Source organism: Oxyura jamaicensis, chromosome 5 (genome assembly GCF_011077185.1).
Source record: "Oxyura jamaicensis isolate SHBP4307 breed ruddy duck chromosome 5, BPBGC_Ojam_1.0, whole genome shotgun sequence".
Classification (NCBI taxonomy): domain Eukaryota; kingdom Metazoa; phylum Chordata; class Aves; order Anseriformes; family Anatidae; genus Oxyura; species Oxyura jamaicensis.
In genome coordinates this window covers 9,748,596-9,849,701 of record NC_048897.1, presented here as the reverse complement: position 1 = coordinate 9,849,701, position 101,106 = coordinate 9,748,596, and the positions used below count along the sequence as shown (strand labels likewise).

General features: G+C 44.9%; 2 protein-coding genes across 10 annotated transcripts in view; one reads left to right on the top strand and one right to left on the bottom strand.

Moving 5' to 3' along the window:
- HRAS (HRas proto-oncogene, GTPase) overlaps positions 1-349 on the bottom strand; it is a 37,195-nt gene extending 36,846 nt beyond the window's left edge. The window contains exon 1 of the mRNA XM_035328037.1: positions 1-349. The gene's annotated coding sequence lies outside the window, so the exon portion shown is untranslated.
- Positions 350-19,270: 18,921 nt separating this feature from the next.
- On the top strand, positions 19,271-78,523 carry LRRC56 (leucine rich repeat containing 56). 9 transcript variants are annotated; one of them, XM_035328723.1, is made up of 14 exons: positions 19,271-19,412; positions 22,198-22,347; positions 32,975-33,139; positions 42,473-42,560; positions 49,048-49,108; positions 65,162-65,258; positions 65,639-65,836; positions 67,940-68,117; positions 69,901-70,101; positions 71,127-71,191; positions 72,479-72,609; positions 73,394-73,572; positions 76,060-76,441; positions 77,214-78,523. In XM_035328723.1, the coding sequence occupies exons 2-14, from the start codon at positions 22,303-22,305 to the stop codon at positions 77,398-77,400; spliced, it is 1,977 nt and encodes a 658-aa protein (XP_035184614.1). In that variant the 5' UTR covers positions 19,271-19,412; positions 22,198-22,302; the 3' UTR covers positions 77,401-78,523. The 9 variants fall into 9 exon arrangements, with proteins under 9 accessions (XP_035184614.1, XP_035184615.1, XP_035184613.1 ...); XM_035328724.1 differs by lacking the exon at positions 19,271-19,412 and adding an exon at positions 20,380-20,486; XM_035328722.1 differs by lacking the exon at positions 19,271-19,412 and adding an exon at positions 20,828-20,964.
- The last annotated feature ends 22,583 nt before the right edge of the window (positions 78,524-101,106 follow it).

Below are 101,106 nucleotides of genomic sequence, written 5' to 3'. Positions count from 1 at the left end.
CCCCCCCCTCCCCCGCGCCACGGAGGGATGCGCGGAGCGGAAGTTTGCGGCGGAATAACGACGTTTTTCTTCGCAAAACGCCCCAAAAGCCGAGCAGCCGTGGCGGGGGGGGGCCCTCAGCCGTGCGTCGGGCCGGCGGCGAGGTGAAGTTTCCACCGCGGTGGTGGAGGCGCCCCCGGTGCGCAGCGCCCCCCCCGCATTGGCACCGGGCGCCGGGGCGCTCCGCCGCCGCCGCCCGGACAATGTGCGGCCGGGCGGGGGGAGCCGAGCCCCGCCGAACCCAGCCGAGCGAAGCCGAGCACGGCCGAACCCTTCCGAACCCAGCCGAAGCGCGCCCCGGCACACGCCCAGCTGCCCCCCCTCCCTCCCAACGCACACACGAGTCCCGCCCAGCTGTCACTCACCGCCGACCGACGCTTCTGATAGGCTATCCCCGCCGCCACCGCCCTCCCCGTGGGCTGCGCCACCTGTCAATCACGCCCCACCGGCCCACCCCCCCCCGCCGAGGACTGGGAGCGGGGCGGTGGCGCTGTGAGGCCGCCCTGAGGCGCGGCTCCGGGGCGGCGGGGGGGTCACACGCACACGACGCCCGCTGGCCTTCCTCAGGGCCCGCCATCGCTCGGGGAAGGCTGAGGGTGCCCCCCCGGCGCCCAGCGAAGGCCCCGGTGAGGGGCGAGCGCCTCACAGCCGTCGTTGCCCTTCTCTCGGCCTCGCCGCCTGCCGTCGGGTTTCCCCCGCAGGGCTTGGCCCCGGCGGCGGTGGCGCTGGGGGAGATGGGGCTCGGTCACGGGCAGCCGCCCTGCGGCCTGCCGGCACCCGCTGTGCTCGGGCAGCCCGCCAGGTGAGGGCTGGGAGAGCCACCGGGCTGTTACCGGCCCCTCGCTAAAGGCTAAACCCGTCTCAGAAGACACTGAAATCGCTAGGAACGTGCTAGGACGTGGCTAGGAAACACAGAATTCCAAAATTGTCCAGGAGCCATACAGGCAGGTCATAAAAGCAAAGGTAGACGAGTTGGCTCAGTATAGAGACAGCTGAGGTACACGCTAGGCAAACAAAATACTCAGATTTAATGTCTGCGTGTGGTGATCGGCTCTGTCCGACCCTATTTGGGTCCCACAGGCAGCGCAGTTAAATCTGAGCTTGTAAACCCGATGGACACGGGCTTCCTTCTGTGCCTCCAGCTATGCCAACACAGCCCTTCTGTCCCGTCCCAGCACACCTGTACTACCCAACGTCTTGTGCCAGACGCTGCGATTCTCCTGCTGCTTTGGAAAGAGAGCAGGGGATCGTAACACCTTTCAACCCGGGAGCATGCAGAAGGGATCGAGCTTTGAGGCAGGACAGTGGGATATGCCTGAATAAAGCATGTGCTCCTAGTGCTGGAAAAACACCGCTCGCTCTGATGTAATTTTCAACCGCATCAACACAATTTATTGTTTCCATTAGAAAGATACCTAGTAATCTGAAAATTGATCTAGAAACCATTGTTCTAGATACTACAGTTGACACACAATAAAAAGAAAGCTCATGCCCTGCAGAGCTCATAGCTGGAATAGATTAAGCAAGTTCTAAGGATACCCGTTGAGAAGTCGTGCAGGTTTTTTCAGGTCTCGTAGCCATGTGTTGCACCAGCACAAGCAAACCTGCCAGAGCACTTTCTAAAAGCCAGAACGCAAACAGACAGGTCCAAGCAAACAGGACGAAGCTTTGACTTACTTTGAGACTTGTTTGCTTGCTCCTAACAAGCCCTCCCGGTTCTGAACAACCTCTCGCTTCTCCACAAAAGCAAGGACCGCAGCTCGCAGGAACATGGCATCTCTCCCGAGCAAGCCAACGGCAGGAGCAGCAGCGAACACAAAGGTGATGGGTTTCTCCACAGGCAGACACACGTACGCACAGCGCACCGCCTCTCTGCCCTACCTGTCTCGTCTTGTCTTACCCATTTCTGGTGAGCAGGCAGGGTACTGGAGCGTGCAGAAATCTTGCTTTTTGAAGCACCCTCAAAGCAGGGATGTATTTTTCAGTATCTAGGTGGCCCAGAAGAACTGATCGGGGAGCAAAAACCAAATAGGTAGTGTGTCTACAGCTATGGGTGAACCTCAGTTTCACGCTTCTTGGGCTTCTCAGTGACCAACAAGAACCAAGAAACACCAGGAGACAGGAGTGAAACTGCCTCTTGCTCATTCCTCAATGCCAGATCACATCAGGATGTAAGCTACCTGAGGACTATTTTTTGTTGGCGGACTGCTGGAAGACAGAAGCATAATCATCCATCGGTGAGTCATAACCACACAATCACATAGGGATGATGACATATACTTGTGAAGACACAGAGCGTGATACAGCTTAAATATGTCTCCCTGCCCCCCATTCTGTTGTTATTCTTGTTGGTTTTGATAAAAAGGCAAAATACCGGGATAAGACCCTGAGTTGCTGCAAACCAGTGCAGCTTTTGGCAAAGCAGACAGATTTACACTTGGCTCAGGGTATAGCCTGATCTATAGACAGAACCCTCTTTTTTCCTTTGTGGCAAACTTCAAGGAAGGCAAAGAGAAATATGCACCTCTCTAGAAATCCTGCTGAGGTACAAACCACTGCAAGCCTTGCTTGACAGGAAAGGAAGGCTAGTCTAATACCAGGACTACTGACACACAGTGCAATAAAAAGGAGATGGGGAGAATCTCACAGGAGCCTTACTGCCACAGAAATACTGTCAAAACAGATTCTGCAGTGGGGTTGAAAAGCTACTCTGTCATTCTGATGCCTTCAGTTTTTCCTGATCATCTTCACCAAACTGTATATAGCATGCAAGCAGGAGGCCTTATCTCATGGGCTTGCTTCTCCCATCAATATTAGCATGACTTGTTAAAACAGCAATCTAAATTCAGTCCTGGAAAGACACATCACTGATTTTTGTAAGTGGTATGGCCCCCAAAATAATCGTCATTCCCTCTGTAACCTCTGCAAGAAGGGACTTAGTGTGACATGCAAACATACAAACACAACTTTGTGACAGACAAACTTAGGCCACAAGCTTTGTGAACAACTGAGCTTGCGCATCAGCTATAGGTCAAGGCTATCTCCAAAAGTTTTGAGATGTTAATCTGTTTTACGTTTGTTTGTTTGTTTTTCTAGTAGAAACAGGTAATCACCAAGTTGAACTAACCTCTCTTTTGCCCTTAAAAAAAATAATAATAACCATGAAAACTTCTTGTAATCATCAATATCACCAGCAAGGTAAATAACAGTATTTTTTTTAGCTTCACAAGGATATTTGTTTAAATATATCCAGATTTTGCTCTCAGCTCTGCCATTTTTCACCAAGAAAAACTGAAGGGTATATCAATTCTCAGCAGGCACAGAGGGTAGATGAGTGGTGTCAAGTTGCTTTTGTTGTTCTCCTGTGTCTTCTGTCACTTTGCCATATCCACATTTTCACCTAGCTTTGTTCTAATTATGCAGACTACTTCCTGGTTCTTTCTGTGGCTTTTGAGCTCTTGCCACATTCAGCTAGTCTATTTTCCTGGATGCATATTTTCTTCTCTGTAATTGAAACTTTCTTGAAGTGTTTGCAAGGCAGACTGTAGCATTTTGCTACCCTTATTGTTGTCTGAGAGCGTACTGAGAAAAACAGAATCTGGTGAACTCTGCCTTCCCACAGCACCATACTCTTCATGATTTTTTAATTTATTCCTTCTGCAGATACACCAGACTCAATAAACCTGCAAGTACTTTTCCTGTACTAGGATGTTTTCCTTGCTCGTCTCTCCCTGAGCATAGAGGATGAGTGATGTCATGGCAGAAAGCAAACTGATACATGAGAGAGTTTTAAAACTTTAAGTTTTCCAGAGAATGCAAATTGTTTCCTTTTCGTATCTGACAATGCAACACAAGTAACTTGTCATGGCAACCCATTTATGAAACAGAAAAAATGATCGTTACAAGGTGGTTTGTTGCTATAGCAAGGGAAGAAGCTGAGACCTTATCCTTTTTGTTCACTGGTGAGCTGCACATCATCTAGGTAACAGAACTTGTCAGTAGAAGTTTATACTGTAAACTTATTTATATAACCTTATGTTATATGTGGCAGCACCCCATATAGCAGCCTCTCTTGATACTTGGACCAAAACTGAAGTGCAGTCAGAAGGAAAGAAGGAAGTGTTCAAAAGAATTGAAACAAAGCTGGATTCTCAGAAATACAAGGCCTAATCCATTTCCGCAGCAAGCTGATGCAACTCTGCAGATGCCAGTAAGGGATGAACCTATTTCTACTGAAATTAATTTGGCTTCCATTCTTAGGCAGTCTCCATTCTTTTCCTGATGGCTTTTAAGGGGAAAATTCTCCGCTGCAGATCCAGGAGATCTTTTCCCGATTGTTTTTAGAGGGAAAACTCTCCTCTGCAGATCTGGGAGGGTTGTGGAGTTACCTGGGACAGAGGATGGAATAGGCTTGCAGAATCCATATTCAAACCCATTCTTTTTACAGGGATGCTTCAGGGAAGGGCAGACCTCTCTGTACGTGCAAGTGTTCATAGAAGCCAGTGAAGCTATCCTGCACTTAAGTTAGGTTCGTTTGTAAACCTTCGGTAGGTCTGGAACACACACAAAAAGTTTGCTTTATGCCTGAGCTGGAAAGGATGCCTTCTGGGGGATAGCCTTGAAAAATGAAAGAAAACCTGAAAGTTTCTTAATCCCTAGACTACTGATACAAGCTACAAGCAACACAGCTCCAACCGAGTGATAGAATAAAGCATATGCTCTCCCTTTCTATTTTAAAAACACTCTCTCGCAGTTAAAGTTTAGCCTGTTGATGTAGTAGTAAAGTGGTCCAGCATGAGAAACGGCAGCCAGCCTTCTGAGCTGTCTGGGGACTTAAAGATAAAACTGTTGTAACTCCTGGACAATCCTTGTCTAACTTTCTGATGAGGTTGTAGAGAAAATACTGCTGGATCACAAGCCCCAACGATAGCACGACTTGGAAAGCAGCCTTTGAGAGAAGTGCTTAATGTATCGGATAAATCTATATGGGGATGCAAGGCTATAGCTTACTCCTGAAAATGAATTGTTGTGCTGTGAATGACTGGCTATAAAAACACTGTGGGGAGAATCTGAGTCTTCTGCAGCACAAAGAAACCAGGAGGTAAATGAAAGTCATTAATAAAAAAAAAAAAAAAAAAAAAAAAGCATGCTAAAACTATTCAATGCTATAATTTAACACAGTGTTCTAGAGAGTGGAAGAAGTCTGTCATCTAATCCTTACTGCAGATTGCACCAAAAGATATCACAAGTGAGAACTTCTGCCATCATCCCAAGGGGCTGGGACGCACAGAGACACCTGAAACTTGGAAGCAGAAGTCCAGCTGAGATACCAGACAGGAAGAAAGAAGACCAGTGAGTCCTGGTTTCTTTCTTTTTTCTTTTTTTTTTTTAGACAAACAGACACTGAGCAGAACTAGACAGATTTCCTGCAGTAATTAATTAACAAAACCAAACTCTGAATTAATTAATCAACCCAAATCAATTAGCAAAACCTTCTTTTCATACCGTCTCCCAAACTACTGCATTGCTTCAAATGACCCAGCCAGTGACTGGGCCCACTTTGTTTTTAATCCTAAAAATAGCAGCATTAAGTTTGGATTAAATTCTACTAAATAAAACACTCAAACTTCTTTTAACCAAACCATTTGAAACATTGCAGAAGATTCTGGGTGGACAGAGCAAAATCATTGGTCTCAGAGAGTAATCTAATCCACGTCACAAACTTTCTCATCATGGATTTCCCTTTTGAAATAAACAAAGAATTCAGGCAGCACCTTGCCAGGTACTCCCAAGGACCCAAGCTCCCCCAGAGAAAGGTTCCTATTGACTAAATGGATTTTGCTATCAGTCGGATTTGATCAATTATAAACTGCAAATAGAAACTCACGGACATGAGATGCTCTAGAATCACAGAAGGGAATGGCTTTGTAATCAGAGCTTGGACGTGGAACGTGTGTTCCACAGCTTAAGAATACAAACAACTGCTGATTCCTTTTTTCTATTTAAAACAAATAAACAAACAAACAAAAATACACAAAAATTGACAAAATTCAAAGACTGGTCACTTTTAATGGACCAGTCTCCTTGTAGAGAAACTGTAGGAATGAACAATTCTATCTCCCAACGCATGACAGGTAGTCGTTACCTGGGAGGACGGTGGTGTGTTTGGACTTCAAATTGTGCTGGTGATGGGGAGAGATGAGTTGTTAGTCAGATCTGTATAGGTCAGAGGCTGTATTTAGAAGTAGTGGTGCTCTCTATCAGTTGCAGCCTGATGCGAAACACACTGCCCTCTACAGAAAGCATCCCATTTGTTCCTATGGGTGCTTAAGTCCCGAGCAAATGTTGACTTTTTGACTTGTTATGCTTTTCTGCCTGGGTTATAGCTGATCATACAATGAGTCCAGAGCCTGAGTTACTTAGAAATGAAACAGATTCCTCTGTGAGATGTCCCCACCTGACCAAGAGGGACCAGGGCTTATAAGTGTCCTGTGTCCACTTCCATGCAACCCCAGGCCTCTCTGCCAAGACTGCCAGGGTAGATCAGCAAAGGTCAAATAGGGTACGAGGTCTGCTAATGGAGAAATCTGCAAGTTAGAAGCCATGCTGACTTTCCTGGCAGCGGTTTGCTGGCACGTGTGCAAAAGCTTTTGTTAGCTGTCAGCATGAGTTGAACGTCAATCATTCTCTTGGAGCCTGATCCTCAGATCACTGTACTCTGAAGGAGGTTTTTGCCCTCATCTTCACACAGCAGCAGCTCAGGTCTCTGGAAGCAGACAACCCTACTTTTTTTTTTTACTTTATTTTTATTTATTTCTTTTCCTAACAATATTTCCTTGCAATATTTAGGCCCCTTGTGATTTTCATTTTCAGACCCTATGGAGAAGTTTGAATGCTGGCACACCAGCAGTTTCTTTATGGGACAGTTCAGATCACTTCCCATGCTCTGGGTCATCTATGTCACTTCTGCTGGCAGGAGCCAGATTTCCAGGCGTGGAAAGCAGATGAGTTGCTAAGGGATGTCTTTCTCTCTCTGACATTTCTGTATTCACTGATGTGCAACACATTTATCTTTGTGTAGTTCATCTGCTTCTCTGAAGTGGATGACTTTGTGCTTAAGTCTGAGACCATCCCACATGCACTCCTGGACAAGACATTCTAATTCTTTTTGAAAAAAATCTTCTTACTCCTTTGTCAACTAATGCTGATTTCCTTTCAGTGTTGGGGAACATTGTTAACTACAACTGTTTCTTGCAGAAATTTCAAAGCAATGTTGCGCAGCATGATTCTAGTATGCACACATGGTAAAACTAGATAGAATTGAAGACATTTGTGTTTATCCAGTTAAACTACTGGTTTCTTTTCCTTTGATCGCTTTTTAATGTGCTGGCTGCACATTGTCTCTATCCCTGCCACGCATCCCTCCTTCACATCATGAGAGTCAAGCTGCTGACCCTTTTCTGTCACATCTTTCATTAAAGTATGTTTTTCCTTTCATAAGGGTCCCTGAACCTCTGTTCCCACTTTTGTGAGCGAGTAAAGCTGATACAAAGCAGTACTCACATAAAATGTAGCCACCCTAAAGCCTGGACAGGAGGATGGAGTCTGGCCTTTCCACCATCTCTGCTTTTTGGTGCTCTCGAACCTCCATGCTGGACGCTCTTACTATACTCAACTTTTGTAAAAGCTGGCATTGCTCATCTGATCCTTTTCCATTGCAAAAAGCTGTTTGCCTTTCTGAGGCTCTTGTGGGACATTTCCATCTGCTCCTTCATCCTCTTCAGTGATTACCTAAAATCTGCGCTGGCCTCAGCCTGCACCTTACTTATAGCAAAGGTAGACTCCTGCAGTGCAGCCACTTGCCATCACAGCTAGAGAACCCGGGTTATACTGCTCCTTTTGAGCTAAACGTTTTTCAAGTCAGACCTTCTGTAAGATTCCTAAGTCAAGATGTCCTAATCAACGTGTAGCACATTTCTTCTTTGGCCTCAGACTCTTGGCATTGCCTTTCCTACTTCCAGTCAATGTCCTTAAGTTGGGAAAATAGTGAGACTGATGTACTGTAACACCAATTAGAAATGTGTGAATCCAAGTGATTGAATTTTAGCCATTGACTATGAAAACATGAGTAAGCTAACATTAATCTACAGATGTTGTATTAACACTGAGGGATTTCCCAGCCCTCATTAGCAATACACTTTGATAAGGGTAGAAAGTGTTAGCTATATTTTCCTTTCAGTAAGCTGTTTAATCATCAGAGCTTACTGGCATTGGGATTTGGGAGACTTACACGATCACAAAGTGAATTAAGAGTAATACAATACTCTCTCTCTAGCTTCCCTGTGATATCGCACAGAGGAAGCAATGGATTCAGGTCTGCTCTGTTCCCAAATTTAACGGCACTGGTACATTTCAGGCACCACGTGGGGGGTGAGAACTAAGCAGGAAGGTGCTGCCTCCTTAGTCAAGACCTTCCTCATTTCTAGGAGCATTCTTGTAACAGCTCTCCTGCAGTGATCAGCACGTGCCGGTGAACTTGTTATAGCATGCTGGGCAGCACATTCTTGTTGATCACTGAAGTCTGATCCAAAGCTTACTGCATGCTATGGGGAAGATTCTTTAGCGGCCTTTGGACTACTCTGTGGACACAACAACACAACAACTGGTAGGTGCATGGGGGAGAGGACCCTGTATTACCACCACATTTCACCCAGAAGAGATGGCAAAAGAGATTCTACATCCCAAACCTGTATGTCCCAGGACAGTAAAATCAACATAAATCCTACCTAATAAGTAATTCAAAAGCCCTTTCTCCCCTTGTTTCTGAATCATCTGCATCCTAGCCTTTTTGAGGATGTGGGGTAATGAGACAAGAACAGCGCTCTTTCTGTGGTCATCACATGCTCACGGGGCTGCCAGCCTGCCCTAGCCCTGTTTTCCAGTTGCTCTTTTAAAGTACTCTCTATCACTGAGCAGCTCTCATTTAAAGTTCTCAGACATAAAGTAATCCTTCTAGCATTTCTGCAGAAAAGCTGACAACCATTAACCTGTTTTACAGGTGGGTAGGCTGAGCTCCAGTCCGCCGGAGATCACAAAACGTATTTAGGGCCAAACTGCCCGGGCTGACACATTCCCCCTGCAGTGGTGACCACCTAGGAGGAATATTAACCCGCTGAGTTAGAGGAGACGAGTGCCCAGGCATAGGGGAGGGCTGGCCACACAGCCTGCTGTGACTCTGTTTATATACATACCTATACACATGACTACAGAGTAAATAAACCTAGCTGGCCTTGTGGCTTCCATCCAGGAGTCCCTCGAATGAAGACTCAGTGTACAGTAAACCAAAACACAGCGCTCTGCCCTTTATGCTGAGCCATCAGGCAGGTGGAAATGGAAAGCTGTGCCCGGCTGCTTATTCCCCAGTCACCTTCTTCAGCATTTGTTATTGCCCAGTGTGTTAGCATGCTGCTCGCTGGAAAATAAATGACTTAATTCACTGCAGCACTATTAAAAATTAACCCTGGCAAATGGTCCTGCATATTTTTCAGGCAGAGCCAGACAAGGGGGAAGAGGAGAGGAGTGCTGTTGAAATCTGATTTGCAGAAAAGGCAAGTGTTGAGTTTTTATTAATATGGATAGTTCAGGCTTCACTTTAATAAGTGCAGTTGTTGGCAACTGATGATCAAAATTCAGGGAGTTTAAGGCACTTTGTAAAGTTAAAAGCAGTCCAAACAGAGAAGACCCAACAGGCATATTGCAGGGAAGGTCAAAGAATGGGTGGGATAAACGTGGATTACTTTTTTGATATGTAATATATTACCTGTTTACAGAAATAAATGAATTTATCACACAGATGTTATCACCACCTATAAGAAATGTGGTCCATAAATGAAAACTCTTCAGTTTTGGTTCACGTATGGCACCTTTTTCTCACGGCATCACACCAATAATCATATCCTATCTACAGCAGCATGCAGAGTATATTTACAGAAATGAAGGGTTTGCATTAAAAATCTGAGGGAACAGATCAGCTGACAGACAGATCCCTCATTTTCTTGGCTTTGCCTGCCCCCAGCACCCACACAGTATCCATCAAATTGTCTCAAGACAAACCCTTACAGACTGCACTTTAAGCAAACGTAGGGTTTGGGCAGGGTGCCAGGCTTGGAGAGCAGAGAGCTTTCTGTCCATGCGCTGACAGTGTGTGCCTTCCCACTCCCCGCCGTCTGCATGCTGCAACCCAGCGCAGGGGAGCTCAGCTTCAGGCTCAGCAAAAAATCACTTGGTGCTCCTTACTCCCTTTGCGTCAGTCAAAGAAAGGGATTTGGTCTGCAGCCTGCTGCTGTTAGTGATCCAGCTGATGACACAGAAATAGCACCTTGTTCTGAGAGCAGGAAAACAAACTCCAGCCGAGTCAGTAAACCTCATTCATCTGGCTTTGGTGTAGCAGCGATCAACGTGCTCCATCCCGAGCCTATTGCTCCTTGGGGCCGTCCCAGACCCTTGAACAGCTCCATCCGTAGGTGGGGTGATATCTGTAGAGAGTCTGGAGGGTAACATAAGCTGCTGTGCCAGGTGCAGTGACTGTGCAAGCAGATCTGCCCGCTGGCTGGCACGCTTCTCCCAGAAGCATCTCATAGCTGTTGATTTCACACGCCGTTCTGCGATCTAAGGGCCAAGCTGAGGTCTGCGTATTTCTACCAAGTCACTCGCCTGTGTCCATGTGGCAGAAATATTTCAAAATGTCAGGCTTAAGCAGATAATGCGTTCCAGCAGGGAAGATGATATAAAGCTCCTACATAAACAATGTTAAGAGTTTCCTGGTTGAAAGGTACTCAGCTATTGCTATGCCCAAGTTGGAGACTTTTCCTACTCCAAGATCTTTCTTTATCTGTGGCATTTCAATGGCCATGGTTGCAATATTCTTCAGATTAATTCCTGCTTTTTACTTATTCTCTCTTCTTTATCTCTCAGACAGAGCTTTTTCATTAGCCCTAGTTCCTGTCTATCTTACTCAGTCATCTGAGCCCCCAGGCACCAAATCCCTTCGGCTCCCTTGTCCAGCTCTAGGGAGGGGCCATTTCACCCATGGGGAGTGTGGTGGAATAAGCAGCCCTGGTCCTGTCCGGGCCAGGACCTGGCCATGCCCCATGCCACACAGCAGGAAGGCTTCCGGCCTTATCAGCAGGGTAGGGTGGTCACAGGGACCTCTGTTTCTAAGCAGCAAAGATGTTTGCCTAACACAAAAAAACGGCATATCAGAAGGTCGTGCTTGCAAGTCCTAGGATACTCCCTGAATGTATTTCCTAGATAGCTGCTGTATAAATGATGAGGAAGTGATTCAAGCATACGATCGCAAGCAAGAAGGCGTGTTGTGTGATACAAGATTCCTGCCCTTGCTGGGAAGGTGACTGTGTGACAAACAGGATTTTTCACTGTATGCTTTATGATCCTTTTCTCATTGTGCACAGTCAACAATCAATTTCACTGAACTCTTGATGCAGCCAAGCATGCTGCTGTAACAAGACACAATAGTTGTCTGGGAATGCAACACTCTATAAATATGTTCTTTGTGGAGGTGGGAGTTTTGGAAAGTCCAACAGCTTAAAGTTAGTTTGGCATCTCTTTTTAGGCTAGGCAGTGGGTGTGATTTGAAACTTCCCTTGATTTCTATAGGTTTTGAACCACACCCATTCTTTGAGTATTTGTATGTTTGTTTACCTATTTATTTGTTTCACCCATCTTTATGTTTCACTCTCTGGGTTGTTAAGGGCTGGATGTATTGTGAGGCAGATATCTCAAAGGAGAAAAAGATGTCACATGCCAAACAGCTCCCGGTGTACTCCTAGCTGTTCGATTCTCTGGAAAAGAAACCTGTGAACTGCACCTTCAGAATCTGCCTTCCAAAAACTAGGAGCTAGCTGGTAAGCACTGAGCACAGCTGACTGCTGCCCACCTGTGTTTCCACTAACTTTGGAGGAAATGTATTCTTAACACCAGTTGAACTGGTACCCTGACCTGCTGCTGTAGGGAGGAATCAACTGATAACTTCAAAATCAGCCAGCTGCCACTCTTTGGTACACAAGATTACTGTGAATGGTCTGTTAATGAATGTCTCAGTGATATCACATCCACCACATGGCATAGGGAGTGACTGTATAGGTTTGTGTGTGCTCAGAGGACAGGTTTGGGCAGTGGTGACATGTTAAGAGTTGTCAGAGGGGTGAACACATTTCAGCAGCCTGCTCGGTAGTATTTTAGATGTGTCTGTCTACAGTAGCCTGCACTACAAAATGGCAAGAGCCAAACACTGTATGCAGATTAGTTGCTGCCAGAGAGGAACTGAATTCCAGTTACATGTTAAACTCTTGTCTTGGTATAATGCAACTGAAAGGCATGAATTTCAGCTCATCTCAGAATACAGCAGAAAGTTGAAATGAGTCAAGTCTCAGCATATTAGAAGGGGTCAGGTACAAATACAGCACTGTTTTGCCCCCTTTAAGCTTTCCAGAATTTCAGATCCAAATCAGAATGGAGGTTGTCAAAGGTCCATCTCCACTGCTAAAAGTGTTGAGCAAGTCTGCAAATGCAAGGTCTTTGCTTGGACCGCAGGAAGTGAGTAGAGATGAGACACGATATTGCAGGAGGGTCATGACCCCTACAGATAACAGTAGTTTGCAGTCATGAGCTGCTTCCCATTCTGTATTTCTGTCTTCTGCTGAAGGGATTTGTGCAGCCACATACACAGCACTCAGCCCAGGCACTAAACCACACTGCAAGGGTTTACCTGAGGGTCTCTTCTTTGGTGTTTCAAGAAAAGAAGATGCTGGGATGCGGTGTTTAGCCAGAAGAGTAATCACATAGTGATAAATTGCAGGGTTCACAGGTAGAGAGCTGCCCTGTAAGTAGGGCTGGAGACTCCCATAGCAGGCAACATGCCATGTCCAGTGGGGCCAGTGGGGCTGCTGACATATCCAGCCTTGAAAACAGACTGTCAGGTGAAGAGTTTGAGGTAGATGTGAGATTTGCACGGACTGAGACGTGTTTTAGGGTTTTCAGTCCTCTGAAATACCACCCAAGCAACTGTCTTGGTCTCACCCAGTGTGCTGAGTTACTTAACAGAAATACATTTTACTGACAGCACATCAAAAGTACAGGAGCACACCAATAGTCCATCTTCTCTCATCACTAATCCAACCTGGCTGCCGAAATAGCAACATACATAGTCCTTTTACTAAGCATGCATTATGCAAAATCTGAGTGAGGGCTATAAGGAGGATATTTGGAATTCAGGCTTCTCCTGCAATTTTTACATCGAGGAAACATCCTTCCCTATTTATGAGGATAGGATTATCCTAGCATTGACAAGGCAGTTACACAAGGCAGTGACCCAAACACAGATGAATCCCAAGGCTTTCCAAAAAGACTTTCCATGAGAGAGGGAACCTCAGCCTCTTAAATTCTAGGGGAAAATCCCAGCGTGAGATGGCGATGGGTTGCATCACTTCATTCCTGTGAAACTTCTGCTGGACTCACATCGAGGCTCTATGCTACAGAATAAAAAGCAGAAGCAGTTATGTAGGGTCAAGGGTTCCTTTGACATAGAAGATAAGAAGCCCAGCCATTTTTGGCTTTGTTCAACTCATTCACTGATGCTGAGCCAGAAGCAAGCAAAAATCGTCTAGTAGACCATGGAGCTGAAACACTCCAGGGAGCACTGGGAACAGGCAAGGCACTTAAGACAAAAGAAGTACTTTGGCTCTTTGTTAGGACAGAGAGCCGTGTCCTCTCAGATATTGGCGCTGGGCCTAGGATTACATAGGTAGATACAGGTTGTTCCAGCCCAAACAGCAGGAGTGTCTGACCCCTCATCTACCTGCTGACTTCCTCCCTACATCACTGCAGACTGTGTCCCCGACACCTGACTTCCTTCCCTGTAGGACAGGGATTTGTGAAGGACTTTTGTCAGAGCTCTTGTCTTAGTGTGGCTTGCTGCGGTGCTTTTGGAGTGATGGCTGAAAGCCTTGGTGTACATGAGTTGCATGCAGAGTAAGCACTGAACTGTACAAACTGCATGCAAACTAGTGGTGTAATTGCATGCAAACTGGTGCTTTGCACTGATTAATTTTTTAAAAAGGCCCAATTTCTCCACTGCTTCACACCATATGTTGTCACTTACACTGATGGGAAGTGAATATAAATTGACACCTTTCTGATTTGGTAGCATTTTGTGGTGGCTTTGCATTGGCACAAAAGCAAGTACATGCTGCAAAACTGCTGGTTCCCCTGCCTGAAGACAGCTAGATGAATTTCACAGCTAATGCCTGCATGGAAAAACAGAACTATAAACGCAGTGAAGTCACAAGTTTTCTTTGCACTGCAGAGAACAAGTGATGCTCCTGAAAAACTATGGCAAAACAGTCCTTGACCTTAACTCCTTTCCAACATAAATTCATTTTTCTCCTAGTTTAATGTTGAAAACTAAGTTGTAACTCAATCATTGGCCGTGGAATTCATCCCAGAAGAAATGCAAGGACCACCAACAATGTGGACCAGGTGTGAATTATAAATAGCATCATCAAGAGGCCTTCTGTGTCCAGGGGCATTAATCCCACAGCCAGCCTATTCCTTTTATATTTTTCTTTTAAGCCTGCCATTTTTAAAGCCCTCTTAGCAAGACCATCTCCTGCTCAAGATTTGTTCAGCACCAAACACGGTGAAAACCCTAAACTAAATGAAACCCCTATGGTAGTACTATAGTTGTAACAATACTGGGTTTTGTAACTACCAATTCTTAGGTAAAAATGATTGTTTGACAGCTGCAGGGCAGCTTTAGACTTGTCCTGTGCAATGGTACAGGATGCCACATAGCCTGGAAGAGAAGATGTGTGCCATCAGCATCCTTGGGCTTCCCAAACACAGGAAGAGGTTTGACACAAATTAAACTAAGAAAGGTGGATGGCCTTGAAGAGAGACACAAAGCAATAACCTTGATTTTATACACAGACATTTCGAGTTACCATTGATTCATCTTCAGTCAAGAATGATAAATACCAAGGGAGTGCAAGCATGCTTTTCTGGCTCGCAGTATTTTTTCAGATTAAGAAAGTTTTTGTTTCTTTTTTTTTCCATGAAAGTATGAAGGGAGAGAAATCTTACCTCTATTCATTTATTTATTTATTATTTACAACTCTTAGTTTAAATTAGGCAGAATTAGGTGATAAACCCGTCTGGAATTAGGAAATTCTGACTTGGTGGTTGGTTCAAGTGTTAATACAGTATCCTATCTCACCTTTGCTACCTCATGTCTCTCATCCCGATCAGTCACCTCAACCACACATTAATGCTGCCACTTCTGGGCAGAGTCACTTTGTCGTGAGCCAAAATCTCTTTCTAAAACAATAATGCAAAGGAAGGAAAGCACCCTCTGGTATGGCATTTGCACTGGATATTGCTTGCAAGTAAGTAGAATTCCACTGCATTTTTTCCCTCCCAACATAACTGAATCTGCCTAGGGCTTAAGCTAACGGGATACCCCTACAAAACAAGCTGGTGGCACCACATTTGAAGCCTGTCATAAGCTTACCTTTTCCCTAAGAAACTCTTCTCCATACGAAGGTCCTACTTGCTATTTTTATTGCCTTCTAGTACCCAGAAGACACATCCAGAAGCTCTACCAAGCCAAGGAGGGGGCTTATTTTCTTTAGGGGACATGCAGCAGTGGGAGGAGGTGGGCTCTGTCACTCAAGACCTAGCTAAGGCCCTGGAGTGCTTAGACAGCTTCAGAGTCCTCATGGTGCTTCTGAGTTACCTCCATAAAGTCAGTTGGTTTACTTCTTTGCAGTAGCAGAGACAAAGAAATTATGATTGCCAGTGTTTCATTGTGAGATAAATACTCAAAAAGAATTTAGTTAAAATTTGTTTAGGTCTAGTTCAGCTTGAAAAGATACAGCTTTGTACAAAATGCCATATGTTGCCTGACGAAGCTTTCCTTTCAGATTGCACTTTATGAATTCACATAAGCCTGTGAAAAGAAGCAAAAACAAATGCCTGCATTCGGTGAGTCAGAGAAAATGTTTTTTAACTGGATCTTCTCATTGCCCTTTCTTTTCATGCCAGATGTAGTTACAGCAAAATAAATTCAATTCACAGGCTTCTATCTTCCTCTGGATCTTTGGATCAGTTCTTAGTCCCACCAAGGCTCATTCATTACTTCTGATGATGACGTCCTGAACACCTGCTGGGGTCAAAACTGTTCTTACATCATCTTCTGAACACAGTGACTTCAAGCACATGAAATCATGAGGTTAATGCCATAGTTGAGGTTTCAAACAAAGCTCTTTCTGGGGATCTGAGCTGAGTTTTTTCAAAAGGCCATGGTAACGGCAAGTTCTTAATCAATACAAGAATTGCCAAAGGTAGTAAATGTTCTGCCATACAGCAACGTGGGGGAATGGTCCAGCAGAATGGTCATCCAGTCTGGATGAGGGAGTCACAACCACAGTTTAAATTTCTCTCAGATCAGTTCTGATTTTTGCCTTGTATAAAATGGTGGTGAATGTATTTGTCCTGTGTTATCTACTTGGAATAAAAAGCTTTTTGAGGAACATCTTTTACGATACATGCTGTATTTTACCTGGTAGTGTTTGCTGTATTGACACTTTATTTTGTGTAGAGATTAAGTACGAAAAGTTGGAAATCAAATCAGAATGGAGAAAGCCTGAAGATAATCTAAGTGCAGACTAACAACTAAATTTCTGTTCCTCTGCTTTCAATACAGTATAGCACTGTGGCAGGGGTAGGATGGCTAATGAAAACTGAACACACAGAAATGGAAGTTATCCAGGGAGAATGCAAAATTTCAGGAGTTTAAAACACTTTACCTGGCAAATGAGTAATTTCTGCCTTGCTGTACTGAAAGAGCACCTTAAACAAAAATGGTATGATACTACAGAGACTGAGGACTGCAAATGCAGTGCTGAAGATGCTGAGAGGCAAAGGAGAAGTGGTCTAGGCTAACACATACCCATCAGTCTGAACCCTAACAGTACATAAAATTTTAAAACAAATCATAATTGAAAACATAAGTATCAAAGGAAGATTACAGCTACCCTTTGTAAGAGGACTGATCTTCTAAATGAAGAGACTACTACAGATCTAGGTAGTTTGGGACTTCAGATTAGCCTTCAGTACTGTGCCCCAAAGGAAATGGGTTGTTTGCTAGAGCACAATGAATTCTCACAAGACAAAAAGGTGTTTACAGAGCTGACTAATAGGGAGAAAAGATTGTGCTGAAATGGGGAGTATCAGGTGGAAAGTTTGTAGTGGGTGTTCTTATGGACAATACTCATCTTAATTTCAGTTACGGCTCTTTCGGAAAAATAAATAGAAGCATGCTAATGACATTTGATAATGATTAAACAGCATGATCAGAGGAAGACTGGAAAAGGGGATGGGGTAATAAGAATAGAATAAAATGTAGTGATACAAAGTACAGAGTCAGGTACTTACAAAACCTTTTGTTGTAGTGGGGATTTCCGCTCCCCTTGTCTTTGCAGATAGGGAAGACAAAGACAGAGAGGAACCTCATCTTAGTAGTCAATGATTATGAGCAACCAATTCGATGTGATCTCAATAACCTGTTTGCAGGATATACCAGACATGGTATTTCCAGTACGGAAATGAGACTATTTATTCCACTGCATAAGACCTGGAGTAAATTATACTGTTCTGATCACCCATCTTCAAGAAAGAAAAGCTAGAAAAGAAAAACACAGACGATAAGAATTGTGAGCTTGCCTTTTATGATGGGAGATTTTGAGCTTGGCTTGTATGACTTAGCAAAATAAATGTCAAGATGAGATGAGAGTGGGCCCTATCAATATATCAGAAAAGCAAACATCAGAGAGGAGGAGTTATTTTTAGCTGAAAAATATTTTGGCAAAAGAACAAATAGGTGTAAACTGGCAGTAAATAATTTTAGCCTATAAATCAGGAGGTCTGCAATCCTCAGAGAGACACTTTGGACCCATCTTTCAAAAGAACAGTCTGACAGGTAGAAGATACTGACAGGTATCTAAATGACTCTCATGCAGTTACTTGAAATAGCAGGAAACTGGTTCCCCTAACCAGAAAACCCCTTCATGGTTCTGTGTTTCTAAATATAATACAATGGAATTCCTAAATGTTAATAATAAAACTATCAAGTGCAATTAGCGATTAATCAGTAATATTTATGAGGGAGTGGTTTGAAGGTCCCTTCCATTCCCTAACACCCTGTGATTCTGTGACTGGCTGTTTGGATACACTGGATAAAACCACAAGGACAGTTGTATCTCCTTTTCAAGAGACCCCAGAAGAAAAGCATGTCTGTCTAGGCTTGGTTTTCAGAGAAAGTTTCACCTGATTCCATTCATTTGGGTAGCACCAATATAATTAATCCAGTCTAACCTGTTTTAGCTTGTGGATTCTCACCTGTAATGGCGAGATCAAAATCAGGTCCAAGGGCTCTGAATGGGTCCAGGGTATGCTAATTGTTAATACTAAAAATTAACATTTTCCACATTTCATGGCAAAACTGAAGTATAACTCCTATAAAGCTTCATGTATGTACAACATGATTCCTGGATAGAGATCACATCAGTTCCACAGTTATTAATTTACAGGTTTCTCACTGACCTTAGCTCAGCTCTGGGAATGGTGCCAGAACAATTACAGTAACTCTGAACAGTGCAGGCATAAAGCTCCTGTATTTACTCTGAAATTGAGCCAGATTTTCTCTTGCTCAGCGATGGAAAGATGCATTTCTCCTTTGAATGGTTTCAAATAGTTCAGGCTGTGTTGGCTATAACACGAACATTTCAGCAAAGAAGCAGAAGAATAAACTACTATGCAGAGGTGTGCATACACTATATACTTACTCCACAGATAACCTCTAGGAAATGTAAACCAAGAATAGATGTGGGGGGAAACTAAGTCAAGGTGACTTATGCTTGTTACCAGAAGATAAGTGAAAGAATTGGGAATAAAATTCAAGGGGCAGATGCTTCATTTGGTGTTGTTTTCACTGAATCACGCTACCTTCCTGGAACACGTCAAGAAGGCCCCTTGCCTTCCTTCCTGTGAAGGTGGGCAGCTGGACTGCAACGACAGCAGGTGGAGCTGAGTGTGCTCATCACCTCGGAAAAACAGGCCCCTGGTGATCTTTTCTGACGTTAGTCAACTGTCAGGCCCTGCAAGAGGGGAGGCAACACATTTCCTGATCTGTGGTCTAAGATAGTGTTTTCCAAAGCCTAGAGTGGATTTCATGTTGTTGCAAAGGAAATGATGATGCAATCCTCCAGCAGCTGCTGTGCTCCAATATACTTGCAAAGGTACAGTATGTATTGACTGTGTGGGTATTGATGTGTGCGTGCAAGCACTGTGTTCAAAATCCCAGCCTCTTGTTAATGGCGGGCAGGCCACGGTGTCTCCTGCCCAGGAGTTTATTACCTATCTTCCTACCCCCAAGAGGAATGGTGGTAAGGGTTGTTCCCAGGAAAACAAGGAAAATCGGGGATGTAAACCCTGAAAATTCACGCTTTTCACGTGGGACTGCTGAGGGCGTGATCTCCTTTTCCTAGATTCCTGATTTAGGAATGCTATATCCAAAGTGTGGAAATGTTGATTCTTTCTAACTGCAAGTGAAAATGATAAGAGCAATGTTCTGAATAAATATATTGTGATGAGTTGGAAAGATCAGGTAATGTGTGTCTTTGAACAGGCAAATTTAATTTATGGACAGATGAGTCTGGATGATTGAATTAACCCGGTTTAATGAATTACTCCTCAGTGGAGCTGTGAAAACTGTCTGTATTGTGCTTTAGTCCCTCGCTTTTTCAAATAAATCATATTAAGGCAAAGTAAACAAGTTTGGTTCAGAGAGTGGAAGGGCTATTAGTATGGTCCGTTAAGATGGCTCTGCAGATGCCTGGTATATTGTTGGATCGCAGGAAGTTAATCCCATACACTAGCCTGTCTGTGCCCTGGGTGTGTACTTAACACTAATGGCTCTGTGTCTTCATTCCCAAGCTCTTACTTCAGCAGAAACATGCCATCATGCCTAACATATGTGCTATGAAGATTTGCTTTGGAAAGTCTGTGAAACATTCCGATGGTATACTTAGGAATGTCCCAGAAAATCCCCCCCCCCCCCCTAATCGCCCTCGGTAAGTATTCTGTATTCATACCAGGGGCTGAATAGTGAAAAAGCAATAGGCTGATGTGCTAGCACTCTCCAACCCGGAGATGGTGAATGGGGTAAGAACAGTGCATTGTTGCTCACTCACTGAGCGTTGCACCAACAGAGCATCAAAGCTGTAACTCGTCTGCTGGATCCGCATTATGACAAACCACACGTCTAGGTTTTTTGGCTGCTCTGCTGTGGAAACTTAGGATTTGTTTCATCTGTTTCTTTCTTGGGTTTATTTATTAATTTTTTTTGTTGGTGGTGTTTTTTTTTTTGTTTTAGCACTGAGAGCTGGAGGGGTAACCAGCCCTAGGAAAGCCGTTAGCGGCGCATAGGGTAGTCAGCGGGGTGTCAGAACCCTTTTTTACAGGACTTCCAGTTATGTGCCAGTCTGCAAAGATGCTTTCAGATCCCAAACGGGACAGCCATGCCCCAACGAACACCTAATTTTTCCGTAATGCCTGCAACGGGCCCCCTGCCAGCCGTGCCCGGGGCCTACGCGGCGGCGGAGGCCGGGGCCTGGTGGCGGGCGGTTGCCGGGTGACGGCCGGCCCCGGGCCGCAGGTAGGGGCCGGCCCCGCCGCGGGGCCGGGCGAGGCGGCTCCCAGGGAAGGCTCCGGGGCCCTTCCCTTCACGGCTCAGCCCGGTTTCGGCAGCTCCTGGCCCCGGGCGGGGCAACCCCGGCTCCTTGTGCCTCGGTCGGTCGCGGGGGTGGCAGCCCGGAGCAGTCGGGCAGCGGCGCAGGGCGGGGTTTGTGTTTTATTATTAAATACTTTGTTGTAACTAGCGACAGAAGACGGTGAGGGGTAGGGCTTAACCTGCTGAACGCCTGCTTGCTGTTACAGACCTTCAAAATGGCTTTTGTAGCGGTTAATTTGTTCGTCCGGTCTGCATCTGGCACGCTCCGAGGCTTGCGCTGCTGTAGCAAAACGCGAGCAGCGGTGGAGAATGAGGCTGGATGGGGGCTGGTGGCGAGCCGGGCGCGTTTAGCCGCGCCTGTGCATTTTACGCTTTGGTAAAAAAGGGATTTTGGTGAATAAACAGCCCAGGTCACTTCCAAATTGTGGAAGCATCCCTGAGTTGTTTTTTTTATGTTGAGCTTTTCCATAATTTTCAGCTTCTTTTGAAGGAAACAACTTGCAAGTGATGGCTGAGTAGACATCGTTTATAAAAATGCAGCATCTTCTTACGGGTTTTAAGCTTAGTTCAGTTTCTTGCAGAAAGGGTTCCTTGTATCACAGGTACGTTCCCTACCTTAGGATCCATATGTGATGCAGAGAGTGGTTTGGGGGGAACCCACTAAAAGGAAGAGGCTCATGATGCAGGTGTTGCCCGTAGTTTTTAACAGACAGTAAATATACTGAATTGAATATCGCAAGCCCTCCCATCAGCCTGTCTGTAAAGCCTGTCTTGGCTCTGCACCTAACCTATACTATTGGCTTGGAAAAATCATCATTTTGTGATATGTATGTTTCTCTTCACCTGTTCGTTTTCCGTTCCAACAGCTTTTGCAAGGCACAATTTTCAGGTGTGTGATACAGTGAAAATATATTGAGTGTTGTCTTTAACCTTTTGGCTATTACAGCCTGTTGCCAAGGCTTTCTGTAACAGATTCTGCTTATCCTTACAGCCTAGGAAATGACTGTTTTTTGAGTAAATAATTGTTCAGCAAATAAGTTCTTTTTGTACATGTGTAGATTCTTCTGTACTAAATCCTTCATGTTCTCATGTTTTCCTTGGGAAACTTTTCAGTTACACTTTCATTAAACTCTTTTAGGCTGTACAGCTTAACGTCCTGTTACACTTTTTAGACCTATTGAGCATGATCTTCTCTTTTAGCTGGTGAAGAAGTGCTCTGTATTATTAACTGTAGAACGCTCAGTCTGTGGCATGTTTTTTTTAAGATCATGTTCTTACTGTTGTTTAAGCAGGATATGGAGCAATGAAACAAGAAATTGCACTATAAGCAAACGCGTCATTGAAGATAAATGGAGATGAATGACTGACTACTCAATGAAAGCCTCTATACCAGTGGGATGGAAAGCAAAAGAGAAAGAACAGCAGTGCCATTGAAGGAAAAGGTAAAATAATTGAAAATGTACAAAGGACTGGAAATGCTTCAGTACTTAAAAAAATTGGCTCCCATTTATTTTATTTCTCCATTTTATGTGTTTTGTCTGACATGAATAATTTGCACAAGACAACTTGCATTAAAAATGAAATGTTCAGATATGTCAGAGCTCAGGATTGCTGTCATTAACAGATTTTTTTATTACGTTTTTCTGGTCTATGTGTTCTCTCATGGCTTTAATACTGAGAACATGGGTAGGGAGATGAAGCTTCAGACAGCATGTGCCATTTACAGTGAGAAGCAATGTAAGAACAGTCAGTGCCCTGCGCTCCTCTGCTGGCTGTGCAGTGAAGAGTAGGGACTGCATGCCTGCACGTTCCTGTAGGTCTTACCTCAAGAGATTGATAAGTGGATACATGCACCTCTGCCAGTTTGTTAATTCATTCATACGCTGCTGTCAGTGGAAGAGAGAACATAAGACTCCATCCTCGGCCTTTGAAATCATCAGCCTGTTTTTCCTCAACTCCAGGGACCTGATTCCATCTGAAAGCAGGATTCAGATTCAATACAAGACCAAATGCGAGTTTAGCATGAGAGCAGGGTGATTAATTGTTATTATTATTACTATTAGTGTGTGTGCACTTATTTAACTGAAGCTTCTTAAGGGCATGGTTAAAGAAACACACTTAATTTCCAAGTTTGAAGTAGTATAAAATTTAATTCTGCAAAATAGTATCATTATGTGATAGACCATAAACTTGGGATTGCCAGATTTGTTACTAATGTGAATGGTTTAATATTTGTTCAGGAGGAATGATGAATAAGTTATTTTTAAGTAAGAAAATTCATGAGCTTCTCAGAGAAAGGAATGTGTAAATTTAATTTGCTAGTAAAATGGTTAGTGTCTTTATACTTTCAGTAGATTCTTAAATTGGCTTAAAAAACACTTGGGAGGGAAACCCATTTTATATCAGTAGGACTGCAAGTCCTTGCTACAATATAAATCGTAAGTCCAGATTTGCTGTGACAGATGTAATAAAAGCCAATTTATCTGTATTAAAAGGAAAAGATTGTAGACTCTGGCCAGTTCAAAGAAACATCTGATTATTTTTTTTAAGGAAAAAAAAAGAAGAAATTCAGAAAACACTTCTTTCTTTTATTGTAGTATCTCACATCATGAAGGATTTGAAGTATAACAGAACTCTGTTTATCCTGCAGTTTTTGCACTTTGAGTTTTACTTTTTCAGCACTGTGTTCTAACACTACTTTGGTTTCTCTTTCTAAACGTTACTAGTATAAGTAATGCTTGGGTATGTTTTTGTTTTATTTTAATAGAGAATCCATCCAGGTTCAAAGCAATGAACGTGGGGAGGAAAGGTATATAGAATGAAGGGCTCGAAATAAATTACTGCTTCTTGGGAAAGAGCATTCAGCTACTGTGGTAGTTCTCTGAAAATATCATCTTGCAGCTGGTCAAAAAGAAACAGTGTTAAAACTTCTAAGAAAAGGAATTGAAAAGAGTATAAATTCATGTTCTGTCTCTGTGCCTGTATCTTGAATCTTATGTGCAGTTCTGACCTTGGAAAGTAAATGGCAGAACTGAAATTGTTTCCATGAAATAGAAGAAAGATGAAAAATGGAAAAGAGACAAAATAAAATAAGACTCTTCAGCTAGAAAAGGATGAAAAAGAAATGATGCAAAAGAAAGGTATAAACTAAGGAATGGTGTGGATAGATGGATAGATTGTCTATAATTGTGTCTAGCCATTTGTGATTTCATTTATAATTTTAGTCTTCACAACAACCTAGGACAGTAACTTCTATAATCTAAACAAATGTGATGCAAAAATATCCTTTTTCCTTTTTAAAAACTGCTTTTTGTTAATCCTTAGTTGTTGGATGACTACTTGTCGTAAGACGTGACAAATAACTGCTTCCCTAATTATTTTCCCTGGCTGTCAAACACAATACACCTTTTGGCTCGGGATGTTACTAACTAGCTGATTGCCAGAAACGAAGACAATATGTCAGAGAAGGATTGCTTGGGACTACTTCTGTTTCTGATAGTATTTTTTTAAGCATCTGTTTCTGTCTACAGTAGCTATCTGGCCCTCTGCCTCGACCCAGCATGACAGTTATAACACAATCTAATTAGTAGCCTAAATTGATTTTATAAAGTTCTTTGCACTGTAAGTTGTCCGCTCTTGCTAAAATTTTGGGGCTGGGTGTTACTTAATAAGCTCCTGCACCGTCCTGCACTGCTCGGTGTTTTCCTATGAGTTAAATTAGAATTGGTTTCCCTTTATTCAGTATATCCCATGTGAGCAACACATAGAAATCGGAAACATCCCAGCATTGAAAACGACTCTTCAAATGGCTTCGCATGCCATGGAATCTCTTGCTTCAATCAGCTTAATTGCCTAATAAAACAGGCTGAAAATTGTTGAGGGGCAGCAGAGCACTTTAAAACTCAGAAATGCTATATCTGATGCGTTTTCATCCTGCATAGAAGTTTGGATTTCAGAGGGCTCATAAAGGCAGTGCAATAATAGCTGGGAAAAAAAAGTATGTTTTTATTGTCCATTTCTGAGATGGAATCTGGGAACGCTTCTAAATGGCGGATAATAAAAATGCTTTGAAGACCAAGAACAGTTTTTCTTGGCACCTTTAGATTGTCACCATAGTCCTGGGTCCAGGGGTCAGACTAGCCTGAGAACAAGCAACAGTGTTGTAAGCTTGATCTGATGTTTTGCTCCTCTCTGGTACTTCATTCACCTGTGCAGAGAGACAGTAGCGGATGCATCTCTTTACTTTGTATCTCAGAAAACAGAGCAGCACTGTGACAGTTTTATTCTAATGAATGGAGAGAGCCTACAAGAGCTTTGGTCATGAAGGGGAAAATGGGGGATGCATTGGAGAGACACCAGTATACAGGTCACTCAGCTTCTTCAGGTGAGAGAGGATCAACTGATGTTAAAGTCTCTTGCCTTAAGCCCCAAAGACATCAGGACTAGGTTAAAAGCAACGTTTATGCACGGTGAGAAGGTTTTTTGTGTAACAGGACAAGATAATGAGGGCAACAATAAATCAAGAAGTAAGTTTGCAATGCGAGGGAACACTTTCTTTCTTGATATTGTCCTGTCTTAGCAACACTGACATTGCCTTGTACATAATATTTTTCAGTGAAATTTTAATTCTCTGTGGGACATAAAAACTTGCACTTTAATCCTCTGCAACTGATGAGAGTCGCTTTCAAACTACTTGCGCAGCATGGCTACCAGCAGAATATGGTAGGATCAAGACAAACCAGTGGGCAAATGTGTTTAATCATTGACAAAAGCTTTATTTATTAAATAGCTAACTGTGTGCTAACAGAAGATGTGCAAAGACCTCACCCACTGGCACTAATTCAATGAGATGGTTGCTTGAGTGATGAATTAGCTGTAATCCATACATTCAGATCTTGATTATTTTTTATTCTCCCTTAAAATATGTTTTCGTCACGCTGCTTCTTATTTTTTAAATATCTATTGCAGCCTATGTGCTTAGACGGTATTGTTTATTTTTCCAGATGTTAAACATCTGAAGTGGAGAGCTCCCTGAAGGTAATTTTTCTTTTAATGTACTCAGACTGGAATACAGACTGTTTGAAGGATGTGCAGTGCTGATCTTGGGCGCTGAGGGTTGTCTGGCTGCCTTTCTCCTTCTCCAGCCCAGCTCAAAAGCAGTAGGCTGGGATTCTTATTTTTAAGTCTTCTCAGTCAAATCAGAAACTAAACAAGAAACAGCTTGGGCAACTTTTGCCTTTACCTGTGGGACTTTTTGTTAACCAAACTACCTCAGCATGCCATGGCTGATTAATTAGAACAGGGACCTTCAGCCTGCTTGTAGACTACATCTCGTGGAGGTGTTGTAAAGAAGGAATACCTATTTTGGGGGCCTTGTGGGAAAGCCTTTGTTAATACCTTAAATGATACCAGCAAATACTTTTATCTTGGGTGAGGCAGCTGGTGAACTTTTTTACTTGGGTACCCCCTTCACTAGGCATAAAGTTATTCGTGTAAGTCTTCAGGATTAGGGGCTTAAAAGAATGGTGCTGAGTTAGCTTTTCCTTTTGGAGCTCGGAGAGCATGTAGCACACGGATAATTGCCTGACACATCAAGATGACCCCGTGTACCCCAAAACTGGTCGTGATTTCTTAACTGTATTGCTCTTAATAAAGATACTCTCTCTACAAAACCTTGCTTTGTTATGTCCTCAGAGCATCACGGCTACAGTAACATACCTAGTATCTGCAATTTAAGTAATTATTGAATATTTGCTTGTAATATGAGAATACTGGTCCTTTTGAATGCTAGGAAGGTAAATGATGTGGCTGACATTTTAGAGAAAATAATTGCTTGGGTTATTGTCCTTTGAAGGTTACAGAATATCGGATAGATATTAGGATAACCAATGGAGTGTTAAACCTGAGATCAAATCTTAATTCATTCTGAGAGGATGCACGTATCTGTGCATTCTGTCTTCTGAAATAAGAATAGGATATTGGAAATAAGGTCCAAAGAGAAGAATATTAAGCATTTTCTTACAGAAGTCTTCATTTAGGCAGGTACTATGGTTCAAATTAATATCTGTACCTTGGGAATAATTGAAAAGAATAACTTACTTTAACAAAGTTGAAACTGTAATGTTAAGGATTGCTTAAAAATAAATATTTTCCCCAATTTTTGTCTCCAATGACATCTGTTGCATTTAAGGTGCTGATGAAAGGTAAAAGGGTGACGGGTTCCTCTTGTCTCCTCCACTGCCACAATCATAGGAGACCTCCTGGCAGCACCTCGGGGTGTGCTGTTTTTCCACAACCTCCGTTTTTAACCTACTACTGCCACATCCTACCCCTTGCTTTTCTCCTCTTATGCTGATTGTGGAGCGGGGTGAGGATAGAAAGCAGAAGAGCCTCTTGAGATGTTTTCTTGCAAAAGAAAATGTAAGAAAAAATGTATCCAGGGCATCTTGCAATTTCAGCCAAGGATTTAGGTAATCCATGCTCATTCAGAGTTCGTAGCCATGTTCATTCAAAGTGCATAGCCACTTGCACTACAGCAGGTATCATTGAATGTTTGTAGCCACTTAGATGTCGCCACCAATCCCTTCCTACCACAATGCTCTAAAAATAAAAACAACTGAATGGACTTTGGTAGTGTCTTTGACACATAACAGCACATATAATAAAGAGCAATGTGCTTTTTATCCTGCCATCACAACATTTGACAAGCTGGTTCCAGAGTGATTTCATTTAGAGGCATTTCCAGCACACATGATAAAAATTTCTCATCACCTTACAACCTCCTTGGCAGGATGTGGGGAAGTATTACCTGTCTAGTTTTTTTAATACATGCAATCTGTAGACATATAAAAGAAAAACTGGTGGCATTTAAATGCATTGCCTTTTTATTTATTACTGCTCTGTTTTGGAAGAATATGAAACACCTTTTACCTCAAGAGTGTCGTCTCAAACCCAGTCTGGGTTTGTAGTGTGGGCTTTCCTCTCTAGGGCCACTGCTTCTCTGGATGACAGCACAGTTTGAGCTCGGCTTTGTGCATGGAATAGTGCAAAGACCAGGAAGCTCCAGAGACCTTTCCCTGAGGACTGAGTGGGTCACAGATCCTGAGGCTTACCCACCATGGTCATGGCAGCTCTGGAGCAGGATTTACATGTAACACCAAGGGACCACCGGGTGCTCGTACAGTTTGTAACAGCATAAATAAGGAAGGTCAATATGTTTGCTTCATGTGCAGGTTTGGTTGCTTGAACCAAGGCCTCAAACTGGCTGCAAGGTTAAATAAAGCCACCGTTTTAAGCGTCTGAGTCATTCAGTGTCACTGAAGTCAGTGAATTTTGAAAGATGTTAAATGGGAGGGGAATTGTACTTGATATTTCAGCATTCTCATAAAAATATTTCTTAAAAGGGCCATATAAGTGGAATGTTTATGAACACTTTATAGTGTTTATGTGATCACTTGATATTACAGCAGCATTGCTGAAGTAGGCATTACCTCCTTCTGTTTAACAACATCAGATGATTAAAACGATATCATTCTCCCATATTTGGAAAAAAAAAAAAAAAAAAGAGAGAGAGAGAGAGATTCCCATTAATACCAGGTCAGATGTTTTATTTTCCAGCTTTTTAAAGTTGCACCTGCTAAAGCAGAGAGCTGTGTTGCAGGATGCTTTATATCGCATAAACGGAGCAGGAACTGTTTTTGCCATTAGGGGTGGATTATTGTAACAGTAGTTTCCTGATGACATCATAGCGAATTCCAGCTGCCCAAACAGTTATTTTCCAGAAGAGGTTATCTGTAGTGCACTTGCACAAAATTACACTTAAAAGGACACTCACAGTTCCCTTAGGACTTATAAGCCAGACCTTTGTCAAATCCTTAGTGAACACCAAATCCTTTGTGGTAAGTGTGGCCCCTGCTGTAACTTGTGGTTCTGGATTAAACAAAAACGGCATAATGCGGGGCAGCAGAAATCAAAGCCCACAGTGTGAGTTTCCTGTCCTGAAGGGGAGGTAAAATGGCTCTGAAATGTTTTTCCTTCTGGAGAATTTTTCAGCTGGCGACATAAAGATGAGGGCATACAGCTTGTGGTGCCCTACCTGAAATGACACGCTCCTCCCTGTAGAGAGGAGCTTTAGGAAGCCATGGGTAGCCAAAGAGCAGAAGAGGATGGTGGTTTAGAAACTGGCTTAAGGGAGCAGAGGTTCATTTTTATGTGGGATGTTATCCTCCTTTGTTTGGGGCTAGGCAGAAGAAACAAAATCGATAGAAGGAGTTTGCTAGGAGCTGGGAAAGAGGATCTGTGAAAGCCCAGGAAAGTGTTTCATCTCCACCACAGCAGAAAAAAAAAAAGAGAGGTAGAAACCCACTCTCCTGGGCTTCTGTTCTCCAGCCTAAAATCATACGGCTATGAGATAATCTTGGTGTCTCTGAAGGCTAGCCGAAGATTGATGTGTTTTCCATTTCCAGATGACTCAGTATTCCAAAAGGGCTGGGTGGCTCGCATGATGGTACCAATGCAATGCCTGTAGAGGTGCTAGAGGCAGCAGAAACACTGATGTTGGGGGCTTTCAGATGGCAAACTGAGTATGCTGAATATTCCCTCGACCTTGGGGACTTTGCATTTTATTTTATTTCCCAGAATGTCTTTAATGCACAGATTTATACATCTTTCCTAGGGAAAATCTTGGTTGATTACTGTTGTTTGTTTTTAAACAACAGTACCCTAATTGTTTAGACAAGCTCTCTAGGTAATATCCTGAAGGCTGCATTAGAAATTACAATGCCTAGTCACATCATTCACGGGGTATTTCCCAGACTTTAAGGAAGACTTCGTTAATATGGAGTCAGACATTTCTGGCAATTGCTGTATTTGAAACACATGTTAATACACATTTAATGAAGAATTCACAATTCTATCATTGACTCTCAGATAAATGTTGTAGGAAGACAATTAAGTCTTGGAGATTTACCAGTTTGTTAGATCCTAAGAACGTCAAATAACTCTTCTCTGCCAAATTTTTCTAGCAAATTACAGTATTCTGCAGGGATTTCTAATAACATGTTGTTCCAAGGCTCATTTAATTTTAATAATAATTTCTCTTAGCTGGGCTAATCTATGTATGTTGAAAGTGTCACACAGTTTTCAGTGGAGCTTCACAACGCACCCGTAAATGGAACAGCTTAGCATTACTGTGCTCACCGCGGGAGGGAGAGCGGCAGCAGTGGAGGAAGCTGGCAGATAAGCTGCTTGTTGGATCCGGGGTCTTCCAGCTCGCTGGTCATTCATTTCTCCTGCACTCATTGATTATCTGCTCCTAGGTATCTATGCATAAGAGCCTGCTAAATTGAGACTCCTGATGCAAATCTCGCAAACACTAATTCACCGAGTTCTTTCATTGTTTTATTCTCAATGTTCATATACAGGGCAGGCCTCCCACCCCCCCCTCTTTTTTCCCAACAAATTTCTGCTTTTACACAAGTCTCCCAACTACTCATTGGTATCGCTTTGCTTTCCGGTTTATTTCCTTGAAGGTTTGTGTTAGGTTCTGTTAGCTTTCATCCTTCTTGGTCTCCCAGAGTCTTGCAGGAATGTTCTGTGTTATCATTCAGATATATTCCAAGTATATCCAACGCAGCCATCTTCTCTGTGGAGCACATCATCAGGTTCGTGACTTCTCAGACCTCTTTAATGACAACACAGGCCCTTGTGAGCTGTCCCCCTGAGGCTAACCATGAGGTACCAATCTGAACTTTTCTCTGTCCCTCGTTTTGAGGATGTTTTGAAGTGATGGAAGCACGCTCAAAAGATTAGCTTTGTCTGCTGACAGTACCTCAATTTCATCCCAGACAATCTGCGATGAAAATACTTTTCTCCTTTCTAATCCATTGTTACAATAATTACAAGCAGCGGATCGATAGCAGGAAGTATAGAATTGGAAGTGTTACTTCAGGTCTTAGGCCACAAATTGATCTGCTTGTCAACGCGTAAGTAAGTGCTGTATCAACACATATTTCAAAGATTGGAGGGCATGCTGAAGTGTAATAGCGATGGGCTGAAGGAAGGAGAAAAATAATTTGTTTTATGCAAGTTTATTAACTCTTCACAGCCCTAACTTACACAATCATGCTGTTCTCACCTATGTTTTGCGCTCATGTTGCATCAGTAATTTCTGACTATTGATCCATTTGGCTTCAGTAACATACAGGATTATCTGGATAATAATGACATCTGCTTGAATTAGGAGGAAAATAAAGACAACACCAGAAGATCTTCATATCCCATAAGTTTTTTGAATCTCCTTGGACAACTGATGACTGTTACAACTCAGTGTAGTGACTAAACCATAACGATGTACTCTGAAGAATGGAGAGGAGAGAAACCCAGAAATTATGGAATTCTTTGGAGAAAGAAACATGTTAGAAATTCATTTTTTTCCCCAGAAAGTATGAAACATGAGAGATCACTTTTTCCTCTTAATGGAAAGAAGTGTGGGAGTTGTACTCCTATGGGCACGCTGAGGTTTTAGGAGCTGCATCACTGCTCAGCTCGTTTTGTGGTATTTATTTTATAAGCCATTAGAAAGATTGAAAAAAGTTGTCCATCTCTGAAGAATGTGTCCTTTTATATCTTCTTCAAGAAACGAACTTTGTGGTGGCTCAGAAGTAGCACATTTAAGAGGCCGGTTTCATCTCTGGGAATGCTTATCAGGTACATGCAGTGACCCCTGAGGAAGAATATTTTGGTTCCTCTCTTCCTAACGCTAGGAGATCCTGCAGGGAGAGGTTTGGGGGATTGTTATCTGTTCTTTTTCTTCTTCAGATAAGGGCTGCTACTTTTTTCTGACTGTACTGAGTCTTTTGGATTTCTCTGGGGTGGAGATGAAGGCTTTTGACTGGATGTGAGTAGTGAGAGAAGTCGTCAGAGAATCACAGGGTGGTTTGGGTTGGAAGGGACCTTGAGGACCATCTAATTCCACCAGCCCGAGTTGCCCAAAGCTCCATCCAGCCTGGCCTTGAATGCTTCCATAGACAGGGCATCCACAGCTTCCCCAGGGAACCTGTGCCAGTGCCTCACCACCCCCTGAGTAAAGAAGGTGGTAATTCTCAGCTCTCGGCCACCAGTGAAACCTTATCAGCCAGTTATAATTAGCTTGATTATTTAATTACTTTTCCAGCACTAAGAATGGCCTCGCAGTGGAGAACAGGAGGGGGAAACTGCAGGTGTCTCTTAGCCGAGTGAGGAGGCTTTTTGTAGTCTAGGCTGTTGTTGATACAGCAGCGTTTCCAGCTGTGATGCTTCCTTGCTGCCAAGTCCTAGTAAATAGCTGTATAAATCATAGCAATGCTTGCACCGTTTGGGTACAGCTGATTGCTTTTTGACTTGAACTGGTATACATATGCTTAGCCTCATAGTTCAAAGTTAATCGTTACTATTTCTGTAAAAGGAATAGATTCAGAAAACGAAGAATAAACATTTCTGAAGTGTTTCGTCTTCAAACCCTGGATTTCATTCCTCGCTTAAAGCATACACAGCTCTGTTTAAATAGCACTTTATTTTTTCCAAGCCATGGCCTGAGCGACCCGGGGGCAGTCAGTATCAGCGCATGTATGTTTAACTTGGGCAAGGAAACGTATACTGCTGCTATACGTGCTGCCCACAGGCAAAGCGCAAAGGGCTGGAGAGAAGTAATGATGTCTCCTAGTGCTGACATTTGCAGCCTGAAGCCCAGCAGAGTTTTGCTGTGTGCTGTTGGCATTTCTAAGAAGAGGGGATGGGTATAGGAAGCTGTAGGTATGCCATTGGCTTTTTGTACAGCTGCAAAAGATAGTTTTCTGTAAAAGCTTACAGTGTAGGCTGGATGGGGCAGGGCTACGATAGCTCATGAGGATGAAGAAAAAGAAGAATAGATCTGCTGTGGTGCATTGCATTGAGTTGTTTCTGATTAGAGAAACCTTTGTCTCTGTAGGCACTAACTTGCGACAAGAATCAAAATAGAGTTTACTAAAAATAAATATTTTTGCTAATAAATATAGACAAAAATCAGCCTGTTTGTTATCCTTTTATTCAAAGCATATGAAGATGGAACTGAAGAGGAATCCTGGCAGAGCTTCTCGTCCGGCTTCAGCTGCAATCCGGGTGACTGAGTGGAGTTGGCGAGGTAACCTAAATCCCCGTCCGCTGATTAAGGATGGTGGAGAGCTACTTATGGATGAATACCTTTCCCCCAGGAAACTGGTGAGTATACATCCAACGTTTTGCAGAGGAAAAGGAAACTGGCATATAAAGAGCTATATTAACATAACCTTCCAGCAGCTCTTGTGATGATTGCAGATTGTTGCATATTTGACAGACTTCTGCATAAAGTAGGTTCTGTCTTATGGAAATTTATCAAATGTTTGTCCTCCTTTCTCCTTGTTTCATATAAAAATATGCCCAGCATGAATGCTACTGTCTTTATTGCCAGTTTTCTTGAAGCAGCATGAAGAAAAGCATCAGTAGTACAATTATAATTTAAAACAGATCTTGTTAATGCTGTCTGAAGTACCTTGAATGTTAGCATTAGAAAAAGCCTCTTACAGGAACCTTGTTCTACAGATTGAAAATGTAACTTTAAAAGGACAACTTTTTTCTGAATTAGTGAAATCCTCTGTCCTGCTAAGAAGCCAATTAAAATATTCTGCAAGTGTTGTAAATATTTTCTATATTTATCAAAGTGTGAGGTTTCAAAGTGCATTTGAAAGCTGTGTTCCTTTTTGACAAGAGACAAATTATTTTGGCATGCAGCTTGTTGAACGAGAGTAATGTGTGGAAATGTCTGGTAAAGGAAGATCTTGTATGTTGTGCTGTATTTGCTCAGGACTAATTAAGGGTGGAATCCTTTGGATGCTAAAAACTGAGATGTAACCGTGCTTGTTTCTGCAGGAGGGAGGGAGAGCTAGGAGCAGAAGTTAAAAGGGAGAAGCTGCAGCTTTCTGTGCTGCAGAACTGTGTAGAAATTTGTGAAACATGGATGGGGTCAAGGCTGCATTTCAGATGCTCCCAGAGACTGAGGTGGTGTTCACTGCATCCATAACCCACTGTGCATTCACGTTCTGCAGGGCCGTGTTCCAGCTGACGTCTCAAACAGCAGGTTTATATGCCTGCTTAGACATATACCAATCGCAATTTTGACTCAGCACTGGAGCTTAGGAGGTTGTTCTCAGAATCTCTCTTCTCTTGGTACCTAACTCTTTTCATAAGAAAATCACTTTCTGCAGAGTATATATTTTAAACTCTCTGGAAATAAAATACAGCATATGACCTTACGATCTATCCTATTCACTTTCCTTTGGCCAATGTCAACCGCTGACAACTTCTTGGTCTTTTTTTAAAACTTGGCATGGAGTTTGACCAGTGTAATATGTTTGTGGCCTACAATACCCTGTATAAATCCAATAGGAAGTTCTCAGATTAGTCTGTTTTCTTAGGGCACGAACCAAAGCCCATTAGAGTAACCAAAACAGCTGTCCTTTGACTTCCATAAACTCTGAATTAAACCCTTAGAAATTTCTTTTGTTGGTAGGGGTTTTTTGTTTCTTTCTTTCTTTCTTTTTCTGGAGCTGTGCCGCTTTTAGTTCATGGTAAATTGTAGGCAGAAAAGCATGTTAAGTCAGTGTTACCCAGTTCGTTATTTTGTCATATTTCGTTTTTTATACAGATCAGAAGCTAAATTCCCCTCCAATTCTAGACTTTTTCTTAGTAAATGAAAACAAACCTTTATGATTCATGTAATAAATTACCCCTTGAACTTAATCGGGTCTTGCCACTTTAAGATTGTGCGCATTAACATTTGTAAGGAATTCACTTACAAAGACTTCTAAATGGATGCATACTGTCCTACTAATTTTTCTGGACACAGTTATCTCCTGGCCCTGGAACCTGACATTTGTGTTGGCATAGCTGGGATACTTCCTGTTGAGAGAAGAAATATGACATTGTCAAGGAAACATTAACAATGTTTATAGCTTGTTTTAATAACATTTCCAATTTATCTATTCTTTGACCTTTATGTTGATCAAATTGAAACTGCTGCTTCCATAAATTTACTTCCTCTGCACTTTCAAATGTAAAAATAGAGATACTTTTCAAACACTTCAATCTGGAAAAAAAAAATCACGTGCGTAATTTTAAAGGAACCACATGCCATTGATAAGCAAATGGTTTGAAAGGACGCTCTGCTTGAATCAACACACTTTTACAATATCTTCTTGGTTGTCTTTTAGTTGTGAATATTTTAAAGTTATTGATTGTTTTCACTGAAGTGCTCTAAGAAGGAGCTAATAGATTTTTAAAATACATGCTCATTAAAGTTAAATTATTTCACATTCAGATAAGGACATAGGCCCTGTCTGTACCTGCATATTTTACTCATTTTGTCCTTTTTCCAGAGGGACAGCAGTAGCAGTCTCCATTTACTAAAGGAATTATTATTCTCCACTAGCAGTCTCCATTACTAAGGACTTTCAAAAAGGTGTGTGTGTGTATTTCTTCACTTTTTTTTCCAGTCGTCAGAGGAGAGCTTGGCCTAAAATAATTCTTTTTTTTTAAATGCTTTTTCCTTTCTTTTTTTTGCTGCGTTGAACGTCAAAGCACATGAGACAGACCACTACTCCAAAGCTGTAGGTCCCTTGCCCATTTTGCTCTTCTCCACAGCAGACAGTCACCGTGCTTAAATCTTATGCTTGTTCACAAGTTCTGTGTGATTCCATATTCTAGTCAGGTTAATAACATCTTCTGTAGTTTTTTGCTTGCTAGTACCTCTCCTGCTGTCATGTCACACTGTGGCCTTTTGTGTCTGAATACTCTTCATCCAAGCTACAGGTTATTTGATGCAAGGGTTGGTATCATTAGCTGTTCTTTTTTATGCTTTCTGCTGGTATCAATACCAATTTTCTGTTGTGCTGTTTAATCTTCATCTATATCAGTAGTTTCTCTTGCTTTCCCATTTGTACATGTGCTATTAATATTTCCAGCTCCCTTCTTTACCTCTGCTTTGTGTTGTGCTTGTGTTATTCTCATATGGTACAGAACACTGTGATTCTCTCTCATAATATAGGGTGAGCAAACTCTTCCCCATTTTCCCTTCGTTCTGAAAACTGGTTATTAATGGAGAATATACTGCAATTAGTTTTCAATTTTATTGAGGTTGTGGCATAGATTTCTCATTAAGTATGGAGGAACTGAAATTAAGAGTTCCACCTGTCTTGACTCAGATTTTTAACTATTAACCCTCATCTCTGTTCCCTGTGTTGTGCAAAGGAAGGCTCTTTTCCTGACTTCTGCAAGAAGTATTCAGCTTCTCAGATTAAACTCGTCCTACAGGGTAAAATCATCTTCCAGATACTGTCACGTTATCAAAAGTAATTGCTTCCATTCTTGAACTTGTCTTATCATCATGGTTTGTATGTGATCTTCAGAGAACAAAGGAAACATTCTTCTTATTTCACTATTTATTGATCCTGCTCCAATTAATCATGCTTTTTAAACTTAGGAACACGTGTTCGGAAGTGCTGTTTAGTTTTGTTGCTCAGGAGGTTTGGGTGTATTTCATATGGTATGCACTCATCCTCATGGGGAGAAGAAAATCCTGGAGGGTCCTGGAACAACAGATTGGATTCTTACCGAAATTACTCAATCACTTCCTTTTTTTCCTTGGCAGAAAGTTTTCCTCGCAGTTGTAAGCTAAGCGAGTTTGAGAAGAAACTGGAATCAAGGGAGCAAGTGCAAAATTTTGCTAACTTTTCATACATGGAGTCAACAAGATGGACGTAACTGATTTAATTTGGATCTTCTGACTCCTTCATTAGAATTGGGTAATCATTCAAAGCTAACATTTAAAAAAAAGAAAAAAGAAAAAAGAAAAAAAAAAAGCTTCAAAGGGACCTCTGGAGGTCTTCTACTTCAACCTACTACAAACACAGCTAGTTTCAAAATTAGATCAGATTGCTCAAGGTAGTATTAAACATAATATTGTGAATAGGAAAGAAGCTACAAAGCCTCATTTAGTTTCAGAGCTTTCCTTTGGAATGTTCTTCCTACCTTCACTACAGTGAAGGCTTGTATATGAGAGTGCTCATCCTGCTACTTAAATTCCCATGTTTTATGTCCAAATTACCACACCAGCAGTCTTTATGTACACATATGTTGTAACAAACAGATTTTCGTTTGCATATAGTAACAGCTGCTCAGCTAACAAAATCACGGAACGGAGCCTTGACTGCTGAGTGGTGACACTACATTGAAATAATGGTTGCAGCCACTTGCTATGCACCTAATTGCTAGATAGGAATAAGAATTAGTATTAGCGTATGGTGTATCTGTGTGAGGGAAAGTAAATCCTTGAACAAATTTGAAGCAAAAATTGATGTTAGGAGTATCTCTCCTCTTAAATTGTGATAGTTAGAGAGAGATTGCTTAGCAGCCTGTAGCATCGGACCCTTAATAGTGTTTTGTTTTGTTTTGTTTTTAAATTAAAAGGTGTCAGTACTGTGAATCCCCAGCATGGGTCAGGAGCTGGACTGACTGGCAGGACAAGGCAGGTATCTTGTCCCTTGAGCACACAGAACCATTTCCATGACTTGAGGGCTGCAGTATGGGAGAAAAGACATCTTTACTGATCCATCCATCAACAATTAAACTTCACAATTATTATCCTCACCTACCCTTTTTGTACTAGCCAAGGAGATCCCTGTTCATCACAGACTGCATGCCTGGCTAATCTCTTCATCTGAGCCGGGAGAAGTGTGTCTTTGTACGTATATCCAAAAAGCAGTGAAATAAACCTAAATATTGTAATTACAGCCATCTGCAGCATGTAACCATTTTTAAAGGAAGATTATATGTAGGACCACAGAGAAGTTCTGTTCCCTTTCATTGAAAATCTCTTGACTTAGAAATACTTAAAACCTCACTAATGGCCTAGCAATTTTCTTCTCAGAAGAAATATGTTGTTGTACTTGTAGCAACATTTATTTATTTTATTTTTTGTGCAGGAAGAGATTATACTTGGATTGGGAATTAGAAATTAAATCCCTGTAAAAGCAGTGAACGCATGAATCGACATGAATCTAGTATTTGCATACAGGTGTAGTACTAAAAGAAAATAAGCTCACCACTCAGGAATTCCTGCGCTAGCCAAATTAACCAAGATCAGCAAAATAAACGCACAGCTGGAAATGCTTCTCTGACAGCTGCACGCAACATGCTCTTCAGCAACATATCTACTTTTCTTAGAGTATGTGAAAAATCTGGGGAAGAGCGAAGAAATCAGCTGTATACACCAGCTTTAATTGAACAGATATTATTTGCCAATTAAGGAATTTACAGAGAGGTGCAAGTGGGACTTGAACCAGATTTCCCTGCATCCCCAGGTGCCTGTTCTGCCAGTTGGGAAGCTCTGCAAACACAGAAACATTTTTCACTTACAGTTTTTCACAGAATACTTACGTCTTTTCTTGTCAGTCAGAAGAAGAGCTTTCCAAACATGCTCTCCAGTTAGATATTGGCCAGACATTTTGCACAATGAGAGAGGTTTGTGAGCAGTGAAGGAGTTGCTTCATAAAATACTGGCAAAATTATTTACCAATAGCTTTCACATGATCTCATGCAAAAGAGTTTTCCTCTTATTTTGAATGAGGTACAGAAATGTAAAGTGAACTTTGTCCATCTTTGTTTCACTTCTCATTTAGTCTTTGAAGAATTGTGCATTGCTTTTCCGTGGAAATTCATCCTTTCAAATAAGAAGATTTAGGGTGGAGTAGAACACTCGCGGCACAGAATCAAGGTGTCAGGCCACCTTTGGGAACATCAGGTGCAAGAAAGATTTCGGTATTTGATTCTTCAGAAAACATCTGCCTTCTCTGTCTAACCAATACTCACCTTAGTAGGCAGGTGGCAGGCAGAACTCTCTCTGGACTCTAGCAATCAACCTGAATTTTTTTTTTTTTTTCCAGACATTTTTCTGCTGTAAAATAACTCTGAGTATATCCAGCTCTCTGCCTTGAGTAGATCCTCAGTCCCTTGCTGCAGCTGTAAACAACACAAGAAATCCCTAGATGGCACAGCGCCTTCATGTCTGTAAGCATTCCTGCAGCACAAGCAGGGAAACCTTCTGTTGCTGGCTGTCAAAGCAGCCTTTGGAGCTTTGGGCAGGCGGTCAGGGCTTGAAGCCACAGTGGGACACTTCTGAATTAGGGCAGGAGCTTGTCCTAGACCTGGCACGGCCCTAGGAGTGAAGAGCTGCTCAGTGCCTTAGCAGCACCTTTACTCACGTGGTGCCAGACGTCTCTGTCCAAGCAGCTCATCCTTGTCAGTGTGTTTGGCTGTGATTTTTTTACAACCTAATAGCAGTAAAATTCCTCCCAAATATCCTTCCTTTTAGATTTTGCTGCAGATCCCTGTGCTTGACGGTAAACAGCAGTATAAAAGGGAGATGCTTATTATCTTTGTATTTTAAATGTTTCCATGTCCTTGCCTTAATCTCCTCCGTTCCCGGTGCCAGACTTTTAGCTGTGACATCCGAGACCTGTCCAGCTGCACCAGTATGCCAAGAAAGGGGTCTGGGGAGTAGGAATGCCCTAACTGCCCACCCCAGGAGCTGCTCACCATGCAGCCTTCTCTTCAACTGCTGCCCTGACCTTCTGCTTGCTAAGCAGCTTGCAGTCACACCTGGGGTTCTTGTGCTTCTAGTGCCTTGAAGGGAGCTCATATCCTCAACCTGAGAGCTTTTTGTCTTTCCTTCACGTGCTGTGATAGCTTTTGCATCCCACAGCCTGGCAAATCCAAGCTCTTCGAGAATCTCCTCAGCATCAGTGGGCAGAAGGACAATGTTTTTCATGGAGGTGGTTGGAAAAGCAGACCGGGGAAGTGGAGGCTGTGAACACGTGGAGCCTGTTGCATCTGCTTAACGCATGCTTCAAGCAGCTATCAATAGTTCAAAGGGCTGCTGATGGCAGCTAATAACCTTTTACAGCGTTGGAGCAGTAGCTCTGCCTGTTGCAGCACTAAATATTGATGCACTAAGGGACTCCTCTCTCAGCCAGGGGGGAAAGTACAAATAAATGGTGGATATGGAAGAGGAAAAGGAGAAAAAAGACCTCTTTCTATGCTGTCTTTTAGGAAAGTAGGTATTAAGGCTATTTTGATGGGGATGGGGGAGGTGTTTTTTCAGGAGTTGCTTTTAATGACAATAAGTTTGCATCTAAGTTCAGCAATTCAAGTGCATGGTTGTGTGCCAGGATGTCAGCTAGCTCTCATTTCTCACGAGCTCTCATGCTAAATGACAAACTGTCATCTGCTGAAAAGGATTGCTGCAAAATATGGCTTGCAGTGAAGGACCTTGTGTTTACTTGGGGGAGAAAACTGTCTGTAGCTGGTAAGCTTGCCTTCTCTGCAGGAGAAAAACAGTTCTTCTGGGGGCTGCGCCTGGGGATAGAAAGTAAATTTCGGGATGCTGCTGAGCTCTGTCAAGTTTTCGCCTCCGACCTTTGTTTCTTATGCTCTGGTGTGGTGGCAAGAAAGTCCAGAAACTTTCTTAGGCTCAGCCTGCTTAAAATCACAGTGTAAAAAATCATATTAAAAATATTTTTAAACACAATGTTTTAAAGGTGATTCAGGAGCAGATGAAGATTTTGGATAATTCTGTTTCTCCGGAGTCCAACTCAAGGCCTCACAGAGGGAGCCAGGTTTTCAAGGAGGGATGCTCAGCTGTTTCAGGAAACCATGCCCTTCTAAACTGTCATCTCAGCTCCACTCAGACTGTGTTTTGGTCCTTTGTTTGTTAGGGGATGTGGAGCCATTTGAGTGAATGAAATTGCAGTCACTTGTGAGCAATACAGATTTTACTTGATGAGCGGGAATGTTGCAACTGCCCTTTCTCCCTACAAAAATGAACTGGATGTTCTTGTGGTTATTTTTTCCTCCCAAAACTCATAAACAGAGGTGGTCCTACACACATTCTCTTCTAATGAATCATTTCCCCCTTATTAGTGTTGGTCTCCAGATGAAAACAAGCTAAAGTATGTTGTAACTTCCTAATAGTAAGAAAATTTATCTCCCATAGGTAGAGATTATTTAATGTGAAGGAACAAAGTCATTCAACAGAGTGGCAAAAGGCAGGTGGCAATACGCCTTGCCTCCTGTGTTCTTGATTGCAATACTGAGGAGAAACTGATACCAAAATCAGCCATTTCTTTGAAGCAGACTTTTTTAGCTCTAAGTCCTAACTCTTCTGGCACAGAAGGTGAAAATCTAGCAGCTGTTTCACTATCTATAGCCTCAGCTCTTTCAGGCAGTTACGGTGACCTAAAGCCTTGTTCTCATCTCTCTGGAGTATTTCAGACCCTTCCATGAACCACTAACCCATCAGGAAAAAGGGGCAGAGTTCCCTCCTGGCCTATTTAATTAAATTGGTTCAAGGATTCACTGAGCACCCGAAGCTGATGCAAATGAAGCGGTGGGATACGTAGTGGGGAAGAAAAGAGGGAATGGGATGAGAGCAACCCGCTGGCAGTGGTAACACGAGATGGTTTCAACTGCTTGTGGAATTGCAGCCTGGGACCGTAGGACTTCACTGCAGTTTTCGTTGGCTGCCCTAGAGCTTCCCTCTCTCCTCTGTGAATTATTCCTGCTTGTTTCTGTCCTCATGCTTACCTTTGCCAAGTAGCTCACGTTACGGAGTGAGCTCTCTCAGGCTTTTCCTTTGGAAAGTGGCACGCCAGGATTTTGGTTCAAGGCTCTCTTTATCATTTGTTGTGATTAAGCTAGAGAACAGGTAGTCTCAACTGACCCTATATCAAATACAGAGCAAAATCTGAATGTATGTGTCAATGCCAGCTTCGGGATATTTAAGGAAACAACCTGTGATGGTGAGTTGCATTCACACACACCCTTGGTTACTGCAGTGGTTGACCATATCACAAAGGTTTTGCAAAAACAAAAGATTATGGAGGCTTCCACTGACATTGCCTAACTCTCTTTAAAGAAAATTGTAATTCTTGTAATTACTGTTGTGTTCTATCAGAAAAGTAAGCCTTTTAAGACCATCTTGAGCTAAAATTGTGTTTTCTTATGATAGTTTCTGATCAAAACACGTTGCTTAGCCTTTTACTGAGTTTTACTATCTAGCACCTTCTTGATTAGAGAAGACACTATGATCACATTCCTTATCTGCTGAAGATTAGTACAAGATTTGCAAGTTTTTACAAGATTTACGCAAGTTTTAAGCTATGGTCATGTAGTTCAAATGAATTTAATTGGCATGTAGGTCTTTTTTGTTTTGCAGCTTGAATATAATGCTCAGCCTTGATTCTGTGAGCAATGCAGAATTTACATGATACTGGAATAATTCAGAGCTACTAGAAAGAAACATCTTTTAATGATAAATTTATTTTAATGTGATCACACATCTAGCCATTTTGACCTGGAGCACATGCTGACGCAGCACTACTTGAAAGCCTTTGTACACCTTTTTGCTCCTGTATCTGTTTTTCTTTCATGAGAATACACAGAAATCTCTGCTTATCTTTACAGAAAGCTTTGACGGGGGTAGATGATCTGCAGCAAGTGAAGGCCCTAGAGATACGAGTAGATACAAGAGAGAACAGCTTGGGGAACTTTGGTAAGAAAACAATTTATCCTCTGCTTACTTTCTCAAATTTTCCTTTATTGTATCTTAGCAGGACTGGGGACTTAGAAATCAACAGCCAGTGTAAAGTACTGTCCTGCTAGAGAGTTCTTGAAACGCAATCACCCCTGTATCGCTCACTTCTTGATCACTGTTTTCTTCTGTGAGGCACTGCATAGGACTGAACACTACAGCAATGGGATGAGTGACACCACTTCTGTCTAACACCAATTAATTTGAACAAAGTCCTCACCAATGACATGCCTCTAAGCCTTAAATGAGCATTTACTGATTACCTTGCCCTCTAGAGTACTTGATGCTACTCAAGCAAGACAGAATAGCCAAAGTTCAGATTGTCTCCACTGGAAGATTCATTCCCCTGCCGCTAGTAGTATCAGGCTGCTAATATTTGCAGCAGCCTATGTTTGCTTCCTGCACTGCCTCATCAAGCTGTGCTGGCGATTGTGCCTGAGGAAGCTCCTCTAGACACATCATTTGATGAGCCCCAGGAGGCCCTAATGCCTGTGATTTGTCTCTGTGTCATCATCTCTGCACTGGAGAAGTAAGGAAGTACTGAAGGAATTCCTGCTATAGCAGAGTTAACACTTAGTATATGAAAGATTTATTTCTTCCAGTACTGGCAGTCATTTCTGTCAGCAACGTGTAGGCTCTCATCACAGCCAAGTCCATCTTCAGCTACATCGAAGCTGAGTAACTACTGCAGGGTAATATTTTATGTGCCAAAGGGAGTCACACCCCCAAAAGTGGGTGCTGGTATTTTCAGACAAGCAGTTCATTTTCCCATGCAGACCACCAAGGTATGCAAGTGACTATAACGTAACAGCCAAACAGCTTTTGTGGGCCTTTTGATGACCATTTATGAAGAACGGGGAAAGCAAGTGCAATGGGGGGGGAGGGGGGAGGAGAGGGTATGTCTTGCATTGTACATGCCACTTTATATTGGTTATTCAGTTTATTTTGTAAATAGGTCTCTTTATGATAAGCAGTTGGTAATTTAAGGTAAATTACATCTGTTTCTTTCAGAGTTCATGATCAGTTGAGTCATGTTTCCTCCAGTTGATAAGAAAATCTTATTAGGCTCTTTCTACTAATGCTCCAAAGTGGTGCTCCCATTCCTATGTCATTTTACATCAGATGTTACAAGCTAGCAAAATGTCTTACCTTATCTGTGACTTCTGTGTTGTGTGATTATCTTAAATAGGTAGTCCTCTCCATTTCTTCTTTTGAACTTTTGCCTTACTGCCTCTTATTCGTTATGTGCTCATACAAACATACTGCACTCAATCTTGTAGACTTTCTGAAGTATTACTATAGTAGAAGAACAAACAAAAAAAAAAGATTTACATGTTTCTGATCTCTATTTTTCATGTGTCCTCCATACTTCCCTTTCCTTTCCATTACTGGAATTATTCCCTTTCTGCTCCTTTGGATAGGTTTTTACAACTTTTACAAAAGAAGTAAAAAAATAAAAAATAAATAAAAAAGTGTCCCTCCGTGTCCCTTCACCACACCACACAGCTTGGTGTCATCAGCAGACTTGCTGAGGCTGCACTCCATCCCACTGTCCATGTCACCAGCAAAGATGTTAAACAGTGCTGGTCCCAGTATTGACCCGTGAGGAACACCACTCGTCACTGATCTCCACCGGGACACTGAACCAGTTACTAGAATGCACGTAACTCCCTGGAACCTCGTAGCTCTCGAATCCCAAATTTGGATAGAAATTTTCACTCGAGAAATGTTTTAAACTTCTTGGCGATGCACAGATTGTATCACAAGCACCGAAGGCCTGCATCTCCTTAGCAAAATTTCCAACGTGATTTAAAACTTGTTGTTTTTCTTATAAGTATTCCACTAATGAGATGTGATGAGCTTTAAAGTGTAATCCTGTCAACCTTTCCCAGTTTGCCAGGACAGCCTTTCCCCGACGGCATGACGTAGCAGGAAGGAACGGTTATATTTCTTAGGGACGGGGTGTGGGCTGAAACACTGAAAGACTGATGTGAAAATGTTCTCATGTGATCAGTATTAGAATAACGAAAGGCTTCGTGCCAGAACTTGAAATTGAGTCTTAGTGGGGTTGGGGGCAATTGCTGAAATCTCTAGCTATTTGTTTTCAGTGCACCTTGCTGAGTGACAGGCACAACATTGAACCTCCCTGGCAAGTCATATATCCAGCTCTGTGGAATTTGGATTTACTTCTGTGTTCTCGAACTGCATGTAGGCTTCAGCTTATACTCAAACAGATGGGCTGTTTCCTTTTTATTAGCTTATCCCTTCAGTTCTGATTGCTGACAGATCTGGGACCGTTTTCATGACCAGCTCATAGAAATCCCTGTTGAAAGTAATGGTGGGATATAGTCATTTAAGACACTACATAGTTCTCTTATTTCTAAGTGATTTTAATAGGTACAAATCAAGTTACCCACAATGCTGTTCCCTGGTACTTATTCAATTGTTGCCTTCTGGCAGCCAGTCTAAGTTGATTATGTGTCTGGAGACCGCTGCTTCCCTTTGGTGAGGCAGCTGGTTTCTGCTGCGAGGGGACTGCAGAAGACTCTCTTGCTGCTCGGCAGAAAGCATTTTATCAAGGAAAAGCTCTGCTAAAGGTTCGGAAATAGGCATATGTTACTTTTCATTCAGGGTTGCCTTATCTGTTTCCGTCTGTTCTATTTGTCAGTGTTTCTCTGCAAGAGGCAAAGGCAGAAGATGTCCATCGGCAGGCGTTGGCAGCACCTGGGGCAGGCCAGCACCGAGGCTGCAGGCACGGCTCCAGCATGTGTTCCTGCCCAAGCTGCCTTTAATTGAGCTGGTATTAACAAGCTTCACTGAGGAGATGCAACAGCACAGGGCTTAGACAACCTCTCCAGGAATCAGAAATACACCCAGCAGTGAATTCATGTTAAACCCTATGCTGATGCCTTGTTTTGTGAGGTTGTAATCTCAGGTAGCTAGACTGCAGCTAGCTTGGGTTTGTCTGCAGCTGCTGCAGTCTTATCTCCAGCGATATTGTCCGTTTCCCGCCAGAAACATGCAAAAAGGCACGCTTAGAAGTACATGGGAGTAACATCAAGGTGATGTAACTTGATCAAACACAACTGAAGTGAATTAAATAGCCTGCTTAATTTACATATCAGGTTGCTGTTGCTGGAAAAGTGCAGCCCGAGTTCACATGCTTGTTCTGTACTGTAACATCAACAAAACACCCAGGTTCCCTGATGCCAAAGCCAGCATTTGCCAGTCATTTCTTTTGCATATATTTTGCAGTAGGTCATACTCCAGGAGGCTTAGCAAGTCACGCCAGGATGAGTTTTTGCTAATAGAAAAACAATATACATGGTGTTGCCTGAAGAATAAATTGCAATATAAACAACGAGTGTAATTATTATAGGTATTGTAGCTTCTAGAGCGTAATTAAACCAGCGTCTTGCCTGCTTTCTTGTTACTCCTAATTAGTTATATAAATGTCACCTGCTATACTAAGGCAGCTCAGAAGGATATCTTCATTACTACTCTGCTTGTGAAGTGTATCACTTAAGGCAATGCTTTTGAGTGTGCATGTATCACTTTTATTCAGCAGTGTAGTTAGTAATCTGAGAATTGCCGTCTCTGGACCTAAATATAGCAGCTCTGAGGTAGGTGTTCGCAGGAGAAGATTCGTCTTAGAGAGTAATTAGGCTTTACCTCAGGAATGCACATTGTGTTGATGAACCAAACTAATTTTCGTGAAAACATTCTGGGTACTACTTCAATTTTAGTGCTGTTTTTTGTTGGTTTGCTTGCTTTTGTTGTTGGCTGGTTGGTTTTTTAGTAGGTGTGGTTTTGTTTTCTTTTGTTTCAAAGAAAACGGTGTCAAGCACCTACCTTACACTTTGATTTCTTTTGACTCCTCATTTTCTTTTTTGCTCCTCTGGGATAGTACGGTTGCATAGTTTAATACTTGTGCATTGTTGCTGGTTACTAATGCCAAAGCCACATAGCAAAAGGCTAGTGAAAGGGAATTGAAAACAGAAGAGAGAGCATTGCTAGCCATTCTGTATTCTCAGATATTCACACCAGTACTGTGGTCACCAGCATTTTTGTGGGTGAGTCTATTGTTTAGAATTTAAATTACATAGTAGGAACACAGCTCAGAATGAGGAATATGTTGTTCATACATTAATTGTCAATATTTAAAGCTAATAACGTTGATATTTTAGGGTATCTTTATATTAATATAAGAACTAATTGTATCCTTGCTCTCAGGAAAGATGTCCTGAGGGTTAAAATTAAAAAAATTAGAAGTATGTTCTTGTGTTTGTATAGGACTCTTATCTTGTCATTTTTCTTTTACGCTTTTTTCTCTGTATCTTAATCTTCTGTTCTCCAGTCTGTATGCAAGGAATTGGAACACAAAAACCAAACCAAGCAAAAAAAGCAAACAAACAAAATCAGTCACTGATTTTTAGCACTGCAGAACATTTATGTATCTAATAGAAAACTTAAAAGAGGGCAGAACCAGTGGAGCTGGAAAAATATATTGTTCAAGTCTTGGTGGCAGATTTTTGCACCACTGCTCACAGTATACTTTTACTTTAGTTGACTAAACAGCCTGTTAGGGTTTAACACTCTCTACAAGTTCCCAGGGGTAGCTTACGCCAAAATACAAGAAAATGTCCGAGATGGGGGATCATGTTACAGTAATGATATAACCAGATGTGAAAATTGTCTCTTCAGTCTGTAACGCTGCCTGCCACACCCCACCGCCTGTTTGAGTCTTCTAATAGTTTTTTTTTTTCCTGAACCAACCCTAAATATATTCAGTAGAAAGCTTTTTTTCTTGAGTAAGTCTCTCAGTTTCTCTTGAGCTACTCTTCTTGACTTCTTAGTCAAATCTTCTGCTTAATACCATTTTTTAAAACCTGTTTGCTTTGTGTTATTTTGCTTTTTAATATTTTGCAATAACTTTTTCTTGAACCTCACTGGCTGAATGTGTGGCAAGGCTTTACCCACTGCTGTTCTGGGACTGAAGAGGCTAGATCCATCTTGTTCTTTCCTGAAATGCTTCAGGAAAAGTCTATTAATCTCTCTGGGCTTCAGGTTTCCTATCAGTAATGTGATAGCAATTTTTCTTAATCATCTAGATCTTGAATTTTTTTTATTATTATTTTTTTCCTGTGAGGTCTTTCTTAGCACATGGATTATTTCTACAGAAATCTTTGCTTCTATAGTGTATATGACTGCTGTGAATAATTAACAGGGATATTAGTATCGCCTCTGTCAGGACTCTGAGGTATTTTGTTGCCATACTTTATAAAAACTTGCTCAACATGAAAGCATATGCCTTGCAGGATGGGATGGTGTGTTTATAATTTGTACTCTAATTTTTATGTATTATGGAAAATGATTAAAAATAAGGCTAAAAACTGCACAATGTGTTTTGTATTTTTAGTATTTTCTGAAGAGCTTTGCAAAGAAACGAAGTTAAATGTTTCCAGTATAGCATGAAATTCAATATGTGGATTATAATCACTCCCAAATAGCATTAGATAAAGATAATACTTCTTCTGAAACATGATTTATTAAAATGTTTTTGCCATCAACAATGTTGTCCTGTTTGGGGAAATGGAGTGAACAACGTGACCTTCTTTGTTTGCTTTTGAGATCCCACTCCCTTTTTTTTTTTTCTTTGTTTTTATTCTCTTTTTGATCCTTTGCAAAGGGCTAGAGCTAGAACGTCCTTCTTGTGGACACTGCTAAATCATCCTTGCCAGACAGAGATTAATGAGAGGGCTTATAAAAATATTTAAGAACAGACTCTAGTGTCTTAGTAACAGTCCAGTCTGTCTAAAAATGGTGCTGCCTCTTCATGGTGACATATTAAACTGGAGGGTTCTTGCCAGGGGTAAACTCTGCTAATGGGAATGGGTAAAAGTTTGCCGTTGTCAATAGCAAACGTTTCCTGTGATTTGAGATTATATACAAATTAATCTGAGCTTGGAGGGATTTGGTGTGTGATTTTGGTTCAGAGATATGTGTATGAGCAACCAAAAAAAAAGAAATTGCTTCATGGGAAGACATGAATGAAAATAATAACAAAAGAGTTCTGAGTTTTTCATAGGTATGAAAATTCTGTAGTTGAATAGTTGAACAACAAGGATTATGAATCAGAACCAAAAAAAAAAAAGTCACCATGAAGCCAGTTTTTGTTGTTTTCTCTTTGGAAAGGTGCTGTATCAGAATTGTCAGAAAGGGGTTCCAAAAATGATAATTTGGTAGTCAAACCAACGTATCTGTTGCAAAAATGCAAAGGATGGAGTATTTCCTGAGTGAAATAATCTCATTAATTTTCTTAGAAGAGGTCCAGCACAAATCTGGCAGAAAATGCATGTAAAATGAGAGGTTTCAGCATGTAACTGTCAGAACTTTCCTTTATTTTACTACCAGGTATGCAAAATGATTCTTTATTCTCATCCCGTAGGTGCCTATCTACCTAATCTGAGAGAACTGAAGTTGAACAATAGCTTGCTTGTAACTGTGAGGTAAGAAATAAACGATAACTGAAACAAATATATAAAAAATAACAGCCCTCAATTTTATTTAAATGATAAAATCTTCATTTATGCTGCTTTCATTTCTTCCACTTCCACATGCCATTATAATGGATTAGGCCCTGAATATATGCTCTGCAACCTCCTAAATTTAAGGACCGAACCTAAACGGGAATAAATCAGTGTAGCTGCGGTGATGCCAATGAATTACCCTCCAGTCTGACACCAGGAATGTTCATGCCATGCTGAAGTCCATGGAAATTTGCTGTAAATTTGAAAGGCACTAGGATTTCACCTCTTGTGCGTGGATGCTTGGATTTCAGAGTGTTTCAGCCCTTGGGCTTTTATTGTGCATGGTAGTCTGTTCTATGCAGGTCAGACCAGTTCCTCAGCTGATGAAAATCTTCACTTGATTGAAGTCAGTGAAGCTGGGCTTACTGAGAGCTGCTGTGAAGCTTCATGTCCCTGGCTTGCTGAGCTCCATGAGAGCATCACGTATTTTCCCCCAGAGAGCTGGGGAGCTGGGAGGCGTGGGAAGGTGTAAGTGAAAACCTTCTCAATGAGAAGGCAGAACTGTCTTCTTTCCCCTGTGCTGTTGTTTGTTTTACCCTTGCTAGTTAATGTGTGATGGAAAAGTTCAGTTCGTGTCAGGAAAGGGCTGTGTAAAAGATCATCTTTATGTTAAACAGGTCTGCTCTCTGGCTTTGCGTGGTTATCTACTAACTGTGGAAAAAGGTAGAGATGTCACTAATTCTTGTTGAATAGTACATGTTCCCCTAATGGAACGCAGCAGGAAATTCTTCTCTGTCCCATACATCATCACTAAAGTAGCTAACAAACTTTCATTTTTTATTACTGGTGATCGTTATTAAGATCTTTGACTGAGCTTGTATGAGTTGCTAGAAGGAAAAAAATGTAGAAGAAAATTGAACAGATTTGATCTGACAGCCATTATGAGAATGGATAACCTGTGCTGTCATTTGTTCTGAGTCAGAGCACAAACTGCTTCTCGATCATAAATGTCCTTTTAAAGAGAGGCTTTGAGTCAGGGGGAAAAATCTTTAGATAATAGTCTTTAAAAATGCTACTTTATCATTCAGTTGTTACACTTTGATCATATTTTCCCTTGTTCTGATGATGAGATTAAGTATTTGCAGTCTAAATATTTTTTTTTTCCTCTTTAAAATCTGTAACGTAGAAAAGTGATGAATCTACATTACTGCAAACATCTTAATGGCAACCAACCTTTGCTGGAAGCATGAAATTCCTCAGTTTCTGTGCAGTAAGTAGCGAGTGAAGGAATTCTATTTTTGCCAACAGCAGAAGACAATTATACTAAAAAGGAAAAAAAAAATGGTTTGGTCAAAAAATCCAGATTCACTGGAAGATGTTTTAACGATTTATGTTAGTAATGAATGCAGGATGCAGTTCAGGAAAACTTCTGAATATGACCATCTAGTATATTTGGCTTAAGGCTTCAGCAGGACTTTGTGCTTTTCTTTGCATTGCAAGTCTAACTTTTGCCAGGAGAAGTTCTTGCAAACCGTTTTCTATGAGATGATATCCCTCTGGCCCTTGCTGCAGGTAATGTAGGCTCTCGAGTTTTGACCTGATCAATTATAATGTTGCTGTGTTTTGGCTTGAAGTCTATTATTGTGACAACTCCCAAGCACGCAGACCCCAAGCAAGGTCGCCTTTAAATACACACTCTCGTTTAAATAAGCGTGCTTTCTGTGTGCCGATTAAATGCAATTTTAGGGGAACAGGTAAAGGAAGAACAAGAATCTGGTAGCATTCCTGGACCAGAGCTCAGTCAGTGCAGGACAGGAGCAGCTTTCAATTAGTAGTTCCCATCTTCAACAATCTGTCACTGATGAACATAGATCACTGAAGGGCACAGCCTATCCTGCAAGCACAGCCTGAGTGCTTGAACTTTGTTTTTGGATGTCTGTATCATGTCAGTTTAATACCCATTAATGCAACATTTGCTGTCGTGGAAGTAGCGATGTCTGCTACAGCTAACGTGGCATAGCTGCTGCCATTCTAACAGGCTGTTTCCAGTTACTCAGAAATGTTTTAAAAGCTTATTTCCAAATTAAAATTGTTGATGCCTGAACTCTGTCCAAAAGCTGATTATTCTGTTGTATTCAACCAAACCCATGTAACTGATGGTTTTGAGGATGACAGAAGAATGTTCCTCCTCCTCAGGAAAAGTAATTCCCGTAAACTTTCTCGGGGATAAGGTCAGAATCATTGTGGCCGTAATTTGAAAATGGGCAGCAGATAACAGGAAATGTCTAGTGAGGACAGACTGTGGAAGATTGGTTTGTTTACTGAAAAGAAGGTGAGGGCAGAAAAGCAGGCAAAAGATTGAGGGTGTTTCATGTATACTCAGGATGTTAAAAGTGAACTTTTTTTCATGCTATCTTATATGAGAAAATATAATTAATCATTATGAACAAAAGACTGTGTATGCACGAGTGGGTAGTAATATGAGAGACTTTCTTTTTGTCGCTTTATTTTTGTTTTGCTCTCCTTTCAAGTTTTCTAATTATTTTTATGGTGAAAATGAATTAAAATATCTCTTTTCAGTTTAAAAATAGGAAAACCTTATTTTGATCATAGACTACAAATAGCAAGATGCCAAAATAAGGATTTATGATCCTTGTTTTAGTCACTGATTTTTTTATTTTTTGAAATGTTTTGTCGTTTTTTCCTGGTAATTCCTGAAGAAGCTCTGATGCCATTGGTGGGGAATGTGGTCGAGCTGCTTTACCTGTGAATTAATGGTTCCCCCCACCTCCCTCTCAAGTTACTTTTGAATACCTGAAACTTTGAAAGGCTATATGTAAGCATAGGATGTCAGCTGTTTCATTTAATTCATAAGGAAAATATATCCAAGTTTATTTGCTGATAACCCACTTCAGCAGTGGTAGGGGAACGTCTTTTTTGTCTTTTTTTCTGGGTTATTGTTTTCTAGCAGCCTTTTGCTAACAGGGAACAGCTCTGGAATACTCAGTGTACTGCGGAAAGAAATTACTTCAGATCCTTGTTAATTTTCTGAATTGCACTAATTTTATGAGGTCCCCATTTGGTGACCTTTGCCCATCTGCTAGCAGCCAAGAAATTTTCTATTTATGAAGTGGTAAGTGAGGACAGACATGGAACCTGTTCTGAAGAGAGTGCATCTTAAAAACCACCTTTCTTTTGTGATGACACATGGTCCTCTTGCTAATGTTTCCAGTAAAAGAGCTCTATTTCAAGGCCAATGGAATTATTCCTTCTGCTTTGGCATATCTCCTGTATATTTTTATCCGATTGCTTTTATTCGTAATTTAGGAATGAATTAAGAGATCTGTTTAAAAATGTTTGATTAAAATCTCTATGAAAGGGCTTTTAAATCAGATATGGGAATCTCAGGACTTGGTTCCCATGAGGTCAGAGCAGAAGCTGTTTCACCAGCTGAAGCACGTTTCTCCCAGTTCAGCTCTGTGTGTGGCAGCTGGCAGAGGACTGGGCTGCTCCCAGGGCTACTTAAGCAACAGTTTATAATAGAGACTTCTTGTATTTTAAGTGAGATGAAAACCGACAGGGACAAAATAAGTATGAGGGCTATACTGAAAGGAAAGGAGATCTCCTTCATCCAGATGGAGTTTACATTTCTTCCCTATTGCAAAAAGAGTCCCCCAGAACGAGAGGGTGGTATTCTTGGGCAATTTGGGTCAGTGAAGTCATCAAGGGAGAGCAGAAATGAGAGAGAGAGTTGTCCTGAAGGTTAAAATAAGCAAGGTGCAGAGGGCATGCAAATTCGTCACTGCCCATGCTTTTATTCTGAGTAATAGGATAATTTTTTTATTTTTTTTTTTGCCCTTTTTTTTTTTTTATCACCAGCTCTATTGGCCAAGACTGGCTACATCAGAATCTGTGCATTCACTTTTTGAAAAGTTTCAAGTCCTCTTGACTGTGAATAGATGAGTGAAAATGTGAAACAAGTGGCTTGAGTTGAGGGTGTTGCTGATGATTCCATGACTTTAAGCAACCAGAACCAAACTAATTCTTTCTTAATTGGGGGCAAGGGCTTTAAAGCCAATGTTTAAAAATACCTTCATGACCTCAATCAGGATATTCAGGAATTTGCAATTAGCAATATTACACCCTGGTACTCATCCAACAGAGAGTTCAGGCAAATGCTCACCTTTTGAAGTCGCAAGAAATTTGACTGCAGTGGAACTGCTCGCAAGCTGGGACTGAACATTATTCTAGGTGCTTTGTGGAATCTAGAGCAAGTTGCACCATCCCATAGCAGCGTGATCTGTAACAGAAATGACCCCAAAACTGAAAGTGCTGCTGATGGAGGGTCTGGGCATCTACTGTTCTTTGGATGGTTTTCTCTCAAACAGATGTTATGGGGCATCATTCCCTTTAATTTTTTTTTCTTTGTCTTTTTTACTTATTCCTTTCCTTGCTATTTTTTCTATAGCTTCCTTTCTCCTCTTCCAGTCATTTCTTTTTTTTTTTTTTTTTTTTTTGCAATGAGGGATTTTTTGTCTGATATGTATAACATAGGTAATACGTATAAATATCATTTTTTCTGCCAGAGGTCAGCATTGCTGAGATAAAATTCCAAAATATTTTCTAAAATCATTTCAGATACTTAGTTTGCATTAAAGATGCCAGTGTTTGTCAATGTGTGATCTGTTTGTGTGACAGCAGTGCTTGGAGTGTTCAAATCAGGGTACTGTTGCACTGTGTTGTGCTGACACACAGTCAGAGAGCTGCCCCGCTGCTTTGGTCTGGGTGAATCTCCGTGTCCTTATTTCAGTGCCTACAGCAGCACTGCTTGCTTTTATGTTTGTTTTTCAGCTTGGAAAAAAGCATTTATTTTCAAATTCAAGTTAGTTTCTTTAGAAATTGTTTCTTTTGCTTCTTTTGTATAGCCAGCCTGAAAGTCTTGCAGCAGTTGAGGTTGCTGTGAAATCAATCTTAAGAACTTTGTGTGCTTGCCAGGAACTACTAAAGAAAGGATTTGAGTTGAAACTTAATCTCTGTATTAATAAGTCTACCCTGTATTAATGTCTGAGCATCCCTGGAAATATCATAAAACTTGGCAAAATTCCCATGACCTCAAGTTTTATTTAGCAGTGATAGGTTTAAATATTCATATTATTGCTATTAAAAAAAAAAAATGATTTTGAGATAGAAATACAGCTATTTTTAATTGACTGGATTATTTGCAGTAAAGCACAACTAGCCAGTCTGCATGAAGTCCTAGCAAAACCTGATTGCTTTGAGCATTTACCAGCATTTACCACCACTCAGGTGGTTGAAATCCTCTTATTTTCCCCCTTTCCTTGTATAGCTTCCTCTGGACTCGAGCTTCATTTGGCACTGTCCAGCCAAGAGATGTGGCTCATCTTGAAGTGAGCACTCACTGAGGATGTGCTGTGAGTACAGTGCTTTCCAGGAGGACAGGAGACTAGAGGGGAGATAGTAGCCTTTTTCAGCTTTTCCCTTCTCTTAAGAAAGACTGGAGATAGTTTTAGGGGGTCCCAAACTCACCTGATTCTGGGGGCATCCTTACTCTTTGAACCAACTGGAGATAACAATGGCAGCAATTTACCCACCGACTAGAGGGAATCAAATGGCTTTGTGGCTGAGCCACTGGACCAGGATTTCAAAAATACAACTTAATTATGGGGTTAGCTTACTGTAGGAACAGGCTAGCTGCAGAAATTCACCATGTTTTCAATCTCAGTCATTTATTTTATGTATTACTCAGGGGCAGACACAGTCTTCTCATGAGTAATGTGCAAGGCTTTTCCTGCTGGGATCATGATCTTGGTTACATGCTCTGGACATTACTATAATATGATAAATAAAAATGTTAGTGGTAACAAGTAGATTTCTGGCAGCAAATTAATGCCTTACATGCCCTGCTATTAGGGTTTGCAGCTGCTCTGTTTCAGATGTCAGGGCTGGAGATTGCGTGTGAATATATACACCTAAGTGATTGTTTTAGCCAGTGATAAGAAAGAATGGTTATAACCATCTGAGAAAACCCAAATAACTGGATTGGGAAGCAGCGGTAATTACACCATTGCTGGTGGAGCTATCCAGGCTCCATAGTCTCCTTATCAGCTGTGGTCCAAGCAGCCATCAGGAGGGGTTGGCCTCACAGATACAGGCAGGAAAATAATGTTATCGTCAGTGCAATGTGTTTGCAGGTTGCTTTGATCCTCTCCATCGTGAGAATTGCTTGTCTGCAGCTTGTTGTTTTGGACTTTTTGTGGGGAAAGGGGAGAAATAATTGTGTTCAATGGAAAACGATGATCTTGGAATGCAAGGTAAGTGCTGGTTTGAAAAAGGGGAGGGTGGGAGGGGGAAATTAAGCTATTCAGTTGTATTCATCAGTTGGTGACTGCCAAGCAATAAGTATACGCAATGAAGAAATAAATAGGATTTCATTGCACAACCAGTTCTTATAATCTAATTTCTATCAAGTATTCTCCATGTGGGATTTGATTTTGTTATTCTTATTTTCTGTGGACACATTATTGCACGGTGAGGGCCTGTTGCTATTTTTCCATTTGCATGCTTCATTCTCTGTAGATTTACTTCTTATTTACTGTTTGGCAAAGTTACATCACTTTGCCCTGAGATCATTGCAAACTGCATCAGGTCTCTCTGGATGGATCAATACCTGCAAGAAGAAATACCAAAAAGCCTTCATGTTTTAGGAAGTGAGATTTGGGATTCAGCTAGCAGGCATAACGCATGCACAGTCATCTCTCTTTGCCTTAAGCTGCGCTGCTTGTTCTTCACATGGAGAAGCTGAAGGCAAAAGTTTGATAGTGAAACCTTCCACCCACTTCCAGTAACAGAATTTTTAGGAAGGATTGTGTGTTTGACAGCCCATTTGTACATTTCCTAGATATCCTATCAATCTTTCCACAGACAGTGACTTAGAGTTTGCTCTGTTTATTGTTGTCTAGTTCATCTTGCCTTTAGGAATTATCCTATTAAGGTTCCATAGACTTGTTTTTTCTAATGTCCTTGCTCTCAGCATCCAAAAGTAGATCTAGTTTTAAAGCACAATAATCGTTCCACAGGAATTTACTTAAGGAAAAAAAAGTTTATTACCACATTTTAAGCGATGGCCATAGAAAAAGTAAGGACTAGTATAATTTTCATCCTTTATTAAATAAACACATTAAAATATAGTTGCTAAATCATACTGGAGATTTAAACATATTTGGAAATGTATTTATTTGTATAACGAGTCTTATTTTGTCACTTTTCTCTGTGTAAACAATACGGCCTCTATTGTCTGAAGGACCTTCTGTAAAGTCCATCTATGTGAATAAGCAAAGGCTGTAGATTCAATATTTGCTCTTATTTGCAATAAGCAATGATTCTTCCCGCTACATTAAAAGAGCATTTTTTTCTATTTGTCTTTTTTTTTTTTTTCCAAGAATCTGATTGTTTTTATTAAGTAGTTTAGGTTAAGCGGTATTTACTTTTAAATTCACAAAGCATGATAATTAGGGGATGTCATCGCTCTGTATACAGGTTAGTACCGGATACCACTCAGAGCATTCTTATGTTGAGTTGTGTTTTTTTTTTTTTCCTTTTTTTGCATTTCCAAGCGAAGTAAATGGTACAGAAGAAAAGTTAATTTCAACACAGTTTGAAAGAATCCTAGCATCACTTTCGCTGGAGGAGACCTTAAAGATACATTCATTTGTCTTTTAAACTACAGTTATTTCACTTCCTACCATCTGTACTTAACAATAATACCAGATTGTTTTTGCAGTGTGAATTAGCTTATGCAAACATTCATCGGTATGTCAGTTTGGAAACCTTTTTGTTCACCGGAGAGATACAGAGAAACCACTGAAAACTGATGGTGTGAGTGTACGCTTCTGAATAATGTGGCAGGTTCTGGGTTACCTGGCCCTTGTCCAGCTGTTTTGGTGAATATTTTTCCTTACTTCAAAGCTGAAAGTCAGCCAAATCAAACGTAATAGCATCCAATAGAAATGCCTTTCTTGAGATTAGCGTAGAAATTGTGGAATTTGCTGGAATTGGTATGGAATTTGCTGTACATCCAATCTGCACCTGCATTTGCTGCACTAATTGGTGCACAAATGCATTTGCTGCACACACAGAAAACACCTACAGCAAATTACTGATGTGAAATAAGTGTTGTGCTTCTGTCTTGTAGTAACATCCTCAGAAAGGAAATCTGATAAAGTCTCATCTGCCTCAGCAGTCAGTCTGGTGAACTCTGAGATCCCCCACGCTTCTCTTCTGAATCTCCTTTGCTTACTGTAAGGCATCTGGAGGCCAACACAAGCATAGGAATTCTCCCTTGGAGTTATTGAAGGAAAAAGCCTTGACTCAGGATGTATGTCGGAGAGTCTATCATGACAATCTGGAGTGAAGAGTGCAGCTATATTAGAGGCTAGGAGAGAAATTTGGAGGAGGTCAACTGGCATTTGTCAGCCATTCACAGACCCAGGCTGTAACCATATCCATTCCTTGCCAGCTTCTGTGTTTTCTTGAATATATAAGCAGAAAAAAAAAGAAAAGGGGAAAATAGTACAAAGAAGAAATGGCAGCCCTGGCAGAAAGTCACTGGTGTAGTACAAGCATGCCAGATCTAAATAATCTCAAGAACCTGCATTCCAGTATATTAAAAATAAATAATTTTAAATTACATCTACTCTCTGGATTTTCATATCAACCCATTTCTACAGTATCTCAAATGTTTTTTTGTCTTCTGGTGTCTTTAAGTATTGTCTTTAACTATTGCCAACGACACAAGATGAATAGGAACTCACAGCTGGTCTAATTCTTTAGTTCTGTGTGGTCAACTAATCTAGAACTTCAGCTTTTATGATACTCAGAAGATGATTTTTTGTTGTGTTTGTTTGTTTGCTTAAAAAAAAAAAGAACAAGAAAGATTTTTAACAGCAGTGAATCAACTGATTTGGATCTTCTACAAAATATTCCTTCTGCTTAACCTGCAGCATTGAAAGCTTCAAGCCTTGATTTTGAAAGATGAGATCCACGTTAAATCAAAGTTGCAATATATCTTGTCGTTTGCTGCCAGAGCTCAGACCTGGAATGTACCGTGGAACAGGCCCGCGGTGTGCGGGAGACTGCGGAGGTATTCATGCAGGAAATTTCAAGTGCTGTGGGATTCATTCCTGCAACGTAAATAACTCATTCTTTAACCACAGTTTCGTTATCCTTTACTTTTTGTGTGTAAACTTTCAACAATGAGAGTGGAGGACTGCTAACGCTATAAGAAATGGCAGTAGCTCTGGGGCTAGACTGAGGGACAACTGATAGGGGGCTGTGGCAGTTTTCTTTACTGCCTCTCTGAACTTTGTTTGAAAATTCCCTTGCTCTTGTGGACATGCAGTGCACCCAGTGAGACACAGTACTGTGTGCTGGGTTTCTGCAACATCTCTGTGTCACAGCTTCACATCAAAAAGGAAGGTCAAGGGCAGGTCTTGGCCCGTATAATCAGCGTGGCAACCCCTACTTCTTCTATACTGCAGGAGCTGAGATAAAGCAACTGAGAGTTCATTGGTACCCATGCACTACCTGCTAAAAGGCGACCAGGTAACGAAGCTGACAAGCGATTTTAGTGATCAAAAGGCAATTAACACAAACTTCTGTTATCCTTCCCGTGTGTGGTGTATATTGATGGGTTTGGAGAACCGCTCCTTGTGACTCCAGGTACATCAGCTTTGATCAAGCCTGTTACTCTGCTCTGGGCTTTATGGCAGCAGCTAAAGATGAAAGGATTTGAAACTGAAGCTACAGTTCACTTTGCCATGCGTATTAAATTTAACAGAAGTAAGCACCTGGGCTAAGCCCACTAGAAACTCGTTCCAGAATATCAGTGCTCCGTTCCATTTTCCAAGACCTCCGTCCTTTGGTCTCAGCAGGGTTTAAATGAGGTATAATCTGCCATGGAAGATGAAGTGCTTGCGAGTTTAATCTTGCAGTTGCCACGGGGAGTTCAATGAGAAGAAACAATAATGTATGGAAGTGTCTTAAGCAGGAGGAGAGGAACACCTGGAGATGTGGCTCAGACGGGCTGGGATCCTCTGCTTTAGAGAAAAGTGCTGGCCAAAAGCACATGGCCCCTTGATGATCGCAATGTCCTTTAGCAAGCCCGTGAAAGCCGTGGCAGCTGGGTCTAGGTCTGGAGCAAACACGAAGCTGAGAAGGCAAAGTTGCTGGCTGGACAAAGCATAAAAACCTGAGTGCTGTCCCTGTTCTATCACTTCTGCAACGCCACGGCAGTTGCATTTCCTCCCTTGAGATCAGCTTTGCTGTCTGTGAAGTGTGAGGCAGAGATCCACGGGTTAAAAGTGTTATGCCGTACCTTCACCCCCTTCCAAAGCTGAAATTAAAAAAAAAAAAAATCAAACCAAAAAAAAACCACCACCCTTGAATTAAAACAGTGAAATCTTTTTCTTGTGAGAAATGCTGCCAGTGCCATCAGCACTGCAGGGCATGCGGAAAACAGCTTTTTATTCCTTTGAAGGGTGTCTCCCAGAAGTGGGGTAACAGAGACACCCACCCTGCTGCAAAGTCCCTGGGCAACAGGAGCTTTTCATTCACAGGGAAATATTTGTGTGAAAATACTCATGAAAAAAAGTCACGAAAACAGAATGTCATGGCATGGTTGTCATTTAAAAAGACCACTGGTAGATGTGGGCTTTCTTTTCAGCCTTGGTGACAGACACACCTTCCTCCCTCTGTGTCTAAGGTTATGAATTGAAAATTGCCTGGCCAAGTCTTTTTTTTTGCTTAGCCTTTGAAGTCTCTGACAGCATGTCTTGACACGGTTAGGAACACTTACTGAGAAAAAGCTCTACAGTTCAGAAGGAAGAACGAGGCCGCAGGATTAGGTGTTACATTTCCGTGGCATTTCAGCCCAAAAGCAGGCTCCTGGCAGGAAGGACAGGCTGTGCTCCCTTACCGTGCACCTTGTACGAGGGAGCCCAAGGTGCCAACAGCACCCTGAGCGCAGCGAGCTGCCAGACAGAGGGCATCCGAGCCGCGGGGCTCAGCACCTTGCTACTTGAATTTGGAAAAGTCAGTACAAAAGCGAGCACGGCTGGGCTGCAGTCCTGCAGAGCTATCTCTGCAGTCAGCTCTTTGCGTTCAGGTGACGGTCGTCGGGCTGCAGGGACACGAGGACACGGCCTTAGCACTGCTCGCAGGGCCGGGGGCTGTCGGGGATTTGATCAAGTAAGAGCAGCACATGCGTGCAATCAGTTTTACAATTCTGAGTCCTTTACAGCTATTTGAGAGTACAATGAAGCTATTATGTAAGCTCCCTATTAGCTCCCATATGTTACTGATTTAAAGAACAGCCAGGCTTTAAAAGTTTTTTGCTTCTGATGTCAGAATTATCAGGACAACAAAACCATTGTGTACTGACATATGGGCTGGATCGTTGTTATCACTGTTCGGTTTGATAAATTCAGCTTGATCTCTGTACAGATTTTTTTCTTTGTTTTGTAAGAGAGTAGTTCAGTCATTCTTTTAAACTCTCTCCGAACACCGGCATGCTCATTTTCGGAGTGACCTTTGAAAATAAATAATAGCAGCCTCAATCACAATTTTAGATGTATTGCTACTGCAGATTGATTCAACAGATGTGTATGTTTTAAGATATTGCTTGCAAGTTCAGTGGGTTTAGTGCTTTATTTATAGGTGAATGATTATAAAACAGTCTCCAAAAGAAATGATGGTCTTGAAGCTGACGGCTGTGCAGGACTGGGTTCTGTTCGGGGTGGTGCTGTCAAGTGTTTACGGGGTAGCCTGAGCTCAGTGGAACTACTCAAGATTTATTATGGTGAAACCAAGAATGGGATTTGGCTCTCAAGGTCTGCTCTCCATCCAGCAGAGTTTTGGCTCAAACGAGTCAATCCCTAAAGAACAAGAATGCTGGATTAATGGAAGAACATGTTCTTATTTCCCAAACTGTTATTAGGTGTTGTAAGCCAAACTGTTCCTTGCCCCGGCACTCTCCCCCCAGTTTGGGGGAGTGATGACAGGATGGGAGCATCACATTTCATGGGAAAAAAATCCCATGGTTGCACACAAGTGGGGAGGGTGTTGCCAAGACCCTCGCAGAAACCCAGAGCTGTTTGATGAGTTCCCTCCCCAGCAGCAGTATCTGGAGATAGTTGGTGCTTCAGTTTCAAACCCTTCTGGTTATTCATTTTAATGAAAAAATAAGTATAAATTTGTGGCTTCAAGATGGAAGTAGGGGAGTTTTTGTTGGTTTCTTAGCACTTTTAGGTATTACAAGTGTGACTTGGTATTCAGTGCACGCTCTGTAGGCAAATGCGTAGCTGTGTGCGGAGTAATTCCTCTGGAGGACGCTGCCTTGGTGACCTCAGAGACTGTAACCCTCTGTTTATCACAGCCAGAGATATGACGTGCACATTCCCACCCCGTGCCCTGCCTCTCCGCTTCAGTGCCCTGCGTGAACCATTGCAGCAGTGAGCAGGATTTATGGCTGCTTTGCCTATTAATTCCTTGCCCTTTCTGTGAAGTCAGCAGCTTCCACATCGCTCGGGATGGGACGCTCGCATCTTGGAATTGAGTGACCTGTTGAATGTATTAATAGGAGCTGTGTTTCCTCACTCGTGTCCTCCGGTTCCTCCGTCGTGCCATGCACATCACCAGGGCTGTCTTACAACCTGCTGCCACAAGCTTTCTACAGCGTTTCATCTTCTTCCCTCCAATCTCTATTTTTGGAGCCGGTGCTGTTGTTTTCTGTACATTTATACTGTACGTAACACAGGTAGCTTCTTGTCTCTGGTGTGTCTCATTAAGTTCACTGCCAGTCAATGATGTTTTTCTTATGCTGCTGTTTAGCTTTGCAGCCTTACAGCAGCCACGCTCTGGGGGGGCAGTTATCCATGGGGTAATTAATGAGGGAGTTTTTTCTTGATAAAGCAGTGTGATTGACACCGCTTCCAAATGAGTCTTTTGTCAGTTTAAAACATAAAACACTTGCAGGTGTACTTTGCTGCAGTAGGACCTCTGACTGAAGATCATTTGTTATGGGCGCAGCAGCAAAGATCTGCAGGGCCAAAATTTGGCCGTGTGAACCAAAATATCGGCAGATAACGCAACCCCCGAGTCAGCGAGGAGAACGTAGTTCCTGGCTTTAACTTGCAGCACAAGGTTTGCAGTCTGGGTAAGGCAGAGAGAAAGCTCAGTTCTGCTCTCTGCCACGGGCAGCAGGGAAGGAGGGACACGGTCACTTGGGGGGACACAGTCCCTTTTAATAACCCTCCTATCAAATGGTGAGTTGCTTTGCAACATGCAGGTGTTCTGCCTTGTCCAGGTACCCAAGACATGCAATATATCCCCTAATTCTTCTGTCTGGGCAGGTCTGATCAGTATAACTTCAAACATGCAACGCTCCTGATTTGCACCCAGGTTAGCTCTAGGAGAGTCAGAGCTGTAACCTGTCAGTGAACAGGGATTGATCTGAGGCTCTACACCTTGCAGCATGAATTGTACAGAGGGAGCCGGGTGTGCTTTAAAAATAATTTTAATTACCATATTTTTCTGGTTGTATCTGCTGTAGGAGAATGCTTGAAGATACATGAGCTAATAATTCGTAGTGAACCCAGTGCTGTGCGTGACTTTGCAGGCAGCATGAACAGGGACTGCTCACGTTCACGTGCTAGCAATGGAATTGGAAACCGTAGCTGTCCCATTTGCACGTGGGAAAATATGATTTAACTCTGGGACCATTGGCTTCTGAGTAGGAGCAGGGGACTGCTTCTTCAAAATGTATTAAGAGATCAAGGTTTTAGCAGTAGGAGAGACAGATGTTTCTTCTCAGGGCCTTGTGTAAAAACTGCGTGGGAATTAATAAATTGCTTTGCTTTGGCATCCTGTGTATTAACAGAAAAAATGTTAATAACAAGCATATTAACAAAAACTCCTTCACGTGAGAAGTACAAGACAAATAAAATCCCTGTCATTCCTTGCTATGCTGTGTGCAAAATGATCAGGTTAGGGTTGTTTCAACAGCCTGAAGATGAGAATGACCATTTTCACGTACCCATGACTGGTGGTTTACAGAAAAGACAATTCTGCCCCAAAATGATCCTGAAAATTGAAAAACTGATCAGTGCGTTAAGTGGGTCATGAAATGAGCAATGCACTTCCTTCACATTACTTGTAACTGCCATATTTCAGTTTATTGATGTCTTGGCCTTGGTTGATGGTAGGTTCTGTTTTTTTAATTCAATTTCTTTCTTATTACAGGCACACGGCTTACAAATCAAATAATACATTTCTGTAACTATTGCTTTGAGAGGCATCTGTTCCTTAAGGAAGCTTTAGGACCAGTGTTTTGTTTATAAAATATGCAGTGTAAATAGTCTCTGGAAAACCTTTTTATAAGGTCTTTAGACATGAGGACATAGGGAGATGCTATGGTCCTGTAGGACAGGCAAGCCTGGAAGAGTACTTGGGAAGAAATGTGACCAATTTCCCTCTTTTTAGGGGCTTATCTGGTCACAGCCACAGTGATACAAACAGCAAATATTCCCAGTTGCCCTGATAGGTAAGGGACAAGGTGGCTGATGATGCTGGCAGAGTAAGCTTGCAGAAGGAACCATGTTAGTTATGTGCATGGTTCACACAATCCTTGTATCCCAGCACTAGGTAACAATGCCCCGTGTACAGGCAAGCTGCCTAGATGCACAACGTGCAGTGGCAGGGTTTTATTTTATGTCACTTGAGGGATTTCTCCTGTAAACAAGGAGCAGCTTTGGACAGAAAGATGTCGTATGGCTGAGATTTTTCTTCCTTGCTTTGCTTTGACCATTAGCTCTGCAGCCCTGTCTGTACTTCAAAGGCTGTAGAAGTGTACTTAAAGATGCTATGCGATAGATCCAGGTTGTGCTTACTTAAACCTGCTGCAGCCAGGGAGGAGATGATCAGAGGCACCACCAGTGTCTGGGGTCCCTGCGGCAGGTAGGGAGGGGACGAAGTGAGATAAATCTGAATAATGCCGGTGGACAAACCGTGCCACATAGGGCAGAGGGGTGAAAATCGCACAGACCTGCTTATTTCATCCTGGAAGCTCTTTTTCAACCCTGTATTTACAAAGTGCTTGAGACAGGCATCTGGGGATAGTTTTTTTTTTTTTTTTTTTTTTTTTTTTTTTTGTGCAGCCATGCGTTATTTTGCCTTCTGCAGTCTCTTTTCTCCTGACACAGCCTGCCTTAAGTGTTCAAACAGTGGACAAAAACCTCAGACAATAATCCCTCTATCCCTGCTTGCAAAAGCACTCCTTCCTGACCTCTTGGGCTGCCTGCCTGTGCAACATCCCCGAAGCATGCAGTTTGCTCTGGTCATTTTTGCTGCGAAGCTGCAAGAGGCTCTCTGAGGGCAGTGCAAAGCTATTCTTTTTCTCTACAGCCCCTACTGATGAGATATGAATAAGGGAACTGCTAGGTGTATTCCAAGATGAGAAGGGCCTCAGTGACCATACTGTTTTATCTCCTGCAAATTCTCCTAGGGTGTAGCAAATTAAAATTTTCTGCTGATTGAAAAATAACCTTATCTGGTAAGAGTGCTATTCCTTTCAACTGCAAAACACAAGAAAGGTAACTCCGTGAAAGTACGGAGTGAGATGACTGTGCGGTCAGATCTGATATATTAATTTGGGTTATAAGTGTGGAGTAAATGGTGCCAGCATAAACAAACCTCACTTAATGAAAGAATTAGCTCTTGGAAGACTTTGAGTCAAACTGAACTGGACTGACTCGTTGGCATACAAGAACAAAAATGTCTGTGGAATAAAGGTTTGAATTACAGTTGTATTCTCCACCTTCAAAGGTGACATTTTTAATGCAATTTCTTGTAAGTGACATGTTTTGAAGCAAGAAGCAGCAGCCAAGTCTTAGGAAACATGAAGCAAGTCTTGAGTTCCTTTGTCCATTCAAACAGAGCCTGAATTGTTTCCTTCCTAAGGGATCTTGGAACCACATTGTCCCATCTCCATGTGCTGTGGATGGCTCGTTGTGGGCTCTCAGATTTAGACGGGATCTCTTCCTGCAGCTCTCTGAAAGTAAGTATGGATGTGTCCTGCCAAATGACGATCGGATAACTATCTTCAGTTGATACTTTTCTCTTTAATTGCAGTCTTTGTTCTCTTCTCACCCTTTGTTTTTCTAAAGGACTTTGAATATATGCCTTGAATTGCATGTGTTGATTTAAAAGATGCTACAGTATTTTTTTACTTGAGGTGTAGCCTTCAGACCCTTAAAATGCCTAATGCAACATAATCTTCATTTCCATATTAGTCCCAGGTGGCAACAGCCACACTTGAAAAATGTTCACTTCTATGTTTATTTCATTCTGTACCATGAAGTATTTCAAATATTTTGCAAATCTTGAGTGTTACTTGTGCAAGCCTGGGGTTTATGTATTCTCTTTACTTCTGCGCAGGAGCTCTACATAGCCTATAACAACATCTCAGACCTGAGCCAGCTGAGCTTGTTGGATCACCTTGAGGTTTTGGACCTGGAAGGGAACAATATTGAGGACATCAGCCAGATGCAGTATTTGGGACTTTGTTGCAAACTGAGGAGCCTGACGGTGGAGGGCAACCTTATTTGTCTGAAGCCAAACCTGGAATCTGCAGAGGTGAGAACACGGTTTGTACACATTATGTTAATTTTTTGCTGAGGTCCAGCCAGTGTCAAAAAATAAGAACAATTTTCAAACTCCTGCTGTTTATCATTTAGCCAGTAAACACCTCTTCTCACAGCTTGCAGTGCAAACAGGAGTCTTAAAGGAAGAGCAAGGAGGGTGTGGACCCAGACTGTAGGGGTCCATTCTAGCCTGTAGGGGTTTTACAACAGGTTAAAGAGTAGCTGATATTTTTCTTAGGGGATGTGCCAATTATAACGTCTCAATTAGATGCCTCTCTTTAGGCTTTTCCCTTCCTTTTGGAGGATCTCCTGTCCAACAGCAAGTTCTTCAGGACCACCTAAATATAGAAAAGAGTAGATACAGATACACGCTTTGGTGTGCCCTAGAGGGCCAGTTTTCATTCCTCAGTCTCCTTGTTGTAGTGTGGCTCTGGCTACAGCTGTGTAAAAGCTCTCCTATTTATTTACTTCTCATCTACAGAATGGTGCAGCTAGATTTACTGCTCTTTCTTCAGGCTGCCTGTTCGGTCTCTGTAATTTGATTTTCAGATGAGCTCATCTTCCTCTGTTATCTAAACCAAAAGCAACAACCTGATGATAAATTTTGCAGCCTCTGTTGCAGTAATGTACCATGAGCGTAACATGATGCTGCTCTCAAACAGGACATGGCTATAAATTGGCTCTAGCCCAGGCTCTGTTCAGAGCACATGCGGTACGTGGTAACGTGGCGATGGGTTGACTCATTTTCTAAATTAAGATTAAAGGCTCAGTTAGAGGAGTTCAGTGTCTGCCTCTTAACAACAACAATTACATGCTTTATTTGGTGAGTTCCCTCTGCCAGCCTTGGTGCTGCATTTTGGGAGGGAGGGAGTGTACAGCCATCCAGCTAGCACTGAAAGATTTCTGTTTGTAACAGCTCTGTGTTGAATGAGGACTTAGCTTTCTGGAGTTTTCTAATATTGCTTGTAATGTCCTGAAAAGCATAACATTTGTCTGGATTAAGCAATTGCTTTATAGGTAGCTGATCACTTTCAGGGAAGCCACCCATTCATATTCTGCCACTAGCGATGCACTCTTGCTTTATACTTATTTGAGTAGAAGGAAATGTATGAGATCACCATCATTGTTGCCATTTGTAATCTGAGATGATTTTCCATTGCAGTATTTCCATTGCAAAGCACCACGACCCAGTCTGCCCTGAGGTATTGCTAAGTTTTCCCAAAGAAGAAAGTGCCACGTGGAGATGCCTTTCCACTGCTGGCATCCACCAGAAAAGCCCAGTTCACAGTGTGCTCTGAGCACAATTGTTGTTGTTCTTAATTGATCTTGTTGCCTGCAGGTCCCAGGCATTGTCATGTGCTCATGAATAATTTTATTCAATGTCACAAGCAGAAGGGAGCTGCATCTGTGCTTTCCCCATTGGGTGTCACAGTGAGCCCACGTGCATTGGGAATGACCGCATTGTTCTTCCAGCACACTGAAAAGCAACCCCAAAGCAGTTCAATTTAGCCTTTTGTGCACCTGCTATTGGCATGCAACCTCTTGCAGAAGAAAGTATGGTTGGTAGTAAGTCATCTCTTCTAATGATGTATAAAGTATATGGGTACCCTGAAGACTGCCCCAGAAAGTCAGTGCAGTTCATTCGCTGCACTGTGCCTTTATCCATAACTCATAACCTGTTTTCAGTCTTGCTGTAACCTCACTGTTGATGCAACAAGCAGAGAATCACAAAACCAGGCAAAGAGGCTGGACAAATGCTGAGGACGCCCAGGCTTTCCCATCAGTGGCTGCCTTCATTTTTGTAGCATACATGTAATGTAACAAAGATAAAGACCAAAGTCGTCAGCAAATAAACAGCAGAGAAGGCCTTTGGGCAGGAGGAATGTGTTTGCACTCAGAACATGTTCATGATCAATTTGATTAGAAGTTATGTGAGGAAAAAGCACAGTGAAATGAAACTCCGGATTATTTTTGTTGAATAAGGCAAGTGGGTTTACTTCATAGGGAAGTTATACAGTAGTCATACAAATTGAACACTGCCATGCTTCTGAAGGACGGTCAGAACTGTTCAAGTGACCACTTTCAATTTCTCCAGGAACCAGGTTATAATTACAGAGCTGAAGTGAAAAAGCTCATTCCCCACCTGGAGTATTTGGATGAAATACCAGCAAGCCAGACTGCTATCCCTCCTTCCAAGAAGATGAATGAGGACTGGCTAATCATCAAGGAATCCATCAAGGAAGCTGGGTTAGCCAGAGACATTTCATGGTTAGGTACGTCAGATTTCCTATCAAGGTTCATTTTTCAGGTTATGATGTGTGAAAAAGAAAGATGAAGAGCAAGCTGGCCTCTTCAGAGCCAAAGCTTAATTACAGAGACAGGACAAAGGACTTTGTCTTCTTCAGCTGGGAGGTGGGAAAGCTGGGATTCAGTATGTTGCAGATTTAAACGAAAGCTGTCCAAAGCTGGCCACTAAGATCAGAGAAATGCAAACAACTTGTAAAGTATCAAGTGAATCCAGCAGTAGCTGCGAGTCTGTGCTTAGCATTCATTCTGCATGATCAGAAGAAGCAAAGCTTGGAAAATGTTTCAACAACAGCTGTTCTCGGCCCTTTCCATGGTAGCAGTCAATCCCATGTCGTGTGGATGTAGCAGGATTTCCTACTCCAATTTAATAATAGGAAAGGCAATTTGGTCACCACGCCTTAATGGTAGCAACATCCTAGCAACTGCAATTGTGTGGTCTTGTAATACATCTGTTCCATTTTCTTTGCCTCTGTGATTAAGTCCATTACATTCATTAGGACAGAGTAAATGGTTTGAAAATAAATCTGTTGTCCCTTTACCTGTAGCCTCGGTGATAGTTCAGATGTCCGTGCTTTTACATCTCGTGCTGCACGCACTTTACCACATTCCATTAAATATTACAAAGTATTTCCTATAACCGCTCCTGTTGCTTCCCATTAGTGTGGGCAATGCAGTTAGCCTCCCAGCCCCCACGGCTGAGGTATGCCTGCCAACTGTACTCCATTAAAAATTTAGTTTGTTTTGGAATAAGTACATATGTTTGTCATTTATTTAATCCCTGTAGGTCCAAATCATTAGATGTAGTAGTAGTTATGGTAGTGAAAAAATCCATTAAAATTTGATCCCTCAGTGATCCTGCCTTGGCAACATCAGCTATGGTTCAGAAAACTAGTTAACAAAGTAGACTGAGAGAAACAGTAGGGAACGAGCACAAAATTTTGAATTCATATTGTTTTCTAGCGTAGCCAGACTTACATTTTTGCCTTCAGCTATAAACTGATGAGTTCACGTGGTCAGGTTCAAGCATCCCCATATTGTCTTCTTTCCTATAGCAACATTGACTCAGGTACCTTGCGTATGCTGTGTGCTTCATGGCTTTGTATGAACAACAAGGTATTTGGAAGGTCTCTGACACAGCTCCTAATGAAATGGCCGTATTATTTCAGTGCTGATTGCTCCGCTGTGGAGCTGGTAGATGCTCGACATTTTAAAGAGCAAGCTATTCATCTAGGCACTGAAACGAAATTTGTTCTCCTATAAATTGGTGGCTGCACACGCTGCCGGTGCAGCTGAACTCTGCTCCCAGGGCAGCAGGCCGTTGGGCAGGTAGGAGTTCACGGCTCTACCTCCACTAGCTTTTGTGTAATTCATCCTGTCCTGGACCACTATGAAACTAAATTATCACCTTTCTTCCTGTGCTGGAGAAGTGCGTCTCTGAGACAACACTGGAAAAATTTGCCACTGCAATTCCCAGATTTCCGTAAATCCTGGTACGTGGTTTGCCCTGGTTGACTAACAGCCCTGGGAAGGTGGCTGTCGCCACCTGCATGGTGTCTGTGCATTAAGGAAAGCATTTTAAGGCTGGGGGCTTGTACTGTACCTGTGGCAAGCCTGTAGTCGTTCCCTGGGGCCGGGGGTGCATTGGGCAGCAATGAGGGGCAGCTTATTCCTGCCCTAGGCACTGCAATGGCAGCGTGCAGTGATGGTGTGGTTTAAAGCCTGCTTACACTGCTGAAACCTCTCCCTTAGGTCCATGTCTTGGAGCTGTGGCAAAGCAGTCTGCATCCAGCCCAAGACCTCCCCCAGCTTCCAGCCCTGGAACTGCCCGGTGGTCTGCAAGTGCAGGAAGACGTAGCAATGCCCCCCTGTTGTACGGTGGCTCTCTTCTTCCAGATCCAATGGTTGCTGATGATCTGTTTCCAGAAGATGACTCCAGTGATTTGACATATGGTAATATATTTTTTTAATCCTGTTCTTTCCCACACCTCCACCTCCTTGTGAATGTTGTTATTGCTGATGAAAGCCTGGGTGCTTTGAATAACACCCACCCATGTAACTACTACATCAGGTTCAGTGCATGTTTTCTTCCGTGGCAATTACCTGCTCTAGAGTGGGCTTTCCTTTGCTTTCCCTTGCTGCAGAAGGTGCAAGTTATCTGGGCTTCCCCCTTCCCATACGTCATGTCTTTCTTGACAGCCACGTGCTGCAGTGGTGCGCCCTTGCTGAAGTTCCCTTTTGTTAAACGCTCTGCTCCCACACCTTCACAAAAGCTGTCCTGCTCGGTCCTTTAAATGACCTATCAGCCTTGCTGGGGCTCACTTAAGTGTAGCTTACGTGAATAAATCTGTGCACATCTTGTTAATCGTTGTGATGTGGTCCATGCAGTGTAGTCCTCTAGAAGGGCATGGTGATGCACACGAGCTCCCCGGTGGATTACATGCTGAAAGGTGCTGTGTGTGTACTGCAGGCTCTCTGTGGCAGGGTCACTGCCATCAGTCACCCCTTTCTTTTGGGTTTCCAGGGTTGGGTCTGTGAGAGGAGTCAGTTCCTTGACATCACATACCTGATCTACAAGCTAGATAAAAAAAAAAAAAGAATCTCTGCATAGCCACATGGGGAACCTGATCCTGCTCAAGATCTGGCTGAAAAAATAACCCAGGAAAACAAAACAAAACAAACAAAAAAATACATACCCTGTTTTAATCTGGCTGTGTTTCCTGATCTTACTTCCCACGTGACCACACCAGTGTCTGCACCAGCACAGTGGAGGAGGCAAGGCAGGAGCAGAAGGAAACAGAGAAACTGCCTCTTAGCATCAGCGTCAGGCCATGTAAGCTGACACTGTGAACCTACACCATCAATTCTTACATCTCCCCTGTATATAGGAAATGATGCCGACTGGTTTGAAAGACAGCACGTTTTGCTAAACACTGAAGTAAAATATTTTCTTTTTTTTTTTCCTTTTTTTTTCTTAGGACTCAGCCAAGTTATATGTGGGAACCCCATCAAGGCCCTTCGTGCAAGGAGGCAAAAGCTAGGTGTATGTTTTTCTTGTACGCTTCACGTTCCTGCCAGGTCACCCACATAAATTCCGTGATAAACTGAGTTTCAACTGTGATTTCTGGTGGCTCACTCTCATCTATGCTCCAACCTCCAACACCTGCTCCCCTTAATCCCCCCCCCAAAAAAGGGAATGGTACTTGAAGAGGGTGTAGAATCTTTTGCCCTGATGTTACAAAGCCTCTGTGCAGATGTGCTAGTCCCTGCTGAGGCGGCAGGATGGTAAAGAGCTGTGAAAGCACACGGGACCACTTTGGCCATGGAGTTCAGACTTCATTAATTTGTTTTCAGCAAGTATTTAGTCTGGACGCAACCCCAGTCTGTGCTCCCTCACACACGTGCCATGAGCCCCCAAACAAAGAATAGGGCAATTAGCAGACAAAAGTCATTTGTATCATCCTGGCTGCTCAAAGCACAAGGCAGAGTTGTGAATTCTGGTGGTATTTCTACAACAGCTGTTTAGCAAAAGATTTTTCAGCAGTGTGATGTTGGTGTAGACAGCCAGGCCTACGAGGTTGCTGCTGTTGACTAAATAAATATCAAGTTTGTTGTTCTCAGCCATGGGGCAGTGCTGTGGCCCTGCAGGTCAGCCTGTTCGTGTCAGTGGGCCAGTAACTTAGTGAGAGAACAGCCGTGGGATTAAGGGTGGGCAGTCTGGCTCACCATGATTAGCTTTTATGGTCCCTGACGTTCAGTACAGCACGGACACATGTGCTTAAGTTCAAACAGGCTGTGCTAAATCAGGGAAACGGCATGTACAGGACACCTGCATCACTGCTCTGTCTGCAGCTTCTCTTAATGCTGACAACAGATGTTAAAGAACCGCTGGAAAAAATGCAGCCCTCCCTTTTCTCTCTGCTGCCACTGCCCAAACACTGAAGCAAAAGTGAACATCTGATTGAATCACTGTGTGTTGTAAACTGGGATGTGAAAGGAGACTGCAGCCATGCGCTGAGTGGTGCAGTATCTGCAGTACTGGTTTTAATATGCTCATTGGCATAGATGTTGCAGGCTTACACTTGTTTACAGGAGAACAATCTGCCAGAGGGATATAAATCAAACCTTTTTGTTCCTGCCACCCGGGTTCCTCCTGCTGAGCTCCTAGAACTGTACCAGTGTACAGGGCAGGCATGAGGCTTCTTAAAATAGAAGAGGTGAGGGGTGATCTCAACACTCTGGAGGAACAGCATACAGATGCCTTCCGAAATGCAAAGTCCAGAAACTGAGCTGGAGAAAGGTTATCAAGGCTGCTTCTGTCATTTTTCAGCCACCTGCAGTGAGCCCCTTGAAACTGTGCAGCCCGAAGATGGAAAACCCTTACGTCTCTGTAGGAGGAGAAGATCTGAGCCAGGAAGATGTCTTTTCTGAACTGAGAGTATGGAGAGAACAGCGTAAGCGGTGAGAGTGTGGGAGAATTCTTGTTATGCAATAGAACAGGGATTCACTTTTTGCTGTAAAATAAAATAAGCTCTTTGGCCACCTGGTGGCAGTTTCATGGGATAGCCCTTCATCTTCTGCCTTCCATCCCTGCAGACATGGACGGAAATCCTTATGGTGGTCCCCCTCCTGGGCAGTTTATGGGATGGGGAAAGGAAAAAGAAACCTTGGGGAGGTTCTGTCCTCTCTCTAGAGCAGGCTGAAGATCAGCACATATAGGGTGGGCTTGCTCGCTTAGAGAGTACAAGGAATGATTTTTCATAACAAGTTAAGATATTCTTGGTCCTGTCAGTGTTTGCATTCAGAGAGTGGAAAAAGTGAAAGTGCATGGGGATTTTCAAAAGTGTCACACCAACCTGGCCAAATGGAAGGCTGAAAGGAAAATTACACCACTGAGATTACACCGCTGAGATTCCCCCGTCACATAGGCAGACGATAGTTGTTTTAGAAGTAAAGATGGCTTGGTTTCTCTGAACCTAATTTATATAGTAGTACTTTAAATCTGCACCATTTCACTTGGTTAACTTCAGGATGCTTCAGGTTAACTTCAGACATAGGCAGCTTAGATGTCTGATCCATTTAGACTGATTTTCCAGATCTCCAGGTAAGTGGCCGATCACTGTGGGTGACTAAATCCACAGTCTCAGCATTTGCCTGTGGGGCTACACCAAGCTGCACTTGACTTGCTGCATATTCTCTACTCAAAGGCTAACAAGATGTGTAATACTTACTCAACGTTGTCCAGGTGCCCACAAACAGGTCGGCAAGACAAGGCTGACCAAGCGGTGAAGACAACTGTTAGCGATGAGGAAGAGGATGAAGCCTGCAGCCTGGCTGACAGCAGTGAGGAAGAGCTGAGGGAGACTTCTGATGAGGACCTCATTGATTCTTCCTGCCACTCCTGTGTCTCACAGTCATCTTCAGGTATTGGGAAGGGTTGGCATTGTGTAGCGACAAGTGCTGCTAACTGTTCACAGGTAGATTTATTAGTACCGGCAGTGTTTTCTGAGGTCTGGCATCTGTGCTGTAGAGCAAAAATTTGGAAACCCTATTGGAGAGCCAGGCCCTGAGTAAGCCATTCCATTGCCTAAGCAGGACGTGGTGACTGCCCATCAGCTGGTGTATTTCAGCACAGATCTGTAGAATTAAGGGAAATAAACCCAATCTTCCACCAGCTTAGCATCCGGTCTAGAGGAAGGACATGCCTTTCTCTTTTACCTTGTGTAGTTGATTTGTGGCAGTATCAGGTTAGTATAAAATACCGTTGTTCCAAATGAGCTGTGTTTTACCCCAGTTGGCACCAATGCAAATCATGGCTGAGCTGATGATTAAGGTTCAACCGGGCGGCTGGGAATTCTGGGAAGATGTTCAGGGAAGAGATTAAAAATGAAATGTGCTCTTTTACTCAGGAAGAAAGCCAAAGACCTCTCTGGAATTGCAGTTAGATGGATGAAAGCAGGATTGTTGAATATCATATTAAGGCTATTAGAAGCATTAATAATGGTTATTCCAAATACGTATCAGGTAGAGGAGATTGCAAAAGTATGACTTAAATCCATTTCTATTGTTAATAATCACATTTTTGCTTCAATAAGTATTAGCACATGAGCTTGGGGTTTACATTTCTTACAAGAGCAACATAGATCAATTAAACGTTTGGAAAAATATCATAGTTTTGGAAAAAATGTAAGCATCATAATTAGCAAAATAATTAAATTATTCAAAGGCTCTCTGTATAAAATGTAAGGTAAATTATATCTCCTTAACAAGAACAGGAGCAGTTTAGAAAAATTTAAATGAATGGCCTCTTGTCCAGTGACCAGAAAAGTCTTCAACTGTGATCTCGTGATCTCTTTAGATTTAATATGATTTCTTCACATTGAGTATGATTTATTGTGATCTCATCATCATCTTTTTAGATTTAACGGACAATGCCCAAAGTACCTCTGTGTGCCCGCGTCATATCCCTTAGGATTGTAAAAGTGAATGGATGGGCGTAGATGTGTGTGTTGAGATCTGTCGGGATTTGGTTATGAGACTGAGTGGTTTGAAATCACCTGGGGGTGAGGGAGTGACCCAGACCACAAGCAACTGACCAAAAAAGCCAAGGTTCATACAAGACAATCACAAGTGTTTATAGATCTGTATGTTTTGCAGAGCAAATACAGGATACAAGATTAGCAGCTGACAGACTGTTCAGCAAGGCAGTTAAAAACACGCTTGACCTCTGCGACTTGAAAATATATTTCAGGGTTTGGAGAGGTATTTAAATGTCTCAGCACTTAACTTTAGAAGTGTCCCCTACATAATGTGATTTTCTGATAGTGGAGCTTCTTGCTGGAAATAATCCTGACCAGGAAAGGACAAGTCATCTGAGCAAAACCAGTCCTATTTAAAAGTGTATGCAGCATCGGTTCTATATAATCTGCACGCTTTGGAAGTCTTTGAGTGTTGTTTTATTTCAGGCTCTTGAGTCAGGCATACTGGTCTTTCAGAGTGTCTTTACTTAAAAATAAAAAACACCATCAAATTCGGGCATTTTAAAATCATACAGTGTGATAGAAACTGTTCAGTGAAAAGTTTATATCAGATTTATGTGATTACCTAGACAGTAAAATATGTGTCAGTCAGAAGTTATAAAGATGAATTTTCTGTGCCCGGGTTTTGGTGGCACATTCTTTAGATTGTGTTCCTGCCCCGGACTCTGCACATCGGGTAATTAGGTACAGCTGGTTCTTTTAATAGACAAGAGCAATTGGATCCCTGCTATGTACAGAATGGTTTTAAGCATATATGCCTGCACGTTCTCTTCATACATCACCAATATGATTTTTCTTCTGTGTATTGCACCTGAGGATTGGATGGGCTAAAATCTGAACAGTGCACCTGCTGGTGCTGCATGTAGTGACGGGTTTTCCCTAACAGTCAGGCACCTTCCCTAATTTTCAGGGTAATTACAAAACCTTATTCTTACACCTCTGCGTCTGATACAAAAATGGTTTCACTCATTGGCAATTGCTCTTGTGCCTTGAATTTCAGAGAGCTGGATGGGGCCTCAGGTGTTTAAAACAGGTCAGGGCAAACACTGGCCAGGAATGATACAGGTATGGCTGGTTGTACCTGTGGGCAGGAGGACAGGTGATCTCGTCATAAGCCAGCCTGTCCCTCTTGAAGTGTGCACGGCTCAAGAGCAGTTCTAGTGCTTGGCACCATGCTGGCAGGGAGGCTGCCAAGGAACCCAAACCCTGGCTGTCAGAGGAAGCAGTTCAGCATTCATCACTGTGCACCCTCGGACACTTGTGCCCAGCCAGCTCCACCATACAGTGTTCCTCAAACCCTTTCATTCACTGGGTCGGCCATTTAGGAGCGAGACGAACTAGTAAATTGCTGCGTTTCCTTGCCATGTTTCAGATTCATCACGTGCTCAGGAAGGCACAGCGTCCTCCAGCCTGAGCCATTGTCTAATTCCATCTCCGCCGAAAAGCCCTTCGCCTGCCTCCCTAAGGGGTGTTGCAGCAAGGCGCTGGGAAACGAGGAACCACGGGGTAAGGTGCCTAAAACTGCCCAGCCAAGAGGAGGACAGGCAGTGGACACAGCAGTGCCAGTCAAGGGATAGGAAAGAAACTTCAGCCCAGCCTCTGAGCAAGGAACTTGCTCTCCTGAGCCTGCACAGCGCACCAGCGGCACGTGAGCCTTCACCCTTTGGATCTCGAGGAGAGCACCAGCCTGACGGGAGCACTGGCAGGCAGAGACCTATTTCAGGACCAGCAGCTGTTGGATCAACAAGCATCAGGTATGCATGCTGCTGGCAGCTCTGCCTGCAGGATGCCTAGTGAAAATAGAAGGGGCTTCACGGCAGGAAGAAGCAGAATTCTGTGCTGTCTCTGGAGTCCCCCGCCTGTTCTGTAAAAAGAACTCCTTTTATTTGTGCTGGCATTTATCTTCTAAATGGCATTTATCCTTCTAAAGCTAAATGAAACATTTTCTCATGCTACTTATAGCTTGAGCATTTGGGTTTTGTGTTTTCTTGAAAAACATCCCAGAATTTTCCTGTCCATTCTGCTCCACTCCCATGTTCACAGCGCAGGGCTGTTATCTACATCCGTAGCAGAGCTTTTTAGTGGTACTTGTTCGAGACTCCCTGGATAAATCCCAGAGTGAGTTCCTAACGTTCCACAGTGATTTTTTTCCCCTTGTTATTTACATCAATTCGTGCTAGAAAGCACTTTGAAAAATAAAGTAGGTATTAGATAAGTGTCATGTGCACCAAAACATGGTTATTTCTTGACCCTTTTACTGTAAGGTTAACATCATATTGCTTCTTCAAAGAAATAAACCTGAAGAGTTATGACACCTTGACTTTTAAGTTAACATAGGTATTTCAACACAGTACGCACGCAGGACATGTGCCTTGTGTGCAAAGCTGCTGTGCCTTGTGTGGATCCTGGGCCTGGCAGCTTTCGGTTCAGTTTTCAGAGTGGGAGACTTCAGAGCCTATGGGGACAATGCAGATATCCAGCCCTGGAGTGCAATTTCACTGTGGTGATTTTCTCTCTTTTTCTCAGGCCTGTCATGGACAAGAGTCCCCCCGGAGTGATCAACCATCACCTGCCAGTTCTTCACTCAGCTACAAAAGCCTCAGAGAGGTTTGGACCAGCAAGTGCAGTTTGGCCCCCAACTGCTAGGGCCACGCTGTTGCCAGACAGACCTGCTGTCTCAACAACGTCTCGGAGCAAGAGTCCCCAGTCCTAGAAGATAGCCTGGGTGTGTTGGAGCCATTTACAGAGCACGATCTTCAATCACTGCGTGCAGTCCTCACATTTGAAGGATCGATGCTGTCTTTCAGCTGTTTCTGCAAGCTAAAAGCAGAGCTGTGCAAGTAGAGCAGTTTAAACAAATGCTATGATTTGCCTCAATTAAGGCTACAGCTGGTCCAGAAGTGCTTTCTTTAAAGAGCACCTGCTGATCAACATAAGAGCTAATCAACCCCTTATTACAGAAAACATGGTTATTTTTGCAGAGTTCATGCACTAAAACAGAACAAGGCTTAACGTATTTCCTCCCCTCTGCATCATGCCCTGCTCGGTGGATGAGGCAGGGACACTAAACCAGACAGGGCTTGGAGCCTGCAATTTCCGGAGTGGGCTGGAGGAGGTGAGGGACATGGGGCATTTCCTATCACACACGCCAGCCTGGCTTAGAAGCAGCCCTGTTGTCCTCAGTATTTAGGGACAAAGCCAAGGGTTCAAGAGGAATTATTGAGCTGAGTGTGCCTCAGGGGAGAGATGTGATGCCCACAGGACAGGAAGAGCCCAAGAAGGCCAGGTGGCTTCAGAGCTTAGTCCATTTGGTCTCCGTGCATTGCGGCGGAACCAAATGCTGAAGGAGTGACTCGTTACTCTGCTAATATGTTTATTTGCTCCACAGCTGCCTGGAAGGACTTCTCTCATTTGCTGTGGGTAGACATTGCATACCTGAATCTCATAAGCGGTGCTGACCTCTGCGAGCAGGCTGTGCCGTGTCAGAGCCGCCTGTGTGCACTCAGGTGTCTCACTTCCAGTTCTTTAGGTTAAATGGCCTTTCCAATTTCATATGAGCAAGTAATCTTAAATAATGCAGCAGCAAAGATCAGGCAGGCGAGTAAGGAAGTGATCTCTTGTTTTTCAATAGGGCATTTACTTTATATTTGGGTGAGATTCAAAACAGCTGTTCTGGTGGCTGCAGACTGAAATGCTGATCCAAATGTCTGTGGCATGCAACTCTATTGCTGTTGCAGTCTGAAACCAAACATCATCATGTTTTTTATAGTCTAAATTACCATGTTAGATATATATTTTTAATCACTTGATAAAACAGTAATTACATGATGAGTTAATTAATTGTTTTATGTCTTCTTTTGGTCAGCTTAAAGTGAAGGAATGGAACAGCAGCGAAGGCCCCAAACCTTCAGCTTGTCGTGGTGCTAGTTGCACCACTTTCTCATACAAATAGTCTGTGGCTGGACACTAGTTTGCCCAGTTTTTGTGGGCACTAGAGGGAATTATCCACCAAAAAGTCTTTAAAACTCCATGGCGTGTCATTCTGTGAAATACTATGGATGCAGGCAGGACTTCCAGCCAGATGTTGCCCAACAACAGTGCCTGTGTCATTAAACTGGCTCCTCAAATTGACTCTTTGCCAGTGTCACTGACACAGTGGCTGTGACCAGAAACATCTGACCTTGAAAAGAAAGAAGAAAGTGGCAGCATAGTTTTCCGAAGTGCTCTGCACCCTCCCAGCCTGATTGAAGTCCACAGCCCTCTCTGGCAGTTGGCGCGGGTAACAATTCGCCCCTTCTCTGTAGCAGGGGTGAGGGGTAGGGCCATGTTCCCCAAATACTCTGAGCCTCCTCCTCAGTTTGCATCTTTGGTTTCAAAGGGGCTGAAAAAAGCACAAGTGGGTTTTTGTGCTTGGAAAATAGGGTGGCTAGACTGGTTAGATGCCCGTGTGCATCTGCAGATGCAAAACTCTGGGTGTGCGTTTGGAAAGTACTCCCAAAAGTGCCTGTGAGCTCTGCTCTCAGCAAACACAGCTCGGCTCTGTGCAGGTGTTGGCCAAGGAGCTTCACTGGGGTGCAGGAGGGGGCTTGGAAAAATGGTGAGGAAAAAATGATTCTTTTGTCCTTGCGTTGCTGAATTCCCTTAAGCTGGCTAATGATTAGAAGAAAAAAATGTGTATGGGTGTCGTCAGAGCAGTCCTCACTATGTCTGCCTTCTGTGTCATCATTTATCCATCACGGAGACCTCTAATCCCTTGTCCTGCTGCCTGTCCAGATCGACCTGACCTTGATCCATCACTGTCTCGTGATGGAGTAACTGCTCGGGTGCGTGCGGCACTGCGTGGGTATACGAGACATGTACTTGAACCGTGTTCAGATCAAGTGTTCTTCTGTTCTCTCAGTCACTGTGGGTTTTTTTTTTGTGTGTGTGTCCAAAGGTGACATGAAGGCCCGAGGAGTGAAGAGGTTGGCATGAGCGCTGTGGCACCTTGTAGCAGGTACAAAGTGTGCTCTGGCAGGACTGTCCTGCAGCAGACAGCAGCAATGCCAGGAGCTAGGGCCCTGGGATACGTGGGGGTTCTCCTGGCCCAAAAGGGACATAGAGGGGGGGCTTCATCATGGGTTCTTCTGTCACTGTTTCATCTGCATTGGTTCCTTAAATATGGACAAAGTCACTTAAGGAATGAGTCCTTGCCTCCAGCTGGATGTGACCAGTTTTGGATGTCAGCATCCGTCCCTCCGCTCCCGTGACGGCCCAGGAGCTCCGATGCCTTTAAGCATCTCGCTGCATTAATGGCTTCTGCTGCTGGCTGCCAAACTGATATTAAGTGTACAAGCAGAAGAGAGGGGAGAGATCTGCTCCCCACCACCACCTATTAATAAATCAGCACCGCAGGGAAGAGCTTTCTGCCAGAAACGAAGCCTCTTCAGCGCGTGCTCCTGGTGGGTCTGTTTATTTCCCCAAAGCACTTCCCACTTAGCAGGGGCGAAGCAGCCCTGCTCCCTGTGCCTTTTTCCTCCCTCTGATGCCTTTATTACAGTTGCTCTGCTCTGGCAGAAGCCACCGTGCTGCAGGACAATGAGCAGCTGGAGGTTTTGCTAAGGGAGCAGGGGCAGGTGTGCTGGGAAGAAGGACTTGGCCCCAAAGTGCTGCTGCTGCCTTGTCAGGGCTGCTTTGCCCTTGGAACAAATGGGAGAGGAGATACATTCCCCGGGTGCCAAGGAGGGGAGAGCCCAGGAGACACTTCTGGGGGTATGGCTGCTCAGATGGTTTGTGCTGTAGTCTCTTTGTTTATAAAATAGGGTTTGAGGTGGCTTTGACACCTGCTTGGGGCCGTGCAATGCCACAGGAGCCTGTAGCAGAGGCAGCCAAGCATCCCGCTCGGTCCCCCAGATGCTCTGGAGGAGCAGCACCGCGGTGTGGAACGGATGGTGCTTGAGGGCCTCTCCAGTTTTCATCTTTGTTTTTCTCCTGCTGCCTTCAGGATGATCTGGCCTTCAGGATGATCTGAACCGGGCAGCCTTGCTCGAAGGGCAGACAGAAAGCTTTTCCTTGGGGTCTGAAAGAAAACGGGGCTAGCTCACAAACAGGATTGTTTTTTAAACCTCTCTGTTCATCTCTAGCGGCTTGAGCTCCAGAACCCCAAACTGTTTTATGGCAGGCTAGAGGTACCAGGCCCCTGCCCCTCAGGAGGGTCTGCAGCTCCCCTGGGACCCGTGCTTTGGTGCATCGGGGCTGGGCTGATCCAGGCTTGTCAGTTCAAAACCTCTGAGCACCAGGTAGGCAGGGGGTTAGAGGCACAGAATCCCTGGTCCTGAACGCGGTGGGTCGAACACCTGGGGGATGGTGGCATCTTCAGCATCTCCAGCACTTTCAGCAGCCCCACCAAGGCTCCTGTTGCCTCCCCACCTCCTAGCAGAGCTCTCCTAGTGGAGAAAGCACTGGGAGCCCTTCGCTCAGCACTGAGGGGGTGAGGAGCACCATTCCTGCACCGGTGAGAAGGGGGCCTCGAAGCAAGAAGGTGACCCAAGCAGGGGGATGCTCCCCCTGGGGAGCCCCAGTGCAACCCTCTGTCCCTCCTGAGCTCGTGCTGCAGCCCACGCGGGGAATAACCCATCCTTTTTCTTCACCACAAGCGGTGCCCAGGCCTCGGAGAGGAAGGTGCTGCCACACGTGAGCTGTCCCACAGGACTGACTGGTGACACGAGAAGAGGCTGATGGGCTGCTGCGTGTCATGACGGGGTGTCTGGTGGCCAACGAGCTTGGCAGGTGGAGGAAGGCGCTGAGACAGCTCGGCCGTGCCCTCGGTGCCCGAACCAGCTGCTGCGGGGAGGCCGAGCCCTTTGTCCCCATCACAGCTTGCAAGGTCTAAATGCTGCCCGAGGCAGCGCGGCTGGGCGCGCAGAGACGAGGCAGGGCTGGGCGAGCAGGAGGAATAGCTGGGGACGGGCGCTAGAGGGGAGGAGAGAGTCGCAGGCGTTGAGCTCTGGAAGCAGGAGGGGAGACCAAAAGCTGGCACCTTCGGAGGGCCTGGGGTCTACGTCCCCTTCTCTATGCCTCCCAGCCCGGCCTCGCTGGGGAGGGATCCCGAGAGGGCAGGGCATCGAGGGTGACAAACGGGGGGTCACGGCGGCACCCGTGAGGGCCCACATCACCGCAAGGTGCCCACGTCACCCCAAGGTGCCCACCACCCATCGCCTCCATCCCTTCCCTCGCCCCTCGTTGTCCTATTGCTTTCATGGTATCCAGTGTCAGACTTTGGTATTAAAGGGCAAAACAAGAGGGGTTATTTTCCCCTTTCAACTGCTCTTGCACAATACCGATTTTTTTTTTTTTTTTGGATTATGAACAGTCCAGGGGAAGCTGGAACCCAAACACAAATCTTCGGATTAGATTAGTGGCCTGGAAAAACAAAGGAGAGGCCCTTGTTGCTACGGAAAGAGTGACGGCTTCACCTTAAGATCGAGCAGACTTTGCAAAGAGTGGTTAGCTTGTCTTTTTTATATATGCATATTTTTTCTTTGCAGTTTGAACAAAGCAAACATGCCGGCAGAGATAAGAGCTTGCAAACAGGTCAGTCCCGAGAGGGGAAGAAGAGGTGGGGCAGGTCAGCTAGCTCTTGTCCCGGGGGACTTGCTGGCAGCTGGCTCAGGGGATTTACGGGGGAAGATAAGCAAAAAGAGGGAACGTTTCTGGGAGGTCCCAGCTCCCAGTAACTATTTACGGTCGGACACTACGTGCGCCGGCCTGTCGGCACCACCGCTATTTGCACTGACAGTGTCCAAGGGTCTCGCAGCCCTGGGCAGGTTCAGCGAGGTGGATTGGGGTGGAACAGACAGAAATTGTGATGAACGGGCTTTATCGTAGCTCTTGTGAAAACACTGTCCCACTGGTTAATGAAGTCTGGCACCTTCTGTGATTACGTTTTTGCAGGGAGATAATTACGAGAGGATAAAACACAGGGAAAGCACCTGTCCTTGGGGACCGGCTGCAGCTCACTCACAGCAGATTTTATACCCAGCAGGGCAGACAATGGGACCTGGCTGTCCCCAGCCAGCTCCTTCTTGCTGTGCTGCTGTGCCCTTCTGCCTGCCCTCGGGGGGCACGGGGGCAGCTCCTTTTCTCAAAAGTCAGCTCCTTTTCTCAGGCACCCACCCTGCCCCTGCTTCCCATGGACAGAGTTGCTTGTCCACGTCCTTCCTCGACCTTCAAACTCCTCCTGCTTTTGCAAACTGTTTTCAGCCCATTTTCACTGAGGCTGGCTGAAATACGAACATGTGTAAAAAATATGAATATAAATAAATATGAATATGAACATGTTTATGTGTATGTGCGGAGCTGGTCCTTCGCTCTCCAGGCCTCGCACGTGGCTCAGCAGGGATCCTGGGATGCCAGCAGGGTTTGCCTGGTTGCTTTTAATGGGCACTGGGGCTGTTCCCTGCCACATACGATTTATTCATGTTCTGGATCACGGAGCTTGAATGGTCTTTCCTATTTCCAGTGCCTCTGATGCGGCCTCGTTTGCAGGGTGATTCATGAGGCGAGCCGCAACAAAAACTTTCTTCCCCCTGCCCCGCTGGCCAGCACAAACGTTGTCCCTTGTCCCTGGACCCTCTGGCTTTTTGGGTCCCCGATCATAAATCAGAGTGATTTGGGGCTCCTGCATCACCCCCCTGTCCCACTGCTCCAGGGGAGATGTCCAGCAGAAAGCTGTCCTCAGCCTGGCCAGCTCACCATGCTCAGAGCCACACGGGGCAGCGTCCCTTTGCCCACCTTTGTCCCCTTGCTGTGGCTCTGGCTGCACTGCTGACACCTTGAGAATGGCTCCACATTTCCCAAGACAGCCTTTATTTTTTTTCCTTAACGCGAGCACATCACGATAACAGCCACAATTGGATAAAATGTTTGTTTTTCATGCAGCACAGAACTGAAGGGCGGCTGGCACTGCTCCTCGCATGCAGGCTGTCAGCCCCCTCTCGGCAGCATCCCCACAGCAGGATGCCCACGGGACACGGGCCCCATGGGACCGGCTGTGCTCAGGGTAGGTGTTTGCCTGCACCCCGCGGGGAGGCCGAGCACCTGAGCACCCCATTGCCCAAATTCCTGCCCCCTCACCGCACGGCGGTGCCAAGTGCTACCCTGCCCCCCCGGCTCAGCCCTGCAGCATCCCGCCTTTTTCTTGTTTGTTTTTCTCCCCTTCAGAGCTATTTCTTTACCTCCCATATGCCGTAATAATTACGAGCGATAACTTCACAGCTGCTCTGCTATTCCAGGCTCGGCAGAGCCGCGCGCCTCCGCCTTTCCTCCCTCCCACAGCTCCGGGTCAGCGTCTTGGCTCCGGCAGGCAGGGATTCCTGCGATTTCTTCGACTCTAGAGGCTCTGGGCCCTTTCCCCCTCCGTCACCATCTGTCTCCTGCCCGCTCACCCCAGCACCGCCAAGGGGGACGGTGCTGCAGCATCCTCCTGTTACCATGGAGGGAGGTGAAGCAGCAAGGATGCGGCCCCCCAACCCTGAGTTTAAGGCCCGTGAGCCTTAAATGCTGCTGCCTGGGGGTGACAGCAGCCACAAAACGGGGCTGGTGGTCAGAGGTTGTGTCCTGTACCAGCCTGGGCTGACTCAGGGAGCACTCTGCTAAAGAGATTGGGGACAGCGAGGGGCCAGGGCGGCAGGCAGCGCTCCTGCCTCCGCTGCGTTCCCTGTTACAGACCTCGTGGCTGGTGGTTTAGCTGGCCACTGAAAGCCCGGACTGGAGATACCAGAGGACAAGGGGTTTCTGCTAGCTCCTCCGGAGGCAAGTGCTGCATTGGTCCTACCCCAGTCACCGAGCCCCAGAAGCACGTCTCCAGCACAGCTGAGGCTTGGCAGAGATGTGTTCGGGGAGTCAGCGAGACGTGTGAGGCTCTGCCTGGCACCAACGTGCCCACGAGAGGCTGCTCCCTGCTTCCCAAGCTGTGCGAGACAGGCGTCTCCTCGCTTCAGTTTGCCAAAATCTGGGTGCACGGCACTGATTTTCCAGCTCCAAGAGCCCTACTGGAAGCCCTCGTTTGCACCTAGAGTAGAAACATACACCAGGGGGTGACATCTCCTCCCCGCCAGACCCCATGGGATGCCTGTGCTGGGTCTCCCCACAGGACAAGGCAGACAGAACTCCTTGGGGTCATCCCAAAAACGGGGAGTGGGCAGGGAGGAGTGGGTCTGTGCACCCCGAGGCTTCTTGCGCAGTGGGACAACCACAACCCCCTCCCCCCTCCATGCTTTTGCTTGGCAGTCACAATGCTCCACGCTGGATTTCTCCGTGCCAAGAGGGGCTTTGGAAGAGGCACCCCAGCGTTACCCACGGAGCCTTGCTGCCCACTGCAAGCCCACCAAGACTCTCCTGCAGCGTCCCAGCTCCCTGCCGAGCCCCGTGGGGGCAAACCCCCCATGGTGGCAGCGCCACGTGCATCGCGCATGCCTCCCCCGGGGAGTGGGCAGCCCGCACGGGGGCGGCTCGCGAAGCCCGAGCCCCCCGTGGGCGCGAGCTGCTGGCTCCATCTGGCTCCCCAGCACCAGGAGCGGGGTGGGCAGGAGGCGAGGGGCAGGGGGACACACGTGCCCCCAGCGGGCAGGTTCCTCTCGGAGAGCCCCAGCCCTTCGCTGGTGCACCTGTGAAAGGGGACGGGTGGGTCCGGGAGCCTGCCAGAGCCTTGCCAAAGCAGGGCGGCTGGAGGGATTGCTGCGCGGCAGACACACGGGGTTAGCTCCGGATCCAGGCTGATCTGCGCCAAAATTGCAGTCCTCACCTCCACCCCGGCCTTGCAGCAGGGTAGCTGCAGCTAGCTGGTTATTGGTTTCTTAGCTTCAGTCTTCTGGATCATGTGCCGCAATTAATCTGGTCTCTCAGAGGCGGGATGAGTAGGAGTCAGAAATGAAGCTGTAATCGTCTGTGCCTTTGGCACGGAGGGAAGGAATAATTTTGCAGTCTCATCTCCCCGCCGGTCGCTCTAGGAAAAGTCTCCATCGCTTCAGTGGCGCTGGGAGAATTACCCTAACGCAGCTAACGGGGCTGGGCGAGGCTGAAGGACACGAGCACAGGGAAGCAGCAGGGCCTGGGCTGTGTCACTGCTCCCTGCCTGGTTCTGTCTGAGTTACGGGGGGCGAGCGCCGGGGTCCTGTGCCCAGGCTGCCACCAGTCCCTGCTGGCTCCCTGCCGTCACGTTGCGGTGCCAGGCTGCTCGTCCCCGGCACCGTTTCCTTCCCGTGTCACCTGAACACGTCTGAGGAACGTGAACGCCACGGCCGGGCCTGGTCCTTCCTCGCAGGGGGAAATGCAGAGCTCCGTGGGGGCCTGCTGCCCCCGGTGCCCTGCTGTGCCAGTCACCATCAGCAGGAGGCCCGGTGTGGAAAGCAATTAGGCTGGGAAGGCCTAACGAGCCCTCATTAACACGCCTTCAGAGCGGGGCTGGCAGAGGAACCCGCACCTCACTGGGAGCAGTTCCCCTCCGCAGCCCTTGGGGAGGGGGAAAAGTGTTGAGGCCGAAGGTTCCAGAGACCCTTTGAATGTCCCCAAGAAGGAACATTTCCTGTGCAAGGGGCCGTGCCCGTGTCTGCAGGGACTGGGCTGAAGGGACCGGGGTCTCCATCACGCACCCCGAGGTGTCCCTGCCCCGCTGTGATTGCAGCAGGGGTGTGAAATGAGCCAGGAGCTGACATATACACTTGGGACGTAATGGAGTCATGTTCCCTTCAGTTTAATTAAGGATTTTTTTTTGATGAATTATAAATTAACCTGAATTAAAAGACCATTTATTTCAAATGAGAGCATATACAAAAAGATTCCGTGCGGTTCCACTAAGCTAATCTAAATTTGCACTCTTAATTATTAGGGATTAATTTTCCAAGAGCGCACGCAATGCTTTTGCTAATGTAAACATCAGTCAGATAATGTGGCAGGCATTTGGAAAGTGAACAGTTTTTGTCTTCTACAGGGTGCAACACTTGATATAAACACGTCACTTAGGCATTTTGTATCGCTGCCTCATTCCCTTTCCCTGGCAAGAATAAGCTATGCCAACGTAAATGGTACTGCTTTCATTTTACAGGCATATGTATATGTTTGTCTTTAATAATAATAATAATAATGATGATGGATGAGTCGTTCCACCTGAATTACTCCAACAGATTTAAATCAGTGCGACTTCTGGGCACTAACGAGGCTTGAGCTGGTGGCCAGCAGATGATGGCAGAGGCACCTGTGCCACATTTCTGTGCTTGCCCCTCCTGCCCGCTCCTCTCCAAGCTGTTAGGTGCTTTGTTGCTGCTCGGGATTGATGCACCCGCAGCAGAGCCAGTGGGAAAGGCTGGGGAAACTCTTTTAATCTCTGCAGCGCCTCGCTTGGACAACCACGTCCCCTCCAGAGTCCCCTGCTCCCCAGACCTTTGATCCCCCCTTGATCCCATTGTCTGTGTTGTACCTATTACCTTTTGGTACATCTGGAGCCCGTAGCAGCTCCTTCCCTTTGTTTTTATCCTGGGCAGCATGTATGAACAAGATAACATAGAAAGAACAGCAAGCAAACAAACCTCACCGAGGTCAGTTCTCCCCTGGCTTAGTGCGTGTGGTGGAGGCAGGGATGGGCTGAAACTTCCAGCTTCTCTGAAGACATTCATAAAGTGAGGACCAACGGCACAGCTTGGATCCTCAGATGAGCTTTGTTGCAGGTAAAACCCTAACGTGAATCTGTCTTGACAAACAATAACTCTTTATTTTGTTTAAAAAAAAAAATGTTTTTGCAACAATTTTCCTTCCTCTTGGCCCCACCGCAAATCCGCTCTCCCCACTCTCTTGTAATCTTTTCTTTGGCAGCTAAAACTATTATCTTTATTGTTTCAGGGCTTGGCTTCTTCCTGTTAGATCTCCTAATTGGATTTCTACTCTCCAATCTATTTAGTCTCTTCTGTGCGCCCAGCAAAACCCTTTAACCCTTCGACACCCCTCCGCCTCGCTGAGCCGGTTGCCCTCGGATGCTCTCTTCTCCCCGCACGGCTCTGATTTAGCTCCCTCTTGGCAGCATTGCTCGTTTCACCCCCTCTGCGAATAACTGAGCTGTGTTTGACATGACTTCAGAGCAGCTCCTCTTCCCGATTGGCACGGGCACGGCTTCCCTAAGCAACGGCTGTCCTCCCTCGTCTCACTGCCTGCAGATAACGTGCTGCTTCGTAATCTCCTTCGCTATCTGCGGGCTGTGAAGAGGCACAAAGGCTTGTTTGGTTTTATCCAAGAATAAGCAAACTGACCCACATCACCCTTCAGAAAGGCTAGCAGCAGCTCCGAGGTCGCGCTAGGGCCAAGCAGTGCTGCTGAGAGCTGGAGGGGACGGATCCGTCAAGCCCAGACTCGTCTTTTCCCCTCCAGGAGATGTCAGGCCATCTGATTTTCTCCTTCTTTCCCCACCCCAGACCAAGGTTTCCAGGAGAAACCTGCTGGTTTGAGGTGTCACAGGCGCAGGGGACAGCCAAGGGCAGCTGCAGGTGAAATCACCCAGAAGTGACAAGATTTTGGCTGTGACCAACAGAAAGCTGAAGCTCTGCTTCAGCTGAGGCAGGAGGGTTTCCAAAACCAAGCATGGTGGTGCCAGAGGTGGTGGAATAAGATCTCCCAGCGAGGCGCTGGGATCTGAGTGTGAAAGGATAAAAAACAGGGAGAAGCGGTACCAAAGTCCCTCCTACCTGGCCTTTCAGCCCAGGTCCAGCTGCCTGGCTCTTAGCAGGCCTTGATGGACCCGGTCCCTCTCTTTTACTGCTTTTCCAGCTTTTTTGTGACCTCAGCGCCTTTGTGTTTGCGATGCTTGAGCATTGCGGTGGTTAAAGCTGCTATTCCCAGCAGGAATATCATCCCACCGGTGAGACGGATAGGTTTGGACATCGGGGTGTGGATGAGTGCACACGATTACCCTCACTCGCTGTTCCCACTGGGCAGGTGGAAAAACAAATCTGCCAGGTCTAGAAATCCCTTCAGGGGAACGGCGATGGGGAGAGCCCTTCTGTGGAGGAGCTGGTCCGAGGGAGAGCAGGCAGGGAAATGGGCTGAGAAAACCTACAGCTTCAAACCAAGTCTGTTTGAAGGGTCCATGTGGAAAAATGGTGGTCAGGTTTCCCTCTCTGTATCCTATCTTTGCGCTGGCAGAGCTAAGACAAGCTTCCTCTTGATCCCCGGGACTTTCCTGGGCTCTGGTTGCTCCAAGTGCTCAAGGAACTTCCAAGTTCTCTTTTTTTTTATTATTATTTCCTTTATTTTTTCCACTTTTTGTTGTTGGTTTTTGGATGTTTATCAAAGACATGTATCCTTATTCTTACGCTATTCTTATTTATACTGTTCTTAATCTAAAGATAAGGGACAAGTCCAGGGCCACTTGAATGCGTCCCATTGTCCCTTTACACCTTGCCCTGCTCACCACCATCCCGACCTACACACAGGGCAGCTCCTCACCACCGGTGCCGGGGTGATGGGGCTCTGGCAGCAGCTTCCAAAGAAGAGACTGCTTTGAGGGAAGTCCCTCTGTGCCCCTGCACCCAGGCACAGCCCTGTCAGTGAGTGCGAACTGACCGCAGCCATCCCGCTCTCCTCCTCCACCCCTGCAGCCAGGTGACGGCAGGATTTGTCCCCAGAGTGGGGTGGTGGAGGGCAGCAGCCACCCAGGACCATTTCCCATACAGAATACCCCTGAGAATGGGAGACACCAACATTTCCCCCTGATCAAAGGCAAGGGGGGCGTCTGCTCCATCCCTGGTCCACGCCTTAATAACGACAATGACCCCAGCTTTGTGACCAGGGGTTCCCAGCTAAAACAAGTCCCCAGATCACTGTCACAGTTACCAAATGGCCCCGTGATGGGAAACAAACCCCTTGCTGTCACTGACCTGGAGGGGCAGGATTATCGGCAGCAGCCCTCTGAGCTGGCACTTCCATGGGCTGGGGGCTCGGGAGAGGGACAGGGTCACACCGGTTACATAGAGCATTTTTCACTGCTTAAGTGGAATATGGAGCACGAGTTGTCAGGTAAAATAGTAATAATAAGTTTACAATTTTATAGGGGGCCTTACAGTGGTATAGGCTTTACCTGTGAGACCCGTTTATGGGATCCGTGAGATTAAATAATGTTTTTGTGCCTAAATAACAGCTAAGATAGCTTCTCTGAAGGGTTAGGCACTGGAGAAATAAGCACGGCCTGTTGCTCACTATGAGCATCGGTTTTTGTTTGACTGGGCTCGTGTTTTATAACAACCCTGCTCAGTTTGCAGTGACCCCAGCAGGCAATCACACAGCAGCTAATGGCAAACTCACTCATAGGGGTTTAACACTGGTATTTGCTGTTGACTGTAGAAGGTAGCTGGTCTGCGGCGATGATGTGGTGATTAGGGTGGGTTGTTGGTCACAGCACAGCTGGGTAATTGCTAACGACGAGCTAGTGAACTCCCAGCTAATTGCACCTTACCCAGCGAGGTGTGTTGTCACCAGCGGAGTTATAAAGGCAAAGCCGTGAGGTGTGTGAAGGGCAGTCATTGTCTCCATGTGACACTGCTGAATCACGGCCAGAAAATGATCCCTTCCCCTTACCAAGGAAAATAATGCTTGATCTGTTTGTGTTTGCTTTCTTAAAGAGATGACACGCTTGCGGTAAGTCTTGCTCATCTGTCAATTTGTGCCCTTCCTTCTCTTCTTATCCTGTAAAAACTGCTCAGAAGTAGAGATGTCCTGCTCCAGGACACATACCCATGTCCTGAAAACAGGTCAGAAGGGGAAAGAGAGGCTCCCTTACTGCCCCTACCCAGGGACAGCACAGATCCCACCTCTGCTGACCACCAGCAAGCCCTCCCAGATGTGGTGCCCGGCTCTCTCAGCAGACAGATTCAGCAGAAGCCCAGACTTCCCTCAGAACCAACAGCCCTAGGTCCTAGGAGAGCAGGCATCACTAACGAGGTTATTAAAGGGAAACGTTAATTCTACTTTGAATGAATGTGGGAGCTTGTGTGGTCACTCGCTAAAGCCCTGGTGGCCCTTGGGCAAGGTTCCCCAGCCCTCTCTGGGTGTGTTTGGGCTCCTCGGGATGTTACCCACCCTGAATGGACGTGGAGCTGGGAGTCCTCACCTTGCCCCCAGCCCTCGTGTCTGGGGCCGTGTCCAGCTCTGCATCGTCCCCAGCACCTGCAGCCTTGGCTCTTTGTGTCAGTTCACCGCGGTGGAGAAGCCCTACTTGCTTTGTCCTACACTGTCTGCTTGTGGAGGAGAGGGGTGGAAGCTCAATTCCTATAATTGCCACCCTCCTCTAACCCAGCAAGGAGTAATCACAGGAGCTACAGTGACACCAGAGTCCTCTAAAGCTGCTGGAGCGTTCACCAGCAGGTCCTGCAGGGCTCTGGGAAAGGCGCCGTCTGAATTACACCTGCTTCACAGCTGGGAGAGGGAAGCAGAGAGGGGGGCAGAAACCTCCCTGGAAATGCGAGCAGGCCTCGCCACGCGCTGCCAGAAGCAGAGCAAATGGCAGGCTGGGGTAGGGGCTTTCCCAGGAGAGCCGAGGGGCCGGTGGTCCTGTGCTCACCCACCCCATGGAGCAGCTCGCTGGGAATGCTCTGGTGCAGGGGCTCGTTACCTGCTGGAGCCTTCTCATTTCACTGCATTATTAATGCAAAATGGTGTCAGCATCTTCACGTTACTTGTGTGGCCTGGTTAACTGGTGCCAAACTGAAGCAAATCCCTTGAAAGGATAGGGCTTGCTCCCTAGCACCTAGATGAGCACAAGGCCTCGTGACACTGCTGTTGAACCTGAGGGTAGCAAGGTGCAGTCTGAGCACAGGACGGAAGGGCAGGGTTGATCTGACCCAGAGGCCCAGGGCAAATTATTTGGCTTTTCTTTGTCCCGTTCCCTCTCCATTCCCTTTAATACACAAAGATGTAACTTCTCCCTCACATGAGGGCAGGGCAGAAGCTCACAAAAACGCCCGCTGAAGTATTCAGAAGATGAGAAGCAGCAAATGATAAGTTGTATGGGCAATATAAACGAGCCTGGCTACAAATCTGCCGGGCTAAATGAGGGCCGAGAAGGGTTTCGCTGGTGGGTGGCACCCACCCCCTAATTACAAGGCTCACCTCCCGCTCCCGTCATGGGGCAGCATCCTCTTGGCTGGAGGGTGGCTGGCCCTGTAAAGCCAGAGTGGAGGTAGGTGAGGAAAAACTCGCCGTGCAGGTCACCTCGAGGGGCAGGAAATCCCCTCTGGGAGGAGGTGGGTGCTTGCTGCGGGTTGGCGATGGTCCCTCGGTGCCCTGCGCTTTGTACCCAGGGCTGCCAGGTACCCTGCAGCCCCAGGGGCTGCGCTCACCGTGCTCCAAGTTACCGGGGGGATTTGCAAAGGGAGAAGCAGGTGAAAGAAAGCGGGAGGCTCCTCTTTCATTGCACCTCCCTCTTGACCTGGTTATTCCTGCTGGCCCCTGGCAGAGCGCTCCCTCTGCCTCTCGTCCTGCAGCTGCAGAGCCAGCAGCCCTGCTTTGTCTGCTCTTGCTTCTCGTGGGGTGAGTTTTTCCCAAGTCATTGTTATATGGGCTGGGGGTCCCGCAGGATCTGGGGAAGTCCTTCCCATAGCTGCTGTTAGATTCATTTCCCCTCTCTGACACCTGATTCTGGGGGGGAGAAGCTCCGGTATTTACTACTCTGGTCCCAGACCAGCTTGTCAGCTGTGGACAGACCTGTAAAAACCCCAGCTGGCATCATATGGAGAGACAGCTCTGACTCTGTATCTTTACAAAGAAGCATGGCCCCAGAGTGAGGTGTAAGCTTTAGGAAGTAAATTGTAGGTACGCCACTTTTTGAACCTTTGCAGCGTTTCTGGGTCACGCTTCCAGTGTGTCTTCGCAACGGTGGGAGCTAAAGCCTAGTGGTGTACGTGCTGAGGGAAGTGAGATACCTGCATCGTCAGCTCCTGTCGGGGCAAGGAGAAACACGGTGGCATCATCAGGGCTCCTGGATCTTCTGACATCCACTGAGCCAGGCGGCTTGGTCCTCTTCCACAATGCCCATGGCTCTCAGTTCCCTGCTGCTGCTTACGTTTCACCTGCACTCCTGCCCTGGCCCTAACTAGCTCTTCTTTCAGGGAGTGCTCTGCAGAGCACCTGGAATAGGTTTGCTGGGTCTGGCTCCTTGTTTTGGCTGAGCGCAGCTGCAGTTTTTGGCCGAGTGCAGCAGCAGTTTTTGGCCTGGGCAGGAATGCAGCCTGGGATCAGAGGAAGAAGTTGTCATTCTCTGCCTTCTGAGCTTTGTAGGTTAAGTAAAACCATCCAGAGCCAGCGGTGTGGAGACGTGTAGGTGCCTAAAGGTGCAGGCTGATGTCTGAGCACTGCTTATTTTTAACCTGGCTCTGTCACCTCTGCACTGTGAGCTTTGCAGCAGCCTCCTGAAGAACTGCTCTCCTCTAACTCTGCCCTACCCCTTCCTACAGCCTTTCCCTGCTGTTTTCTGCCTGGAAAATCCTCCTGGGGCACCCGTGCCCCCCCAGGGGGGTGGCACACAGAGGGTCAGCTCAAAAGCAACTAAGCTCTGAAGAATACCTCCTGCTTTGCTAGGAGATCTGGGTTTTCTGCTATTCTGTCCCAGAGCTGACAGCTTCTTTGAGACAGGATGCTGGGATGTCAGCGTTAGTGCAGGATGGCTGGGCCAGCCTCCTCCTGTTGGTAGTTCTACCAACACTGCACATTAAGTTATTTCTCCCAGATTTTACTGGCCTAAACTGGAATTTTCCATGGATTTTTTTTTTCCTAAGGCTTGAACTAGGTATACTTTCAAGCAGCCAGTCTGTGAGATCTTTTTCCAAAAATCTCCATTTTCCCTTGAAGTCAGGGCACAGCTCGAAGCACCTGTCTCTTGAAAATCAGGCCCCTTTAAGATGTCTTGGGCTGTTTTGAATCACTAATTGCTTCTGAATACTTAGGCCAAATGTTTTATCACTTCAAGCTCCCATAGCAATGCAAATCTATACAGCCGAGCAGCCTCTCTCTATGCATGGTGGGGATTGGTATAGATAAGGATTAAAATGGAAACAAATTCAGCCCTGGGGGTCCTCTTTGTTCCTCCCTGCTCTTGGAGGGGTTGCCAGGGCTACATTTGTTCCCTCATCTTTTTGGATGGGATCCAGCGCCCCTTGAATGTGAAGGAAAGACCCGGAATGGCTAGAGAGGGCTGGATTAGGTCCTAGGTACATACATATTTCATTGGCTGTGCCAGGCTGGGCATTGTTTTTGCTCCCTGGCTTCACAAAGGTAGTGCTTTCTGAAACTCCCCCTCCTCAAGGGCGACGTGCTCCAGCATTCGTCCCGTCTGAAGCTTCTGGCTCTTGGGTTATTTTCAGCTTTTGCTGAATACTGCTAGTATTTTCCCAGCATCTGCCTGCTTGGGGGAGAAGGGGATCTGAGCAGGACCTGCCAGAGAGCTGCTTGGTGGTGCCAAATTTAAAGGGAGAAGCTGTCGTGGCACGTCGTGCTTGGGTCATGGCGTGTGTTTGGGGGCTCTGCTGGCTTGTGAGATTAGTGGCACTTTGCAGAGCCTCTTCCTTGCTCAGGTGCCACTGACATCTTTAAATAACCCACAGCCTAAAGGTGAATTGAGGTGGAAAATCCAGGCAAGCAAGGGCAGCCAAAATCCTCCTCTTTGCTTGGATGGCCTGTTATTGGATCTGCCTGCTGTACAACTGCGTGCTGGGGATGGCTGTGCACAAAAACTGCCAAGAGCTCAGCACTAGGGAAGTGAAAGCCAATTTACTCACTTTCCAATAGAAAGGAAGATACATGCTGAACGTGCATCTGTCGGATGATATTTCTATTTCAGGAATGCTGTTAAGTGGAAGAGCAACTTTTTTTGCATGATTTATGTAGTTACTAGAAAACCTTGGGTTAAGCATGCAGGGATGCTTTGTAGGCATCAGGTACCATTTACTCTCAGCATAACAGGTAATAAAACCTATCATATCTTTCACTTTCCACGTGAGTTCCAATTGACTGAGACACATTTTCTGACCTCCTCAAGTACTCTGGACATGGAGAGGAAATAAAGTACTTTGACAAATCTCTTCATGTAAAATCAATAGCAAATAAGAAATTAGTCTTCTGGGGGTGATGGCAATTCATCTTTAAAATTAAACAAAAACTGCACATCTTTGTCAGTGAATGGGAAAAAAAAACACTCAGCTCCTCTCAGACTATTTAGGTATTACTATTTCTGTATTTCAGTTGTTTATAAAGCTCATGTAAGACTTTAAGTGAGGATAGCTACTGTTGTTTTCATTGCACTTACACCGGGACAGCACTTTCAGTATAGACAAGCAGCCAGCCAAAGCAGGTAGATGGAAACGCTGTTCTTCCCATTTCACAGATGGGAGAGTTTAAAAACTTACTGCCCTGGATGTATCCATTCAAGAGAAGCTCTGGAGGCCTTATTCCCTGGAGCTGCCCAGGTGCTTTCCCACCAGACTAGGCTTTCCAGAGAGGCACACACAATGCCTCAGTGAGGGAAGGGATCTGCCAACCCCCTGCCCCAGGCAATTCTGAGCTTCCACTCATCCCTGCTCCCCATAGAGCTTGAGTCGTGCCCTTTGACTCGATGGGACTGAAACTCGTGCTTAAATCCTGCCGGAGGTAAACACACGTGATTATCTCGCTGAACTGAAACCTTTGTGTGTGCTCTGGCTCCTGGCAGCACCGCTGCAAGGCCAGGACACAGCGCACGGCAAGCAGGCGGTGGGGCAAGCAGATGTGGGGCTGGCTGGGTGTATTTATGGGGATTTTACACCAATGCAGGCTAACAGGTGGCTGCTGAAGCCGGTACAAAGCAGGAAAAGGTGGCCCAAAGGGTGGAAGTCATGCTCCTCCCCAGCCGCTCCCGCGGGCCCAAGCCTCTCCGTGCCCTCTCTGTGCAAACAGGGCCGGGAAGGGGGGAGCCGAAGGGAGAACAGGAAAAACCTGCTGGTGCGAGGCCGGATTCGCATTACCCAAGCTGTTTTCAAACAGGTCGCATTCGCTTTGGTTTCAAAGCAGCTGAACGGCCAAACAGCCTCGAGATTGTTTTCGGGCCAGGTTTGACCTGGGCAGAACGCACTCAAGTCCCCGCAGGCCTTTGAGGTGCATCGCTGCCTCCCCGCACCCCTAGCCTTTCGCCAGTGCAAGGCCGTGCTGGTGATTTAAGCCTTTCGGAGCCAACGTGTTTTGCTTTGTGTTTGCCGGGGGCATGCACGCAGGCATTTTCCCCGGCCCAGCTGCGGGGTGGTAACCACACGGGGCAGGATTGCTTGTACCTGCCTACCTGGAAGAGGCTTCCAGGCAGCTTGCTGGGCGTGAGGAGCAAGCCCTTCTTGGGAAGAAGGAGGAAAGAAAGAAGCTAACAGAGGCAGAGATCAGATTGTCCAAGGCTGTATCTGCTTATGAGGCAGTAACAACAATAATTTACCTTTTAATCGCAATAATTCATCACAATTCTTTGCAGCTACCTCATGAATCCTTGCTGCTTATCTTACCCCTCTCGTTCAGGGATCTGAAAGCGCTTCATAAACACTAATTAATTATTCCTCCACACCCCTGCAAGCAAAGCAAACATTATCCCCATTTTGCAGCTAGGGTAGCTGAGCTCCTTTAATGAGATAATAACCGGGCAGGGATAGAGGAGCCCAGAGAGCCGGGCCCCGCGCTGGCTTCTGCCACCAGCATGCTGCTGCAGGGGGACCTGCCGCATGGGCGCTGGGGACATCAGCTTGCAGGAGCAGGCTGGAGGACGGGATGGAGGATGGGTTGGGTGTAGTTATTTCAGGGAAATGCGAATCATTCCCATCGTCCGGGATAATTCAAACCTTTGGCCCCTCAGCACTGTGCTCACAGTTCCTGCTGAAAACCATCGCTGTGCAACCACCCCGGCCCTGAGTGCATGCAAACTGTGAATGGTTCTCGGGTGGGAGGAAAGGCACAAAAAGGGTGAGGGCTGATCCTGCCCTCCAGCTGTCCAGCACGGTGATCGCTGCCAGCTCACAGCCTCCACCGAGGGGACAGGCACCTGCCAGCATGAAGCACCCGTCATTATTCACGGGAGGACTCTCCCTTTTTTAATGACCACGTTAATGACCCTAATCTGTGAGTGTGAAGGCCATTAATCCTGCAGTTGTATGGGCTGACGGGAAAATCAGAGACCGTTTCCTGCTGCCTCCTCGTGCGTCACCTTGCATCCCAGCCTGGCTGTCCCCTACCAGCACCGTCTGGTCCCACTTGTGCAAAGGGCAGGCAGGAGGCTCCAGCCCCTGTGCTGGCTTGGAAATACCCAAGGTCCAGCAGTTAACAAGTCAGGCCGCCTGTCCCACACCTCTCGGCTCCCGCGACAGGGCCCAGCTGGCACTCGGGGCTGTGGCAGGAGTGGTGCCATCACAAAGCAAGGCGTTAAACCTCTGATGAGCTCTTTGATGCCCTCGGTCCTTGAGGAAGGGGGAGGCTGCCACAAGAGCTCTTTGGTGGATGCAGCGAGCCACAAGGATGTAAATTCAAGGGAGAATCTCCTCTGGAAATGACAGGGAGGACGAGGCTGCGCCAGGCCCCACGGTAGCCAGTCGGGAGGTGTTTTTTTTTTTTTTTTTTCCCAGTTGACTTTTGGAAGCCGACTGGCTCCCAGCATCAGAGCGGGAGGAGGGTCGTGCTTCATGGGCAAGTTGCGGTGAATTAAACGTAAATGAATCTGAAGCTTGATGGACAAATCAGATCAGTGCTGGGAAACCCAGCTCCCCGTGGGGGACAGATTAGTGACGGGTCCTGGTGCATTTGCGCTCTGGGAGGGAATGAATGGGCAGAGAGGGAGGCAGCCAGGGCCGCGCTGTCTGTACTTCGACAAGAAAGAGACATCAGCGGGCTCAAAGAAGAGAGGTCAGCCCTAGATAAACACTGCCTCGGTCCCCCATCAGAGAACCACTGAGGCATGAAGAAAAACTTTAACAGCTGCAATGCTGCTTTTGAACCTCCTAGTAAAAGGGGGGGTCGGGAGGTCAAAACTTTCAATGCCTCTGGGAAGGGGAGAACTTTTCCCGGCAAGGCTTTGAAAAACCCTAACTAAATTAGCATGACCACACTGCTAAAGGCTTGGGAAACCCGGATGGCTCAGGTCGCAGGCTCCCCCAGAAGCGGAGAGGCAAGGAGCTGTTGCATTCCCATGCTCAACAATGTAATTAATGGGGCTATTTCCTAGGCGAAGGCAGATACTGAGAAGCCTACCCAGCACCTGGCCAGGAAATAAAAGCCCGTGGGATGTACTCTGTGCATCCTTTCTCCCTCTGCTTTACCTCCTGACACCGCTGCCCTTTCCCCTTTCTGTTTCTACCTCCTGATTTGTTTCTTTGCTTATATTCACTGTCTGCTTGGCTTTCTCTGCCATTCCTGGTGCCACGCAGCACAGCTCACTGTGGGAGTGGAGAACTTGGGCAAGGGGGAACAGCAATGAAGCTGCTACAACCCAGAGCCCACCTCCCCTTCAGCTGTACCCTCTCCCCTGGGGCTGCTGGATGGAAATGAGGAGCTCCAGTCTGACAGCATCACTTTTTTTTTTTTTTTTTTTTTATTCCTACTTTTATTGCTTTCTTTGTCAGAAATGGTGAGCCCTGATCCACACCCTGAGTTATTCACTTCCACTTTAAATATAGATTTTGCTAGTACATTTTCCAAGAGCTGTTCTAGCAGAGAGCAGACAACGCGGGTTTCTGGTGGATGATACCAGCAGGGACCTTGAGATTCCTGGCAATTATCCCATCGCCTGTTTTTTTTATCAGCACTGCCCTCAGCTCAGCTCCCGTTCACCTGCGCTGAGTTTCCAGGGCACCGCTTTCTGCGAGATCCTTCGCAGATCATCCCCCTCTGCTGCTCCCACCACCACAGGCAGGCACAAGCAGACTGCAGCTGCTGTTATTGCTTTTGGAAAAAGTGCTGTATGCCTACAAGGTGCAACCCAAATACGTAAGAAGACCAATGTAGCCCTGTAGCCATAAACTTTGCCGTTTGGGGCTGCAATCCTGCGGGCTGCTGGTGAGCATCCCCCGTTCTTATTGCAGCTGCAGGAGACAAGGGCTCAGCAGCTTCTCCAGGATTGCTGCAAAAGCAGAATGAATAGTTCATTGAATAAAGCCGGGCAGAAGGTGTATCAAGTTGCAGAGGCCTGCCCTTAAAGGAGAACAGCTAATCTTCCCACTACAGCCAGCTGCCTTCCTGAAAGACCCACGCAAGCCCAAGCAGGGCTGCAGGTGGATTAGCAGGACGTGGTTCCTGGTGCACCCTCAGTCAGCTGCAATGGCTCTGCGGTTCCCAGCCTTGTTTCAGCTTTGCTGCGACGCTGCGGTATCTTTTATTTTTCGTTCCTCTTGTTGTCCTAGAAACAGAGCAAAAAATTCTTTCAGGCAGGCCCTTTTGTTCCACTCGAGGCAGCATCTTCTGCCTCTCAGTGAAACAACGTGCCATTACATAATGAAATCCTTGAGAGAAAAATAGCAGCGGGTTCAAAACCTCCTAAAGCAACCTGAGAAAACTTCACATGCTCCAAACTTCCCACAAGTCCTAAGAGTGCTACATGCCTGAGGGGGTCAATGGGCACTTCCCAGCCCTGCGATAGGTACAGGCTGAGCAACATGGGGTGTGGGGGGGGGGGGTTGTGTTCAGTCCTGGCCCTGCACGTCTTGCTATTTGTTCATCCTCTCCTCCTTAGAGTGGGAAGCAGAAAAGCAATATTCATTCTTTTGGCTGAGACATCACTGGGTTTTTGGTTAGGAGCCTTTCAGAGCCTTTCTGGCTAAGGGTGCTGGTGAGAATGCTAAAAACATTTGCAAATATTTCCATGGGAGTGCACAGCCTGGCCCAGACCGGATCAACGCCATCAGCCCCCAGAGGTACCAGCCACCCAGGCTGTACTGCCCAGGTTTGCCCTGCCTGCCTTGAAGACAGCCGGTCACACAATTACATGCAATGGTTTATTTATGGCCAGATCCGAGGTCACCGTCCTCGCTTCTGGCTTTAAATTACAGCTTTCAAGGTTGGGGAGGGTGGTCTGCCGAAAGAAACAGTCAATGTGCCACATGGTACTGGCAAGAGAAAATTACTCCTGTTACCTCCCGAAGCCAGGGCTCCTCTGGAATTGCTGGGATTTCGGGGATAGCTGTATTTATCAGAGAAGGAAAGCCTTTTTCTGGGGAAATGTGCCCTTCTGTGTGCTGAGCCAGGCAACTGATGCGCCAGGTAATTTATCCATGGCAGGTGAAGTGGAGCGGCTGAGGCAGGGCAGGACAGTGACACACAACTCAGGAGGCTCCACGGGACCAGGGGCAACCCCCCAAGTTTCAAGGGGGGCATGCAGCCCTCTCCCTGGGCAGAAGAGCCAGCTGCATCCTGTCTTGGGCTGGTCACAGCAGCCTCGAGCTGGGTGAATACTTGTGGGATTCAATTCTCCGTGAGGCCAAAGTGGCCAGCGTGACGCTGCTGCGGCCCCATGGGGTGGCAGAGGGCTAGCAGGCGAGTCGGAGGTTTGGTTGTTTTTCTCAGTAATAGCTTTACCTTTACAAGAGATTTCCAATCTTTTTACAAGGTGCTGAAGGTGAAAGGATTTAAAACTCAAAATCTTTTTATTAAAAGACAGGGAAAGACAACCGTCCTAACCAGTGGCAAGTGAACCTCTGCTCAGCTTGCGTCTGATGAGGATTTGAGAAGATTATCCAAACTAATAAATAAGATACGTATCTCCTGAGAACAGCTTTTGTTGTTTTCCCATATAGATCTTTGTTTCTTCTGCGCCGTGAGTTCTCCAGGGCATGGCCTGCGCTGCAGAGTGCCAGGTGTATTATCTGATTTTGGGAGATAATAATTACGGAGAATATGTCAGAACAACAGAAAACTTCATTTCAAAAACCAATTAAAGCTGCCGAGTGACAACTACATACTTAGGTATTGCATCATGTGCTAATCCCAGGGAGAAGCGCGCGATTAAGGGTGTCCTGAGCCCGGCCAGGTCCCAAAACCGCAGGAGCTCCGGGCAGCGGGCGCTCAGGACGCCTGCAGAGGCCGTCCTGCACCGCGGCGTTCGCTCAGCTCCGGGGCTCAGCACCCGGCCCCGCGAGCGGGGACCAAGGGCATCAGCAGTGACCTCTCCCCTCGCTGCCAGCGGCTTTTGGCGACATGAGGGCCATGCGGCGCCGGTTCCTTCAGCGGGGAGGGAGGCCCTGTGCCTCTGCGAGGCCTCCGGCGTGTCAGCAGGCACCTGCTTCGTTCCCCAGACCTGCCCAACCCGCCCCTGCCCCGGCGTGCCTGCTCCTCACAGCGCAGTTAGTGCTCCCCAGCAGCCCAAACGCGTGGGCCCGGGGCGCCCTCGGCCCTGCCCCGGCCCCGGCTGCCCCCC

Excerpts from the sequence above, each read along its gene's own strand:
- LRRC56 (XM_035328723.1), top strand. The coding sequence starts at position 22,303 with ATGGAAAGCAAAAGAGAAAGAACAGCAGTGCCATTGAAGGAAAAG. Across the intron at positions 33,140-42,472 it reads ACCTTTCCCCCAGGAAACTG|AAAGCTTTGACGGGGGTAGA; the intron begins GTGAGTATACAT and ends TTATCTTTACAG. Across the intron at positions 49,109-65,161 it reads AGCTTGCTTGTAACTGTGAG|GGATCTTGGAACCACATTGT; the intron begins GTAAGAAATAAA and ends TTCCTTCCTAAG.